The sequence below is a fragment of the Schistocerca americana genome, chromosome 8 (assembly GCF_021461395.2).
Source record: "Schistocerca americana isolate TAMUIC-IGC-003095 chromosome 8, iqSchAmer2.1, whole genome shotgun sequence".
Taxonomy (NCBI): domain Eukaryota; kingdom Metazoa; phylum Arthropoda; class Insecta; order Orthoptera; family Acrididae; genus Schistocerca; species Schistocerca americana.
The window spans coordinates 373565426-373700360 of NC_060126.1; the positions used below are offsets into that span (position 1 = coordinate 373565426).

General features: G+C 43.3%; 2 protein-coding genes across 2 annotated transcripts in view; both read left to right on the top strand.

The window, feature by feature from the left end:
* The window catches only part of LOC124545861 (trypsin 3A1-like), a 16906-nt gene extending 7745 nt beyond the window's left edge, over window positions 1-9161 (top strand). The window contains exon 2 of the mRNA XM_047124820.1: window positions 8763-9161. Coding sequence (XP_046980776.1) covers window positions 8763-9161 — 399 coding nt within the window. The remainder of the gene's footprint in view (window positions 1-8762) is intronic.
* Window positions 9162-56497: 47336 nt separating this feature from the next.
* Window positions 56498-120496, top strand: LOC124545862 (UDP-glycosyltransferase UGT5-like). Its single transcript, XM_047124821.1, has 6 exons — window positions 56498-56568; window positions 85695-85950; window positions 93468-94048; window positions 109864-110086; window positions 112642-112861; window positions 120184-120496. The coding sequence occupies exons 2-6, from the start codon at window positions 85701-85703 to the stop codon at window positions 120494-120496; spliced, it is 1587 nt and encodes a 528-aa protein (XP_046980777.1). The 5' UTR covers window positions 56498-56568; window positions 85695-85700.
* The last annotated feature ends 14439 nt before the right edge of the window (window positions 120497-134935 follow it).

Consider the following 134935-nt stretch of genomic DNA (forward strand, 5'->3'; position numbering starts at 1 on the left):
TGGTGTTGTTTTATCTGTTATAATGGTTCTGTTCCAGTATAATTTGTATTCATCATTCTCCAGTACATCTTGTGGTGCATACTTGTATGTGTGAACGTGTTGTTTTATTCGTTTATGTTGTATGGCAAGTTGTTGATGTGTTATTTTTGCTACATTGTCATGTCTTCTGATATATTCTGTTTTTGCTAGTGTTGTACATCCGGTTGTGATGTGATCTGCTGTTTCTATTTGTTGTTCGCAAAGTCTGAATTTATCTGTTGTGGTATTGGTATCTTTAATAAGATGCTTGCTTTTGTATCTGGTGTTTATTGTTTGATCCTGTATTGCAATCCTTCCGTCTCACTGTATATACCGCCTTTTCTTAGCCATGTGTTGGATGCCTCTTGATCGATGTGTGGCTGTGTTAGATGGCTGGCTCTGAGCACTATGGGACTCAACTGCTGAGGTCATTAGTCCCCTAGAACTTAGAACTAGTTAAACCTAACTAACCTAAGGACATCACAAACATCCATGCCCGACGCAGGATTCGAACCTGCGACCGTAGCGGTCTTGCGGTTCCAGACTGCAGCGCCTTTAACCGCACGGCCACTTCGGCCGGGTTGTGTTAGATGATATGGGTGCTTGCCATGTAGTGTTTTCTTTTTCCAATTTACTTTCTTTGCATCTGTTGATGTTATGTGATGTAAAGGGTTGTAGAAGTGGTTATGAAATTGCAGTGGTGTAGTCGATGTATTTATGTGAGTGATTGCTTTGTGTATTTTGCTCGTTTCTGCTCGTTCTATAAAGAATTTTCTTAAATTGTCTATCTGTCCATAATGTAGGTTTTTTATGTCGATAAATCCCCTTCCTCGTTCCTTTCTGCTTAATGTGAGTCTTTCTGTTGCTGAATGTATGTGATGTATTCTATATTTGTGGCATTGTGATTATTATTATTATTATTATTTTTATTATTATTACTATTACTGCTGTTATTACTATTAGTGTCTGTGGTCAGACACAAAGCTTTAACAGCCTGGAGCAATCATGTGATTTATGAGCAGTAAGTATAGTGCACATATTTTATCTTGTTTGGTTTTAAATGGGGTTACAGTGTGCAGGTGAAGCAAATGCCGCAATAGAGAGGAGTAATGCAAGGGAAGCATGTTTTGTAACAAGTGTCTACCGCCACTCTGGATAGTTAGCTTTCTTATCTGAGAAGTAGTTCTGGGTAGCATTTGCGTGGCACCACGAATTCCTTCGTAATTCATCTAACAACACCCCCCTCCCTCCCCCTTACACATGCGCAAACTAAATATCATTCATCTTTCCTCATTTTAAAAATAAAAGTGTTGCAATAAAAGTCTTTCATTCTATGGTTTACGTAGGTGCTGTTGTTGGTGATAGGCTGGGGGAGGGGGTGGGGGCAACAGACGGCAGAGGGGAGGGGTGAAGAGGGCGGCGGTAGTGGCTAATGACTGGGTGCACTCAGGGGTAATGGTCTAAGAAAGGTTGGGAACCGCCCTGTTAGACTGAGACCAGAGCTGGCCTAGTCGCGAGCAGCCCAAGCACTCCACCTCTTCTCGGTCAGTGTGCTACAGCTCACGGAGACGGTGCAGAATGGCGACCGCAGCACTGAGCGCTAAGTAAAACAGCCGACGTGGCTAGAGTTCAGATCATCGCTGCGGACCGACAAAATCGGCTCAACATTCACAGCCATTGGAAATGCTGTCCTGTGATCTGTAATTGAATTATTTGGGTGACGTTACACGTACCCTATACTCGTCATGTAATCACACCCATCTTCCTGCGCAGGAGAGCCTTTTTTCGCTTTTCTAAAAGTACTGAAAATAAAATGATCAGCCAGGACATTGTGAACACCTACCTAATAACTAGTGTGACCACCTTTGGCACGGATAACATCGGCGACGAGCTGTTGCGTGGGAGCGACGAGGCCTTGGTAGGCCGCTGGAGGAAGCTCTCACCATATCTGCACACACAAGTCAGATAATTCCCGAGAATTTCGTCGAGGGTCACATTTAGATCTGGCGAGTTGAGGGGTCATGAAATCAACTGGAACTTGCCACTGTGTTTCTCGAAGCATTCCATAAAACTCCTAGCCTTGTGACATGGCGCATTATCTTGTTGAAAAATGCCACTGACGTCGGGAAACATGATCGTCGTCAAGGGCTTTACGCTGTTGCTGTACGATACTCCTAGGCCGTCATGGTTCCTTTCACGAACTCCACTGGACAAAACGGATGCCCACGTGAATGTTCCCCAAAGCATCTACATCTACATTTATACTCCGCAAGCCACCCAACGCTGTCTGGCGGAGGGCACTTTACGTGCCACTGTCATTACCTCCCTTTTCTGTTACAGTCGCGTATGGTTCGCGGGAAGAACGACTGTCTGAAAGCCTCCGTGCGCGCTCGGATCTCTGTGATGTTACATTCGTGATCTCCTCGGGAGGTATAAGTAGGGGGAAGCAATATATTCGATACCTCATCCAGAAACGCACCCTCTCGAAACCTGGACAGCAAGCTACACCGCGATGCAGAGCGCCTCTCTTGCAGAGTCTGCCACTTGAGTTTGCTAAACATCTCCGTAACGCTATCACGGTTACCAAATAACCCTGTGACGAAACGCGCCGCTTTTCTTTGGATCTTCTCTATCTCCTCCGTCAACCCGATCTGGTACGTATCCCACACTGATGAGCAATACTCAAGTATAGGTCGAACGAGTGTTTTGTAAGCCACCTCCTTTGTTGATGGACTATATTTTCTAAGGACTCTCCTAATGAATCTCAATCTGGTACCCGCCTTACCAACAATTAATTTTATATGATCATTCCACTTTTTACCAACAATTAATTTTATATGATCATTCCACTTCGAATCGTTCCGCACGCATACTCCCAGATATTTTACAGAAGTAACTGCTACCAGTGTTTGTTCCGCTATCATATAATCATACAATAAAGGATCCTTCTTTCTATCTATTCGCAATACATTACATTTGTCTATGTTAAGGGTCAGTTGCCACTCCCTGCACCAAGTGCCTACCCGCTGCAGATCTTCCTGCATTTCGCTACAATTTTCTAATGCTGCAACTTCTCTGTATACTACAGCATCATCCGCGAAAAGCCGCATGGAACTTCCGACACTATCTACTAGGTCATTTATATATATTGTGAAAAGCAATGGTCCATAACACTCCCCTGTGGCACGCCAGAGGTTACTTTAACGTCTGTAGACGTCTCTCCATTGATATCAACATGCTGTGTTCTGTTTGCTAAAAACTCTTCAATCCAACCACACAGCTGGTCTGATATTCCGTAGGCTCTTACTTTGTTTATCAGGCGACAGTGCGGAGCTGTATCGAACGCCTTCCGGAAGTCAAGGAAAATAGCATCTACCTGGGAGCCTGTATCTAATATTTTCTGGGTCTCATGAACAAATAAAGCGAGTTGGGTCTCACACGATCGCTGTTTCCGGAATCCATGTTGATTCCTACATAGTAGATTCTGGTTTTCCAAAAACGACATGATACTCGAGCAAAAAACATGTTCTAAAATTCTACAACAGATCGATGTCAGAGATATAGGTCTATAGTTTTGCGCATCTGCTCGACAACCCTTCTTGAAGACTGTGACTACCTGTGCTCTTTTCCAATCATTTGGAACCTTCCGTTCCTCTAGAGACTTGCGGTACACGGCTGTTAGAAGGGGGGCAAGTTCTTTCGCGTACTCTGTGTAGAATCGAATTGGTATCCCGTCAGGTCCAGTGGACTTTCCTCTGTTGAGTGATTCCAGTTGCTTTTCTATTCCTTGGACACTTATTTCGATGTCAGCCATTTTTTCGTTTGTGTGAGGATTTAGAGAAGGATCTGCAGTGCGGTCTTCCTCTGTGAAACAGCTTTGGAAAAAGGTGTTTAGTATTTCAGCTTTACGCGTGTCATCCTCTGTTTCAATGCCATCATCATCCCGGAGTGTCTGGATATGCTGTTTCGAGCGACTTACTGATTTAATGTAAGACCAGAACCTCCTAGGATTTTCTGTCAAGTCGGTAGATAGAATTTTACTTTTTAATTCACTGAACGCTTCACGCATAGCCCTCCTTACGCTAACTTTGACATCGTTTAGCTTCTGTTTGTCTGAGAAGTTTTGGCTGCGTTTACACTTGGAGTGAAGCTCTCTTCGCTTTCGCAGTAGTTTCCTAACTTTGTTGTTGAACCACGGTGGATTTTACCCGTCTCTCACAGTTTTACTCGGCACGTACCTTTCTAAAACGCATTTTACGACTGCCTTGAACATTTTCCATAAACACTCAACATTGTCAGTGTCGGAACAGAAATTTTCGTTTTGACCTGTTATGTAGGCTGAAATCTGCCATTACTCTTGCTAAACAGATAAACCTTCCTCCCTTTTTTTATATTCCTATTAACTTCCATATTCAGGGATGCTGCAGCGGCCTTATGATCACTGATTCCCTGTTCTGCACTTACAGAGTCGAAAAGCTCGGGTCTGTTTGTTATCAATAGCTCCAAGATGTTATCTCCACGAGTCTGTTCTCTGTTTAATTGCTCGAGGTAATTTTCGGATAGTGCACTTAGTATAATGTCACTCGATGCTCTGTCCCTACCACCAGTCCTAAACATCTGAGTGTCCCAGTCTACATCTGGTAAATTGAAATCTCCACCTAAGACTATAAAATGCTGAGAAAATTTATGTGAAATGTATTCCAAATTTTCTCTCAGTTGTTCTGCCACTAATGCTGCTGAGTCGGGAGGTCGGTGAAAGGAGCCAATTATTAACCTAGCTCGGTTGTTGAGTGTAACCTCCACCCATAATAATTCACAGGAACTATCCACTTCTACTTCACTAGAGGATAAACTACTACTAACAGCGACAAACACGCCACCACTGGTTGCATGCAATCTATCCTTTCTAAACACCGTCTGTGCCTTTGTAAAAATGTCGGCAGAATTTATCTCTGGCTTCAGCCAGCTTTCTGTACCTACAACGATTTCAGCTTCGGTGCTTTCTATCAGCGCTTGAAGTTCCGGTACTTTACCAATGCAGCTTCGACAGTTTACAATTACAATACCGATTGCTGCTTGGTCGCCGCATGGCCTGACTTTGCCCCGCATCCTTTGAGGCTGTTGCCCTTTCTGTACTTCCCCGAGGCCATCTAACCTAAAAAACCGACCAGTCCACGCCACACAACCCCTGCTACCCGTGTAGCCACTTGCTGCGTGTAGTGGACTCCTGACATATCCAGCGGAACCAGAAACCCCACCACCCTATGGCGCAAGTCGAGTAATCTGCAGTCCACACGGTCGCAGAACCGTCTCAGCCTCTGACTCATACCCTCCACTCGGCTCTGTACCAAAGGTCCGCAGTCAGTCCTGTCGACGATGCTGCAGATGGTGAGCTCTGCTTTCATCCCGCTAGCGAGACTGGCAGTCTTCCCCAAATCAGATAGCCGCCGGAAGCCAGAGAGGATTTCCTCCGATCCTTAGCGACACATATCATTGGTGCCGACATGAGCGACCACCTGGAGATGGGTGCACCCTGTACCCTTCATGGCATCCGGAAGGACCCTTTCCACATCTGGAATGACTCCCCCCGGTATGCACACGGAGTGCACATTGGTTTTCTTCCCCTCTCTTGCGGCCATATCCCTAAGGGGCCCCATTACGCGCCTGACGTTGGAGCTCCCAACTACCAGTAAGCCCACCCTCTGCGACCACCCGGATCTTGCAGACTGAGGGGCAACCTCTGGAACAGGACAAGCAGCCATGTTCGGCCGAAGATCAGTATCAGCCTGAGACAGAGGATGAAACCGGTTCGTCAGACAAACTGGAGAGGCCTTCCGTTCAGCCCTCTGGAATGTCTTTCGGCCCCTGCCACACCTCGAGACGACCTCCCACTCTACCACAGGTGAGGGATCAGCCTCAATGTGGGCAGTATCCCGGGCAGCCACAGTCGTAGTCCGATCGGGGGATGCGTGGGACGAGCTGGCCGTCCCCGACAAACCCCCATCCGACCCCCACAGTGATACCCATTGGCAACAGCCTCAAGCTGTGTGTCCGAAGCCAACACTGCCTGAAGCTGGGAGCGAAGGGATGCCAACTCAGCCTGCATCCGAACACAGCAGTTGCAGTCCCTATCCATGCTAAGAACTGTTGTCCAAAGAACATCTGAACTAATCTACAGAGAGCACAAACAAATCGACACAAAATTTAAACGGTTATTAAAATACAAGATTGCCTAGTAAATGCAGTAATGCTGCTACTTGCGCACTGCTGACACACAGCTCGGCGGCGGCAGGAGACTACACGATTTTACGCTATTCAGGTACAAAAACGCGATGCTACAACTCTCAAATACTATAATACGCCCGAAATTTATGAATTAAACAATGCAAATACCAAAAACACGCAAAGAAATTAAGAATTAAACTATGTAACAAATAAGTGAGCTAGGCGTATACGACTTTCTGCTGGCAGCTGCTTATCCAACGGCGGCAGGGAGCCGCCACCAACTTGTCTCCGTACCGCGGTACAGGTGTCCAAGGGCTGTGGCTCTGAAAGATGAAGGATTCGGGATCTCCCATTGGCATGACGAAGAAGGAATCGGGATTCATCAGACCATGCAACGCTCTGCGGTTGCGCCAAAGCCGACTGCCGATGGCCAAGTACCCATTTCAGACGTAGTTGTCGATGTCGCGGTGTTAACATTGGCTGCGGAGGTCCATTGTTAGCAGTGTTCGATGGACTGTGTGTTCAGACACGCTTGAACTCTGGCCAGAGTTAAAGTCTAATGTTAGTTCCGCCACAGTTCGCCGCCTGCCCGGTTTTACCAGTCTGCCCAGCCTACGTGTTCGATATCTGTAATGAGATGTGGTCGGCCAACCCCACGGCGTCTGGAAGTCGTTTCACGATTGTTTCCCCACCTGTTGAGGACACTCACCACCGCACTCCTCGGAAATGCTCGTGCAGAGCCTCCGAGCCGTCATAATCTGCCCTCGGTCAAACTTGGATAGATTGTGCTCCTTCCCCAGTCTACACACAGACAGCACGCTCGCTGATACTAAATGCACCATGCGTGTGTCTGACCAGCTGTCATTCTTGGCAGCTGACGCTGCTGTCGCCCAGACGGCTTACATCACTTCTAGGTCCACGGTCATAATATTCTGGGTGAGCAGTGTAAGCTCGCGTGAGGTATTTACTCGTAATCAACTCATCCCATACGTGTTTGTATTATAATAGTTTCCATTTCAGTCAATATATTATAGAGATGTTCCAGTCCTTACGAGTAACTTTTCACTGTCTGCTTCTTATTGCTCGCGTAACAACTAATATATGAGATAAAATATGTTGCTACGAAAAGAGCCATGAAATACTTTTTAGGGATGCTGTGCTTTGACTTTATTTGGATCATTAATTTTCATCAATACAAAATATATTATGTTCTTATTATTCTGGATCTGGCTTTCTATAAAAGGAACATTGTTTCGTTACTGTAATTCGCTATAAAGTTCAACATATCTTTCTTACTTTACAGTTATTGAAAAGGTTACTGAAAATTATTTCGTCATCAATACTGATGTTACAGTACGCAATGTTTGTTCAACATCAAAATTTTGCAGTGGATTTTTGTTGACATTAAAACACCAATAAGTACCACGACTAACGCGAGAACATGAGACTATTATAAGAGAAAAAATGTTTTTACTATAATGGTTGGCAGACCAGAATTACGCACAGCAAGATTTCTTTTATGTCATGAAGGTAAATTACCCTTTTGCACTGTTAATAATATAATATCATCCGCAGCCCGCATCCACATGTAAAACACATCATAAAATCTGCTGCTCTGCCCTGCAGCCCCGAAAGCTGAAAGAAATCATTTTAGTTCACTATTACCTGTCCGCTTCTTTGCGGTACGGTTGGTTTCATTTATTGCAGTTTGAATGCACCGCGGTAGCGGCTTGTTCGTTCGTAGCGCAGCTCTGCGCCACGATAATATTTAAATAGCTGAAAATGTCTTAAAAGATGGGATAAAATACCAGGCAAGCTTATTAAAAATCATAATGCAAGTTTTCACTAAGTAACTCTATTCAAAACATTTAGTAAATGGTTCAAATGGCTCTGAGCACTATGGGACTCAACTGCTGAGGTCATTAGTCCCCTAGAACTTAGAACTAGTTAAACCCAACTAACCTAAGGACATCGCAAACATCCATGCCCGAGGCAGGATTCGAACCTGCGACCGTAGCGGTCTTGCGGTTCCAGACTGCAGCGCCTTTAACCGCACGGCCACTTCGGCCGGCAAACATTTAGTAAGATTAAATTCTTACACACCTTTACAAATCAATGCCTAATGGCGTTCTTCTCTCAATCTTGAAAAAATAATGCTACACAAGCATACAATATAGCGTCACAGGCTCTTCCTACTTACTAACTCCAAAAAGGCGACAGAGAAAGTAAAGCTCGGTCAGTACTATTTATAGCGGTGTGATATATTTTCATCTTTGATATTTAATAAGTCTCGTCTGTGGCGGTTTCAGTACTCGCCGATACAGATATTATCTTTAAAAAAATCGGTACATAATTCTATACAAGTATAAAACATGACACATAATGGTTTCTGTTTATTACAGAAAGTTCACACAACCATTGTCCACGCAATTACAATCATCCAGTTCAATTATTCTTTTTTTACCATATATAATACGTGTTTTTCCAGGAGACGTTACAAAATATTCGTATGTTCACAGCCCTCTGAGCCGTTCCCGCTCGGACCGAACATCCAGCCCGTCGCGCTGCCTGCAGACGGATACGAGGCTCCTGCAGGCCTTCCTGTCACTGCTACCGGCTGGGGACTGGATCAAAATTTCCAGAGGCCAGAGGAACTGCTAAAAGTGGACCTGTACGTTGACCAAACATCGGTTTGCAGTAAGATATTTGCCGATATCCTTCCAGTCACCGACAGCATGATGTGTGCCGGCAACATCCACAAGGGCGTCTGCTTTGGTGATTCCGGAAGTCCGCTGGTGTCCGGAAACATGCAGGTCGGCATCGTGTCCTGGGGCGACGAGGACTGCGAGTACCCTCTGGCGATGTACACCGACGTCGGGTATATGCGCCGCTGGATCAGAAACATTACTGGAGTGTGACAGGCGACACTGACTAACGCGCAAACCATTTTGTAATTGAGGGAAGGAGATTCATGACCTTGTTTTCTGTTGTATGTACTTTCAGATAAACAATACTCTTCGAATTTCGTTTATTGCTTGCTTCTGTTCGGTCACATAGATTTTAAATACAACAAAATCCATACATCCATACATATTATAAAAATGTATGTATGTGCGTGTGTGTGTGTGTGTGTGTGTGTGTGTGTGTGTGTGTGTGTGTGTGTCTGTTTCTATGTATGTACGCATGACACAGGCGCGGCTCCTGCAGATCACTGCAGCCAGAGTAGCGAGCTGGGCTGCAAGGTTCCATCCCAGGTGGACGTGCTTCTCTCTATCACGTCATCAGAGAACGGAGACATTGTACGAGGCGACTCATCACGTCTATTGTTGCTGCAGACAGGGAGCATGCAGAGACACAGGCCATCATCTCCCTCAGCATCACAGATTATTACTGTGCTCTCTGTGTGGCTCGTCAGCGGCGTGACAATAACGTCGAGGACGTGCTACAGATCTCCCACTTTCAGGAAGAGCACAGGGAGACGAGACATTCTTACCAAGCAAGATGGAGCAGTGGTTCCACACTATACTCGCATATGGAAGGCGTCCACCCATTCAGATTTAGATTTTCCGTGGTATCCCTAAATCACTTCAGGTAAATACCGGGTTGGTTCCTTTGAAATGGCAAGGCCGACTTCCTCCCAAATCTGATGGAACCGATGACATCAACCATCACGTCACGTTCTTGGAGGCAGTCTCACCGGAAGAATTGTGCATAATTCTGTATCGGGACATGAGAAACACATGCCCCTGGATCTAATGAACTTCCACTTCAATTTTCTGGCAGCTATTCTGACTGGATGGGGAAAGTTTTCCGACAAATGTGTTGCAAACTCATAAATCAGGACACTCGCGTTTATGCATCCTTTAGAGCATTGGAGAGCACAGGGTGTGAGAAGAGATCGAAGGTACAGCAGAAAATGGATTGACGTGAGACATTTCAGTATTTACAGGGTGTTTAACCCTCAGTCACCGAGAAAATGAATTGGGCACCTCGGTGTCTGGCCGCTGCGGAAAGCACCCCCCTCCCCCTTTTCCCCGGGAGCGGGAAAAAAATTGTGCCCTTTCTTTTCTCCGTCTCTTTTTTACAGGACGATCGGAAAAGTGTTTCATATTTGCTTGTGGCCGGATTATGAAGCGGTGGTAAAAATCCGTTCCAGTTAGCTTTCAGGGTAAGTGGCGGCGTCATTAGATGTTGTTTTTGTTTGTAGGTTAAACAGATTTTTGGGGTAGTGTGGGTGATAGGGGTTCAACGAATGAAGTGGAAGAGCCCTAGAGGAAATTTTTTTAAAAAAGAGTGTGCAGTAGAGCCAAGTTCGACACCCGCTCTGGCCAAACTTTCAACTATCCCCATTGACTTAAATCAATGGCCAGTGGCAGCTAATATCATTAATTCCTCTGTGTCTTGATTGATTCATAATGGCTGCAGGATCGAAATTGTGTCTGTTCCTTCGCACCTATCGGCAATAACAGACACCACAAACATATTAAGGTGAGAACGACCAATTGATCACTTCACTGGATATGCACAATAGGCTCGAACTCTTCCAGCAATCGGCGAAATGCCGCAAGTAATGAGGATAATGGGCAAAGGCACTAGATTAATAGTGTGCGCTTAAGATGAGAATATTTGGGTCTAGTGGGAGTCGAGCAACAGTAGACCGTGCACTTGCGATGATCACTGTGTCCGGATAGCGCAGTGGTCAGTGCATCTGCCTAGTAAACCTGGGTTCCATTCCCAGTCCGGCACAAATACTCTCCAACTATTCACATTAATTTAAATCAATGCCAGCTGGCAGCTAATATCATTAATTCCTTTGTGTCTTGAAATTGTTTCACCAGTTCAATTCTGAGGGCATCAGTTTTCATGTTGGTTTTTATTTATCCCATATTTTTTGGACACTGCCATTATTCTTATTTTCCGTTTGTTCACTTTTAATTTTTCATAGTTTAAGAGTCTATGCAATATTCTTTTTCGCAGTCTCTTGTATCATGACGTTATCAACAAATCTAATAGAATGTATTTTTCACCATTGGCTTTTATTTCCTTTGTCTTCCTCTCTACGATCTGAATAGCTTTCACAATGAATTCATTACAAAATTATGAGAATGGGGCTAATCCTTATGTACCTCCTTTCCTAAGGTTGGCCTCTTCCTTTACGTTACTGATATTTATTTTTGTGCTTTGGTCCTATATTTCTGTAGTTCTAAAGAGAAACTCTCGGTTCTCATTGCCAAAAGCTTTTTCTGCTCAGTCAAGGTAATGTAAGTTCTTCACATTCAGCCTTCTATCGAATAACATGCGCAAGGACAAAATTGATTCTCTCGTCCCTTTGCCTTCTCTAAATCCAATATCGTCCTCTCTTTATTTTATTATTTTGCTATATTAATGGGTAATTTGGAGGCATGTGATAAAACTGATGGTGTTCTAAAATTTATTTGCAGTCAACTACCCTTCCTATTTTTGGTATGGTAATGGTTTTCCATCGTGTGAAGTCTGCTGCCCTGATTATCATTTCGTAGCAGTCATTTATAACTCTGAATAACTACTCTTTGACGTTGTTACCTAAATTGTTTCAGCAATTGTATAGGAATGTCATCAAGACCAGTTGCTTTTCCTTCTTTTAGACTCCCGCGGGCGCAGGACTGATAGATGAAATACATAAGATCTAAAAAAGGGCATCCCGTTTCGGAAAGATTCATTTAGTAAGCGCGACAGCACCACTCAGTTAATTCCAATGGCAGATGCTGAAAAAGAACCGTTCTGCATCAAAGTGTGCTTCAAGAGTTCCGAGAGTGTCAGTAACTAGAAGAGTCAACCAACATATTGCTTTCTCCTATGTACATATCTCATAAAAGGATCGTGAAAATGAAGCTACTGATGTACGAGCTCACACGAAGGTTTACCTTCAATCGTACTTCCAGCCAATCATTTCCGACTGGAACAGAAAAGGAGTGAAGAGAGAGTGAGACGCAAAGTACCCTGCACCACGTAGAGCGAGTAGATGTACATGTACGTAGCTGTAGATGAGACGGAAATAACGTCAGAAGTAGTCTCACACATGTTATGTCGGAGACAGATCTGAAGATCTCGCTGGTCGCGGGAATGCTTGAGGAAGTAAATCGTCGGAAAGCGGAATTTGTTAGAGCCACTGGGGCTATGGGTATTACCGCAGTTTCATGAGGTGCCGTTGCTGTTGTGCGCTCCATTCAGATTTCCTCTAGTGTGGTACTATGCTAGAATACATCATCTTCTCAAAAATTTTGCAAAATGACGTCAGTAGCGAATCAGGTTGGTAGTTATTGACGCCTCTCACGTCACCTTTGTTGTAGTGGGATATTTAAATCTCTGTGGGCTAATCCCTTGAGTTAGTGAAGCACTACATTATTCAGAAACAAACAGTGGTCGTTCCATGGCAACAAGTCTTTGGAAGTCTGTTGGAAATCCCATAAAATCTAGATGAGCTTTTATTTTTGAGAGGATTACATCGAGTAATTCAGCTGCCCATACCGATTTCGTTTTATACAATCCGCAGTATTATATCTAGCCTTCAAACACCAAGGGCGAGATTTTCATATTTCTCGCTTCCTCCGCGTAAATTAAACATTATTCAGTTAAACGTGCCCGTGATGGTAGTCAAGGAAAAAAAAAAGACTTTCGTAAATGTTACGCTAAAACTAATTACGTTGACAGTGCTGTCCGAACTTGACCCTTACAAACACAATGATTTCGTAGTCAGTACTATTACGTAACTGTTTCTTTTATGCGTTTTAAATTCACAAAATTGCCACATAAAATTTAGACAAATGCCAATTTAACAATTTGTAAGTGGTCGACAAAGCCGGTAGCGTAATAATGCCGGTCTGTGATGGTCGTAAAAGGTCTAATGTGGGAAGTAATTCGTGCAATCGCGAAATTTTCGTATAGTGGTAAGGGGAAGTCCCATGAAAAACATACCAGAAATCCGGACCGGTTGGGGCTGAGTGTGGGAGTGGGAGCGCGTTTGATGGTCACATTTCTACGTTTTTCTTGAGTATCTCGAAAACTACGTCCTCTAATGAAAAGGTATCCTCGTACAAAATTTAACTACGTTAAATTTCCTGTACAAAGTTTTACTACATCAAATTTCCTACAAAAGTATCAGATTCATTTTCTTTCTGTAGGACTGTTGGACTTCCAGCGAGCCTATGACAGTATCCACAGAAGTAGCCTCTACAAAACGTTACGAGAATTTAGTATACCCAGTAAAATCATTAGGATGATACAACTGTGCATGGATAGCTCCCAGGCAGCGGTGAAGTTCAGAGGATCCATATTCCCCGCCTTTCCAATCAAAACAGGCTTACGACAAGGAGACTCTCTTTTATGTGTCCTCTTTAACCTTATTTTAGAGAAAGTGGTTCGGGAGAGTAATATACATTTATACAATGGTCCCCGATTCGAACACAGTGAAGAAATGCTCCTGGCTTATGCAGATGATATAGTGTTGCTGAGTGAAACTGAAGAAGGACTGAAAGACATGTACAGATCTCTCAGGCACAGTGCCAGCAAAACGGGGCTTTTGATTAACCAAGAGAAAACAGAATATATGGAAATAGGTCGAGTCATAAACCCAAATCCTTACTTTGAAATTGACCAACATTCTAAATTCAGAAAAGTTCTTCAGTTTAAATACCTTGGATCACGTTTCATCTGTAAAAATATCAGAACAATGGATATAAACGAAAGAATAGCCTCAGGGTCAAGATTTCTGTACTCACTAAGCAACCCACTCAAAAGTTGAAATGGTTCAAATGGCTCTGAGCACTACTCAGCTTCTGAGGTCATCAGTCCCCTAGAACTTAGAACTAATTAAACCTAACTAACCTAAAGACATCACACACACCCATGCCCGAGGCAGGATTCGAACCTGCGACCGTAGCGGTCGCGCGGTTCCAGACTGTAGCGCCTAGTACCGCTCGGCCACCTCGGCCGGCCACTCAAAAGTAAAGCTTTGTCAGTCACCACATAGATGAAGATATGCAACACTATCATCTGCCACATAGTACTGTACGGTTCAGAAAGCAGGACGCTTACAAAGAATGAAAGAAAAAACTGAATGTTTTCGAAAGAAAAGTAATGAGAAAAATCTGGGGACCTGTGTTAGAGAATGGCGTATGGAGAATTCGAAAGAACAATGAACTTTGTCACCCAATGAAGCAACCCACTATCATCCAGAAATTAAAAAGTAGGAGACTCCAATGTGCTGGACATGTGACTAGAATGGAAAACAACAGAATCGCCAAAAATGCATCTGAAGGAAATCTCCAGGCAACAAGACGATTGTGCAGACCTCGTACAAGATGGAAAGATGACACAGAGAAGGACATCGCAGCATTAGGAATTTCCGTAGGGTGGAGAGAGACTGCGAGGGATAGAAGGCGGTGGAAGCAGATAGTTGATGCAGCGCGTGGTCTACAGGGCCTGTGATCGCCGAGCAGAAGAAGAGAAGTAGCACTAATAGTTGGCCGGTAGCGAGTGAGAGAATATGAAAATCTCACGCGTGGCTTTTGAAGGCCTGATATAACAAGGCGGGTTGCGTAAAACGACCTCCATAGAGGCAGCTGAATCACCCTGAAATATTTTCTTAATAACAGAGAGAGAAGTGGGCGAGACATCGATATGATAGAATTTTATGTTACTTGCCTATTCAACATACACTTTTGATTTTTCTCTTCAGCTGTTTGTCGCTGTAGTTTGTACCACATTTAAGAAATGGTTACTAAATTTATCTGCTACCTGTAATTGATCGTTTCTAGCTCTTTCATTTAAGTTAATAGTGACGTTATACCGTTCTGTGACTTGTTGTCCTGTGTCTCGATTTACTACATTCCATATAGCATTAAGTATGTTGTTTGAATTACTGATTTCTGACATAACGTGCATGTAACAAGCAATGTGGAGGTTGTCCTACTCACGCATTATTCGGAAAATGACAAGCAAGGGAAGTTCGATGGCACAGAGTGTTAATGGAATAGTTCAACGAAATTATCACTGGTGACGTAATTCAGCACTCTGTTAGTTAAGCTCATTGCTGACCATCAATGCTTAGGGCATCCCACTCATTATACCTAAAATGACGTTGTTATATAACTTTACATACGTAATAAATCCCGTAATACACAAGGTCGACGGCGTACTGCACCAAAATGGTTAACAGTGGCGTCATTTTAAATTCGGAAATTAAATCATTCGTAATCTCGATTATAGACGATAGCTAAATTGTTTGTCTGTTAATGAGACATGCTGCTGCAGACATGGCTTCTCTTATCTCCCAAGTTAATTAACAAAGCTTATTTTGAAAGTGACGATTTGCTTATCTGAGTCCTAGTTGTCTAGCAGTTAATCGTTGGCCATTCCGTACCCGTACAGGAACGAAGCAGTATTTGTGTGAGGCGTTTCTGAAAGATTTTGGAAGAGTACCTTAGAGCGAGTCGCTCATAGATTCTTGAAATAGCCTATCGAACAGTTGCTATCTTCAGACTCTTCACTAACGATCTGTTATTTAAAGAAAATCACGAAAGAAAAGTGGATTAGAGTTTAACTCCCCGCTAATGGATAGACTGTTGGGAGCGGCAAAATTTCTAGATACTGAGAAGAAGGATAGATCGATCCACAGCTTAAACGTAAATATGGCCAGAAGCAGCAGGGTCGAGTGGGATCATTCCATACGCCATGTAACTCGTGCTGAGCTGAGAAGCCATACAGACAATTTACAACATTTCTGCATTCGCGCTAAACCAGTTTGGGTGCGTGATAGGATGAATGAATCGACAACGTCAAAATTAATTCTCTGTCTTATTCTCCAATTTGCGTTGACGAATTGTTGCGTACGTAATGAACATATACGAGAAGACACTGAAAATGCACTTTCTGCCAAATATCATGAAGCATCCAGGAAATAAGGAGCAAACGAAATGAAACTTCACTGGTTGTGAAAGTATTTGACCTTATTTCGGTGATAGAACTTCGAGTCAAATTTAAAAAGAACTTGGAAGTATGAGCCAGCACATCAGTATAACGTTGCACTCACTCTGACATGGATGCATGGACTTGTTGGTGGAAAAGAATGTCACAAAGCCGTTGTATCCTTTCCTGGCGAAAGGTGACCTGTAAATGTCGTAACTGGTCCCTGACGTGCTGGATACTGGGACTCGGACATCGTTGATGCCCGATCTGGAGACAGATCTTGCTGGCCACAGGAGTGACTCAGCATCACGCACATAGTTCATAGACATGTGCCGTGGATGGACAAGCACTGCCCTGTTGAAATGGTATCAAGGTACTGTCCCATGGACGGCCGCGGTGGCCGAACGGTTCTAGGCGCTTCAGTCCGGAACCGCACGACTGCTACTGTCGCATGTTCGAATCCTGCCTCGGGCATGGTTGTGTGTGATGTCCTTAGGTTAGTTAGGTTTAAGTGGTTCTGAGTTCTAGGGGACTGATGATTTCAGATGCTAAGTCCGATACTGCTCAGAGCCATTTGAACCATTTGCTGTCCCATGACAGGTAACACATGAAGATGCAAGACGTCGATGACGTACCGCTGTGCCGTCACAGTTCCCTCAGTCAGTACTACCTCTGACCTGGAGTCATACCCGAGGCCTGCCAACGCCATGACGTCAGGAGTAACACCACTGCGTCTTTCCAACATTAGAGCAATGACACAACTACGTACTCATTCGACAAGCCTCTGTATGGCGCATGGTGGGGTGTACCTTGTACCACTCCTAGCCATTACATGTCCGCAGCTCGTGGTCGTGCGGTAGCGTTCTCGCTTCCCACGCCCGGGTTCCCGGGTTCGATTCCCGGCGGGGTCAGGGATTTTCTCTGCCTGTTGTGTGACGTCCTTAGGTTAGTTAGGTTTAAGTAGTTCTAAGTTCTAGGGGACTGATGGCCATAGATGTTAAGTCCCATAGTGCTCAGAGCCAGAGCCATTACATTTCCTGTTCCACTACCAAATAGAGCGAGGGAAAAAAGACTATCTATATACGTAATGACTATTTCAGCCACCCTCTCTCCCCTATTTTGTGATAATACAAAACGTGCTGCCCTTCTTTGAACTTTTTTGATGTACTCCGTCATTCCTATTTGGTAAGGATCCTACACTGCGCAGCGTTATTCTAAAATAGCGAGGACAAGTGTAATATAGGCCGCCACCTTAGTAGATCATTACAGCCTACCAATAAAACGCAGTCTTTGGTTAGCGTTGGCAACGGCCTTGCCGCAGCGGCTACACCAGTTCCCGTCATATCACTGACGTTTGGCGCTGTCGGGCGTGGCCGGCACTTGGGTGGGTAACCAACCGGGCCGCCATACCCTGTCGCCATTTTTCGGGATGCACTCAGCCTCGTGATGCCAATTGAGGAGCTACTCGACCGAATAGTAGCGGCTCCGGTCACAGAGAACAATCATAACGACCGGGAGAGCGGACTGCTGACCACACGCCCTTCTATTTGCATCCTCAGCTGAGGATGACACGTCGGTCAGATGGTCCCGATGGGCCACTTGTGGCCTGAAGACGGAGTGCTTGTTTTGGTTAGCCTTCCCTAAAACATTTTCTACGTGTTCCTTCCAATTTAAGTTGTTCGTAATTGTAATTCCTAGGTATTTATGGCCTTTAGATTAGACTGACTTATCGTGTAACCGAAGTTTAACGGACTTCTTTTAGCATTCATGTAGATGACCTCACACTTATTTAGGGAGAATTGCCAATTTTCGCACAATATAGATATCTTGCTAAATCATTTTGCAAATTGTTTTTACGCTACATACTCATACTTTACTAGTCGATAAACGACAGCGTCATGCACACACAACCTAAGACGTCTGCTCAGATTATCTCCCAAATCGTTTATATAGATAAGGAACAACAAAGGGCCTCTAATACTACCTTGGAAAACGCAAGAAATCACTTCTGTTTTACTCGATGACTTTCCGTCAGTTACTACGAACTGTGACGTCTCCGACAGGAAATCACGAATCCAGTCACATAAGTGAGACGATATTTCATAAGCACGCAGTTTCACTACAACTCGCTCATGTGGTAAAGTGTCAAAAGCCTTCCGGAAACCCAGAAATACGGAATCAATTCGAAATCGCTTGTCAAAAGCACTCGACACCTGTGCGAGTAAAGACCTACTTGTGTTTCACAGGAACGATGTTTTCTAAATCCGTGTTGACCATGTGTCAATAGACCGTTTTCTTAGGGGTAATTCATAATTTTCGAACAGAATATATGTTCCAGAATCCTGCTCCATATCGGCGTTAATGATTTGGGCCTGTAATTTATTCGATTACACCTGCTAGCTTTCTTGAATATTGGTGTGACCTGTACAACTTTCCAGTCTTTGGGTACTGATCTTTTGTCGAGCGAACGGTTGTAAACGATTGTTAAGTATGGAGCTATTGCATCAGCACACTCCGAAAGGAACGTAATTGGTTTACAGTCTGGACCAAAAGACTTGCTTTTATTAAGTGATTTAAGTAACTTCAGTACTCCGAGGATATTTGCTTCTACGTTACTGAAGTTGGCAGCTGTTCTTGATTCGAATTCTGGAATATTTACTTCGTCTTCTTTTGTGAAGACGTTACGGAAGATTGTGTTTAGTAACTCTGCTTTGGCGGCACTGTCTTCGATAGTATCTCTGTTGCTATCGGGCAGAGAAGGAATCGATTGTGTCTTGCCGCTAGCATACTTCATATACGACCAGAATCTCTTGGAATTTTTTGCCAAGTTTCCAGGTAAAGTTTCGTTGTGGAAACTATAATAAGCATCATACATGGAAGTCCGCGCTAAATTTCGAGCTTCTGTAAATATCACCAGTCTTGGAGGTTTTGCGTCTATTTAAATTTGGCATATTTACAGCATTATTGATGTATTCGAACATTACGAATTTTTTTCTTCTACTCATCTACATTAACTTACATTTTATACACTTAACAAAAGCTGTTATTCAACCCAGCACCTAGGAATTTTGTCTAAGTCATCTTGTATACTCATCTTGTATACTCAACATCACCTTCCCGTACACCACAGCATCAGCCACAGGGTGCTTCTCGCCCTGTCCATCCGATCCCTTATGCATATAGAGTATAAAAATGGTCCTGTCACTGTTCCCCGGGGCAGTCCTGTACATATCCTCGTCTCTGAAACCATTCAACGTCGAGTATAACTTACTAAGTTCCATTTCTTAAGAAGGCTTCAAACCACCAACACATTTTCAGAACCTATTCCATATGTTGGGTCGTTTGTTAACAGTCTGCAGTGGGGTACCACGCCAAACGCTTAAATATAGGAATATAGAATGTGCCTGTCGCCTTTCATCCACGTTTCGTACCATGTCAAGTGAATAAATGGCAAGCTAAGTTTTGCACGAGCGGTGCGTCTTCGTCTCCTCAGGTTACCACCATTCTCGTAGAGTATGATCATCCAGGATAGTCCAGAACCGTGAATCAGCACTGGACACGATGCGACACCATTTACTAGCAGGCTATGCTTCCTACTCAAGGTACAATCCCAAACGCAGCCATTTGTATTGTGCTGTTAATGGCAGCCTGCGCATGGCACGGTAATTCCCTACTCTGACTTCTGATAGCCTCCGACCAGACGACGGGCGCAGATGTGGAGGGGTTGTGATGTGCTTGGTGCACAGTACAATGATCATCCACTGCGTGGTCAAAGGTTGTCGATCAGAACCTTGATGATGAATATGCCTGCCCTCATGTTCCCATGCAGTCTAAAATTGCCTCACTGTGACAAGTGAAAACCTCACAAATCTGGATATTGCACAAATAGACTAGCTGGCCAAGGCGCACAATGAGGCATTTTTAAAACTCAGTCAGGTGCTGATGAAGCTTTCCAACACGAGTAAGCAGCATTTCCGTGCCTTCACAGTGATCAGTATAGATCTGGTGCAGTTCACTATCTTTATGTGTCTTATCAGGTCTGCTAACAATAGTGAACTGGTTTTGCAGTTATAATCATTTACATAACTACCAAAGGTACGTATATGTATGAAGGCACATTGACCACAGTCTAAAATACACAGCCGGGACTCTCACTACTGTGAAAATTGTTGCCATCGGATAACTGTACCGGCACTAGCGGGAGGAAAGCAGCCGTAAAATTAAAGTTTGCTTGTCACTATTTTTCGACTTAATTAACGTATTAGTTATTAAATTTTTGCGCTCCAAGCATTAGTAAATTATCAAGAGACATGAATTACCATGAAATCCATCTAAAAACAGCGAATATCCCTGATTCATTGACATGAGCTACGACATAGTGATGAAGAAATACCTTCAAATATGTGTACAACTGCAGATTATTCTGCTGAAAACAAGAGAATATCAACACATATTTCATGCATGTGAGGTATGTATTTCTTTTGTTGTCTGTTCTTATTATGACAGGCGCTTCCCCTGACATGTAACAACTTTGTAGGGAGCCTAATGTTTCGCACAGTCTTAACTTCACTCGACTTTCTAATAGATAAATATATTTGTAAATGTAACTGCTGATGCTTCAAAAGCGAATGTGTTGAAGATTCTTGGCGTTTGTGGGTCAGATGCAGCAACAATTTTGGGATTGGTTTGTTCTTTATTGGGAAACAGTTTTATTCCTTTTATTCTTTTATTATGACACCAGTGTGGTTTTTCTTTCAGCTGCAGTTGTGATGGTTTATCTGCTACGTTATATAATGCAGGCATTGTATTCCATATAAGTTTCCTATGTTCCAGATTCACTGATTTGGCGGGAAGTGTTTTTGAGCAGATGTGTGACGGCTTTCTGCAAAAGTTCAGTCTTATGCTGTTTACTAGCAGCGTTTTGTACTTAATGAATAAGACGTTCCCAAGTAAATATATGTAGATTAGTAGAAGAAAATAATAAGTAAACTGTTATGTTATGTAGTGGTTCACACTTCTCAGGGTCGTTATGAAACCCAAAAAAAGATAGATATGGTTTCTTCTTGCTGTTGCTCCAATGTAGTGTGCTACAGTCACACGCGTTTGTAAAAATCATTCTACAGACCATTATAAACAATTACCATTCACTTTCGCTTCCACAAGACCTCAACAGTGTAACTTTCTGGCCGCTTGGTGTGCTGCAAACTCAGTGGGTAATAAAAAAGAGACTTGAGTGTCGCGACTATTATGTTAGACTTTGCATCTGCACATGTCTTCTGGGTGTGTCAGTTTTTTTGTCAGGCAGTGGATTTGTTATTCTTGGAGCATGTTGTTATCATCAGCCGTTTAACATCCAACAGGCGTTATAGTGTCTTCTTACAACCACGACTGCTGAAGAGATTTGATTCATTGTCGGAGAGCAGTCAAAGACACCAACGACTGATGATAAAGTCAATGATCCAAACTATCGGAGAGCAGTGAAAGACACCAACGACTGATGATAAAGTCAATGATCCAAACTACACATTACCTATAAAATTTTCCTGTCTTTCCACTAGATTTACTACTGAACGCATATTAAAATTAAATTATAAAAATATTGCTATCATTACCATTAGTAGCAGCCTTTTGGCATCCACTTTCAGACTTTCCCATACACAACGATCTTAAGCTAGATGCAACCACATTGTTCTCACGTGTTTATTAAGGCTTTCCACGCACTATTTGTTCTGTTACCATCTGGGTCCTTTCTTGTCGTTTATAATCGTGCAACAATTTCGTTGGTAAGTCCATCCCCTAACCACCCAGTCGCGCATTCTGTCAACTTTGATTTTATTTTCACTAAAGCAAGAAACACAGTTATTTCATCGTATTCCCAGAATTATTTACCTAATTTCCTTTGTATGCCATTAATTCTCGGCAAACTTCAATTCACATTGAGTAATATTCAGTTTTTGAGTGCTTTTTGCTTTCGTCCATCTCTTGGCTTCGCTTGTAAACTTCACTTTACAGACACTGCAGACATAGATAAGAATGATTTACCAAAATCTGTCCATGCCATTCAAAAGTAGTCAACTGAGTCTATTATTTATTGCCAATTTGTACTATTTTAATTTTAATGTGCTCATGGTGCTTGATTGTTATAAAATTACGAGGAGTACTGGCCAGTACTTACGTTGAAAGGCGAAATTCCAAAACTGTCAATAGACAAGTGTAAATTTGTTGACTTTTCAGCAGCGTATGACCCTGTCAGTCACCAGCTACTACCAGCCAAGGTCTACGAACTGACTAAATATTCTAGCCTAATCAGGCTCGTCGCCACTCTCTTGCAGAATTGAAGGTTCTTCGTCGACTTCCAAGAACAGTGTAGCCGATGAAGACTACAGAAACACGACCTTCCTTAGGGAAGTGTGCTGGCTCCTATTCTGTTCATAGTATACATGAATGACAAAGCATAGCACGGAACAGCAGAAGCTGCTTGTACGTCGATGACTTTGCTCTAGCCACCAAGAGCACAATTTTGATTCAGTTGAGAAGCACTCACGAATGCACTTCAACAACTTTGCAGATACTGCAGCACAAACCTACGAAGGCAAGAGTAAGTGCCGTTCATTTTAGAAACAGGAAAACTAAGCCGGCTGGTGTGGCCGAGCGACTCTAGGCACTTCAGTCGGGAACCGAGCTGCTGCTGTGGTCGCAGGTTCGAATCCTGCCTCGGGCATGGATGTGCGTGGTGTCCTTAGGTTAGTTAGGTTTAAGTAGTTCTAAGTCCTATGGGACTGATGACCTCAGATGTTAAGTCCCATAGTGCTCAGAGCTATTTGAACCATTTGATCCAGCAAAACTAGTCGCAAATTAAGGATAATATGGTCAGACTTCGAACTGGAACACTATATGACACAAAAATAAGTAGAAATGATTTTTAGGAGGGCTCTAACATTCCTGAAGCGCTGGATGAACTGCAAAAATTTGCATCAGGAACAAGCTGCTACGGAAACTCGGTGGATCACAGTGGCGTAGTCAACCTGAAACTTTACGAAACTCTATAATGGCACTATGCTATTCTGTGGTAGAATATGCATGTCCTGTTTGCTACAATTCAGCACATGCTAAAAAGTTGGACACAGCTCTCAAATCACACTTGCAGAATCATAATAGGTTGCTTGAAACCCTTTCCATTCAAATGGCCATACCAGACTGCTGGAACAGCACCACCCCCTGTTCAAAGGGAAATAGCTGCGAATGACGAAAGAAAGTGAAGCTGTTGTGACTGCATCCTCTATATGAGCAGGGGAACCACACGCACAATGACTGAGTCGAGCAGAAGTTTCCTTCGGACAAAAAAAAAATGGTTCAAATGGCTCTGAGCACTATGGGACTTAACTTCTGAGGTCATCAGTCCCCTGTAACTTAGAACTACTTAAGCCTAACTAACCTAAGGACATCCCACACATCCATGCCCGTGGCAGGATTCGAACCTGCGACCGTAGCGGTCGCTCGGCTCCAGACTGTAGCGCCTAGAACCCCACGGCCACTCCGGCCGGCCTTTCGGCCATCGATGGAACTTGTAACCACTGCTGAAAAACCTACGTTGCAAAATGTGGACGGCTAAGACCAACCTTTCCCATGGCTGGAAAAGATTTTCAGAAATTCCGTCCTGGCTGTGTTGAGAAATGGGTGACTTATAAATCTCTGAAGAGACTGAGATCTGGAGTTGACAGATCAAAGGTTATTTTGCCAAGATGGGGCTACGCTGATCAGAATGATATTCAGTGAGGCTGTGGAGAAGGCAACGCTGTTCATCACATGCTTCAAAGCCGGCTGTGTCCAGCTTTCTGCACAGAAGGTGAACTTCATTAAGGAACAGAAATGGAAGTGTCCAAGTCTTGGGCAGAAGTAATATACTCATAACGGTATATAATACGTATATATATGACACAAGAATAAATTAAATTGAAAGTTTCTATCATTCTAAACTCCTACTTCTTTTCTCAGGGAGGAAGGAGGGATAACTTTCGGAGGGCTGGGAGGTACCTATCTGTGGTGAGGAGTGTATGAGTCCGGAAATACATATACATCCATCTACACCTACTCTGCAAAACACTGTGAAGGGCATGTCAGAGTGTACTTTCCATTATACCTGTTATTAGGGCTTCTTACCGTTCCATTCACGTATGGATCGCGTGAAGAATGTTTGAACACCTATGTATGCACTATCTAATCTTGTCCTCACGAGCCGTAAGGGAAGAATATATAGGGGATTGTACATTGCCGTGCCAAACTTAAGGACGAAAGTAAGTTTCGCATGACGTGCCAATGCCAAACAACATAGCTCTATGAAACTTGGACCATACATAGAAGGAATGCTACAATATAGAATAGTACAGTATAGTATAGCACAGTATAGAAGGTATCGGAAACAAACACGCAAACAGGATTCTGAATAGGATGTGCCGCCACTATAGGTGCCATTGAATGCTTTGCAACTAACTGCCATGCTGGCCAGCCCAAGGATAGTAGGGAGTTCCTGTGTTAGGGCGTTCCACTCTTCCACCAGTGCGGATAGCAACTGATGCATGTGGATGTGCTGCAGTATGTCTCCACACTGTGTCCCATACTTGCTGAATGAGCCTGAAGTTGGTGGGAATGGACAGGCATGTCCATTCGACCAATGTCTTCTCATTTTTGGAGCCCGTCCAGCTGGGCTATTTGATGTGGTGATGCATTGTCATTCATAAAGATTAAGTCATTGCTTAATGCATTGCTGGAAAGATTCACATGGGAATAGAGTACAGTGTCACAATAATGTTGACAGGTAAGTGTACCATGTTCAAAGATTTGGGAGTCAGTATACCCATGCAGCATCATGCATCCCCACACCGTAGTACCTCGATCACCAAAACCACTTTGTTTGACAATGTTCTTGGTTGCATTGCATGTTCCCACCACCGTACGAGGATACGTCCAGAATCACTGCTTCTATTGAACCTGTTGTCATCCGAGAAGAATACGCGGCTCCTCTCCACATTTGTGCAATTCCTATGCTCTAGGCATGATCGTTAACGGTGCCATAAATGTGCAGGTGTCTAAAGACACAGCTTTCTTGTCATCGGGTAAAGAAACCACCCTCATTCTGTCGCCATGTCATTGTGCACTGCAAGGTTGCGAGCCCTGTAGTCCTGTTAAAAGAGCTTGCAGTTGCACCTGCTGTTTGGCGTCGATGCACTCTTGCCTGTTGCTGTAATTGACCATGGTCGTCCATCACCTCTCTTCCAGACAGTCGTGCCTGTGGTTCGGAATGCTCCCCATACACATGAAGCGGTTATATGAGCAAGACCAAACTCCTTGGCTACACTCATCACACTTCGTCCATCTTCCAGTTTTCTGATGATTCTTCCCCATGTAGAGGCATCCAAATGTTCTGTCCAGGTCGTGTTGTACCCAAGAACACCACCTGTAATTTCTCGCTGATTGAAACACACTATGTTTCCTTTTGTTCAACTGCCTCGGGAACAGCCCCATGCAGCACTACAGCCAGACTGACTTCACACCATGGGATGTCCAATGTTCTGTGCACATTTGGAAGACCCTTGGCAACATGCTCCTACAGTTCTCATTTCCACGGTACTTAATATACTAAGTTACTTCATAAATCTCGTTGTTAAGATCAAAAAGGAGAGTAGTATATTCCTAGATTCACCTCAAAGTAATGGGCTACATTATTAGTTGAACATTTCTACATAATGGTAGCGTCTTCAGGAATTTCGACATCGCTCTGTATCTAGCTTAACTGTTCCGTGATTCATGATTACTTAATAGCTCCTGAAACCGTGTCTCCTTGTGTGCATAAAGTAAGGCGTAAAACATTCAATTCGCTGAATATCTTCTGCACAATGTTCTTTTTTGTTTCTTGCTTTTCATAATGCAGTCCAAAAGACGGTAGTTCATGCAATTTAATTTGACAATAACAAAATAAAAGTAATACCAGTCAGATAGGAGTAATTCAAATGAGAATAGCTAATGAAACAAAAGGAAACAATTATTGGTTTTAGAGTTTTCGCCCATATGAAATTATTTTCATTCTCTTCGGTTGTGCCTACCATGGTTTGTCACCAATTTTGCTTGAAACAAGTGGTAAAATCTTCTATACTTCCAGCTGTATTTGCATTTTCTACAAATTTTATTAATAAATAACAATATTTTATTCTAATAGTACGAATATAGTGTGGCTCGATAACTAACGATCAATACAGATCCGTATGGTCTCCGTATTTATAAACCTGTGTGCCACTTATCCTACTAAGTATCATTTCATATTGTAATTTTAATCCACTGTCTTGGTATTGTGAGACCCCGAGTTATAACAATTTTGTGCAGGAAATACAAAAATTACTAGTTGTTGGTGTATTTTCATTAAACTAAATTAGATTAAGTATGTCGCTATTGCGGAAATGGTTTGCACAACACACACAATAATTTACTAAAATCAAGGTGCTTCTACGCCAGTTGTTAACTTACACTAAGACACTATTCGAGGTCCCTGCTGCGACTTACGTGTCACATCTCATCAGTTACTCCACACCTGCCGCCCCTCCCCACCTAACGCCCCACCCCTCGCAATTTATTAGACTCACCAGTATCATTTATCCTTCTCCTTTGCTCTCCTCTCTTAACATCTCTCAGCCCTGTGTCTTTGTTACTGTTAACTTCTAGTCTGAACTTTGTAGTTCATTAATAAATCCGTATTTTGTTACAGGATTCAGTTACGCAAAAAATACGTCATTGTTTATAACTGAAACTGCGTTTTGACTCGAGGATCTCATTGCCTTCTAGCTCCCATTTGGAGAGGGCATCTGAAAATCACACGACCAGAGAATTATAAACGATCGTAGTAGACCTGATGGTCTACTTGAGGGAGGACCATTGTTTATTCTGTCATCAAACAGACCATACCCCTACCGCAGACGGTCCGATTCGTTTCGTGTTGAAGCGGATAGTGAGCGCTCGGTGTTCCGTCTTTCCATTGTCCCATACTGACTACTAATATCATTAATTTCGTATATCTGACATTATTATTCTGTAACCTATCACCTGTCATACTTTCTCTAGGCTATCTCGCCGCACCTAAGATATTGCATCAATACAATTTACTATGAAGACAAGCAGGATTATTCCTGAGGTGACAGGAAGAGCTCAGTTGGTGTAGTGCAAAAGACTCCTATCATCCTTTGAAGAAGCCTCGCTGCGTATGTCTTACGACTGCTGTCTGTCGTGCCAGGCGAAATCGGTGTCCCAAGCACTTGTTGCAAAGCCCATAACGGCATGACTAGCCACCAAGACATCACGACACTGTTGCTACCTCGGCTTGCTTACGTAATCATCTCCAACTGCAGCGAACACTGACTCACGTTGCGTTGTCATGATTCTAATTTACAATCTGCGCGAATATGCTCCAAGTCTACGCAAGTCGGTATTACCAGCGACCTTTTACCTGAAAACGCACAGAATCATTGTCTCTACGTGCAAAAAGAGACACCTGCAGTTAGCAACAGCGGTATTAGCAGCCTGAGCGCCAATACTCGTTTACGCATGCATCGCGGAAGCAGTCACGCTGATCGGTTTGAAATGTTGTCTGTCTATAACGACAATATTTAGTTTATCATAAAACTTCGAAATTTTGTGACTCCTATCTCTTTTCAATAGAGAGTGTACTGTAGAAATTGCACATAAGTTGTTATACTTATTGTTTTATTTATCACTATATTCCTAGCACCGTCGCAATGGTCAATTTGCCCGCTTAAAGTGTCTTCACACACCTGTCCCACGAGAGAGTACTGCGTAAACTCAGTTGCAATGCATATGAAAGTGACGTAATGCTACAACTTATTCTGATGCTTCTCAACTGATTAGTGCACCACGATATATTCAAATTGCTTCATTGTTAGAGCAGTAAGTAATGGAATACGCAGAAAGTTTGCGAGTTTCAGAACAAGAGGCTAAGGTAGTGAACTTGAAAAACCGATGGCAATATCCCAAGACAGTGCTGAATCAAGTGGAGCACATGCGACGTGTACAAAGATTAACCGTTGTCATAATCAGCATATCATTCAGAAAGGCATTGAGAAGTAAGTAGGTGTCACGTTTCTCTGCCAATTTTGTGGACAATTCGGAAGCCGGAAAAGGCAGTACAGAATGGGAAATTTTGCATCATATCTCGAATGCACCTGGAAGACTACAAATACAAATCACAGGACGGCACGAGTAACTTGCGCAGAAAAAAGTAAATATTTATTGCACTGCTAGTATTCGTTCGTGTCCGTATAAGAAACAAAGCTAAAACCGTGAACAGTAACAAACGATCACAGCCAAATGTAAAATAAAAGGTATTTGTGTTTCTCTTTGAGATAGATGCACACATTATAATTTTGCATGCTCGTGTCTTTTTAACGCGTCTATGGATTCTAAATTGATAACTTTTGATCAGATTAAAGGGGGAGCACAGTTCTTTCGTGGTCCACGGGATTGTTTTAGAGACAATATTTTTACGGTTTGGTACCAGAAAATGAACGTCATTAGGACTCATGGTATACATGGTAGCTTTGGTTTCTGTATTATGGAAACGTTTCATTAAAAACTGTTCTCTGCTTTAGATTTCGAGGCAAACACCACAGCCAATAAACAACTCTTTCCCCTAGAACAGATGTGGGCCTACAGAATACATGGGCGTTATGCTAGATGCATGTGACACGAATGTTTGATTAGCAGTAGAAGGTGACACCAAATATCAGTTCAGCGGACTTCCATGCATGTAAAAGAATGAACATCGGTAGAAGAGTCACGCACCCTTTCCGACTACATTGTCATAAAATTTATGAGACCGTTAATTGCAAGAGAAAGATGTGTGAGAATAGACATTTTCCAGACACTTTTTACTCTTCATTCATGTGGAGAAAATAGGTTTGATTCAGAACATCTTCCAGAAAGTTTAGAATTTTGTAATAAAACGAAAAGTGGTGTGGATAAACTAGTCCAGGCAGCTAGAAGATATTCAGTTAAAGCACCTTAGCGAAGGTGTCTTACAATTTACTGGATTAAACTGAAAGAAATGTGTGAATTATTTACAGTTACTGAGGCGACCGTGATTTACCGTGAGTAGCTTCTGTAGAAACTCAGCGAAAAAATAAGACATAATCACGTGTAAAACAGCTACCAAAACCTATTTCCTGGAATCAGCGTTGGGTGAAATGATAAAGACGAAACCAGATACAAAATTACAAGAAGTCACAATTAAAGGGAAAACAAAAAGTGGAAGATACAGAAGCACTAAACACACTAACGAAATACATGGACTTGAAAACTAAGGAATAGTACTACATTTAAAAGGATCAGGTACATAGTCTTTCGCGGACAATTTAACAAATTAATTGAAATTCCGACACTCGTACTAACAATACACATCCGATACATTTTACGGAGACGGAAGAATACCAATCACTTGAACAAATCACAGAAGAACAGATGGCTATAAATGATAAGCAAAAATGTGGAGTTAACGGAATACGTGATCAGCTTGGTGATATAAATTCTGGGTAATATACGTCCAAGAAAAAGACTTCACGTGTCTCTTACTTTCTACTGGGAAAACTCCTTTTTGTAAATCAGGTGCTTTGCACTTGTCCTATGGATGCTGCCTGAATACTCTGGCCGGTTGGTGTACATCACTATAAGCATAAAAACCCTTAACATTGAACCACATACATCGTGCGTTCGGAATAGGAAAAAAATGGAATTCATAAATCGGACATTTCGGAGAAAACCATCAGTAGCTTATTGTAATTGATATGTATGACGTCTCCTGCGAGCTGAGTTCTGCAGGGATCGCAGGAGAGCTCCTGTAAAGTTTGGAAGGTAGGAGACGAGGTACTGGCAGGAGGCTGTGAGGACGGAGCGTGAGTCGTGCTTGGGTAGCTCAGTTGGTAGAACACTTGCCAGCGAAAGGCAAAGGTCCCGAGTTTGAGTCTCGGTCCGGCACACAGTTTTAATCTGCCAGGAAGTCTCAAAATATTTTATGTTGCCGAGAATGCTAGATGGCGACTGTAACTAAAAACAGTAATATTATAATCCAGTTTTAGTTTAAAACTGAAATGGTGTCTTATCGTGAAAGAGAACTGTGATAATCATGGATTTAACATTGTGGGCTGATATTTATATTTTGGCCTCAATCCATGTGGTATCGATAGCTATTATACCACAACGTAGGTGCGCTCTGCTAGGGTGGCACCACGACACCGACACCGACGACAGCGCCCTGTAGCACTGTGCAGCTCTACGAGCTCCGCTCTACATTCAGTTCATTTGATTCCGAGCAGACGACCTAGCAGCATTGTTTCTATTTCCTAGTGTGCGAGCCACTACAGATTTTGCCTGTGTTACACCTGTGAGCTTGAGACATCCGGCTTCGCACCTACGTGCTCCTCAGTGCAAAGTTACGTATTCATCTTGTTGCTAAAGTAAAGCTGCTTTAAATTAACACTACAGTACCGACTGTTCTACCTCACCTGCTCCTCCTAGCTTCCTACATTCGGCCAACCCTTCAGTTTTCAGGAGCAGACCCTCGCGCCGTCTTCCAGGCAGGATACAAAAATCTAATATTTTTAATAAAAGTAAAAGAGAACGTTGTATTACAATACTGCAGTTGCGAGTCAGTATATGATAACAGCCGGCCGCGGTGGTCTCGCGGTTCTAGGCGCGCAGTCCGGAACCGTGCGACTGCTACGGTCGCAGGTTCGAATCCTGCCTCGGGCATGGATGTGTGTGATGTCCTTAGGTTAGTTAGGTTTAAGTAGTTCTAAGTTCTAGGGGACTGATAACCACAGCAGTTGAGTCCCATAGTGCTCAGAGCCATTTGAACCATTTTTTATATGATAACATATTAAAGTAAAGAATTTTACTTTCCCCTCTGTAATCAGATTTAATCAAAAAGAAATGAAAATAGGTAAAAGAAATCATGCTAATTTGTGTCTTCATATTCTACAAGGCTTATTAGTGAAAAAAAATGTTGAAATGTGTGTGAGTTCCCAAGGGACCAAATTGCTGAGGTCATCGGTCCCTAGCCCTACACACTACTTAAACTAACCTATGCTAAGAACAACACACACACACCCATGCCCGAGGGAGGACTCGAACCTCTGGCGGGAAGAGCTGCGCAATCCGTGACATAGCGCCTCTGACCGAGAGGCCACTCTGCGCGGCTGCTTATTACTGAAATGATAATTAGCAGTGAAACATCCCCTTAGAAAAATTAATGAATTACTGTGCTGATAAACCTCTACGTTATTTTATTTTCAAACGGCTGAGCAGAACTGAACGTACTCATACATTACTCTCTTTACTTATTCTGATCAACACTAAACTGACACACAGTATTTTTAGCGCAACGCAATCTGACTTTCAATAATCCCTACAAAAGAATGGCCCTGATTAACAATAACCTATACCTTTTACGAATCACTTACCTCACAAAAATCTTCGTTACTCGAATACTGCAATACAGCGAGCGCCAATACTGCCAGCTAAATAAAAGATTCTAACTACTGAAGTCAGTAACTACCGATAGGCATAGTTAGAAAATGAAAGATTTTGATAGAGAAGAAACAATGTGTTTACCTTAACAGCGTTCAGAGGTCATTATATATATTAATTCATGACATCCATCTTTACAAATTTCCTTTTTCTGGCAGACACACGTCGAGATCGTCCACTTATAGTAACTTCTCAAAACTCTGGCATCTCTCTTTCCACATCCACCACTGGTGGCGGCTCACCTCCAACTGCCCAACGTTACGCGTTGTTCACATCCAACTGCCCAACACTACACAAGTGAATATTCCAACAATGAGTCCAACCAGCCACAGACTGCATACAGCGCAGTCAGCGATTTTCATACAGAGCGCTACGTGGCGTTACCAACATAAAAACCTAAACAGCCTACTTACAGCAATAACTTTAATCTCTTGTGAAGGAGCTTTCGAAAATGTTTATATTCTTGTAGCAAAATCAGGTTTACAGAAAGTTTAGTCAGGTGCACTTTTTTTCTATTTCCTCAATTTAGGTTTTTTTTGTTGTTTTATTTGAATTTGGCTACGTACAGAATAGTAAGATCACAGAGAAGCGGTGAAGTGGAATTGTAATAAGATGTTATTAAAACCAAACGCACTATTATCGCTAGCACAAGCAATATACGTATACTCACGACATAAACATGCACCGACGAGTAGAATTACCCACCAATATTTAGTAAATCGTGACCAGCAATTAACCCTCATGACCTATTTCTGCGACACATACCTTAGATATCACAATGGTAATGATGTCTTGCTATGTCAAACAGTCACTTCCGACTAAATCCACGAAGCCTAGTCCCCGTGGCGTGTTGGGTTTACGTTGTGCAAAATTAAAACAAAGTGATCACCCAACACCATATTTCTTTGGTGATAATTAGTCCGTCATAACGTTGAGTTCGGGAGCTCGTTCCTCGCTTTATGATGTCTTGTACGTTTGAAGAGTGCAAAAAGTTTAGATCTAGAGTGCTGAGGTCTCGACAAACACAAATGTGTGTACAATTTCAATACACATTTTCTAGAGAGACGTCAGCCAGTGGATCAAAGTTTTGCACCAAATAACTCACTTTTAGTTATTGTTTAATATTTCCGCCTCATTCCATTTTTATGTCACATTTCCTCCTGTTTCACATAGGTTATTCTACTACTTTATTTTCTATTAGCTGCAGTTCTGGCAACCAGTACTTCTTCAGTTTTCACATTGTTATGCTTTTTAAGTAAAAATTAAGTCCTTACCCAGGTATTGGGCTATAGTTTTCAGGCTGTGTATATACATAGCCCACGATGGCTGTTAGCCTGTGACACAAGGCAGCCGAAAAGTCTCGACGTTATTGCGTCAAATATTTGTCACCAACATTGTGTACAAATGGGGTACAGGGGGTGAAGTGCGGGAGCATGATGTGTCACTGGGCCAGTTGGTTCGTCGCCAGCAACAATAATGAAGACATACATATTTCCCCCGGAGGGTACTGTGTGACGTCAGGGTCCTACCGAGTGCGAGCACACAAAGATAAGTACGCTGCGGGCAGTTGCCGGGGCCGACTGCAGTAAACGCTGAGTCGCTGATACCGTAGCCGTGTACCGCACACCGAGAGTCAAGCTGCGCTTCTGGAAACAATCAGCTTCACACGCGAGACAGGTGAGCCGAGAGATGTGCGTCATCAAGCATGGCCCAAACTGCAAAGCAAAACATTTCGTTCACAATGCTTCACGAATGGTACAGAATTATACTGGAAACTGTTGCCGTCGTGCTATATAATCTGTCTCGTACTTCACGTTTGTGGTAGTGAATAGCTTTTTCTCCGCGAAACAAACTACCACAGAATTGTCGAGCTTTACTACGCGCAGCTCTGCATGATACTTTATCCTGTGTAAGGCTCTTCACCTTCGAACAACAGCTGCAAGCTACCTCAAATTGAACGTCTTTACTTTGGTTTTCCTCTAGTTCATCCGCCTCTCCCACCTACACTTCTCTTCATTACGAACCTGACGATCCCTTCATTCCTCAGGAAGTACTCTTCCAAACGATTACTTCTCTTAGTTATGTGACGAAATATTTCTTTTTCCCAGTTTCACTTCAGTACCTCTTCAATAATTACTCGATCTACCCACCCAAGCTTCAGCATTCTGCTGTAGTACATCTCAAAAATAGCAAAGGCTCATTCTCTGAACTGCTTATCGTTCACGTTTCAGTTCAGCACAAGGTTACATATGTGACAGATACCTTCACAGAAGACTGCTTAACACTTAAATTTATGTTAGATGTTAAAAAATCCTTCTTTTTCAGAAATGCCTTGCACGCTACAGCCAGTCCGCACTTTATATTCCCTCCATTCCTGTCACCATCACTTATTTTTCTGCCCAAATGGCAAAACTCATCTGCTACTTCTAGTGTCTCATTTGCTACTCTAATTTCTTCTGGAGACTGATTTAGTTGAAACATATTCCGTTAAGCCTGCTTTACTTTTGCTGTCGTTCATCTTACAACTTCTTTTCAAGAAGCTATCCATTCCATTCCATTCCATTCCATTCAATTTATCTTCCAGATTGTTTGCTGCCTCTGACAGGATAACAACGTTATTACTTTAGACGCGAAGACCTTTAGCGGATCTGTGACCATTTTTGCAACTGATAAACTACTCTTATCTTGTTCACCAATACTTCTTTTCTATTTTTCACTGCTTAAGATGTGTTCCGCTCTCAACATCATAAGCTATGTGATTCAAAATATAACACGAGAAAAGATGGAAACCAATACATACCTTAATAGTTATATAGTATCAATTCTATAGGAAGAGACACATTATCATGCTGTTCTGTCTAACTGCTTATGACTGTTGATTACCATAGTTTCTTCCAGTACACATGTTTTTTACACTGCTTTGTTCGCTCTAGTTGTGTTAAGCCTACTCTTACGTTACATTTTGTGTACTACGTGACTGTACAGAAAACTGTTTTCCACCTTTTCTCATGTTATACTTACAAGGGAACCTCCCCATCGCATAATTTCGCACTGTCTCGGTTTGCTCTTTCGCCCAATCTTCAATGTCCTTAGAAAATGTGATCTTATGTTCATTGAAAAGTTTCTCTATGTGTTTCTCGCCTTCGAGACTGAGAGTGTCTATCCTCCGAGTAAGCTCAATGACAGCTTGCTCGTTATCGTGCTTAATTGTATTCACGTCTTGCGCAATAGTGTTCTGTACATGAATAACTTCTTGCACTTGATGATTTAGTGTATCTTGACGACATAAGATGTCTTTGTATTTGTTTGTTAATTCCTGATACTGTTGTTCTTGTGTAACTATGAGTTGTGCCTGACTGGTAATCAAGTGACTCTGCTTTGTTTCCAAACTCTGAAATTTTTCAGTAATCTTATCATTTATTTCTTTTAGTTTATTAGATTGCTCCTGAGCCAAATTAAATTGCGCACTCTCCAATGCCTGGAATCTACGATTCATGTCGTTTGCAAACGTGGATTGTGCCGTTGCAAGATTAGATTGCGTGGTTTCCAATGCTTTAATCCCTTGTGTTATGACAGTCAAACTTGACATCAGCTGGGATAACAAATCGGTATTCTCAGCAATTGGCGATTGCACTGGGCTTAATGAGGATTGTACCGACACAATTTTCGGTACAATCATTTCGTTTTCGCACGCGTCTGTGTCAGAGATGAAATTCATGTTGTTTGTTGGTTGCTGCATATTTCTCTGGACTTCTTTCGACATATGAATGTCGGAACTAGCAACCGTTTGTGTCGACGGCATGAGCGCATTAATTATTGCCGGTTGCTCAGCCGTAATCGACATATCGCTAACTACGGCGGTATTAAATTCTGTGGCACTAGTTGACGATGCATTCACACTATTTAATTCATTTTGTGGCATTGTGATGCGTGCTTGCTTATTGGCTTTGAACATAGATCTAGTTATCACCATGTAAATGAGCAATTGACAGTTTCTCCTCTAAATAAGTCCCACAAAAGTGACTATTAAACTTTTACACACGAAAAAACGTTAATGTCCTAATGCTGTTAATGTACACTTTACAATGTGACACAAAAACAGTGCATAGATAACACATAAAATATTGTCTTACTATATCTACTGAAATACTGGAATTCTAGTAAAAGTAATATAGCAACTCTATTTATACTTAGAAAATTTCTACATGGGGGGTCACTACAATGCATAAATGCTCCAGAAAGCTAGTAACTCAAATGTTCTGGCCTTTTTGAAGTTTCTGCTCGACTGCTGGGACGGCGTACTCGTTCTCTTCACAAGATACTGCCGCACGTTCAGTTAGCATGAAACATACAAAGGACCATAATGTAGTTACTCTATAAGACTAGACATATATACACACAATGAAACATTAATTACTAAATTACTAACATATTTATATTGCAGGTTCACTATGAGTGTTGTATCAGGATCGTGTCCTGTCTAACGGTAGACATTTATAACGACTCCTTTTCTTACTAGGCTAATTACTGTTTAGCTCTACAGGGCCATTATACTGAAATGTTTCCCCACACCACCTAGTATTGTCTTTCTATTTGTGTGAGTAACTGTATGTTCACTGTTGTGGGTAAATACATACAGCGTACACAGGGCGGTGTGTGAAACTGATGGCGATTACACGCTTCCGCTGTTGTAGAAATCTGCTCCAGTAGCTGCAGATACCGTGTTGAGCTGAAAGTGGTAACCAAAATACGGAGAAATATTCTTCGGGGGTCTGTTGCATAGCAATCAGATTGCTTTCAGTTCTGAGAAATGTCCAGTTACTATTGTGGATTTGAATGATCCATGAAGTGACTTCTTTTCCGAAGAAAACATCGAATTATTTCACTAGAACTGAACGCTCCCGTCGGAACTGTTCTCAACTGGTGTTTATTAGTAAATCACAATAGCAGTACATCGCTGGGTGTATAATAAGACGTACCTTCTTGAAATGAACAATATTTTATTGTTCTATTAACTGATTTCCTTCCATATGCACTTATATTTTACAATGTGAATCAAAAACTCGCAATGGCGTCGATTTTTTACATCACAAGAATGGCTCTCCTCTACTAAAAATTACTCTTAACTAGAACAAACAAAAACTATATCCTAAGAATAATTATGTGAGCGCTGTCCGCCACAGAGTAATAAACAATATCTTTGTCTCTCTCTCGTACTGTCACAGCAAGTTACGCTGCATGATACATCATAACATGTTCTTTACACTGCTTTGTTCGCTCTAGTTGTGTTAAGCCTACTCTTACGTTACATTTTGTGTACTACGTGACTGTACAGAAAACTGTTTTCCACCTTTTCTCATGTTATACTTACAAGGGAACCTCCCCATCGCACCCCCCTCAGATTTAGTTATAAGTTGGCACATTGGATAGGCCTTGAAAAACTGAACACAGATCAATCGAGAAAACAAGAAGAAGTTGTGTGGAACTATGAAAAAGATAAGCAAAATATACAAACTGAGTAGTCCATGTGCAAGATATGCAACATCAAGGCAGTTCGTAGCTGAAGAGCGCCGTGGTCCCGTGGTTAGCGTGAGCAGCTGCCGACCGAGAGGTCCTAGGTTCAAGTCTTCCCTCGAGTGAAAAGTTTAATTTTTTATTTTCAGACAGTTATTATCTGTCCGTCCGTCCGTCGGATGCGAGGTAACTGCGCCGTAGTATGGGGACGCTACACCCAAACAAACATCGAAACACACGTCAGTCGACTACAGTGCATGGAAGAGGGAGTATTCCTGCTAACGAGATTCTCTGGCTGGCAGTTGACTGTTCGCTACTTTGGACAGACAGATGATAATTGTCTGAAAATAAAAAATTTAACGTTTCACTCGCGGGAAGATTTGAACCTAGGAGATCTCATTCTGCAGCTGCTTACGCTAACCACGGGACCACGGCGCTCCTAAGCTCACCCTCTCCTTGATGTTGCGTATCTTGCGCATGGACTACTCAGTTTGTATATTTTGCTTATTTTTTGATAGTTTCGCACAACTTCTTCCTGTTTTCTCGATTGATCTGTGTTCAGTTTTTCAAGGTCTATCCACTGTGCCAACTTATAACTAAATCTGAGGGGGGTGCGATGGGGAGGTTCCCTTGTTAGCACCATAGGTGTGTGACGCGGAGAGGTTCAAATGGCTCTGAGCACTATGGGACTCAACTTCTGAGGTCATCAGTCCCCTAGAACTTAGAACTACTTACACCTAACTAACCTAAGGACATCACACACATCCATGCCCGAGGCAGGATACGAACCTGCGACCGTAGCGGTCTCGCGGTTCCAGACTGTAGCGCCTAGAACCGCTCGGCCACACCGGCCGGCCGACGCGGAGAGGAAAACCCGTCATAAGCAGTAAAAAATAAAAAGAAATACTGAAGCCAAACTTCAATGTTTTTCACTCTTCTCTCACTCCTAATTTCTCCTTGATATCCTTTACTGTTTGCTCAGTGTACAGACTGAATAACATTGGGAATAGACCACAGCCTTATCTCACTCCTTTCTCAATCGCTCCCTTCCTTTCATGTTCTTTGAATCTTAGAATGTCAAAGGCTTTCTCTACACTACGAATTTCTTTCTTAAATCTATCTAGTAAGATAAGTCATAGTTCAGTATTGTTTTGCGTGTCTCTAGGCTTCTCCGAAAGCTAAACTGGTCTTTCCTGAAGTCGGTTTCCACTAACTTTTGTATGTGGCAGCTATAATTTATTTTATTTATTATTTGGGTCTACGAAAACAGCCAATTCTAATTCGCAGGACTATATTTCCACTGAAGACCTCATTTTCTCTTTCTGCCTCTTTTAAAACACAAATTGTATTTACATTAATGAAAACAATTCATATTTCAATGGGAGCTTTTCCACCCTGGCTCACTGTTCAGCACTGAGTATCTCAACTGCACTTAATATTTCCGTGCTCACCTCGCACCACGCTATATGTATGGTTTTCAGAATTTCTTCATTATTAAAAACCTCTTGTCCGCGAAAGATTCGCATCTTGACTACACAGTCCTAAGAACGTTTCTCGATGCTGCACACTCTACTTTTTCTCTAAAATGCCTAGCAGAAGACAATTCTCTTGATAGTGTCGATATGCAACCCAAACTCTATTAAACTCCATAGTTGTTTGCTGCATTTTATTTGCAAAAAAGTAAAAAAAAAAATTTTTTTAATCCTTGTAAATCAAGCAGATGTACGGTTATCATACATTTCAGTTTTTGTAACCTTTAAAATATCTCGTACAGCTACTGCCACGAAAGTCTGGATTGATTAATAGCGTTGAGATATGGCGTTCAAACTGGTCTATGGTGTATTTGTATTGCATACACAAATAGCTGCACTAATTGTGTCTACGTGTTAGTGGTTGTTCAACGCACAGGACAGCCTCTGCCCTTTCAATAACTAGGTCGATCGGAAGCCTAGAAGTACATCATTTAGAAGAGTTTGCCACGGCGTCTTTTGCGTAACGAAGACTGGGACGAGGAATGAGAGAATGTAAGGCCACAGCTATTTCATTGGGGCAAGAAGTCAAATTTACCGTGGATGGACGTCTGCAGAATGGCAAGCTACGCATTTTTGCAGGACCTCTGTAGGAAGAAGATGCCCCTCACTGAATCGTGCCACATGATAACTTACTCGCGTTTTCAAAATTTTTGTACGACACTGGCCGTTTTTTACGAAGTGGCTTCTTATTCTGGGTTTGTCGACGTGCAGGAACCAGAGATACGCTGAAATTTCATTGCGGTCACAAAAAGCTTGCATGAACAGAGCTGAACGAACAAAATTTCTGTGAAAGGGGAATAACGAAGGGGACTTATCGGTTTTGAAAGCGAGTTTTCATAAATTCAGCTGAAACAGTAGTGATCATACTGAGTACTGAATAATGTTAAATTGAAGACGATTATTTTCGAGATATAGTTTAGGATCAGTTATGATTAGAAGTAGCACAATATTCTAATGCATAGACGCAAACATAAAAAAATTGGAATATCTACTGAAGCAAGCAGCAGGGATTACAGCTAACAATAGATACATCAAACACTATTTAACGTACTGTGCTGTGATAGTGCAGACCAACACAGTGCCGCAGTAAGCACGAATCACGCCCCAACATGAATTAACATTGATACTCTTCTGTATTACTTCGGTGATTATTACTCAGGTAACAATCGCTGTTTGGGCTACATAACCTATGAAGTGTCAGCGGTATGTTAAGGAAGGGGAACAGGTTGTTTAATCCTCCTGGCGTTTGATACCCTCATAAATTTATAATGGTACGTGCATTTCACAGAAAAGCAATCCATTCAAGGCGCCCTTAATAAACACAATGCCTCTCAAATGAACAAATCAGTGTCCTGAAACAGTATACACACATATCATCGTAAAAAATCCTGATCCATTCTGTTCGGGTTTACATATGTAAAAGAGGGGCACACACATGAAGAAAAAACAGCATTATAGACAGTAGTGCCACAGACACCTTCTGACGGCACCAACTGGCCATACATGCCCGAGCGCCGTGAATAAGCAAAAAAGGAGCTGTGGCACCTTAAACAAAGTTTATCTGCATAGCCATGCAATTCCATAACATTGAATACAATTGCGTAATACCCGAAAGTACATAAGAAACCTTTCATATACAGTCTTGAAAACAATGTACCAAAACATCCATTTATAACATTTAACCAGCTGGGACACTAAGCTTCCCTCAAGGAGATTGTATGAGATTGTATAGTAGTTGAAATAAAAGGATAAACCTTAAAGTATAAGGGATACAAAAATTACTGAAAACATATTCTAACTATTCTACTTATTAAAGTATTCTACTTGTTAAAGTATAAGAGGTAAAATTGAAAACGTATTTTCACTATTTACAATACTTGTTTTTAAACAACATTTTTCATTTTGTTACATGGGAGTATACACGTACAAATTTTTCGAATTTCCTACTCGAGAGCAAGCTACGTATAGTTGATCGTGAGAGAAGCCGGAATTTTTGAGGTTGATTCTGCAGTATTTTAAAGTTTGTCCTTGCGGTTTGTTAATTGTAAAATTGTAATTTGTTTGAAATTGCACTCTCTTAAATTGGAATGGCAGTTCAGCAGAGATCAGTGACATTCTGGGGTTAAGTAGTGTGTATTCTTTGTACTTTCCAGTCATAAGTTCGGCTTCGATAATGTTATTTGGTAGCTGTTTGACGATCATCCTTGTTCCATTACATGGTTCTGGTGAGTTGAGATTTGTGAATAGTATGATCGGAGACCCAGTTTTAAGTTGAAGGCAGTGTACTCGCATCCCTACTACTTGCAAATAGTTTAGAAATTCTGTAGGGAAGTTCACACTTTCTTATATCTTTACCATTGTGTCGAAAGATTTGTATATTCTCTCTTCAGCAGGAATTTTCATTTGAATATTTAAGTTGATATCGTCGACAATATTATTTTTAGATGCAAATTTGCCCTTTCAAATAGCCATTCCGGACTGGTATAGTGATAAACGATGTTGGGATACATTTGGCAGATGAGTTCGTTTTCAGCAGTGGCTATGTTGCAGAAATCACTGTTGAGTTTAACGAGGCCAGTCGTCTGGTCAGAAGGATATGTGCCTTCGTCAGTTTGTAAAAGTTGTTGAGCAAAATGTGCTGTTGTTTCGTCTTTCGATAATTAAACTCTCATATTTTTTGTTAGTCGCAATGTTTGTATGTGTGGCCAGGGAAGTGATTTTTCAAATCATGCATTGATCTCGCCTCATGGTGTTGACTTGGGGATAACTGGAAGTGTTTGTCGAAAATCTCCTGAGAGTATCAGTGGAGCGCCTCCCATGATTTCATAGTTTCCTCGTAAGTCTTGTAATATTCTGTCCATGGCTTCGAGTCATTTTTATACACCATTGTGCATACGTCCCAGAAGATAATTTTAGCTTGCTTTAGAAGTTCACCCCGTCCAGATGCTCTTGAGATTTTACGTATTGGAAATTGTTCTTCGACTACATTCAATTGTAGCTCTAGGGCGGAATGGGCAGTTCGTCATCCATCCATAAGTGTGGCTGCAATGGCGGATGATACCAGTGCAATGCTATGCGTTGGTTAGCACGTATTTCCGCAGCAGATTTGTTATAAACGTTTTGCCGATGGTGACTGGTGCGTCCAAGTAAATGATACCTCCAGTATTGTTGTCGATACGGCCCATGATAAGGTTGTAGATTCCCTTTTAATAGTCATTTAGGAGTGGTTTGTTGTGAACAGTGTATTGAAGTAGTTCGTTGATGTTGTAGAGTTTTCCTCTTTAACTTTGAATTTTAGCCCACTGATAGCATCTCTCCTTGGTGCTTGCATCCCAAGTTGTACGAAGGTCTGGTTGTTTATTGCTAAAATTTATCTTCTAGGCAAACGAGTGTTTCATTGTAGACGTCGTCGTTGAATTTGATGGTCAGCTCAGGATGAGTTTGTCCGATTTGGTACAGTATATCATCACTTATACTTTCTTTGAAGGGGCCCCGCAGATGTTATAATAATTATGGCGAATAAGTCTCTCGTTTGTTCGTCTGAGGCTGTGAGTGAAGCTTTTTGTTGTGTTAATTCCCTGTGGTTGTCGTTTTCCAGTAGTACTAAGCGCTGGCATGCTTCTCTGTATGTCTGGCGTAGGTAACCGTCAACAGTCTTGAAATCTGTGAAACTCAGTAGTCTTCGTATTTCGTGTAGCAATATCCGTAGACAGAGACATTCGTCGTTGTACACTGTTCACTCGTTGTACACTTGACCTGGGTGACCTTCTGCTGAAATTCTTGTTTTCGTCGTTGTTGTGTTCCACGTATGATGGGTAAGGGCTTCGACATACAGTACTGTTTTGGCGAATGGATTCGCTTGGCACAGGAGATAGAAAGCTGTTTTTGTGTTCTGACGTGGTTCACTTGCAATTTTTCTGGCGTTATCTTTTGGGGAGTAAACTCTCTGTCCATTCTCCAAATGTACTGCAAGATGCTGCACAGTTGGTTCGCGTTCGCGTATGGGGAAAACGAAAACAGTCCCGCTGCTTCGTTACTGTGGATGTATCTTCCCATCTGGTATATGAGGATCTCGTCGTTCCTGTTTTGTTGTTCGCTGTCTTTGGGTATTTGAAATACTGCTGTGTCACTGCCTTTGTTCATATACTGACAGACATATTTGGTGGATTTTACTTAATTGCAGTATTCCACGTTTACGCGTGCTTTCAATATTTTAACGGCCCGCGTGGTCCGTGAATCATGTTTTTCAGTACTATGTCGTACAGTTTCGGATCTTCTTGTGGATTGGGATATTCAGCTTGGATGATTTAGTCGATATCTGTGGGATGAATTATGTCACATAGCCATATGAGATTGTGTGAGTGAGGTAGTCATAATTTTTGCCATTCGATTCTGTACATCCAGAACCTACCGGTTGCAAATATGTGGTATCTTGTGATGACTTCAATAAATCTGATTTGCTTTTGTCTGCAAACTCGGGCTACTGTTTCGTGTCGATGCCTGGAGCTTGGAGCTTGTCCGTATTTTAGTTGTTCTTTCATTTCTTGCCACGACGAGTTGCCTGTGAATGTGGTGAAGAGATCAGGTCGTCCATATTTTTTAAGTAGGTCATGGCATCTTGAGTATATTAGTGCATGTGTCTCCGACTTCCTATGTATGATGAAGGTATGTCTACCATTGTTACAATGCCATCAGTGTTTCCAACCTTTATGACTGCATCTCGAAGATGGATGTATTCTTCCGCGCGCAGTTTGTTCTGACTCAGTCGCATGTAAAGCATTCGTTCCGCTTCTGTTTTTGCATACTTATCAACGTTGAATTGTTGTAATAAACGGTGGGCGTTGAGAATGTGATTGTATGTTTCTTTGTCTCTGATCATTAAGTGACGCCTTGCAAGTGACTTTTTTGTTTGTTTCTGCGCTTGTTTCAGGTTGGATTTGTTTCACGTTAAAACGATATCCCTCATATCTGTGCATAAATATTAATGGATATTGGAGGGCATCATATGAACGGTGTGCCTCTGCAATGCCTTGTAGTCCTTCTCTTCTTCCTTGTACGATTATGTCGCAGCTTGTGTCTTCGTTGTTCAAAATTACGACGGCGACTTCGTCTGTCTGAGGTGCGTTATATCAAGGTCTGTGTCCTCCGCGTGGTAATTTGTGGGCTCGATTTATAGCTTTATAGTCATCAGAAATCATTCGGTGTAGGGATGTTTTGAATATCTGAATCAATTAACAGTACTAACATATGATCCTCTTTAAATCCCGGACTACTTCCCGTCTGAATCCACTGATATTTGTGCATCGTTGCTAAATTTCTACTTCTCTACTTCCGATGATATATACTTGCAGAAATTTGTGGTCTTCGTTGGGTAGTGATAATAATGGCCCCATGTTGTGATACATTTGTCCTTGGACGGAAAAGAACATAATAATAAATTTCATCTCTGCTAGAGTTGATCGAAGTGACACCGAAAGAAGTAATTTCGAAGCAGGTGTTGTGCGCTTTTATATTTCGAAAAAACTATTCTGATTCTGGAGAGTCCCCGACTATGTAATGTAAAAATTCCTGCGAAGGTGCTTCCAGTGGTGGTAACCGAATTTTTCCATTCATACAGCAGAATCCTGGTGTCTCCCTACTGATTTTATTCGCGTTGCAAATTGGCAGATGTTATCCATTTTCCCGATAACGACGTATTTGTTATATTCTTTCGTCGGGTCGTAGGGGAATGCTTCATATTTGTCAGGTTGAACTGTTTACTCGTCCTCGTCCGCGCTTCTCATAGGATGAAATTTTCATAGTTGGCTTGAGTTGGCAGTCTTTTGTAATAATACTGTGTCGCAATTCTTGATTCTTCAGTCCGTTCATTTCGATTTCTCTGCTTGTCATGGTGCTCATTGTCGTATGTTCGCGCTCTTCTTCTGCTTTGCGTTTTCGTTATTCTTTTAGTTTTCGCAGTTTTGCTTCAGAACTGGCAAGACCTCCTAGTCTTTTACTTTTGGGCATTGTCTAAAATGTGTATCAAATCAGCTTTTTATTAACAAATTAACTAAGTGCAATTTAGTCACTCTTCACTCTTCATTTTCGATTTATATTTAGTCACTGTATCACTTTGGCATATCACACTTCACTGTTTGTTTCTATTCACTTAGTGCAGTACTTTTTCTGGTTCCTCCTTCGTCACTGATAAGAAACTGACGTTCGAACCCACGACGGGTCTTGCTTTACATACCCGGTTAGGCGCACCAGTGGCGAATTCCAGAACATACCAAAATGGCCTCGAATCGTCATAATGGTTCAAAATATTTCACAGCATTAGAGAGTGTTCTGGAACGTCCCACTATGATCTGGGATGTTCCGGGATGTTCCCTAACATTCTGGAATCTTTACAAATGTACCAGACTCTTCCCGAGCATTCCATAACCTCCCGGATCATTGTGGAATTTTCGAATGTTCTCGAGCTATCCCGAATGGCTGGCTGGCTCAAATGGCTCTGAGCACTATGGGACTTAACTGCTGTGGTCATCAGCCCCTAGAACAGGACTACTTAAACCTAACTAACCTAAGGACATCACACACATCCATGCCCGAGGCAGGATTCGAACCTGCGACCGTAGCGGTCCCGCGGTTCCAGACTGTAGCGCCTTTAACCGCTCGGCCACTTCGGCCGGCCCGAATGTTCTGAAATCTTCTAGAAATTTATAGAGGGCGGAACTTCCCTGCCTTTATATCTTCAAAAGCAAGCCCTTCAGCTAAAAACGGGAAGCTTCGTCATGGATGGGGGACAGAGGGCTACCACACCATACAACCTCCTTGACAACTGGTTTCTGAGTTTTAGCGGCGCGCACATTGTACTCTTACTTTCATAATATGTAGGAATGAGTTTAAAGTCCTGTACGATACTGAGTAATAGTTTTGGATGGGGGACGGGAGAGGCTGTATGTTTGTATGCTATTTCGTATGTGCCCGCTCGCTGTTGATACATATAATACGTACCGATCAAAAACGACAGTATGCTGATGAGTAATAGCTCCGAATTTCTTATGAGTAATCTCCGAAAGCTTGTTAAATAAAAAAAATAAAAGTCAATAACATTGTACATCTTTATTCTTCATGTCTATATTTACAGCCCTCTGCCACTAGAGGGCTCTGAATTGGAACGTGTAGAATGGCAGTATGTAACGTAACTGTGTGAGTGCGTGGACAAAGAGCGTGTTTTAATCGAGTTACGAATTCGAAGAGTTCACCCACAAACGGAGCACTTTAGCATTGAAATGTCAGACCACAAGCGAGCGCTGAGAAATGTGCAACAATCAAACGCCTTGGATTCACTCTTCATCGATCTTCCTTTATACAGTCCCTAATTGGCACCATACGATTTTCACATGTTTCGAAAACTTAAAGAGCATCTTCGAGGACTTCGCTTTGATAACGATGAAGCGGTGCAAGCAGAGGTAGAGTTATGGCTCCGTCAACAAAGTCAAACATTCTACAGTGATGTAGCAGCAAACTGGCCTGTCGTTGGGATAAATGTGTTCGTCACCTAAGAGACTATATTTTGAAATAAATACGTATTTTCCCAGGAGTGCTAGTTCTGCAAGGCTCGCAGGAGAGCTTTTGTGAAGTCTGGAAGGTAGGAGACGAGGTATTGGCAGAAGTGAAGCTGTAAGGACGAGGCTTCAATCGTGCTTGGATAGCTCAGACGGTAGAGCACTTTCCTGTAAAAGACGAAGGTCCCGAGTTCGAGTGTCGGTCCCAAACACAGTTTTAATCCGCCAGCAAGTTTCATATCAGCGCACACTCTTTGAAGAGTATGTGATCTCAACAACTATATAAAAATAAATAAATAAATTAGTATGATACATGATCTGAAAACAAAAACCTAATATTGAAAAAGTATACTAATTTACATTTCAATAATTTTTTTTTAATTTTATGCAGAAGGCAGTCATTTATTTAAAACACTAGAGATTTGTATTCTCTTAGAAAAAAAAGAGTGAACATCTCATTCTGGAATGTTAATAACTTTTTTTTTATTTAAAAAGCTTTCAGGGTTTTCACATAAAACTTTGGGGGTTTTACGTTTCAGCACGCCTTCGTAGAAATTGTGATGGCACCTCATGGATATTTAACATAATCACGCTATTGCGGAGCAATCAGATACACTTATAAGCCAAAACATTATGACAAGTGCCCAATGCGACGTTGGATGCCGCCTTGTGGCGTAGCGCGTATGTGATGCGGTAACAAAAGTATGTAGACGGATCAGGCAAGGATAGGGGACCATCCTAGCGAAGATATGGGATGCAAATGGGAAATCCGTCGAGAAAAGCTAGTTTGACAAAGGGTAGATAATTATTGCGCAGAGCCTGTGGACGAATATCTCTACAACTGCGAAGCTGATCGAATGGTCGCGTGCTACTGTCGTGAGCATCTGCGGAAGTAGGTAGGACAGTGAAACTACCACTAGGCACTAAATGGATGGACGGCCACGACTCTTCACAGAACTTCGGGTCCGTTCTGTGAAGAAGAATAGATGGTGATCTGTGGCAACTGTGCCCAAAGAGCACAGTGCTGGTGCTCGCACAAGCGTTTCGGACCACACCGTTTTGAGCGTGGAGCTCTGGAGCAGACGGCCCCTACGTGATTACATGTTGACTCAACGACACCGTCAGTTACGGTAGCAGTGGGTGCGGGACCGTCGAGATTCGACAGTCGATCAACAGAAACGCATCGGCTCGGCGGGTGGATAACATTTTTGCTACACTAGGTGATGGTCGTCTCCACAGAAGACGTCATCGAAGTGAACGGCGGCTCCAAAAGTGCAGCATGCCAAGGGCACAGGATAATGGGAGCAGTATTATGATATGGGACTCTTTCTCCACAGCTTCAATGGGATCTGTGGTAGCAATCGAAGACAGTCTGACAGTTGCGATCCACCTGCATCTCTTCATGCTTGATGTTTTCCCCAACGGCGATGTCATCTTTCAGCAGTATAATTTTTCGTGTCTCGGAGCCAGAACCATGCTACAGTGGTCTGAGGAGCATCATAGTGAACTCACGTTTATGTCTCGGCGACCAAATCTGCCTGATGTAAATCCTTTGGAACCCATTTGGGTCGCTATCTGGCGCCATCACCGAGTACGTAAATCAGTGGCCCGTTTTTTACGCGAATTACATGTGCTGTGCTACGTCCCACCAAAAAACCCAATAACAATCTGTCGGATCCCTGATACGCAGAATCTGTGATGGATTTCGTTCCGAAGATGGACAAGTAAGCTATTAAGCAGGAGATCATAATGTTTTGGCTCATCAGTGTGCAAGCAAACGCAGACATATATATCGTATAACTAAAAGTTACACTCTTACATAGAGTGGAATAAGCAACATGTTCCTCTCCCTTAATATAAAGATTATGTAGCTCGTACGGCGGCTGTCACCTGAATAATAATGTCTTAAGTAGTTCAGTGAATCTCAGTGTTAGTTCATTCTTAACACAGCACTGTGGTGGCCAGCATCATCACAGCACTGTACGTTAAGACGTGTCTTTAGGGCATAATATTAGCTGTAACTCTGTTTTCAAATCGCGCTCAGAGCTTATGAGGAAACGAGTAGTGTACACGTCCCAGTATGTTTTGAAATATTTCAGAGACGACATGTATTTGAGATATCTGATATTTGCTGACTCTGGAAATAATGCACTTTAAACAATGTATATAAAACGCAGTCATTACTTGCATTTCGTTACTCATTTGTTTTACTGGTTTTAGTTCTTACCCTTGCAGTTGGAGATGGTTCTGTAGCCAAATTCAGGATAGTGAAACAAGAAAATAACAAGATGTAACTGTCAAAATAGCCGGCCATCGTGGCCGCGCGGTTTTAGGCGCTTCAGTCCGGAACCACGCGGCTGCTACGGTCGCAGGTTCGCATCCTGCCTCGGGCATGGATGTGTGTGGTGTCCTTAGGTTAGTTAGGTTTAAGTAGTTCTAAGTTCTAGGGAACTGATGAAGTTAAGTCTCATAGTGTTCAGAGCCATTTGAACCATTTTTTGTAATATATTTACTTTTGTCTACTAGCTACAGGTCTCGATTCACACTACCATCATCAGGCCATCCTTTGGCAAGCAGTCGTCTCACTCGCTGTGGGTGTGTCACATACTCACAACTTGGGGATGGGACTGTGTACCGAAATCTGTAGCCAATAGGCAAAGTTAGTACACTGACGGAAAAAGTCTGAACACCAAAAATAATTAATATAGAGTAATAACATTACATAATAAAATCATTGTAAGTCACAGGTTAACCTAAGCACAAGATGAACGGTTGCAAATGTGAAATTCTAGTTTAATGTTGAATACAAGCATGCAGATGTGCATGTATTGAGTTGTACTGCTGTTGGAAGTCAGTACAGTCTGTGGGGTGGAGCTCTAAGCCTGTTGCACGAGGTTGCTCAATACAGGGACGGTTAATGCTGTTTGTAGATGACGCTGGAGACCATAACTCCAGGTCCAGTGTGTCTAGCACTTAGTTGGTTGCAGGCCCTCAACTTGCCTCCTCCTAACCAACACACGGCCATCACTGGCACCGAGGCAGAACCAGCTTCCATCAGGAAACACAACAGACTTCCAACATGCCCTCCAATGAGCCCTCGCTTGACACTACTGAAATTGCAAATGGCGGTGGTTTGGGGTCAGCGGCATGCAAGCTACAGGGTGTCTGCCTCGGAGTTCTCCTTGAAGTAACCGATTTGTAACTGTATCGTGTACCACTGTGGTGCCAGCCATTGCTCATATTGCTGCTACAGGCGCTCTACGATTCGAAAGAGCCATACGCCGAATACGATGGTCTCCCCTCTCGTTAGTGCCATGTGGCCATCCAGAGTCTGGTTTCCTTGCAACCATAAACCTCGTGCTCACTGCTGCCACCAGTCATGTAGAGTGCCTACATTCCTGCCAAGTTTTTCTGCAGTATCACAGAAGGAATGTCCAGCTTCTCCTATCTATTACACGACCTCGTTCAAATTCTATGCAGATCGTATCTGTTCTTTCGGACAAGTCCGAAAGAAAGGTACCATCTTCATATAGTTAATCCTAACCGGCCATTGACCTTCTTCTTCTGTGCTGGATGCACACGCATCGCCCGAACACTTGCGGGACTCGGTAAGATTGTCTGCTGTGAGTAATGAGTGTAATGGGCAGGGGCACTAGGAATTAGTGTGTGGACATTAAGATGGGAATGTGGGTCTCACGGGGAGCGTGTAAGGGATAAATCCCTGCAGTCGCAGTATCCTCTGTGCCGGATAGAGCGTCTGCCACGTAAGCAGGAGATCCCAGGTTCGAGTCCCGGTCGGGGCACACATTTTCCACCGTCCCCGTCGATGTATATCAACACCTGTCGACAGTGTAGGGTCTTGATTTAATTATCATTTTGTTCAAACTCAGTGAGGTGTTGATAACATCGTCTTTGTCGTCTTAAAGGCGTTCTTGGCGAACATCAACTCACTACGCCCATCTTCAGCGATCACAACCGTTACAGCTAGTATTTAAAGTAAATCTGATTTGCATTCTGTTAGTGGCGTTACTAGCGGTTCTGTCAGGAGACTGGCGCGAAATTTGAGTAACATCTTATTTCAGATGTAGAAAGACGCCCACCAACTTTCGTTGTTGCGATTTTTTTCTGTCAGTGTATCTAGCGACTACACACAAAAGAAATACTTTTTTAGTCTCTGCACTCTGTAAAACACTACAGAGGGGTCGGTGGTTTAACTTAGAATACTGATGAAAAATGTGGTGATCATCAAACATAGGCTACCACTTCTCCAGTTATCGATAATATGCAGGATGAAACATTTCTTTTCTGCCGCCAAGATTCTCAACATATGCCCCGGGTTTAATTTCTCGTGATATTCATGCCTCATCAGTGGAGTTACAAACCTGGAATTTTAGAAAGCTTTGGAAAACGAACAGAACCTCTCGGCCTTGTAGAAGGTACCTCTAAATGGGAATGACTGTGCGGAGATCTATAAGAGTAATACTGTGCTAACGTCTTAAAGCGTAACTGTTTCATTGCTCCTGAACTGTTACCGAAAATTTTACCATTCAAGGCAAAAATTGTCTAAACCTTGAAAGTTTCCTTCCGCTTAGAAGTATGGTATTGAATTCTGATAGCTGCTAATGAATGAAAGACTACAATGGAAAGGGTTTGGCTTCATGATTCATGGCCGAATGTGCGATCATTCAAATAGTGAAACTCAGTACGTATAGATTTTGATGACACCGGAGCAGATGATGGTAAACGGAATATTGAAATGTTAAGGACTTTGTTCAGAAATTGCTTTACTGAGCAATACCACATCACACTTCCTGCTGTCGGTCGCCGAAGAAATGCATAAGTGACAGCCGGCCGGAGTGGCCACGCGGTTCTAGGCGCTACAGTCTGGAGCCGAGCGACCGCTACGGTCGCAGGTTCGAATCCTGCCTCGGGCATGGATGTGTGTGATGTCCTTAAGCTAGTTGGGTTTAATTAGTTCTAAGTTCTAGGCGACTGATGACCTCAGAAGTTAAGTCACATAGTGCTCAGAGCCATTTGAACAATAAGTGACACATATAGAAACGAGTGAGCACGATACTGTATCTGGCATAGATGAGGTTAAAGGAATATATTTGATGGTTAAGAATCTGTTTCTCCTCATTCAACAAGAGGCGTTCATTAAGTTCAAATGGTTCAAATGGCTCTGAGCACTATGGGACCTAACATCTGAGGTCATCAGTCCCCTAGTACTTAGGACTAATTAAACCTAACTAACCTAAAGACATCACACACATCCATGCCCGAGGCAGGATTCGAACCTGCGACGGTAGCAGCAGCGCGGTTGCAGACTGAAGCGCCTAGAACCACTCGGCCACCAGAGGCCGGCGAAGCATCCAGGAAATAAGGAGCAAACGAAATGAAACTTCACGGGTTGTGAAGGTATTGGCCTTATTTCGGTGATAGAACTTCGAGTCAAATTTACAAAGAACTTGGCAGTATGAGCCAGCACATCAGTATAACGTTGCACTCACTCTGACCTGGATGCATGGACTGTTTGGTGGAAAAGGATGTCACAAAGCCGTTGTATCCGCCCGTTCATTATGTAATGCAACACTTTTTTCTGAAGGCAGGTTGGTTTTATTCAACATTCCAATACACCCTATTATTCCCCACTCTTTGGGCTACAAAATCTTGTTTTCAATAGAAACGTCGCTCAATGTGATGCCCTTACGCCACTTGCTTGGAGACCCTCAAGCATGGTACCAGTCTACTTTGCTGTTCGGCAAAAGATTGTCACGAGCAGTTTAGTGGCGTCAAAGCAGTTCCGAACAGATAATCCTTCGTTGCTCTTTGCGGTCTTCTCTTGGATTTCTCTTTATGGTCTTCTGTTAGGCGGCGAGGAACGCAGCGTGCACACATCTTTGAATAACTCAACTGGGGGGACGAGTATGTCAGCATTACCAACAGAGAGACGTACAGTTATGCAGCGAGGTGTTTGATTGTGATCCGTCGATCGCCTCTAGTGAGAGTGTCCGCACGTTCCAACATTGCAGGAGTCACAAGTTTATGCGGGCGGCCGGCACATGGGAAATCGGACAGATTTCGCGACCTTGTTGCGATGATAACAGACCCTTCGCCCTACGACTCACAGTACTTCTGTTTACAGCCAGGTCTTCGTAAACACTCTGCAAGTGCCTATGAATATGTGTGATGCTCTGATTTTTCGCCTAAAGAAACTCAATGACGCCATTTGGAAGGTACGTTTAGCGCCGCCAATTATCGGAACTTCATGAAAGTGTAGGGTCAGTAGCGGGAATATTCCACGATATCCAACAAAAGATCGCAGCTTTTCACCAGAAATTGGCCGAGAAAAGAAAAGTGTTACATTACTTATTGAATCATTTTCATACTATGAATTACATTAATCGCTATTTACAAAAGTTTTGATGGTTCAAATGGTTCAAATGGCTCTGAGCACTATGGGACTTAACTTCTGAGGTCATCAGTCCCCTTGGACTTAGAAGTACTTAAACCTCACTAACCTAAGGACATCACACACATCCATGCCCGAGGCAGGATTCGAACCTGCGACCGCAGCGGTCGCGCGGTTCCAGACTGTAGCGCCTAGAACCGCTTGGCCACCCCGGCCGGCCAAAAGTTTTGAAGAGGAACAATTGTTCACGCTTTACACCACTACAAACAAACAACATGAAAAAATAATTCTAAATGTACAGGTACGTAAGCCATAAATAGATACTAAAAAATATTTATGCATCGCAAAGCAGTGTGCCTACATTGTCAGATAACAGGTCGCAAAGGATTGTCAGTCACAGTACACATTTATTCTTCTTTGATTACAGAAACACTGTTGTAAGGTGTACTCCTGCAGCACCGAGCCCGCCGATGGTGTTCTGTTACTGTGTCAAGTATCTGATACGCAAATAAATTACTTTATTATATGTCATACTTCACTCCATAAATGGAATTTTTTTATCCTATTCGAGAAATGTGTGTTGAAAATTTAGGACACGTGTATAATAGTTAATATTAAAACTGGTTAAAAAAATGGCTCTAAGCACTATGGGACTTAACATCTGAGGTCATCAGTCCCCTAGACTTAGAAACAAATCTAACTAATCTAAGGACATCACACACATCCATGCCCGAGGCAGGATTCGAACCTGCGGCCGTAGCAGCAGCACGGTTCCGGACTGAAGTGCCTACAACCGCTCGACCACAGCGGCTGGATTAAAACTGGTTAGCATGAAAGAAATTTCACTTTGGGTTGCCACAGAATATGATGTAGGCCTACACCTTGCATAACCTTCGAGAATTCCTGTCTTCCTTCCTTCACTAATTTAGCCTTAAATCCCAACATGTACTAAGTGTGTAGCTCCTTTCCCTAACTTGTCAGCTGTTTCATCATGAGGGTTGCCTAACGTCTGAAACCCCAAAAATATCGTTGCCACTGTGACTCACTTTTAGAAATGTGTTTGGACGTATCTAACTGTAAGCGGTATATTGTTCATCGAGATGAGTTTTCAGTACGCTGATGAAATCTTTTACACTGAAGAGTCAAACAAACTGGTACACCTACCTAATATCGTATGGGGCCCCGCGAGCATGAAGAAGTACCGCAACACGACGTGGCATGGGCTTGACTAATGTCTGAAGTAGTACTGGAATCCCGCTCGACTGTACGTAAATCCGTAAGAGTACGACTGAGTTGAGAACTTTTCTAAACATCACGTTGCAAGGCTTCGCAGATATGCTCAATCATGTTCATGTCTGGGGAATTTTGTGGCTAGCGGAAGTGTTTAAACTCAGAAGAGTGTCCCTGGAGCCACTCTGTAGCAATTCTGGAAGTCTGGGCTGTCGCATTGTCCTGATGGAATTGCCCAGGTCCAGCGGTCATGAAGAGATGCAGGTGATCAGACAGGATGCTTACGTTCGTGTAACCTGTCACAGTCGTTCCTAGACGTATCAGGGGTCCCATATCACTGCACACGCCCCAAACCATTACAGAGCCTCCACCAGCTTGAACAGTCCCTGCTGACATGCAGGGTCCATGGATTCAGGAGGTTGTCTCCATACCCATAATCGTCCATTTGCTCTATACAATTTGAAATGAGACTCGTCCGAACAGGCAACATGTTTCCTGTCATCAACAGTCCAATGTCGGTTGACGAACCCAGGCGAGGCGAAACTCTTTGTCTCTTGCAGTCATCAAGGGAACACGAGTGGGCCTTCGACTCCGAAATCTCATATCGATGATGTTTCATTGAACGGTTTGCACGCTGGTCTTGTTTATGGCCCATCACTGGATCTGTAGGAATTTGGGAATGGTTGCACTTCCATCACGTTGAACGATTCTCTTCAGTCGTCGTTGGTCTCGTTCTTGCAGGATCTTATTCCGGCCGTAGCGATGTCGGAGATTTGATGTTTTACTGGATTTCTGATATTCACGGTACACTCGTTAAATGGTCGTACAGGAAAATCCCCACTTCCTCGCAATCTCAGAGATGCTGTGTCCCATCTCTCGTGTGCAGACTATAATACCACGATCAAACTCACTTAAATCTTGATAACCTGCCATTGTAGTAGCAGTAACCGATCTAATAACTTCGCCAGACACTTGCTGTCTACATATATTTGTATTTGAATATGTATGACTGTACCAATTTCTATGGCACTTCGGTATATAAACATGTAATACATCAGATAGAAAATCTGCCATATTTTATTGTTTCCATGGTTGTAGTGGTTTCTACACAATAAACTGACGCCTAAGTAAGTAGTTCTGGTAAGAATTTTTGCTTATTATACATCCAGCGGTTTACTTGCCTGATCTGAATATGTTCGCAAGTATTCCATGAACGTGCAGATAGCTTTGTGTGACAATAGTATCAAATTTCACAGCTACCTACGTACGTTCTGTTACTTAAAATAGACACGCCGTCCAAAGAAACAATGCACACTACGAAAATGAACCACAACACGAAATTCCAATCACCAACTTTCTCCTCCGAATGAGAAAATATTTTGATGACGCCGACCTACATAGGGAGGAACGATCACCACGATAAAATAAGGGAAATCAGAGCTCGTGCGGAAAGATATAGATGCTCATTCTTTCCGCGCGCTATACGAGATTGGAATAATAGAGAATTGTGAAGGTGGTTCGATGAACCCTCTACCAGGCACTTAAAGGTGATTTGCAGAGTATCCATGTAGATGTATATGTAGGAACAGTTATTTCTTCTTTTGCAGTTTTCATCGACTATAGTACCCGGCGCCCGAGGTGGCAGTGCGATGTAGCGAACATTTCTTGAGTGATTGCTTATAGCGTAACTGTACTGCAAACCATTTGTTATACATATCCGGATAGAGGGGCTTGTAACAGAAGCGACTGCTTGCGTCTAAACACGGAGGTGTAGTCCAGTAATCGCTTTCTCTGGTATTCAGTGTTCTCCATCATTTGCAGCAAATATTGTATTGGTTTTTCTAGTCGTCAGAGTACTGCAATTTAAGTTGGTGATACACCAGACTTGTTTCACATTTATTGCCAAACAATCATCAGTTATGTTTCTATAAGAATATAATCCGTGAGAAATAATATGTAGGGACGTATTCTATAGGATATTTACCGAATCATTACCGATGGTACTTTGTCAACAAAAGCGAAGCGCGTCTCGTACACCACGCTCTTAAGCTAAAATGCTCTTAAGACAGGAAAAATCCGAATAATAATTATTATATAGTAGTAACAGTGGAGGACGTCTATCGAATCAGAGATACAAGCTCACTTATAATATTATAACACTCACATATGCCAGTGTAGTAATGTATGGTAGCAACTGTTGGTACCATCACTGCTCCTTTCACTGTTGCTTTACTGCTTGGTAACAAAAACGCGTATACCGATATCTGCAAGACGAGACGCACCATTACTTGACAATATAGTGAAACAAAGGAACTCGAGTAGTCGTCAGCTCGTACATAAACAGCTTCTTATCACTGACAAGGCCAATGACCTTTGTGAGCCACAGCATACTAGTTGTGCTGTTAAACGGTCCAATGTAGTGCTTATCTGCTTCACTGGGCTCCATCCATATATTGTCTTGTCCGCCCCTCAAAGCGTCCAGAATCGCTCCTAAGGCCGTGCTGTTCATCAAAGAGTGACTTCTGTTATTTCCGTTGTTAGTTATCCATAGGAAACTAAGGTAAGTGAGAGAAATCATAATTGAGTCAGTCATCGTAATGTATTTCTTTTCTTTCTTTTGAGTTACGACTAGATCGTAGTAGTAGTGACAGGAAGAAAGTTTTCGACTACAATCATGCTTAAATAAGTTGCTGTAACATACGATAGTGATTTTCACTCATGAGTCTTAAAAAGCTGATCAGAATTTCATGACCCAAATAGGTTTCTGCTCATCCGCCAGTCATTCTTCAAACAATGTTTATCTTCTGTTTTAGCACGTTCTTAAAAGTTTCTGGTTAGACTCCCAAGAAAAATGAACTTGACTGATTAACTGTATTTGGTGTTCTTGTCTGTTCAGGAATTGGTACAAGGGAGTAAATATATTTTCTCACATTATTCATAACACATTTAATAAGCGGTGTAGGTACTGAAAGTTTGTACACGTTTGGTACTTTTCTCCACACTAAGTAGAATGAAATGAACACATTTCAGTAGACTGTTGGTTTTACCACTCACGTAACCATATCTGCAGTCGAGGAAGTTCCATTAGACTCATTGGTAGCCTGTTCAGCTCAGGCTGCTGCAGTAATGTTTATCAAACGGAGATATGAGTTGGTGTTGTGCAGTGTCTATTCGTCTGTGTCGTGAGCCAAATCCCAAACCTTTTTACAGTATGTCGTGTGTCACTGTGATACTATTGATACTGATCCGTACATCGGTTGGCTGTTCTGTGCTCTGCATTTTCTTTGGTGCTACCAGTGACGTAGAGATACTGCCTTTCATCTTTTTTCCATTCTCTTTCAAAGCGTCAACAACAACACATAAACGGCCACAAGTAAAAACAACCAGCCACAGAGGAAAAGTGGACAGTTACATTTACCCAAAGAAAATACTGCCTATGTAGAGGACTCTAAGGAGTCTTACTGGGAACACCTTGAGACGGGGTCGCAAATTCAGTCTTTACTAAGGTTCATTTGAACAATTGTGACAGGAAAAATATTAGCTGCTAATGACTCACCGAGTGCATCAGGAAGTGAGTTTCCGGGGGATGCAGAGATCAAACATCTATGTGATGTATGTATTATACATAACAAAATGGAAATTGTCGACATTCAAGAAATATTCAAAACACACCTTAGCTTGCACCACGCACACCGAATGAAAAATGGCGCGTCACAGTGATCACAAATGTTCGTGCCATCGAAATCGAAGGCGAACTCGTTGGGAGTTACAAAAAGCGCAGGACGTTCAGCTAGGCACCCACTTTTAAACAATGCATGTAAAATCATACTGGTGTAACGGGGCGATGAGAACAAATGGAGAGTGATGGCAAGCAACGGAATTCGAAACAGTCTGTCGTGGACCTTATCGTGAACCTGGCTATTCTTTATGGTGTAGCTGCAGATAGTGCGATAATATATTTCATAGGCACGGAAAAGACAAACATGCGTAACCTGAATTTGTGCGGTGGTTCAAGGTGGTTTGAAATTCAGTATCACACACTTTTCAAGAAGGATAGTTTGCCCTAAAGAGGTAGGTTTTTTTATGCGGAGACCAGGAATCAAGCAAAAGCAAGTCAATTTCATCAGATATTGACTTACAGCAATACTCATACCATAGTTGTAGTTCTCTTAAGCTCGTTTTCCCACTGTTGCTTTCTGTGAAGTAAATATTCTCACTACTTGCAACATGACGCATACGGGAAAGAACCGCAGGGGAGAGAACACCTCCAACTTCTTGCAGCACAATAAGTAACTTTCTGGTCAGTTTACCATCCAAATTAACAGTCGGCATAATTGTTTACGAATGCGTTAAGGCTTTGACGTTAGCTGACCTCGATGCAACTCTCTTGTTCGTCCAATTTCCAGGGTTCCTTTCATATGCATTCCGTCCTCACTGAACGATGGGATAAAATTTTCATGCTGATTACACAGTTTTTTGAGCATCGTCAAGTTGACATTTTGTCTAAGATTTTGCTATCTTTCGCCTTCCAATTTTGTAGCACTGTTTGAAGCTATATAACCATCCACTGCTTCCCTTGAAATCACTGTAATCTATATCACGCTCAGTTTGGCGTGCATAACGTACTAGATTACTATTGTGCGCATCACGTAAATTTTAGTGAGAAACCTTGAAACGCGCAAACACCAGTTTTTGTAACGAGTGCACGTTGTCCTCCTTTGGATATTCATAGTTTTCCAATGCAATACACGGTCACATCGCTGCAGACTTAATTCAAATCTGTTCGTAATTGACTTTTTACTATGCTGCTAATGTAGATAATATAGATAATATTGTGGGGAAGGCGAGCCAAAGGTTGCGTTTCATTGGCAGGACACTTAGAAGATGAAACAAGTCCACTAAAGAGACAGCTTACACTACACTCGTTCGTCCTCTGTTAGAATATTGCTGCGCTCTGTGGGATCCTTACCAGGTGGGATCGACGGAGGACATCGAAAGGGTACAAAAAAGGGCAGCTCGTTTTTTTATCATCGCGTAATAGGGGAGAGAGTGTGGCAGATATGATACGCGAATTGGGATGGAAGTCATTAAACCAAAGACGTTTTTCGTCGCGGCGAGACCTATTTACGAAATTTCAGTCACCAACTTTCTCTTCCGAATGCGAAAATATTTTGTTGAGCCCAACCTAAATACGTAGGAATGATCATCAAAATAAAATAAGAGAAATCACAGCTCGAACAGAAAGGTTTAGGTGTTCGTTTTTCCCGCGCGCTGTTCGGGAGTGGAATGGTAGAGAGATAGTATGATTGTGGTTCGATGAACCCTCTGCCAAGCACTTAAATGTGAATTGCAGAGTAGTCATGTAGATGTAGATGTAGATGTAACGATTTTCGCATACCAGCTATGTTTAGTACCTGCTCTATGGATAACGATTGTCCTTTACTACTTTTCACTGGAAACTCGATTTGTGGTTCCCTGTCTGTCAAGGATGATGAACTACATGGGTCGATACCTGTTTTAATACCATGTTCATTTGCAAAGCACTTACCGTCATCATGTTACTACTCATGTATATTGTCCGCACGGTCGAGCGTATACAACACCACACATTTCACTGACTCATCTTGCAGAAACGCTGATATAGCATTTGCGACTTCTTTCTCACTCTGCGAAATTTCTTGGGTTCCTTTCTGACAAGATGTCAACTTCTGAAACTGTTATTGTAGATATAATACAATTTTTGTTTTGTTTATCGTTGCCATGGTTCTGCTTTGTAGCAACAACACTACCGCAGTAGCACTATTGTGAGTTACTCGTCGTCTAAGTAGTTCAACTACACAACCTCATGCTGTGCTCACCAGTCCCGCCGCCTGTTACAATTAGTAGCGAATATTGTGGTTGCGTGGTAGACAATATGCGTGGCGTCGAATGCCGTTAACATCATTGATCTTTTGCGACCTAGCCATCGTTGGGTTCCTTGTTAGTCAAGAATAAAATACAGTTGAAGTACCTATTCGTACTCTCGCTGTAAATTATAAGAGTATTTTCGACTATATTTCGTCTAATACGAAAGAGCGATTCTTATAATTAATAACAGCTGTTCCGAGTATTAGTTGCGGAATTCAGCGCTACAGGAAAACCGTTATTGCCCATTACAGTGTGCGCATCACATCGGGAAAGTGGTTTATACATACGATCCTTTTTACATGTTGGTTGCTTAAGGAAGGAGACTAATAATATTTTCACTTGTAATTAAATGATATGAAAAGTGTGGAAAATGATTTGAAAGAAGATTTGACTATAACGATAAAAGTACGAGGAACAGTATCAACTACCACCTTTTGCTGCTCTTTGTAATAATAATAATAATAGTAATAATAATTGAAAAGTAGCAGATATAAAATGTATTTACAGGTTAGAAAAGAATATTTTGTGACACAGTAAGTTCTGAGCGAGAAAAATTTAGGTAGATTGTACCATGTATGAGCTTTGGGAAATGTAGAAGGTCTGGTTGGAAACAAGAGAAAAGGGAGGGGTGTGCCGTGGAACACTTTTCCGATTTTCTCCTTTAGCCAGCCATGTAATAAACGTTTCATTTATTTTCTTATTCCATTTTTAAATGATGGCATTCAATTTTATTGCGTTGCAGTCTTTTTCTGAATTATAAAAATTACTATGGAAAATCAAGGGTTATCCAAATGTGAAAACATGTTCCTAGGTATTTTCCTAGGTACAGAGTGGTCATGAGGCTAGGAACCAATATTCGGCTTAAATTTAAAAGCGTTGCACTCGAAAAATCTCATCATTACGGTATTTAATAGTCTATGTGACACATTATTATTCTGATACACAACAATAATCACTACATGAAATCAAATTAAGCAGAAGTGTGATTAGAAACCACTTACAAGATAGACATCTTCTGAAATAGGAGATTTTGGAAACTGACATAAATTTACATTTTCAAGGCAAGAAGAATATTCAATACATTAAGGAAACTGACAGAATTTGCAATTACCACAAGCTCCATGGTAAAAGATCTTCTTCTGTTTCACAGCGCAAGATAGCGAGCTAGCGACGAAGTATGGCGTAACTGCCCACATCGTATTCTAATCATTCAACGATATTTAACACTTAACTCATGATAAAATTATATATCTGGAGATTTAATAATATAGTCCAAATAGATTTAATACTACCGGTGATTCAAAAAGAAAGAACAGATTTCAGTTGTTTATTATAGACAAATTATAAATCACAGAAGCACATTGCGCATGTTACTGTATAGAGAAAGGTTCGAGGTTTTGATACAACTGCGCTGGTGTAGCAACAGGCGACTACAGCACAAAAGAAACCATTTTGTGTGTTGTAATTTGTCCGAAGTCAATCCATTGTTCAACCCGTATTGCGCTGTCGATTCAGTAATAAACCGCTTCTGCACAGACAGATTTATGATTGGCAGACAAAATTCCTGGAAGTTGGTTGCATACGCAAGGGGAAAATCATTGGTTGGCCGAGCATGTCTTGTGAGAATGTCGAGCGCATCTGAGATGCGTTCATACGGAGCCACTGAGCGCCCACAAGACAGGCGGGCCAGGAAATTCAGCGTCCTAAAACGGCAGTGTGGCGTGTTCCGAAACGACGCCTGCATACGAAGCCTTACAATTGCAGTTACTGCAGCAATCGAGTCCAGGCGACCATAACAAGTTACGACGATCATAACCAGTTACGAAGTTACGAATTTGGGATTTGTTTCTCCAGGATATGGCAGAAGACACTTTTCTCGAACGACTCATCTTCTCGACGAATCGACGTCCCATCCATCGGGTAGAGTAAACCGGCGTAATGTAAGAACTTTGGGGTCACAAAGTTCTGACGTCGTCGTAAAACATGAAAGAGACTCACTGAAACTGAAAGTGTTTTTTGCCATTTTTTCCACAAAGTTTATGGATGTTTCTGTGTGACAGGAATGTCATACCTGGACATGCTGCAGGACTGGTTGTTTACTCAACTTCAAGATGGTTCCGATGATATCATTTTTGTGCATGATGGCGCCCCGCCTCGCTTTCACCTTGAGATGTTGAGTTATCTTAAAAACACCATCCCATAGCGTTGGACTGGAAGAGCTGAACAACACGGTCTTGTTCATTTTTTTTTTAGCCTGCCAGCTCACCAGACCTCATACAATGCCATTTGTTTTCGTGGGAGTACATAAAAGGCATTATTTGTACCACCTATGGCAGCTACTCTTAAAGGGCTGATAAACGAATTGTGGAAGCTGTCGATTCAATAAATAGGGACGTCTTAATTTGTGTGCCGAATGAAATGCACTACTGTTTCCATGTTTCCAAGCAACGTGTGGTGCTCATGTTGAGTATACGGTGTAGTGTCTGTGCGAACATAAATCCTCTATTCACTGACATGCGCGATGTGTTTCTATATTTCGTAGTTTGTCTGTAATAAACAACTGAACTCTGTTCTTTCTTTTTGGATCACCCTTTATTACACATCATTTAAATGTGTTGGACGCACAGTATTTTCACACGATACGCGAAACACGACCTCGTATTTAACAACAGCAAAAACTGTAGAAAGTGGCGTAAACTTTTAATATCGGTGTCTAATACGCATTCCTTCGTGTGGTTCCAAAATCAGTCACTGGATTCAAATATCGTGTGTGTTTCTTGATACAGAACGTACAACACTCTCCCCTATTCATTTGTAATGAGATCATGAGTGATTATAGAACAAGGCAGACATTATTACTGTTTTACTAGATACACCATTAACTGTCTTATGAAACTGTAGATGTTATTCATGTTACGTATGTATATGGGATAGTCAAATGAAATCGAGACTGATGGAAAAAAGTAAGTAAACTGATTATTATTTCAAAAGCATTTTCCCTATCTGTTAATACGTTTATCCCATTGTGAAACAAAACGGTCAATGCGTTCATGGAAAAATTTTTACGGTTGCTAACGAATTCATGATTGTACAGAGACGTGCACCTCTTCGTCCGAATCAAATCGAAGGCCACGAATGTCTTTCGTCAGAGCTCCAAAAATATGCATGGGCATAGATCTGAACTGCGTCGAGGATGTGTAAGAGCTTCCCAGCGAAACTTTTGCAGCTTACTCGAAGCAACCTTGTCAACATGTGGGCCCCAGCCACCTGCTCCATGCAGTCCCTACCTCTCTCCATGCGATTTCTATTTTCTTGCAGCTCCGAAAAAAGACATTCGTCGCCGTCGTATGCTACGGACGAAGAAATACACGTCTGGGTGCAATCGTGGTTACGTAGGCAACCGCAAAATTTTTCGAAAATGGATCAAATGTCTCTAAGCACTATGGGACTTAACACCTGAGGTCATCAGTCCCTTGGCTGTAGAACTACTTAAACCTAACTAATCTAAGGACATCACACACATCCATGCCCGAGGCAGGATTCGAACCTGCGACCATAGCAGCAGCGCGGTTCCCCACTGAAGCACCTAGAACCCCTCGTCCACAGCGGCCAGCGCAAACTTTTTCCATGAAGGCACTGACCACCTTCTTTCACTGTGGGATAAATATGTCAACGGTTACGGCGAATACTTTAGAAATAATGTAGAGTTTACTTACTTTTTTCCATCTGTCTCGTTTCCATTTGACTGTCCATTGCCCGTTCTGTGCACGCATTTGCAATTTTCTTCTGTGTTGATGGAGCAGCAGAAATATATCCGGTTTTATAGTGGGAACTCTTGTCCAGAAACGACTCAGTCCAATATTACAAACAAAAACGAGAAAATTTCTAATTTAGCATTGTTCTGCGGACGATGATGAAAATCCAAATAGACATACTTTTATACTAATACGAGATGCACATTGCGGCACAGTCGGAACATTGGTTCGAATTACCATTCTCCCACTTTTATCCAGGAATGACTTCGACAAACATTTGTCTTGTAGCTGCTCGAACAATTAGCGCCATCTTTTAGCAGGAGTACGTTTTCGGTCACGCCAGGTGCCTCACCTACAGAACTGTTCATACAACACCCAGCAAAAGACCTAAGAAATCAGTTTCTTGCATTGCATAAACAATGATTCACAGATAATTGTATCCCAAAGGCAGAGTTTTAGGACGTCTGGCTTTGTAGTTTCTGACTATCTTGACCAGAGTTTCTTATCTTATACCGATACATTAAGTGCCGATCTGCATAATTTCAAAGAGTTTATATCGTTCTCACCAAAGAAACCATTGATATGCCTACAGCGAACACTTTTTCCAAGTTTCCTTTGTTCCCTTCATTAGATAGTGTGTACAGTTTTGACTTCCATAAAAATATCATCCGTAACAGACTGAAAGTTATAATTTCCCAGTCACATACTATATTATTCTGCGTATCTCTCTGGGCAACCTGTACACTACTTTCTTGTTGTACTGCAGGTGCTTTTAAAGGACTTCGATACTTCTGAAAGTTTGTTGTGCGAAAGAAAATGTTTTCTTTAGACAACGACACTCGCTGCATGTTGTACTGGATGAAGAGACAGCGGTGATGTAGAAATAACTCCAGCAGTGCCCCAGAGAAGTGTGTTGGGACCATGTAACGACCTTTCGCTATACTTTCTCTCAACATCGTGAACTTTCTTTCATCGTCTATTTTACGAACGACTGGTTGCGTTGCAAAACTGCGTGATCTTGCTACATCCGTAAGAGATGGTCGTAGCATCAAACAACAAACTTTCAACGATTAATAAAAACTGAACTTTTAGAAGTACTTTTACCTAAACAAAATTTTTTGATAAAAATTAACCGTGTATAAATTCGTTTAACTTTTGTTGAAGTTATTGTTGTTATTCGGGAGCATTTCATGGAATTTTATGGGGGTCTTTCTCTCTAGAAATAACATATACCACTTCATTTCACTCTTACCTTCCTTATAATTTTGATAACTCAGATTTTCTCAGTAACACACAGTGCTAGTATTTACATCTCGGTCAGGAACCAGTAAAAACTCAACTTGAGATTTTCCTTTTGAAAATAGATAATACCGCCCACAAAAATTGGTCGCCAGTCCTGAAAAAAAAAAATGGCTCTGAGCACTATGGGACTCAACTGCTGAGGTCATTAGTCCCCTAGAACTTAGAACTAGTTAAACCTAACTAACCTAAGGACATCACAAACATCCATGCCCGAGGCAGGATTCGAACCTGCGACCGTAGCGGTCTTGCGGTTCCAGACTGCAGCGCCTTTAACCGCACGGCCACTTCGGCCGGCTGCCAGTCCTGAAGAAACAAATTCTAAAACCCATTATTGTAACTGAACTTGAAATGGCTAATGAGATTGTTTTTGAATTTATGCGAATGCGAATTTACCTTTTAGTACCGAAATAAAGTCTATCTTTTTAGCGTCTATCTTATTAGCAATGAAATTTACTAACTTCTCAAGTAAAAATGAATTTTCTTGTTATTATATGGTAGTATTTACTTTTGCTTTTAGAAACTGAGTGGAGCACATTAACCATGTACTATTGCAATTCTAGCCATCAAGTTTTAATTACCCTCTTTCTTATGAAACTTTACCACACAAAACTATATGTTAACAGATATTTCTTTACTTAATAGATAATATATTTACAGGCTTTGAGCAAAATGATCATACGTTACTTGTGAATGATTCTAAAACCATTTGATATAAACTGTCACATTTTTCTATCACCTTGCTCCCCTCTCCGCCTCCAGCAGACACACAAAAATAATCACCACAGTCTCTCTCTAAAATGTCTGTGTCTCTTGTAACAATAGTAGTTCCAAAATATTAAGTCAATTCCGCGCCTTTAAGCCGCAGCGCAGTTGAGAATATTGTGCAAATGTGCTTTCACAGTATCTTCATGTCTCGTATAACATAGAGAAGCCAGCCATATTTTCACCTCTTGAAACTATCTTTGAAGTACTCGAGGAGTAATTCTTGCATCATCGAATTTTTCTTAGAAATAACTTGCATCAAAGCCTATAATATACAAAAGACGGCTTGCTACTGCATAAGATTGTAACCGTTGCCTTCCATCAAAATTGCGCGCTCAAAGAGCGAATTCTTGTAGAATGCAAGATTGTGTGAACTTATTCACAATCTGCTGGAAAACTGCATTCGTCCCAGAAAAAAAGTCGTTCGAAGAAACGGAAATACAAGGTCAAAGACATTCCCTACAGTGACTGTATACGCTGTTTAAAGGCGTAACGATTTACTCTTCTGGAAGAAAGCTGATATTCACAATTTGAACTGCAGCAGATAATTATACAAATATATCAGTCGCAGCGACTTTATGAAATATCTCTCATAAAATACGCTGAAGAGCCAAAGAAACTGGTACACCTTCCGAATATCGTGTAGGGTCCCCGCGAGAGCGCAGAAGTTCCACAACAAAACGTGGCATGGACTCGAATAATGTCTGAAGCAGTGATGGAGGGAAGCGATAGCACGAATCCTGCAGGGATGTCCATAAATCCGTAAGAGTAGGATGGGGTAGAGATCTCTTCAGAACAGCACGTTGCAAGGCATCCCAGATATGCTCAATAATTTTCATGTCTGGGGAGTTTGGTGGCCAGCACAAGTGTTTAAACTCAGAAGAGAGTTCTTGGAGCCACTCTGTAGCAATTATGGACGTGTGTGGTGTCCCGTTGTCGCGCTGGAACTGCTCAAGTCCGTCGGAATGCACAATGGGCACGAGTGGATGCAGGTGATCAGACAGGATGCTTACGTACGTATCACCTGTCAGAGTCGTATCCAGATGGATCAGGGGTCCCATATCACTCCAACTGCACGCGCTCGACACCATTACAGACCCTCCACCAGCTTGAACAGTCCCCTGATGACATGGACGTTCCATGGATTTATGAGGTTGTCTCCATACCCTTACACGTCCATCCGATCGATAAAACTTGAAACGAGACTTGAACGACCAGGCAACGTGTTTCCAGACATCAACAGTCCACTGTTGGTGTTGAGGGGTTGTATCATGCAGTCGTCAAGGGTATACGAATGGCTCATCGGCTCCGAAAGCCCATACTGAAGATGTTCCGTTGTATGGTTCCTACGTTTGCACTCATCGATGGTCCAGCATTGAAATCTGCAGCAATTTGCAGAAGGATTCCATTTCTGTCCCGCTGAACGATTCTCTTCAGTCCTCGTTGGTCCCGTTGTTGCAGGGTCTTTTTCCGGCCGCAGCAATGCCGGAGATTTGATGTTTTACCGGGTTCCTAATATTCACGGTGCAATCATGAAATGGTCGTAGGGGAAAATTCCCATTTCATCCCTATGTCGGAGATGCTGTGTCCCATCGTTCGTGTGCCGACAATAACATCACGTTCAAACTCTCTTAAATCTAACAACTACGCCAAACATTTGTTGTCTTATATAGGCGTTGCCGATCGCAGCGTCGTATTCTGCCTATTTACATATCTCTGTACTTGAATACGCATGTCTATACCAGTGTCTTTGCCGCTTCAGTGTACGTATGTTATCGTTAGCAACTTATCAGTTTTAGTAGCAAAAATATACAAAAATAAAGAAATAAATGTAACGCTGTTCCCTTACAATCCGCTTGTTGTTCTTGTTGTGTATTAATGGCAGACCGACAACATTAATAGTAACCTCAGACTTTTTCAAGGTAATACTGTTTGTTTTTAATAAAATATTGTCTGTAACGATCCACCTCCACTGCTGAGTGGTCAGCGTGACCAGCTGTCATGTGGAGGAATGCTTTAGAAAGCATCGCTCGTGCGAAACTCAGCTCCCCTTCTTCTCACATGATATCCTGTCAACTATGGACGAAGGGTAACAGGCGGATTCCATATTCCTAGATTTCCTAGAATCACTGGACACGGTGGCCCATTTCAGACTGTTAACAAAACCATGATCATACTGCATGGGTTCCCAGATATGTGAATGACTCCAAGATTTTTTAAGTAACGGAATCCAGCACGTTTTCATCGAAGGCGACTGTTGATCAGACACAACGGTATCGACAGGAATGTGATAGGACGTCCGTTCTTTTCTATATACATAAATGACCTGGCGAACAAGGTGAGCATGAGTCTGCGGCTCTTTGATAATAATGCCGTGGTGTATGGGAAGGTGTAGTCACCGGGGGGCTGTAGGAAGATGCAAGACAGAAAAAAATTATGTTTGATATGATGAATGGCAGCTAGCTCTAAATGTAGAATAATGAAACTTAATACAGACGAGTAGGAGAAACAAACCCGTAATGTTCGAATACAGCATTAGTAGTGTGCTGCTTGATACGGTCATGTCAATTAAATATCTGGGTGTAACGTTTCAAAGCGATATGAAATAGAACGTGTATTAAGGATTGTAGTACGGAAGGCGAAAGGTCAACATCAGTTCATTGCGAGAATTTTAGGAAAGTGTGGTTTATCTGTAAAAGAGGCAGCATATATTACACGTGTGCAATACATTCTTTAATACTGCTCGAGTGTTTGAGATCCGCACAAAGTCGGAATAAAGGAAGACATCAAAACAGTTCAGAGACGGGTTCGAAAAACGCGCAAGTATTATGGAGCTCCTTCGGGAATTCAAATGGCAATCACTGGATCGAAGGCGATGTCTTTGCGAGAAAAGCTGTGGAGAAAATTTAGAGAACCGACACTTGAAGCTGACTGCAGTTCTGCCGCCAACGTACATTTCGAGTAAGCACCGAGAATATAAAATAAGCAAAATTAGGAATCGTACGGAGGCGTATGGATAGTAGTTTTTACCTCGCTCTATTTGAGAGTGGAAAACGAAAGGAAATGACTAGTAGTGATACAGGGTACTCCACTACGCACCGCACAGATGTAAATGTATTGCCAGTCAAAGTAAACTGAAGACCCGGTCAGGGTGACAGCACCACCATGGTTACGCCTGATAAACAGATGGAAGGAATCACACTATCTACTATTCTTATAGGTGGAGTATTGTCACACGATACGCGTCTATACGGCAATGTCCTATTAGCCCAAAACTTAAATACTGATAGCCACTTTCTTTTTGTGCCATATATGCTCTGAAATGTGAGCGTCCCCACAGAAACTACGCCCAAGACACTTTCCCGCGTGTCCACTTACCCGCACAGGGTCACCAAGGCGCCTCCTGTCTGTGACGGTTTCCACCAGCGGCGCGACTTATACAGGGTGTAACGTGTGTAATTGCAGTTACTTTTATGTGTGGTACCTTAATATGTACACACATCAGTGTGATGGTTGTATTTTTCTACGCGTCGAACAGCCTTCCCACGAACACGTATAAACTTTACGAGCTCACGTTTTCGGCTCGGTCGTACTGCACCGCGAAGTGGCCTACACCTGTCAGTATAGACTTACCGTTTTGCGTCTACACTGCGACATCTGATCTGCTGCCCGTGGGAAAATAAACATCAATGGCTTGATCTTTCCACATATACTTGGAGATACTAACCAACCCAAGAACATACGACTTGTAATGGCTACAATTTTTAATCTGCACATGGCATAAACACTGATGTATTGTTGTTCAGTACACCGTCCTCGGTCACCAACAGATATAACTGCACATATAGCCATTACACCTTACACTAGATCATCCCATACTGAAGTGGACATGCGACTGCGGCTGGTCATAAATTTGCAAAAATTTGTCTTCACACTCAACACACACACAATCCTTGTATGTACGATTTGTCCAGTCCACTGACACAGTCGTGCACTGAGAGAAAGACGCAGTGGCTAAACTTCATCAGATGGCTTCACCGTTGCATAACTAAAGAATATCCACTACATAGTACAACTTGAGCAGAAACTAATTATTTATAGAAGAAAGGAAAATATGGCAAAACCGTCCTTGAGGAAAGTAACTTTCGGTTCAGGAGAAATCTGTGGACACGCGAGGCAATACTGAGACTTATCCTGGGAGAAAATCATACCTAAGTTTTTATCATCTGCAGATTTTAGAGAATGCTTTTGACAAAGTTGACTGGATAATACTCTTTGAAATTTTGAAGGGAGCATGGATAAAATACAGGGAGCGAAATGTTATTTACAACTTTTCGCATGAGAAGCAGTAGTTGAGAAGGAAGTCAGACAGGGTTTCAGCCAATTTCGAATGTTATTCACCCTGTACAATGAGCAAGCATTGAAAGAAACCAAACAAAAATTAGGACAGGGAATCAATGTTCAGGGAGAAGAAATAAAAAGTGAGAGATTCGCTAATAACATTGAAATGCTGACAGAGATAGCAAACGACTTGGCAGAACAGTCGAACGGAGTGGACAGTGCCTTGAAAAAAGAATATAAGAACAACATCAGGAAAACCAAAACGTGGCTAATCAGACCTTGTTGAATTAAGTAAGGAGTTGCTGAGGTAATTAGATCAGGAAATGACACACTAAAGGTAGCAGAAGAGTTTTGCTATTTGGGCAGCAAAATAAATGACGATGGTCAAAGTAGAAAGGATTTAAAGTGCAGGCTAGCTGTAGAAAACAAAGTATTTCTGAAAAACAGGTTTTCATTAACATCTACTTTAAGTGTTACTAAATCTTTTGTGTATGTATTTATGTGGAGTGAAACCTTAAATGGAAGTGAAAAGTGGACGATTAACATTTCACACACGAAGAGAATATAGGCTACCGAAATGTTGTATCATAGAACAATGCTGAAGATATGACTGGTAGATAGAACAACAAATGAGGATGTACCGAATCGAAATGAGAAAAGAGAATTTAATGGCACAATTTGACTAAAAGATGGGCTCGACTAATAGGCCACATACTGCGGCATCAAGGAATTGTCTGTTTGGTAATATAGGGAAATGTCGGCTAATAACTGCAGAAGGAGACCAAGCCTTGAACACATTAAGCAGATCCAATGGGCGCAAGTTGTGACAGTGATGCAGGGATGAAGAGGCTTGCACAGGATAGACTAATATAGAGAGGTACGTCACACCAGCCATAGGAATGAACACGATAACAAAAACAACCGTGACCTAAGGACGATCAAACGACAGAAAAACTAATAAAGGACAGAGAGTCAGGAGGCATAGCTTCCGAGTTCACCTACAGACAAGCAGCCACATCTCGCGTCACCTGCAGTAGTAGTAGTATCTGTAGTAGATGAACCAGATATTCTCATGTGGATGTTATTGACTGATCTGTAATAGGACACCTGACTGGATTTCATAACTTATCATCACTGTATTATATGGGTGCCTCCTGATCAATATTGTGCATCGGTTTTTTGTACAACCTACCCCATGGTTTTTTTTGGATGGATGCTTGCTTCATATAGTTTACTAAGCAATCACTCCCGAATTATGTTAGATTTATTAAAGAAAATCTTTATGGTAACTGAAGCGTCACGGAGGTTCTCAAGCAACTTTAGTGGCAGACGCTGCAAAAGAGGTGTTCTCCACCACGGTGTGGTTTACTTCTAAAGTGCCAAAACATTGCTTCCTCCTGTGTATATCTCGATAAAAGTCCATGAACGTAAAATTAGAGAGGTTGGGTACCACACTGAGACAGTCGCACACTAAGTACCCTTCGACATACACATGAAGTGGCTTCCAGAGCATACATTTAGATTATTTTCTTGGTCCCCTAGAGCACGTATCCTCAGTCCCTTTGAGCACATACTGCGAGATGTGCATTCTTGCATCCAGTAGCAACCCACCGCCGTGGTTATTAGGCGATATTTGAATGGTCATAGATTGGGTTTGATAGTAAGTTTGTTGGTATCTTGATGAACACGTGCCACCTCTTGTCACTGCTGTCAAATCGAAAAGGTCTGCCACACACTGCTTCGTAAGAGTCTCAAAAGCCTCCTTTTTTAAATTAATTCACAAGTATATTTGCTAACAGTCAGGTCAGGCATAGCTGGATGTACCAAAGAAATAAGGCTCGTTCATTTCGTTAATAACTTCTTTGAAGTGTCGTACATTTCACTAGGAACGTCATTTATTGTAGTTACTCTCGCTAACGTTCTATCCATATGCAGATGCTGTTCAAATGGCTCTAAACGCTATGGGACTATCTGAGGTCGTCAGTCCCCTAGACTTAGAACTACTTAAACCTAACTAACCTAAGGACATCACACACATCCATGCCCGATGCAGGATTCGAACCTGCGACCGTAGCAGCAGCGCGGTTCCGGACTGAAGCGCCTAGAACCACTCGGCCGCTGTGGCAGATGTTGTATTTTGATTCGAGCCTCTTTAGCGCGGTTTTCCACCGCAGCTACATGACAAACAGGCGCGAACGGATATCTACTGTGACACAGTTGCTTATCGGGGCAATGACCTGCGTGGAAAAAGCAGCTGCCAGCTGTTCGCTACACGTCAGGGCTTATCTCTGCGGAGGCCTGCGATAGTTCACAAGCTTGAGAGCATTTCGTATCACGACGCAAACATTACGTAGCAGATCGTGCACCTGCTGCGGACGCACTTGCATTACAATCACCTACTTCCGATCTTCCCGGTTCTAGCAATCCATGACAGAGTCATTAAAAAGGCAGGCTTGTACTTTCTGCACCACTGTTGCATGAAGAAGAAGAAATACGATTACAGTTTATTTCACAGATTAGGGACATAACAACACACAACTGATTAAAAGTGCAGAACTGCAGTTGTAACCACGCTGTGAAGCCACCATATTCTGCAGAGCCTCTATATATGGCATTGAATGAAAGAGGGCCTGGACCTACAGATGGAGAATGCACTTCAACGCGGTTTGTAAGCACGCCCACAAAGCATCGACAGCGTTTGCTGGAAGACCAGACGGAACAAATTGCTGACATCAAAACCCAGAGATGTTCGATGGGCGACATCTTACACGAACGTTCAGCCCACTGAGGCAGTGGTAATGACGCAACTGGTTTGCTCTGGTAGGCTGCTGTGTAGAGAGAAACTACCCAAGAGAAAAACGTTAGGTAACTTTGCAATGCGTATCGGTTTTGTCTCACAGACTACCCCGCAGGTTTTCTTTCGACATGGCGCTTTCTGTAAACAGTGTACAACCTCATCGCTCCGGCCTTCGAATAAGGCTTGCCTATTTTACGCCGCTTGTGACTGGGCATTGTTCTGCTGAAAAATAGCATGTGGAGAGGCAGTGGCTCGGGTTCTGTAACCATCCTAGTGCATCATTTGTGGCCCAAATTGCCCTCAGTATGTGAGAAGAGACTGCATGTCACAGCCAACGAGATTCCAAACCGCACACTTGACGTCTGTTGGCTAAGGGACTCAACAAAGATGTCCTCCAGGTTGAATTCACTACTATATCATCCAACACGTACGCGACCACCACTGTGGGACAAGTTGGACTCTGAAAAGATACTATATTTCTTCACTCAGGTTGCCAGTGATAGCCTTAGTGTGCCCGTTGCAGTCTGAGGCGTTGGTAGTTTTTGGTCAACAGAAGCGGATGCAATTCCTTGCACTATACCAGTCGTGTCCTCAATACACGGCATGAACTGACGATGAAGACATGTCTACTGCTGATACAGTGCTCTATAGTCGAGCCGACACTGCGGACGAAGCTGTTCTGCTGGTTACAGTCATGCAGACAAGATGGCGGCATCCCGCACTGTGGTTACAATGTGTGAGCCAGTACATGCTACCTGCTGGGTACGACCTACTTCAGTCCACTATTTCCACTCTAGCATCGCAGTCGTAGCAACGTACCCCAAGCGAGCTGCAAAGTGATAGTTTGAGGATACGAAATCATACATTAAAAATTTGTGAACGTAACGAGCTGCAGCTGTACGATATTTATAGAAAAACATTTTTATTTGCCATCGGCTGCAAGTATCACGTTTTTTCTTGACCTGGTACATTTCAGCCATCACTAACTGGAAGATTCCACGCGTTCCACGATTTGCCGTTGTTACATTTGGTATACGTAAGTGTATTCTACGAGAAATAAGCACTTTTAAACCAACGGATCTTATAATATTTCTTCCAGTTGATGATGGCTGAAATAACCGAAACTGGTCAAAAATACATTTAATATTTTCATCCGCTGACAAGTAAAAATGCTTTTCTATGCAAGTCATTCTGTCCTGTCCGAAATCCCAGACGCCGATAATACCTTGATGTCGACGACACTTATCGGTATTCACTTGCGCGTTTCCACATCGTTTAAAGATTCTGCACCGAATGAGCGTGGCGTGGTACTAACCTGTACGGTCATACAAATGTAAAGGATGAGCCAGACAATAGGAGATTTTACTTTATTATATGAGCCTCCAACCAGTAACTTAATTTTTCCATTGCGGCCAAGCCACGGCCGGCAGCGTTAGCTGCCTGTAAATTCTTTCGTCCCACGATCTAGTAACAGGAAGTCAGCACCGAGAAAGGGCACCTTGTTCACGCGCCTCTCTCGTGTGCTGACGAGGTAACGCCGTCCCAGGCGTCGCTTAGCAGGCAACGCTCTGGAAAGTTCCATGCCGCCCGCACGGTTTGCTCGGTCCTGACCAATCAGGGTGGAGGAAGCCGCGTGGTGCGTCGAACATACCCGGCCGCCCGTCGCCGGGCCCGCTCTCTTGTATTCTTGCTCACCCGCAAGTCGGATGCGCGCCCTGTAGCATTGATCATCTCCCGCTTCTCCCGGTGCTGCGGCACTGTGGACTTAGTTTTGGCAGACGACCACTTTCGGTAGCTTCGCGAACAATGTTCGCCAAATTGTAAGCTCTGGCTCACCCTCACCTCCCTAGGCCTATGTAGCCCCTTTTCCTCATGCTTTAGCCAATAAATGGCCTTTCTCTAAAAATTACACTATTATTCCATAACGCCCACCGCCTGCCCATACCCGCCGTCCTGTACAATTGGTGTCAGAAGTTTGGATCCGTTCCCGTAGTGACTTTGTCGCTACACTAAATTTCTCCCGGCAAGACGCCGTACACTTCGCGCATGGAATGCGCCAACCGGCCGCCACGTTTGCTCCACGTGGGCCGTGGCTGTTCCACTAAACACGCACAGGGCGCGCGCTGCAGCGAGGCAGCCCACGCTAGTCAGCCACGTGAGCTGGACGCCGCCGCGCTGACCGCTGCGCGACGGGGCCGGGGCGCCGTCATCCGCCGTCGCCGCGCCGCCCACCGTCGCCCGCCGCTGTCAACGACGCGCCAGGGGCCTGCCGCCATCGCCACCGGCCGAGCCAGCGCCGTCCGCCGACCACCGCTCGCCGCCACTGCACCATGCCGTCGCCGCCACCAATGCGTCGCACCATCGCCATCACCATGTAAGTCGCCGCGATGCTTACAACTATAGCTTCGACGATCTTCCGCCGCTGGATTGAGAATCTTTGTGGCCGTCCTTTTTTTGTAACAATCATTACTTTTTTCTGGTCACTAGCGTCCCATAAAATTGTAAACATGCCAATAGGGACACGAGCGACGGAACGGGATACCCCCGTAGAGGCATCTGTCTCGCAAGACCCGCTCGAGGCCATAAATGCACAAATGCGCCGGTTATTCGCACATAATCAGGAGCTACTTGAGCAAAACCACGTCTTGAAACAGACGCTGGAAACTAGTGCGCGAACTTCCATACCTGTGGCTAGCTCCACCCCTGTAACAAATGCTCAAACAGAGGCAACTAACACTAATTCTGTCTCTAATACACACGCCACAATTTCTGCTAACATGGCGACTGTAAGCAATTTTCCTGCGGCTGATTTCATTCCCACCTTTTCTGGGAAGTCCCACGAAAATGTAGCTATGTTCTTACAAAATATTCGTGATGTGGGTCGCACGTGTGCCTGGCCGGACGATCTATTGGTCAATGTAGCCAGACTCAAGTTGACAGGGGAAGCCCGAATGTTCATAGAAACGGTGGACGAATTGCGTGACACGCACGAATTTGAAGTATTGGCCCGCGGATTGGCTACGCGTTATTCCGATACCAGAGGTACCGCATATTACAGAGATCAATTATCAACCCTTAGGCAGAAGCCTAATGAGGATTTTGATGACTTTGCAGATCGCATACGAGCAGTGTCTTGTCGTACCTACAAGCTAGGTGAAAATGCCGGTGAAAACAGAATTTTGCCCTCAGAAGCCGATGCGCGTGCAATTGATGCATTTGTTCGCGGTATTGACCCCTGCATCGGAGGAGAAGTCAAAGCTGCCTCCCCCACTTCTCTGTTTGAAGCTGTTCGTTTGGCAATGCTTCGCGAAGAGGTGTTGCGTTTTTGCGCTGCCGCCCCGCGCCCATCGGACCCAGTACCGGTTCCAGCAAAAGAAGTATTTTGTCAGCGTTGTGGGAAGCCCAACCATACGGCAATGCGCTGTCGCGCGCCGTATTGCACTATTTGCCAGACAGTAGGTCATGCTAATAATGTTTGCTCCACAAAGTCACCATTTTCAAATCAGATGCGCGGCCACCGCCGCAACGCGGGGTCGAACCAGGGAAACGCTTGGGGGGCAGGTTCCGCCACCCACCCGCGCCCCCGACAAAAATAATACACCCGGTTAGGACCGAAAAATGTAAAGAGGTGGAACACGTTAGTCTAGTTGGCGTACTCGGGAACAAATCAGTTAGAATTTTAGTTGATACTGGTGCTCAAGTTAGTGTATTGTTTGTGAAGAAAAATGATCGAAGGGTGTTACAGCCATCCCGGTACCATATCAGTGGCCTTGGAGAGGAAGTAATTGTCCCTGCAGGTTCGTGTGTAGTGAACCTGCAAATCGACGAGGGTAAATACAGTCAGATGATGGAGGTAGTAAGGCTAAAGAAGGGTGAATTTGACATCATACTAGGGAATGACTTCCTGCACCGTTATCAGGGGATAGTGGATTATCGAACGCGAACTGTGCAGTTCGGCGAAGCAATTCACCGATTTGGCAGTGCGCACCCCCGTCAGACGCGAGGGAGCTGCGAAAGGCGCCGTTCACAGTCTCCCATAAAACCGCAGATGTGGGCGATAAAAACCACTGACCCTGTGAGGATAAAAGGCGGAAGTGGAAAGATTCTCTGGATAGATGTCAAAAATCAAGAACAGCCTAATACAGACATTCTGGTTGACCCGCTCACCCAGAATGATGTTTTAGATCGTCAGTCAGTACATATAAAGAGAAGTATCTGCCGACCGGAAAGGAGACAGAAGGGTTTTGCGATACCAGTAAGTATAGATAATTTTGGTGTAGAAGATGTTGTGATACCGAAGGGTACTATTGTTGCCAGTGGTCAGGAAATCTTTGAGGAAATAAGAGGAGCTGAGAAGCAACGAAATAAAGATAAGAAAGGAAGGAAAGGAAAGAAATGTTCAGTTAGAGAAGTGCGATATGTCGCGTCGACGATAAGGAGTCAGTTAGCAGAGAAGTTAGGTCATTTAAACAGTGAGGAGAAAAGGATGTTGCAGCCGGTATTAGAGGAATTTTCGTGGTTGTTTGAAGAGAGGCAATTTCTACCGGCTACGGATTTGGTTCAGCATGAAATTCCGACCGGAGAAACCGGGCCTATTACGCCAGTAGTTCCACCCAAAAAAGCAAGAAAGAAGGTAATACAACCGCCTAGACAGCAACGTAGATATGCTCTAAGGTCAAACCCCTATGATTTGCGTTCCTGAAAGTAGGTCTGGAATGGTATGTAAACAGTTGGAAAAGTCCTGCATGTAGCAAGAGAATTAATTGACGGAAAACACCGTAGTTACTATACATTTAATTAAATTGTGCATGTTAGTTATAAGTAGACATAAGAATTGGCAACTGTTGGTAACTGGTAATAGAATTTATGACGTCACATGTTAATGGAAGTGACTGAAGTTATGTAATCATTTTGTCTTGTCATTTAACGTCTCCAGTAATGTTATCGTAGCAGTCGAGAATTAAAACCACAAACATTCTTTAATCATGGAATTAAGGGGAAAGTTGTCCTTGTCAAAAGAGCACGTAGAGAAAGAATCAGTTAATCTTGTATATTTCAAGGGGATTCACATTTCACTTGTTAATTTAGTGAATAGTGCACGAACACAGGTATTAAAGCTTTACCATAAAAACATGATACTAATACGCCTTCGTAACTGCCAGTAGATCAGTGACTACATGCAGCCGTCTACCTGTACTTTGAAATACGCCCTATTACATGTATGTTTTGCTAAATGATCACACAACGATAGTAACAAGAATAAATACGTCCAAGTTAAACAACAAATAGGCTACTCTAAAGTAAAAGGAGTCTTCCTGAAGTGCTATTTTATTGTTTTCATGATGCGATGTTGAACAGACAACGAGGTAAGTTTTTTGGTACCACGTATTTCTGTATATTAAATGCCACGGAAGGAGTGCGTAAATACCTCCACTGTGGTCTACAGCTGTTCACATGCGCCGAGTCCCGCCCCTCCCTGTCAGCTGGCGACGCGGCCCCCTTCCCTCCCCACCCACCGGCCTGCCGAGAGAGCGGCCATTGCAGTTCCCCCTTCCCCACCCACCGTCTCTGTCCATGGTGCGTGCAGCATCTGCACCTCTCCCCTCGCCCCTCCTCACCACCCAACCATCGCCCTGCAGGCCACGTGCCTCAGCCAAGCTACATCTTTGTACATTCGTACGTTGTAGTTTAAACAGCAAACCTAAAGTGATAGTTATAAAAATAAAATCACCAGCTTAATATTGCCCTACAGATTTTATTAGTCTTATCTAAAGACGGGAATCTATGTGTATTGTCTATTTGAATTTTCAGTATGGAACAAAAATCGTGAGAGAGAACTTTTCCTGGTACGCATTGTCTAAACCATCAGGATTGGTGAATGTTGGAATTTCAGATCGATCTCCGGCTATGTTGTATCACCACCACGGTTAATAAACGGATCTATATGGCGTCAAGAAAGCCGGCACTTGCCACTATATCCGTCCTGTAAACGACCGCTGAGTGGGGAACGCGTTAGCCAAGGAGTTGGGTTTGGAATGCCATTGCAAAATATAGTTTATATAGAAGTCTAACACTTGCCATTTACCTAAATTTTGAAGAACAGAGTGTTTAAGTAAAATAGTTGTAACCCGATAGTTTTGTGACCTCTAACGATTGAAGTTATTAGAGTCCCTTAGAAAAGAACATCCTCCATGCATAACTGTCGTGAACAACATAAGATAACTCTGGAAGGAAATTTTGTGACTGTACCGAGAGACAAACTCCATGCGTAGTAAGAGGACGGACCCAGCGTGAACGCCAGTTATGCAGCCGAGCCAGTGAAACCGGACGCAGCCGTACTGTCAGCTGTGCTGTCAGCAACTTACAATCTCACGAGCGCGACGCGTGTCGCACCTTAGCACCTCAAGCTGCACTGAATCTCAACACAGATATTCTTAACCATTATATAACGAACCCTTTGAATAACTTTATGCACATTTTCAATAGTAAGGAACTTACTTTGCTCTCTACACACTTTTTATATGACAAATGAACTCTAATTTTATTAAAAACCAAAGCACCGACAGTCATATCGACATCTCCGAGATGCAACCAGCTTCGTCGAGCCGCCAATATTGATTATATGGAAGCAGGTAAATGAGAGAATGAACAAAAAAGAACAACAAATACACACCGGAACGATTGACTGGGTGACTGATAATCACAAATATTTGCAAAAACAAATCAACACAGGAAACGGTTTATCACACGTTTAATAATTATTGGTCTGTCCATTGAAGGAGACATAAAATCATTTTTCATCAGAATCTTGCTAAAGGAAGTATTAACGTGACACTACACTATTCCACAGCATTACACACAACATTGCCATTGCTTAATGACAGTTTTCCTGTGGGTAGAAGTACCAAAGATCGGTTGGAATGAAAATACAAACGAGAGCTTAAAGGAATACTAGGGGATGCTTACATTCATTTTGCTACGAAATGTAACTGGAGGATAAGGAAGTTTTGTTTGAAGGAAATAATATTTTAAACTTTTGCTTTTGTTACGGTTTTGCCACCGCTTATATCACTATGACGAGTTGCCAATTACTTCTGTCAAATTACTTGTGTCTAATTGATTACGTCCAATTACTTATGTCTAATTACTTGTGTCCAATTACTTAAGTCCATGTATTATCTTATTGTTGTTCATTTTGACTGTTTTATTACTAACTATTTAGAGAATTTTGCTAAAGTTTTGCCAGCACCAGTAATTTAGTATTTGTATCAGCCTAGTGTTTCCATGTGTCGCTGTGTTACTATACTGATGAGGATAATAATTTTGTAGGATTTCAAGCATGCTAGAGTAAGTTCCCGAGTACTGCCAATTATTTGGTTGATAATAATGATGTCTTAGGTGATAAATTGTTTTAGAAGAGTAGTTTAGGATGTAACCATGCTTTATTTTGATTTGTGTTTGAATGTTTATCTGGAGGGACATACCACATGCACCACCCGCAAGGGCACGTACCTTACGTGACGCGGTTGGCACCCGCGCGGTCCCTTAGCTGTCTGTGTCGTTTCTTCACTTTTCCGTTTCGCGGCATAGTCCGTTCTACCCACTTTGATCTGTCAACTTTCAACAGACACAAAACTATTCGGCCCAGACTTTGGTCTCCCATCTCGAAGAAGAGTTCACGAGAACAGTGTTCCGTGCTCTCTGACGACAGCTGATCAGGCAACATCAGACGCTAACTGCGTCTAGCCCGCAGCTAAACGCCAGTAAGCGAAAATCTCTGTTCAAAACCTTGAGCCTTCTTTGTTTTCCCATTGTATTTTCCGAAGGAATACCGACTATTGAAGTAGTAGCATTTAACTGTATGACGTGTCCCAGGACACTGCGATATAACCAAGGATAGATGAAGTTTTAAGCAACCAGCTGGGCCCAATATGGCCAGCACTACGGAGTTATAGAGACGGCGAGGTTAGTCGCAAAATGTTGAGAGGAAAAAGACGGCGAATTTGGTCGCAAAGTGAAGTTAGTCGCAAGATGTTGAGAGGATAAAGACGGTGAATTTTGTCGCGCAGTAAAGTTTTGTTTTAAGTGAGAGAAGTCGTGTTTTAGGAAGAAGTAAGTAGCAGCTATCTTGGAGTCGCAGAATTGTCATTTACACAGTTAAGTAGGCGATAACGTCGTGTCAACGATGCGCCGTGCACTATACCTTCATAAAGGGAAAGTCCTTCAGAAATTACGCTCAAATTAGTCTTTTCTAATCCAATTCCTTATACTCTCTGTGTCCACTATGGACATCGTCGAGTTTTGTTTCTCTCCTTTCGTTAGCAACAGCGTTGACATCCTACGACACAATCTATGTCCCACCTGCACCAAACTGGTGTCACTTTTCTTCGTCACTCTCACTTAACGGCGTGCAGCAAATATATTGAGTGACGAGAAAATTCTTATCAAAATGTGAACGTTATTACACGTAGAGGGTCAGCCCTAAGAGGCACTTAACTTTCTTTGTTTAGTGATATGGAATATGCAGTAAATTTAATATGATATTTGTGTACCTCATTTTTATATTTCCATGTTTATGTAATAATTATGTTTGGGCTAAAATGGATTTCATAGGACCTATGTTACGGGGTTGTGAGGTATCTGTCACTTATAAACCAATTTACTATGTCATAAAGTAATTTTAAACAGTAGCCGCTGTAACAACGCATCTAACATGATGTCACGCGTAATCCCATTTCTATTTTGTTTGTCATCGGTGAATAAACCATATCGATTACGCATATCTATTTCCCTTTGGAGAGAGTGTAAAATACAGACAGCGCAGTGAACAGCGTCGGTAAGCTTCATCGTTCTCTCTCGCTCTTACACCTGACGCTTGCTTCCTGCACGTAGCCGCCTCGGCTTCGCTTCTCAGCTGCCGCGTGCAGCTCTGACGCGGCGCTGCCCTTGGAAGTTATCTGCCGTGCGACTCTGACGTAGCGCGAGATTCGGCCTTGCAGTCAGCTGCCACTCTGACGTAGCCTCCGCGCAGATCTTTAGCAAACGGTTCCTGTTGGAACACCACTAATAACCTTTCATGCCACTACGGCTTACTTAGTATTCACACCCATTTAATTATGCTTTTATACCTGAAAGCTCATTCATGATTCCCTTGTCAGCTAACGTTCAAGTTTTACCTAAAAAATCAAATAATCACATTCTAACGTCAATTGATGATTTGCTAAAACATGAAAAAGGACAAATTTCTTACGTTCGCCTGTTGGCACTTAAATGAATGGCAAACAGCCACAAACTAAACTCAACAATAAAGAGAAAACAAGAACCTATCAGGCATGTGCCCTCCCTTAGTTTTAAGAGTGAAACTGAGATATCAGTTAATGTGGAAAAACTAGCGTAGTGTAGTGAAGTGTTTCCTTAGTAATAACTCCCTTTTCAACTGTGTTTTGAAACGTGTGAATCTCCCCTCATACTCCCCCTGCGCTGAGTTCCAGTGCACGGACCTGGCCACGGCCACGCCCCCTTCCCGCCGACAGCCTGCGCGCTGCCCGCTGAGGACAACACACCACACCGCCTCGCCCCAGGCGCCCCCGCCGTGACTCATCAGTGGTGATGTGTTTAAATTTTCAACTTATTCTAACAAAAGCAAAAAAAAAAAAAAGACATTTTTACCTCAACTTAACAACAAGAACACTTGACATGTTTATCTAATTCACACTGCTAGGTTTTGTTCTAATTTTGTTTTGATGTTTTATGATGTTTTGATGTTTTATGATGTTTTGATGTTTTATGATGATTATTGTATACACACAATATTGTTGACATGTGTAAGTTCCTTTGCGACCCCTAGGAGGTCTTCAGAGTCTCTACATCCTCCCGTAGGTTAAGACCCCTGCTGTCTTCCGTGAGGGCCATTCTTAATCAAGTAATGTTTACTTTGTTTTGCAAGCTAAATTTGTTTACATTCAAATAATAATTACATTGAGCGAATTCACGTACGTTCTCCGCTCCCACGGAAGGGGGAGGAATGTAAAGGATGAGCCAGACAATAGGAGATTTTACTTTATTATATGAGCCTCCAACCAGTAACTTAATTTTTCCATTGCGGCCAAGCCACGGCCGGCAGCGTTAGCTGCCTGTAAATTCTTTCGTCCCACGATCTAGTAACAGGAAGTCAGCACCGAGAAAGGGCACCTTGTTCACGCGCCTCTCTCGTGTGCTGACGAGGTAACGCCGTCCCAGGCGTCGCTTAGCAGGCAACGCTCTGGAAAGTTCCATGCCGCCCGCACGGTTTGCTCGGTCCTGACCAATCAGGGTGGAGGAAGCCGCGTGGTGCGTCGAACATACCCGGCCGCCCGTCACCGGGCCCGCTCTCTTGTATTCTTGCTCACCCGCAAGTCGGATGCGCGCCCTGTAGCATTGATCATCTCCCGCTTCTCCCGGTGCTGCGGCACTGTGGACTTAGTTTTGGCAGACGACCACTTTCGGTAGCTTCGCGAACAATGTTCGCCAAATTGTAAGCTCTGGCTCACCCTCACCTCCCTAGGCCTATGTAGCCCCTTTTCCTCATGCTTTAGCCAATAAATGGCCTTTCTCTAAAAATTACACTATTATTCCATAACGCCCACCGCCTGCCCATACCCGCCGTCCTGTACACAAAAGAGGACGCTGTTGGGGCCATTCCCTTGCAGCCTCAGTGACTTAATTGTGAACCTGCTCATCCTTAGATTTTGGAGTGACTCCTCCTACGTATTGTAACTTCTACAAACAGTAGTGTATATCTCCGCATGCCACTGAACGGTAGATGGCCAGGGGTGGGCAAGATGATGTTTAACTGTACTAATATTACTGATTTTCTTTCCTATCCCATTATAGTGAGCAAGGGAAAACAAAACTTTAGGCCCGAACGTCCCTTAATCTCTCGTAATTTCATTATAAGGTTTGTAATACTGTGTGTCACAGCTAAAAATTTATAAAAGGACGATTGAGTTTTCCACTCTAGCTGTACTATGATTGCAGACATATATGTCACAGCGAGGAGGAACTCGCCAGGGTAGCCGAGCGCGCTAACGCGCTGCTTCCTGGACTCGGGTAGGCGCGCCGGCCCCGGCCAGCCTGGATGTGGTTTTAGGCAGTTTTCCACATCCCGATAGGTGAATACAGGGCTGGTACCCACGTTCCGCGTCAGTTACACACGTCGCAGACATTTGAAGCACATTCCCATTCTTTCACGATTTACACTCGACACAGACAGTTGGGGTACACTAATTCCGTCCACGGGGGTACGGGGTGGCGGCAGGAAGGGCATCCGGCCACCCCTTAAACCTAAGATGCCCAATCCGATTAACCATGGCCGACCCTGCGTAACCGCGGGAGAAGGCGCAAGCGATAGAATAATGTCACAGCAAGGAGGAAAATCAAACTGTTGTTTATTCTCTTGACTCCTACGAGCGATATACGTACGACGCACGATCTTCTCGAATACAGGTTCTCTAATTTTATCCATTAAGGTGTCAACAGAACTACATCGTCTTTCTTTCTTCCAAGATACATCTTTCGACATGCATTATTTTAACTGATAGTTCAACAAGAATTGGACAAAATACACTCTAAGGAAAGAAAGAAAAGGACAAAATAAAACGACGTACCACGAAGGAATTACTAGAATGGACCGAAATCGGTGGATGTGATGTACCTCTACAGACAGACAAATGATTACAGTTTCGGAATAATTGTATGATTTATTTAAGACAAAGAGATTCTCAAATGTAACACATCAATAAAGCGTTGGTTCACGTCTGGCTATTATGCAAGCAGTTATTCGTCTTGCCATTGATTGACAGTGCGAAATTCTGTCTAATTTCTGCGTTAGATCGTCAGAGTCCCGAGCTGAATTGAAGACACTGTCCATAATGCTCCAAACGTTCTCAATTGGGGAGAGATCCGGCGACATCGCTGGCCAAGATAGGGTTTGGCAAGCACGAAGGCAAGCAATAGAAACTCGTACTGTGTGCGGGCGGGCACTGACTTGCTGAAATTTAAGCCCAGGATGGCTTGCCGTGAGGGGAAACAAAACGGGGAGTAGAATAACGTCGACGTACCGTTGTGCTGTATGAGTGACTGGGATGTCAATAACCGAGAACTTTTAAATCTGTAGGATTCGCCTGTAAGAGAAGTTTAATAGATTTGTTTAGTACTCATTTGGGGGACCTCGTACTTTCAATTGTTTAAGGTGAATTACCACTATAAGCACCATACAGATAACATGCCTAAATAATTTTGCAGTTCATTTTGATCTTCTAATGACTCTACTAGACGCTAAACGACACCATCATGTGTAAACAATCTAAGAGGGCTACTCAGATAGAATCGGGATATCAGTTCGGGTTGACCTCATAACTTAGTGTCGATCACTCTGAACTGTGACATTCCTGCCAGGACATAATCAATCGATTCTCACGACTGAAATGATATTTTTATTAGAAGCCACTTGGTGAAATGTAGAAATACGGGATCGCTTTCAGATCCCTTGTCGATAGCACTAACTACTTCGTGTGAATACGGAGTCAATTGCCTTTCACAAGAACGATATTTTCTGCACCCGTGCAGGTTATGTGTCGATAGCTCGTTTATTACAAGCTGCTTCGTAATGTGGAACACAGTATCCTTCTGCAAATCGATGTCAGCGATATGGGCACTCAGCAGTTTACAAAGCGTGAGATAGTAGGTTTGCTGTTCCATAGTTCTGCTGTTTCAGGCTACGGAAACAAATATGTTAGTGGTATGATGCAAGAGTAACGTTATTCCCGTGTTTTCCCTCCGTAGACACAGATGGGGCTGTTGAGCGTGGTGCTCGTTGTGGCCGCGTCGCTGGCGTGCCTGCCACAGCAACGGGAGAGCGCCCGCGTGCTGTCCGTGTTCCCGGTGCCGATGCGCAGCCACTGGATCGTCTGTCGCAGCCTCCTGGAGGCGCTGCACGGCAGAGGCCACCAGCTCACCGTGCTGACGCCCTACCCCACTGGCAGGCCGCGACACAACTGGACGGAGCTCATCGTCCCAGACACCATGCACCTACTCGGTGGTGAGTACACACCCAGACCACAACGTTCTCCGACATACATGTGGTTCACCAAAACTACTACTTATTAAGAATTTTAAAGCTTTCTAAATTTCAATTTCAAAACAGCTGCAAGTAACTTTTTTGTGATAAACCAAGTGACATAATTCCAGAGATTTTACAGGTCTCACACAGATGAATTTAAAGTAGACTGAGGCGCCAATAAGAATTTGGATCGAGGAGGGAGGCGTGCCGTGGTAATCCGAGCAGTTGAGCGAACCGCTGTGCCAAGGTGGATTAATGGCTGATGCACCTATATCGTAAGCAGGAGACCCAGGTTCAATTCCCGGCCTTGGTACAGATTTTTGTTTTAGTGGCTAACGTACCTGCCTAGTAAACAGGATACCCAGGTTCAATGACCGGCCTTAGTACAAATTTTCATTCGCCGTATCGTACCTGCCTAGTAAACAGGAGACCCAGGTTTAATGACCGGCCTTGGCACAAATTTTCATTCACCGCTTTTTTCTAACAAGGTTGGGAATTGAACCTGGGTCTCCTGTTTACTAGGCAGGTACGTTAGCCACTAAGCCACCTTAGCCACCTTACATATATACCGTGTGATCAAAAAGTCAGTATAAATTTGAAAACTGAATAAACCACGGAATAATGTAGATAGAGAGGTAAAAACTGACACACATGCCTGGAGACATGGGGTCTTATTAAAAAAAAAAAAAAAAAAAAATAGGTTAACAAAATATCCGACAGATGGCGTTGGACAGCAGAACGTCAGTGACTGAGCAAGACAATCGTGTATAAAAGGAGCTGTAATGACAGAGAGAATCAGTGACAAATGCAGCTGTGACGAGAATGATTTCGAAGTTCGCCCAAGAGTGGCCAATGCAGAGCCGGAAGAGAGCCACAGAGTCCCCGCGAGAGACCCGCATGGAGGACTTGGTTCAAATGGCTCTGAGGACTATGGGACTTAGCTTCTGAGGTCATCAGTCCCCTAGCACTTACAACTACTTAAACCTAACTAATCTAAGGACATCACACACATCCATGCCCGAGGCAGGATTCGAACCTGCGACCGTAGCGGTCGCGCCGTTCCAGACTAGCGCCTAGAACCGCACGGCCACAACGGCCGGCCATGGAGGACTGCCACACATTCGTAGTCTTCTTAATAGCACGCAGTTTGTGGTACATACTGAGACTATGCCATTCCGTCTCCCAAAGCCGAAAAACCTAGCTGCGTAAAAACGAACGCAGGTCAGTTATTGGATTGCCGATCTCCATAAGTGGTTTCCGTGTAGCCTGTTTGACCAGCCTGTCTGCAAGTTCGTTGCTTGAGATGCCGACATGTCCTGAGGTCCACACAAACAAACTGAACCACCGGACCGTTCCAGGGCATAGATGAACTCCTGGATGGTCGCTACGAAAGGATGACGAGGGTAGCACTGGTCGATAGCTCGTAGACTGCTCAAGGAATCAGTACACAGAAGAAACGACTCCCCAGGATATGAACGGATGTGCTCAAGAGCACGAGATATAGCCATCAGCTCTGCAGTGAAAACACTGCAGCCATCGGGCAAGTAATGCTGTTCAATATGTCCTTCATGGACATACGCGAAGCCGAGCTGTTCAATGTGTCCTCAATGGACATACGTGAAGCCGACGCGACCATCAGCCATCGAGCCGATGTCGGTGTAAACCACTTCATGGCCTCGGTACATGTCGAGAATCGAGAGGAAGTGACAGCAGAGAGCCACGGGGTGAACTGAGTCCTTTGGGCCATGTGGAAGGTAGCCGCGGCCTAGTGTGGAGGTGTACGCGAATGGACCTCGAGTATGGGTGCTAAAGGCAAGGACTCCAGTTCAGATACAAGGGATCGGACGCGAACTGCAATTGTAAGGCCTGGCCTGGGCCGCCGATGCGGGAGCTGAACCACCGTTTGTGGGAAAAGGTAATTCGGATGCGCAGGAGCACTACGAACGTGCACGTCTGACGTGCAATAGAGGGACACCAGCCTCCTCCAGGACGCTGGTCAACGGACTCGTCCTAAAAACTACCGTTCCTAATCGAACGCCACAGTGGTGCACTGGATGGAGTAAACGCAAAGCTGAGGGCACCGCCGAACCATAAACTAGACTCCCATAGTCATGGCGGGATTGAACAAAGGTTCTGTCGAGCTGCAGCAGCGTAGAACGATCTGCGCCCCTGTTGGTGCTGCTCAGGCAGTGGAGGGCATTGAGGTACTGCCAGCACTTCCGCTTAAGCTGACGAAGTTGGGGAAGTAAATCGGGCGTCGTCGAAAACAAGTCCTAAAAATCAATATGTCTCCACTACAGTGAGCGGATCGTCAGTAAGGTAAAGTTATGGTTCCGGATGAACGGTACGACACCGACAGAAGTGCGTAACACACGATTTTCCGGCCGAAGACTGGAAGCCGTGGGTTCATGACTGCGCCCTGTAGGCGCCGCTCAGCAGTACGAAATGCAGAAGTCGTCTACATACAGAGTGGGTGAGACAGATGGACTTTCAGCTGCTGCTAGATTGTGAATGGCCACTAAAAATAGAGATACACTCAATACAGGGCCCTGCAGGACCCCATTCTCCTGGATATGGGAGGAACCAACTAGGGCACGGAAAGTTCGAAGCGACAGGAGATTCTGGATAAAAATCGGGAGTGGGCGTCGGAGACCCCACTCGTATAATGTGGCAAAGATATGATGTCACTAGGTGGTGTCATACGCTTCGCGTAAATCAAAAGAGACGGCAAGAGGGTGTTGGCGTCTGGAAAAGGCAGTTCGCATGACAGACTCAAGAGACACAAGATATCAGTGGTTGAGCGACTCAGGCGGAAACCACCCTGGCACGGAGCCAGTGGGCCACGCGACTCCAGGACCCAACCCAGCCCAAACGCCGACACACCATACGTTCCAGCAGCTTACAAAGAACGTTGGTGAGGCTGGTGGGCCGATAGCTATCCACATCAAGCGGGTTTTGCCATGTTTGAGCAGTGGTACGATGGTGCTCTCCAGCCAGTGTGATGGAAAGACGCCATCGCACCAGATCAAGTTGAATATCACGAGGAAATGTGGCTTGTAGTCAGACGAGAGATGTTTAATCATCTGACTGTGGATCCGATCTGGCCCAGGGGCTGTGTCGGGGCAATGTGCAAGGACTCTGAGGAGCTCCCACTCTGTAAATGGGGAGTTATAGGGTTCACTGTGGCGTGTAGTGAACGAGAGGACTTTCCGTTCCATCCGCCGTTTGTGAGTGCGAAAGGCTGGGGAGTAAGTCTCCGACGCAGAGGCGCGAGCATAGTGCTCAGCAAAGTGCTCCGCAAACGCGTTTGCGTCGATAGATAACACGTCATTTATGTTAATACTGGGAACATATGTTGGGGTCTGGTACCCAAAAAGTAGTTTTATCTTTGCCCAGACTTGGCAACGTGACGTATGGCACCCAGTGTTCGAGACGTATCTCTCCTAACACTACTGCTTCCGTCTTTTGATAAGCTGCCGAACGCGGGCACGGAGCCGTTTAAAGGCTGTGAGGTACTCCAATGAAAGGTACCGCTTATGCCGCTGTAGAACTCGCCGACGCTCCTTAATTGCTCGGCGACTTCCGGTGACCACCAAGGGATTGTATTTCGCTGAAGTGCACCCTAAACAATGAGGGATCGCTTTTTTCGCCGCAGAAACCACCACATTAATGTTACCATGGGGGAAATGCAACGGTAACTGCGGAGGTGAAAGCTTCCCAGCCTGCCTTGTTTGAAGCTCATCTGGGCAGGCGCCCATGTGCCTGACGCCGGGACAGTGACAAGAAGATGGGGAAGTGGTCACTACCACACAGGTCGTCATGTGCTCTACAGTGGATAGATGGGAGAAGGCCAGGGCTGCAAACCGAGAGATCAATGGCCGAATATGTGCCATGTACCACACTGAAATGTGTGGAGGCACCCGTATTTAAGAGGCAGAGGTCGAGTTGTGACAGTAAATTTTCAACATCTCTGCCTCGGCCAGTAAGCACGGTGCCACCCCACAAGGGGCTATGAGTGTTAAAATCTCCCAAAAGTAGGGGAGGTTTAGGGAGTGGATCAGTCAGTGCAGACAATACGTCCAGGGGTACTGCACCATCTGGAGAAAGATATATGTTGCAGACAGTTATTTCCTGCGTCATCCTTATTCTGACAGCCACAGCTTCAAGAGGAATTTGAAGGGGCACAGGTTCACTGCATACTAAGTTCAGGACATAGACACATACTCCACCTGACACTCTATTATAGTCACTACAGTTCTTGTAATATCCCCTATAGCTGTGGAGGGCAGGGGTCTGCATTTCTGGGAACCAGGTTTTTTGAAGGGCATTGCAGAAAGCAGGTGTAAAGCTTAAAAGTTGCCATAGCTCAAACAGGTGGTGGAAAAAACCGCCACAATTCCACTGGAGGATGACGTTATCGTGAGGCTGGGAAGGCATGAAGCGCGAAAGGAGGCAGGTTATGCCCCAGGGTCACCTGCTGGCACCGATTGAGTATTTGTAGCCATTTCTTTTGTTGATGAGGCATCAGTGAGATCCAGGTCCGCAGGGGACGCTAAGAAATCCACTGCATCCTCAGATGCTGAGCTTATACAGAGTAGCGATGTTGGGGCCACCAGAGGGTCCTGTTTGTTAGCAGACTTCTTCTTAGTTTGCTTGCTCTGTTACTTCTCTGTAGAGGTTTCCTGGGAATATTTCTCCAAAGCAGCTTCTGGCGTGGAGAAAGACTGTGAACTATTCGTCCAGCAGCTTTCGGCTCCTTGAGACACTGGCGAGTGTCCGCCGTGGCGTTAGTGGAGACGTTGGGAGAGAGGACCGCAAGGGCCCCCTTCCACATGAGAGGACCTGGAGGAGGCTGTTGCTTCTCTGGCAGGGGGAGGGGAACGATGTCCCCTGCGTTTTGGGGCCTTGCTCCCGAAGCAGGTGCTTTGGGAGCAACGAAGGAAGATTTGACCCCTACCACCAAGGGGGCGGATATATTCTAGTGACCCAGAGGACTCACTGTTAATGGCACAGAGCGAGGTATCACTGGCACTTGGGACGGCGATGGTGACGTAGCTGCAGCGTATGTCGTCAACTGAATGGGGTGTAATCTTTGAAATCTACATTTAGCCTCTGTTAAGTCAATCAGTACAGGGTCTTGTACTCCATGATTTTCCGCTCCTTTTGGAGTACTGGGCAGTCTGGCGAGCAGGGGGAGTGGTGCTCTCCACAGTTGATGCAAATGGGATGTGGCATACATGGAGTATCTGGGTGGAGTGGACGTCTGCAGTCTCGGCATGTGGTGCTAGAAGTGCAGCGGAAAGACATGTGCCCGAACTTCCAGCACTTAAAGCACCGCATAGGGGGAGGGACGTATGGTTTAACGTCACAGTGGTAAATCATCACCTTGACCTTTTCGGGCAGTGAATCACCCTCAGAGGCTAAGATGAAGGCACTGGTGGCAACCCTGTTGTCTTTGGCTCCCCTGTAAACACGCCAGATGAAATGAACACCCCGCCGTTATAAATTGGCGCGGAGTTCGTCGACAGATTGAAAGAGGAGGTCGGGATGGAAAATAATCCCCTGGACGATGTTGAGGCTTTTATGGGGAGTGACGGAAACAGGAAAATCACCCTGCTTGTCATAGGCGAATAACGCTCGGGATTGGGCTGGGCATGCTGTCGCATCTTGGACAGCGCTGTTACTTCTCTAAACCTATCCTCAAGGTGCACAAAGAAAAATTGAGGCTTTGTAGGTAGAAAGGAGTTCCTATCTGTTCGTCCTGTTGCCCTACATTCCTCCAATTATGTAGCGAGGTATGAAAACGATTTACGGTCGTACCTGTCGGCATTGTACTCGATCTTGCCCTTCTTAGAGACTGCTGGTGCTGTACGGTCAGCAAGAGATGGCTTAGTCCGCTTCATTGCTCGTCATCCGCCCTGATGCCACCCACTCCGATCAGGGACTCTCCCCACGTGCGCCACCCAGCTACAGCAAACGCATGGTGGCCGTTGCCGGGAGTCCTGATGGCCTAGGAGACAGGAATCCTTGGCATACGTGAGGAGTTTTAGAGTTCAGGCATCAGCAGTGCGATCCCAGTGTTGTTAGGGGGTTACCACCAAATGGGTACCTGACGGCCATACCACAACGGACTGGCTACCGTACTGGATATTGGACGCAGAAAAATTCAATATTATCATGGGGGCGAAAGAGGACAAGAGGCAACGGAAGAAGATGACATACCCGAGAAAGTGTCCTCGCCCAAATAGTTGAATCACAGGTGGAGGTGCAAAGCCATGACCAGAGATTCGAGAGATCGAATCTAAGGGCACTGTGGATAACTCGTGCACCACGGGAGGCGTTCTTCCACATATGGCCCGCACTTCTGTGGAATTTTGAAAGTGGCAAGTCAAACAATAGAAATGGATGTGAACTCAAGGGCCGAAAAGTGTGAGACTCCTTTTAGTCGCCTCTTACGACAGGCCTATTTTAACCCCTGGACCCGCAGGGGGTGAAGTCATGATTATATGAAATAAGTGAGTACTAACTTACAGTCAAATGGCCGAAATTTCATTCAAGAAATACGCAGGTATTTGTATGAGTGACTCACTGGTAACATATCATCGATATACTTAGTTTTTTTTAATTTTGTGGAATATACAAATTTCCTTTTTTGAACATATAAAACAAGCTGCCTTGCTATGCGCCACCTTAATATCAAGATCTGACCGAATATCTGTGCACCTTTTTTCAGTCCGTGCTTCGTTATAGATAACTGTGTATTTTGTGAAAAGTCTTAGGTTACTAATAATATTGTCTTCAAGGTCATTAACGTACAATATGAACAGCGAAGTTACCAACACGCTTCCCAGTGTCACACCAGATGTTACCGGTACGTCTGTCGATAACGTTTCATTCAGGATAACACGCTGCGTCCTGGCAAAGAACCATCTATCCAGTCACAAATTTCGTTTAGTTTTCCCTACCAAATATGATTACACCCAGTACAAACTGGCCATGAGAAAAGCTTTATTGAACTTGGGATTGGCTGTATACCCCATTCATATACTGAGTTGACAGAAACTGAATGTGGTACCTACTCAAGAACCTTCAACATCACAGCGCGTCGGCAATCGTTTGTTAACAAATTAAAAAACTAGAAACCCGCCTCGATTGCGTAAAAAGCACCTATTGTTAACCTAGGTTAACCATAGTTTATGGCGGGTCATGGCCCATCGAACATAGGCCGGTGTGAGGTGGAGGTTACACCATTAAGTAGTGGTTTAGACTTTGTACGCATGTACTGTTTGTGTTTTCCCTTTTATTCGTTTGTAAATGTATAGCTATTGTGTTCGTTTAATCATTGACAAAGGTCTTCTTAGGTACTTGTGGGTTTTATTTTTTTGAAGAAGGTGTAGTTATCTACACCGAAACCTAGGTTAACACTAGGTGCTTTTTTACGCAATCGAGGCGGGTTTCTAGTTTTTTAATATGGTACCTACTCACTTCTCTTCTAGGCACCAGTGACCTATTCAGCCTAGGCCAGAGGAGCGATTTCGTTTGGCTCCTGAGACTGTTCAACTACGGAATCTCGTCGTGCGAAGTTTTCCTACAACAGGCAAACGTACAGCAGCTCTTCGAATCCGACCGCGAGTTCGACGTCATCATCATCGAGACGTTCTTCAACGACTGCCTGACGGCGCTGGCGCACAAGTTCCGGGCTCCCGTCATCGCCATCTCGACGCTGGTGGGCACCGTGTGGATGAGCGACATGATGGGCAGCCCGTACCCGCTGTCCTACGTCGCCGAGCCCTTCCTGTCCTACACGGACCGCATGCCCTTCTGGCAGCGGCTTCACAACGCCGCCTTCGCGACGTACGCGCGGCTCGTCCGCCGGCTGTACTACGCGCCCCGGCAGGACGCCCTGGTGCGCAGACACGTGGCCGGCCCCGCGCTGCCGAGCGTACTGGACATCGAGAGGAACACCTCGCTGCTCTTCCTCAACAGCCATCCCAGTCTGCACTTCCCGCGCCCGCTGGCGCCCAACGTCATCGAGATCGGAGGCATGCACGTCTGTTCACCTCGCACCCTACCACAGGTAAGTGCCAGCACGTCGTAATGTCCCGTCTGATGCACTGTGGCAGGGCTACTGCACGTGAGCGGCACACGTTGCGCACTGTTCCCACTTTCCACCGTCGTCGAAGCGACTTTACTGCACGATGTGGTGGAAACGTCCACGTCGGGAGACTCTCTTTTGCCTAACAGTTTCAGTCTTCTCTTTCCGTTGAGACGTAAATGGCTTTTACTCATTGCTGGCTTTACTTCACGTAAACATTTAAAACTTTTATGCTTAAGATTCCGTACTGCAAGAGCCGCCCACTCTTACTACACCTCCAGAGATGTTTCACTGTAGCCGGAAAGTCGATAGATGGTAGTACAAGGGACATACTGCATCACTGGCCACGCTTTCCCACCCGAGTTTTGCAATAATTAAGCCAGTTCGTCGTTGAATTGACTTAGTGTGTCGCCGCCTAAAAATTCTTGCTATCTGTTATGTGGAGATGCTCTCGTGGTTTTGTGTTTGTTTGCAGAGCCGTAGCAGCTCCGTCGGTTTCTGAATGTGTAATATTACTGCCTATGGTTTACGTAAAGAACAGACACGAAGTTTTTTTGAGCAGATAATTTTTACACAGGACGCCATTGTGGTGCGTTTATTTAGGAAGCACCGTAAAGTGAACTCGTTCACATTGTTTATAAGCTAACTGTTAACAGTACGAGAGCGTGGTCTGCCGCATGACTAGATCGAAAGGCATCCTATCGACGACTGCAGACTATGGCACACAATCTGTAACTTGCGCGTACAGTCGGTATAGTTCGTACATCTTCGGTTATGCCAAAGTTATTGATTTATTTATTAATATCAAAGTTTCCTGGCATTATAAAGTTGCTGAAATACAGTATTTATAATCCATTGACGATTTCTAATGTCTGAGTGCCAGAAGCTAACTTTTGTTAGCAAATATTTATTAATAACAAATACTTGGTTCGCTCTGGAATGATTGTACTTTCCCTATGTATCTCCTTGCTGGGCTGGCGTAACGAGCGATTTATGCACCGATACCTCGTCCTACTGGCTTGAAAAGTGCCAGATCGCCAAGCGCCTCTGCTAGCCAGCATGGAAATCTACCGCTATCTCCTTACTCAGTACGTACTGCAGGGCTGAAACATTCGCTTCATGTGTATGAAACAGCAAAACTGGAAATAAAATTAAATGCGCTCTTATCTGCAAATAAGGGGTGCCTGACAGTACCTCGTTTGGTTAAAGATCACGTTGTCTGTCTGCCTGTCTGTCCCTCTACAGGGTGTTACAAAAAGGTACGGCCAAACTTTCAGGAAACATTCCTCACACACAAAGAAAGAAAATATGTTATGTTGACATGTGTCCGGAAACGCTTACTTTCCATGTTAGAGCTCATTCTATTACTTCTCTTCAAATCACATTGATTATGGAATGGAAACACACAGCAACAGAACGTATCAGCGTGACTTCAAACACTTTGTTACAGGAAATGTTCAAAATGTCCTCCGTTAGCGAGGATACATGCATCCACCCTACCTCGCATGGAATCCCTGATGCACCGATGCAGCCCTGGAGAATGGCGTATTGTGTCACAGCCGTCCACAATACGAGCACGAAGAGTCTCTACATTTGGTACCGGAGTTTAATAGACAAGAGCTTTCAAATGCCCCCATAAATGAAAGTCAAGAGGGTTGAGGTCAGGAGAGCGTGGAGGCCATGGAATTGGTCCGCCTCTACCAATCCATCGGTCACCGAATCTGTTGTTGACAAGCGTACGACCACTTCGACTGAAATGTGCAGGAGCTCCATCGTGCATGAACCACATGTTGTGTCGTACTTGTAAAGGCACATGTTCTAGCAGCACAGGTAGAGTATCCCGTATGAAATCATGATAATGTGCTCCATTGAGCGTAGGTGGAAGAACATGGGGTCCAATCAAGACATCACCAACAATGCCTGCCCAAACGTTCACAGAAAATCTGTGTTGATGACGTAATTGCACAATTTCGTGCGGATTCTCGTCAGCCCACACATGTTGATTGTGAAAATTTACAATTTGATCACGTTGGAATGAAGCCTCATCCGTAAAGAGAACATTTGCACTGAAATGAGGATTGACACATTGTTGGATGAACCATTCGCAGAAGTGTAGCCGTGGAGGCCAATCGGTTGCTGATAGGGCCTGCACACGCTGTACATGGTACGGAAACAACTGGTTCTCCCGTAGCACTCTCCATACAGTGACGTGGTCAACGTTACCTTGTACAGCAACTTCTCTGACGCTGACATTAGGGTTGTCGTCAACTGCACGAAGAATTGCCTCGTCCATTGCAGGTATCCTCGTCGTTCTAGGTCTTCCCCAGTCGCGAGTACAGTACATACTGACGAAACTAAAATGAACTATAACATGGAAATTAAGCATTTCCGGACACATGTTCACATAACATCTTTTCTTTATTTGTGTGTGAGGAATGTTTCCTGAAAGTTTGGCCGTACCTCTTTGTAACACCCTGTATATGTCTGTTCCACTATTAAGACCCTTTACCGAGCGAGGTGGCGCTGTGGTTAGCACACTGGACTCGCATTCGGGAGGACGACGGTTCAATTCAGTCTCCAGCAATCCTGATTTAGGTTTTCCGTGATTTCCCTAAATCGATTCAGGCAAATGCCGGGATGGTTCCTTTGAAAGGGCACGGCCGATTTCCTTCCCTCACCCGAGCTTGCGCTCCGTCTCTAATGACCTCGTTGTCGACGGGACGTTAAACACTAATCTCCTCCTCCTCCTCCTCCCTACTGTGTCAGCATGTAGCATAACTGTCTCGACTGCAGCTACAAAGAGGAACGTTACTATACGTCTGAAGGAAACAAAAGTCTTTGCCCACAAGGAGAAGTAGAAAAACCAGTCATAGCAGGTTATGCACTTCAGTTAAAAAGTCATGAAGTAAAGTTTTCTGAAATCAAAATGATATCTACAATGACGACAGAATAGAGAAATTCATGAAACGTAATGGTGTATGGACAGTAGCTCTACAGACTCTATAAATAAGTTTTATTTTTGACAGACTCAGGTTTTATCTTTGGCAGACGAGAGGTCGATAATGAAGTTTTATCTCGGACAAGGATTATCTCTGTCGATCACGTGTAAATTTCTATCATGACCCTGTTCGACAGTGCTTATGCCACACTGGGCCATCCGCAACGTCAGTCGGCAAGATTCAGCGGAACCAGCAGCACTTTTGAAAGTGCCTAACATGGTTCAGGACGATACGTAAGAAACGAAAATGTGACGTAGACCACGAACATACAACCCAAAAGATACTCAGCAATCTAAATCAAGTTTTTCAGTTAACCGTAACACAGGTTTCGGCTTGAGAATTGACGATGATCTAATTCAGCCGAAACATGTACTTACAGTAAAATTAAAAGCGTGTCCTAGACTGTTTTTTTACGAATTTATAAAGCGAGATAACTGTTGAGTAATTTAAAACTTTCACGGGGTATAGGGTGTTCTTCGAAATTTCAGACGGTCGGAAGCCAGTAACTTCCAGCCACGATATTTTCTCGCATAGTTTTCTGAGTACTTCGTATATTTTCGCAGAAACATTTCTGCTAAATCATAGGTAAACTTTCCATGTAAACGGACAGACTAAAATAAAAACGTAAGGTAAAAGTGATCTTTAGTCGTTCGTCACAAATCTCGGCGCTTCTGGGATAGGTCGAAGAACACTTAGGCCTGCAGAAGGCGGGTTCTCATAAAATTCCATATGAGTTTGGGAAATCATAATAGGGGAAACCATTCTCACTGTTGAGGAGTGCATCGTGGAGCACCAGCGGCTTAGTCACCACCTCCAACTCAGCAACCCAATATCAACGAAAATCGTATTTCTGATGGTCATATGATGATATACAATGAAACAAAAATGGCGGGTCATACTTTATTATCGGTGAATCAATGGAAATACGGTTGTCTGAGGCCCTTTTAAATAGTGGCGGAGGTTTTCAGTTAAATACTGTGCGGAATCCTGTAATATAAAAGCTTTGTGCCCTGTGAAGTCAGCGCCATTGCCATTCTGTAATTTTACCGTCTAAAGACGTTCGATCTAATAGCGACGAGACGAACTTTCACCACGGGGATGGGAAGTTCGGGCATGCATTTGGGAGGAAGACGGTTCAAACTCGCGTCCGGTCATCCTGATTTAGGTTCTCCGTGACTTCACTAAATCGTTTAAGGAAAATGCCGGGATACTTCCTTGGAAAGTGGATGGCCGATTTCCTTCGCCATCATTCCCCAATCCGATCTTGTGCTCCGACTCTAACGACTTCGTTGTCGAAGGGACGTTAAACACGGATCTCTCATTCCCCCGCCTCCTCCTCTTGAGTTCGGAGCAGCGCACAGAGTTTCTGCAGAAGAACGAACATCCAAGCAACGCATGCGCAGTAACATTTAGTTACGGAACGCTTGCTCCAGCGGAGCCTTAAGATAAGAAAGTTCAGTATATTTTCGTCGCTACAAACGTGAAAAGGGCCACAAGACTCTGCGTCGAAAACTTGTGACAGCGAGTTACTGGCAACCGGCAGTTCGCTCGAAATGTCATTGAATAGTATCACTGTTATCTCCTGCTACACGATTTCACCGTTCCGTACAGTCAAAATGTTCGCTCAGAGTCTGATGGGAACCAGGAACGTGAAGTTTCCCTGGCGGGGACCTTCGTGGCACCACGAACCACTGGTTAGTGGCTTGCCCTACAAAACTGTGTTGTCGACTGGCCTGCCACGTATGTCGTAGTTGTAATGAACGTTGACATAATGATGTGTGATAGGTACAGGGATCGAAATGAAACAGTGCAAGTTCTCCTTGTCTCACCATCTTAGATTGCATTTTTTTTTTTTTTTTTGGCAAATAATTACTAGTTTCGAGCTATTACGCAGATCTCGGGTTCCACTGAAAAAATTGCGTTTGCATGGTGACGTATGTAAACTGTGGAGAGGAAGAGAATATTTTGTGGTCATCATCCGATATCTACGAAAAGCGAACCACCACTGTACGAAGTCATCAACTGTCGTACTGCTTATAAGGTTTCTGTAAGGTTAATCGTCTAATATATAGGATAGCTTTGACGAATCGAAAACTTAAGCAGAAGACTGACTCTGTTTCGCCATTCGTGACATAACTGGTTCAGTTCCCAACATTAGTCGCACATTTATAGTTGCCAGTGCCCTCCGGATCATGCAAAAGCCATTACGAGCGCAGTATGCCGGTCACGCACAGTAGCCCAGACTGTAAATGGCTACCTTGCAAAGCGGAGAATAGCTACACCACATCTGAGCCAGACGTTGAGGCCCTGTTTTTCAGAAAAGCACTTCTTTTCTAAAGACGAGGGCTTCAGCGTAGGCTGCCGCAACGGGGAGACACAGCTTTCCAAGTGACTGCGACGCAGGACTCCCGCCGGCCATTTGCTCTTTTCTGGCCACGTCGCTCTCGTCAACCAGGTACGCTGCTGTCGAGGCATGCGTTATACAGCGCTCTGTGGAGGTAAGTCATTACTTTAGAGGAAGAGCTTTCTCCTAAACAGTCACCAGAGCTGTGTTTCGATTAATTAAATTTGCACAACGATTTAAGAACAATGGCGGTACTAACAGCGAAACCTCCAGATGTCAGACACTCAGATCGATACCAAACGCTGTATGCCGATAGATTGTCAACCAAAACACCGGTTTAGTTCGTGCTTTGTGCTGTCGTCCAATAGAACATGCTGAAACGGTAATTAAAAGTAACATCAGAACTAAGCATACGGGAAAAGCGTGTCTGTGAATGATTGTGTTGTAGGTTTCGTGTGGAACAGAACCTCTGGTACGATGACTTCGTGTGGGTGGTTAGTACAAGAAGTCATCGTACCAGAGGTTCTGTGTTCAAATCCCAAAGTCGACTTTCTTTACGCGTGAAACTGTTATATGGGAGAACATTTTCCGGACATGTAAAAGGACTTCTCGGAGTTTGTAGCAATGACCTTTTTCCAGTCTGCTTTCGCTTCGTTAAATGAGAATTAATCGAAATCCTCAGCTGCCGGCAGGTGTTGTTGATATACCTCAATGGGGACAGCTGAAAATGTGTGTCCCGACTGGGACTCGAACCCGGGATCTCCTGCTTACATGGCAGACGCTCTAGCTATCTGAGCCACCGAGGACACAGATGAATAGCGCGACTGCAGGGACTTATCCCTTGCACGCTTCCCGTGAGACCCACATTCCCAACTGTCCACAATCTACATTCGTAATGTTCCTAATAGATATTTTCTCATCCACTCATTACTCGCGCCAACTAAGGTGACGATTCCCGTAAGAGTTCGGGCAATCTGTGCGCATTCGTACAGATGAAGGTCAATGGCCGGGTAGCCTTTAACTATATAAGAAGATAGTAACTGTTCCCGAAAGAACAGATACCATTGATGACCGTGCAGCTTCTCTAGAATAAATGATAATTAATCGAAACCCTCAGCTGCCGACAGGTCTTGTTGATATACCTCAATCTATCTATTAGGAACATTACGAATGTAGATTGTGGGCAGTTGGGAATGTGGGTCTCACGGAAAGCGTGCAGTCGCGCTATTGATCTGTGTCCCTGGTGGTTCAGATGGATACAGCGTCTGCCATGTGTGCAGGAGATCCCGGGTTCGAGTCCCTGCAGCCACCCTGTTCATCTGTGTCCTCGGTGGCTCAGATGGATAGAGCGTCTGCCGTGTAAGCAGGAGACCCCGGGTTCGAGTCCCGGTCGACTCACACATTTTCAGCAGTCCCCACTGAGGTATATCAACAACACCTGTCGGTAGCTGAGTGTTTTGGTTAATTATCATTTATTATAGAGAAACTGCACGGTCATCAATGGTACCTGTTCTTTCGGGAACAATTACTATCTTCATATTTCGCTTCGTTAGTTGAAAGTAGCAAAAAGCGTGCAGTCGCGCTATTGATCTGTGTCCCTGGTGGTTCAGATGGATACAGCGTCTGCCATGTATGCAGGAGATCCCGGGTTCGAGTCCCTGCAGCCACCCTGTTCATCTGTGTCCTCGGTGGCTCAGATGGATAGAGCGTCTGCCGTGTAAGCAGGAGACCCCGGGTTCGAGTCCCGGTCGACTCACACATTTTCAGCAGTCCCCACTGAGGTATATCAACAACACCTGTCGGTAGCTGAGTGTTTTGGTTAATTATCATTTATTATAGAGAAACTGCACGGTCATCAATGGTACCTGTTCTTTCGGGAACAATTACTATCTTCATATTTCGCTTCGTTAGTTGAAAGTAGCAAATCTGTAGAGTACATCTGTATAGATAGGTGTGGTTTTCTGTCGGACATGTGCGACAGAACAGGCGCGACTCGTAATGAAGGAACTAGTACATTTGTAATTTCGTAGACTAAACATAAACAGACGTAACAGTAGAATAAAGGAACAACTGCTTCGCACGTGCGGAAGTATTAATAGACTCATATAACACTATCGCGCATAATACAGTAAAATCTTGTCATCAATCGTATTTGAACTCAGGACGATCTAAGGCTCTTCCAACTTCCCCACGGAAGCTATAGGTGTTAACTGCTCACAGTTATGGTTTTCTTGTGCTCCGTAGTTGTGGTGTTACTTTTAATTCCCGTTTACACCCGTTCTGCTGGACAACAACACATAGTATGAACTAAATCGGTGATTTGGTTGATACTCTATCGACGTACAACGTTTGGTACCTATCTGAGTGTCTGATATCTGGAGGTTTGGGCGTCAGCACAAACTTTCTGAAGAACGTGTAACGTACTGTCGACAAGTAGCAAGTTTTTCACAGAAGTGTTGTTTCAAGCCAAACGTAGTATATCGCCAAACAACTTATAGCTTTGCTAGACCCAATGAAAAACAGTTTCACGTCTGAATTTCAATTGATTCATCACAACGACGAACTACTTTCAGATAAAATTAAAATTTCTTACTTAAAATATCTAAGTTAAACACAAATTACGTGGATTCAAAAGGGTTAGGGGCTATAAGTATGCCAATGAGACCAGAGAACTAATGGGGCTACAAAAGGTAGTACAGAAATTTCGGTTTCGGATACTCAAAACAGTGTACAGCAGAATTCGTGACACCTACATAATAAGTGGATGTCTACACACACAAAGTGGAAGGATAGGAAGCCTGAATCTGGTAGTTCTACAGCGTTGCTTGCACCAAACAAACATTTTATATCTTCCTTATAATTTCAGTTTTTAGCACAGCTCAAATGTCACAACAATTAAGAGCTTGCCCCAGAGACATTCAAAACACTATTCGCAATAATATTTTGTAACAACCACCAATTGAAAAGCATTTCAGGAAAATTTTAAAATGCCGGAACATTTAATTCGAGCAATCCTTTCACTTCTCTAATCAGTAAGGAATTAAATGCTTAACATGATAATTCCAAAAGGAGCTGACAACAGATACATTATTTAAAAGTTTTGAAACAGAATTACAAGGAGCTGAAAATGAATGCTTTAGCCAAAGTAGATGGTTCAAATGGCTCTAAGCACTATGGGACTTATAATCTGAGGTCATCAGTCCCCTAGACTTAGAACTACTTGAACCTAACGAACCTATGGACATCACACACATCCATGCCCGAGGCAGGATTCGAAGCTGCGACCGTAGCACCAGCGCGGTTCCGGACTGAAGCGCCTAGAACCGCTCGGCCACAGCGATCGGCGCCAAAGTACAGCACAGCACAGACCAGGCATCACACACTAGCTCACTTCAACTCAGACTCTAGGAAATACCTTACAGATTTCAGACGAGGCAGAGTAAACATAAGGCAAGAGACCCACGAGTGCTTTAAAGTTAACGGACGAATGTTTTGTAACAGAATGTTTTGGAGACGAATGTTTTGTAACAGTTTCAACACATAGACATTCAGATACACATACAAATTTAAAGAATCAAAATTTACACTTAGACAGGTAATGATGCAACTGGAACTGAGCAAAATAAGAGCTCTTTTACAGCTGTCTTAAAAATGACGAGGGCGTGTTTCGTTTACCGGGGAAGGTGGTCCATATTAGAAACACAAACCAAAATAACGGTCACTAGTGAAAGCTATTTAAAGCCACAGGTGAGAACCCAAACCAAATTCCAGTGACGAGGGATTAGTTCAAATGGTTCAAATGGCTCTGAGCACTATGGGACTCAACTGCTGAGGTCATTAGTCCCCTAGAACTTAGATCTAGTTAAACCTGACTAACCTAAGGACATCACAAACATCCATGCCCGAGGCAGGATTCGAACCTGCGACCGTAGCGGTCTTGCGGTTCCAGACTGCAGCGCCTTTAACCGCACGGCCACTTCGGCCGGCGAGGGATTAGTAAAGGCACAGGGGTTTTTGGGAACCGCATACGACAATCACACGCAAGAAAGATTCGAGCGATTTATTTCAATGTGACACCTGGGAGAAATAAGAAATTATGGCAGCAGAAATGCGAACTGTGCTGACTAAGGAGACCCAACTTTCACGAAGATAGAGGGAAGCAGCGGTTCTTCAAACGGCGTAGGTACGCTCTTCACGATGAACGATCGCCAACCACAACACGGCGATCGAGCTCCGTGTTCATCGAGCGACCCCTGTTAACATGAGGAACAGCCAGCGAGACAACATACAGCAGACGGTCGCATGTGCAAGTGTGCGCCTTAAAGAGCTGCAAGGCTGCTCCCCTGTAGGAAACGAAGAAAGCCCTCACTAACTAACATGAACCAGAGAAGTTCAATGAGCAGCTTGAATCGATATAAGCATACACACGGATCACATAGAGTATACATCAGATCTGAAACTCAGTACGTGAGCAAAACTTTAATTCACAAAAGAAATGGCGATATCTAAAACACCCTGAAAGATAAACGAAGGCTTACGAGGAAAGCTTTTGGCCCAGAAGAAACGGGGGACAGATACAGACTGGAATCCCGTAAAACAAAATGTGACTCATCGACGAAAGAAGTAGCTTACAAAACGCTTGTTCGTCCGATTCTTGAGTATTGCTCATCAGTATGGGACCCTTACCAGGTTGGATTAATAGAAGAGATAGACATGATCCAGCGAAAAGCAGCGCGATTCGTCATGGGGACATTTAGTCAGCGCGAGAGCGTTACGGAGATGCTGAACAAGCTCCAGTGGCGGACACTTCAAGAAAGGCGTTACGCAATACGGAGAGGTTTATTATCGAAATTACGAGAGAGCACATTCCGGGAAGAGATGGGCAACATATTACTACCGCCCACATATATCTCGCGTAATGATCACAACGAAAAGATCCGAGAAATTAGAGCAAATACGGAGACTTACAAGCAGTCGTTCTTCCCACGCACAATTCGTGAATGGAACAGGGAAGGGGGGATCAGATAGTGGTACAATAAGTACCCTCCGCCACACACCGTAAGGTGGCTCGCGGAGTATAGATGTAGATGTAGATGTAGAAGTTATCAAACCTGGTAGCAGACATTACAAAACAAGTATTAAAATTTTATGGGCATAGTCAAAGACGCCCAAAAATGAGTCTTACACACAATGTTGTGACATATACAGGAAAATTAATGAATACATCATGTATGTAACAAGCTAAAGAAGACCTCAAGTGAGCACAGATATAAGTTTGGGAACTAGTAGACAATAACGCGTACAGTCAAAACGTCAACAGTTGAGTAGTAGAACTAAGTTCTTAAAAACGAAAAACAGCTCACACAGAGAGAATGAGAGCCGCATGGAAGATAAGGAAAATGAATATAACGGCACAGCATGGACCATAAGCAAATTATAACAATAATGACAATGATAATAATAATAGTAACAATAACAATAGTAATAACAACAATACATATTCTAAGTTATGAATCAAAGTCTGAACGCTCGTCTTTATAAAGCAAGATAACTGATTAACGTTAATCTCAAAAACCTTAACTGCTGATATAACAATCACGAAATAAATCCATGGAAAACGATATGGATGCAGAAAAATTACACACATCTGTATACGAATAACAGAATATGCAGCTTTTATAACATTGAAACTGGATTATAATCATCATCAGTTATACGACATCAATCGGAGGACAAAGGCCTCCTCTAGAATCTTCCATGTATTGCATCTTAAGTGATACGCACTGTCCAGTCCACTTTAATATGACCACCTGTAAAAAGCCTGAATAACCACCTTCTGCCGCTCGGACTCCTACAAGACATGCAGGAAGAGAGTGAAGTGGATGTTACGCCACGCCGACTTCAGCGCCTTGGTCGGCTGCGCTATGTTTCTCGGTTGAGGGTCCATGGCACGAACAACAGGCTCGAGATGGTCCCACAGATTCGCGATGGAGTTTACATTCGGGCGGTTTGGTGAGCAGGGGAGTGCGCTAAACTCATTCTGGTGCTCTTGAATCCACACGCGTACACTGCAAGCCGGGTGACATATTGCACTGTCCTACCGTAGATGCCACTGTGCCGGCGGAAAACAAAATGCGTGTGCGGGTGGACATGGTCCATAATGATAGATACATATTTGTTTAGATTCAATGTGTCTTACAGAATGACAAGATCGTCCCACGGAATGCCATGAAAACATTCCCCAAACCACAACGCTTCCATCTCCGGCCTGCACCCTTTCGACACTTGGTGTAGGGTGTTTCCTCTCGGACGTTTCACGCTGAAGGAGCATAAGACGTGGTAGTCTGAAAATTCCACATGTCGCCACTCAGTGGAAGTCCAGTTGCTATATTGGAAGTGCAAATTTAAGCCTTCGTCACTGATAAATAGCAGTCAGCATGAGTGCATGAAACAGGCGCCTGCTATGAAGGCCCATGCATACCAACATTCGTTAAACGGTCATTAAGGTGGCACTGTTACTCGCTCCTTGTTTCGTCTGGGCTATTAGTTGCCCAACAGTTGCACGTCTACTCGCCCGTATCAATCTCTGCAACCACTGCCATCTACGGCCTGTGGTTCTCCGCAATTGCGTCGGCGCCGGTGCTGGAAAGCGCCATTCTGTCGTGCAAGGGATGGTTTATCCATGTGCATGAAGCCATGATCCGTTTCAGAAATGCCTCCACAGTTTGTCCGGAATCCATCACCTCTTGGACGTAAGATAAATTTCTCTGTTTCCGATTTACAACAGTGACTGCACTGTTCCCCGCGTCTCCTCGACACCCTTTATACGCCTTCCACTGTCTTCTGCCGTTCGTGGGTTGTTACTGTACGATGACGTCAAACATATGCGGTTGTCACACTAATGTGACTGGACTCTGTACAATTATACTATCAGCGCATGATTTCTAACATCGTCTACCATCTCAGGCTTTTCATGTCTCTAGAAAATAAACAAAAAAGTCCCACAGTCTGTCTACTACCTATTCCACTGGCAACATGTTCGCTCCAGCTCCATTTGGATTTTCCTTGCAAACGTAATTACGTGATCCAGACAAGTCTGTTGAACGAGCCGTTTTTTTTTTTTTTCTTTTCATAACAAATCTCAAAACGCACCCTTTCATTACTTCCTCATTATTCCTTGGTTTGTGAATCGCTTTCTTATTGAAAATCCACATATCATTGCCATAAGCCGGGCTGGTAACATACACAATTTTTTTTTCTTTTCGGTAATTTACATTTGAATGTTCGTTTTGAAAAGTCAATTAAGATTAGCAAAAGTACTCTAAGCCATTTCTCCCCGCTGTTTACTTCTCTTGTCACCCATCCAATCGTTGTCTTCGCTGTTCTAAACATAAAACTCCTTACTTGGTTCCATGACGTCATTATTACTATGTGTCGCTATCTTTTTAATGTGCTAATCATTCGTTACACCAAAAGGGACTAATTATATATTACATTATTCGGAAATATGTGTCCGTAGGGTGACGTGTTTTGATTCTCGTTCATTCATTTCCCTCTTTTAGAAAGGCGTACAAACGGATATTTTCTGCAAAGTGCACTGTCATATTTTCTCTCTAGCATCAATCTCTGCTGTGATGAAATTTCGTAGAGGGGTGGTCGTTTTTCAAAACGGTAAATTACCATTTAATCTTCGTCCGTGTTAACTTGAATTGTCGGTAATGATAGTGATTGTTTGAACGCAACATACGTGTGTGTTTAGCTGACACCAATGAAGACTGCAGTCTAAAAACCATAAGCATTTGTTGGCAGATTTCAGTCCACTGCTGGATATAGGGCTCCTCCACATGTTTCCATTGTCTTCGATTTTGCGCCATCTAATACCACCGTGTTCCTGCCACCAACTGCACGTCATCAAGCCATCTCTTCTGGAGTCTTCCAGTGAATGTCTTGCGGTGCCATGGTTTCCAGTGGATATTTATAGCGGTCCACCTGCTGTGACCTTTCTGAGATATGTGTCCGACCCACTGTTACGTCAGTCCTGTAATTCTCTGTAGTACATGTATTACTTCTGTTCTTCCTCTAATGTCCTTTGACAGAATCCTATCCCTGAGGCTGATTCCTACTATCTGGCGCTCTGTAGCTTGTTGTGTGCGGTTTGGTTTACGAGCTCTTTCATTTATCGGAATCACAGTTTCCAGAGCGTTGGTTGTAACTGACAATACGGACATGGTACAAACATTAGCCTTCAAGTTATTTGGGAATACTTGTTTATCTGGATGAATCTTCCATAACGCTGTCGAGTCCCTGTTTCGCGACGAATTTCTGTATTGATTGTATCTCCACAGTTTAATCTTGCGTCCAAGGCAGATGTATTCATCAACAGCTTTTATACACTGGTTTCCTACTAAAAGTGGTTACTTTTCTGGGCACAGAATTTTTGTTTTACTGTTGTTCAATTCCAATCCAGTCTCTGCGGAGGTAAGATTTAGTTCTAGTATTGTATTCTGTAGTCCTTTCAAATATTCACTTACGAGCAGAATATCATCGGCAAAGAGCAGATGGTTCAGATATGAGCCACTGATTTAGATATGAGCCACTGATTTTTGTTCCTCTGTTAATCCAGTCTGTTGATCTGAATATGTCTTCCAATACAAGGATGAACAGTTTACGAGAAGTCTCGATAAGACGTTTCTTTACTCAGCAAATATTCTGAGCATATAATCTGCCGAAAACACAAGATTTTGTCCAAGATTTGGTTTTTGGTGACTTTCGGTACATGTTAGAAGTGTTGCTAGATAAACGAGATGGTCAGCTAAAGTTGTTTCTTGTAATATTCTAATCGTATGACATTATGCTTTGTTCCGAATTAGTTGCACACTTCTCCTATTTAAGGGAACCCCGCCGTGAGTGTATTTTCTATGGTTGACAGTACCATCGTTAGTACATTTCTCAAAAACTGCTTATTCAAATCAAAGCAAATTAGAAAGGACGTAAGCTGTCACATCTTCCTCAAAGTATATTACTTACACGATAGTAGAATCATTATTACGGCAGAAATTCACAGAAAAGTAAGTGACCTTAACATCGGCATTTAAAAAGAAATTACATTGAAATTTTTGTCATACGTGCCACTGGATTGCTGTAATTATAGTACAATTCAATGAAAGTGGTGTAATAAATATCTGTACCACGTTTCACTAAAGGAGACGTAGTAACTTCAGGAAAAAATGTACATAAAGCTAAAAATTTCTTACTTTTAGGAAAATACGTTTAACTTTTTGAGACGATATGTTCAACCTACATAAAACGTTGTAGCTCACTAGATCCATAGCTGTCATCGTTGCGGTTTACTGCATCCTCTAGCTTATGACTGCAGGCCCTCTTTGAATTCTGACATCTTTGTTCATGCGTAGGGAGCTGACCTTCAGCAGGTCAATTGACAGAAGTGCTTTCTTTACTTTCTCTCCATGTTCGATGCCGATATTACTGAAAAGTTTCAGCCTACTGGCCGACCCGTCATTTAGAAACAACTCTGCATCCATGACACCAGTTTTTAGGGTTTCGAAGCCCACAAATATTGTTTTAGAAAAGTATTTCACGCACGTTTAGTGAAGCTTTCACTGAAATTTTGAATTTACGCATAGATGCATTTAGCAAGTAACATTTAGCTAGCTACGTCCCAAGAGATAGGTTTTATAACACTTTGCTATTGACATTGATAAAAGGTGATTGTGTCCATGTACTGTAAATCGCCAGTTGTACCAATTGTCTGATACTTGCACTGTATCTCAGGCTCCTTTGGACAACGAGAATGTCAGAGTTTGTCATTTTTAGCAGTTCTGTGAAAGAAGATTGTCCAAACAGTTTTTCTCATTTCTTCTAAAATATTACTGTTTCTGCATATTATACTTCGCATATTTACGATCTATAGAGATAAAACATGAGTATGAACGCAATAAGATTACTTCTAGAAATCAAGCGTCTCCTTCAAACCATTACGATGAGTAAAACATAAACAGAACGCTTATTTGGTGTTCAACTGTTACCCACTCTTGTGTAGCACTACGGTGACAACTTTAAGAGCAGTTGTCAAACAATAAATAGAGTGAAGGCAGAGATAGTATGCTGCACCCGGGAGAAAAACAGCTTAAGTGACAGGAGGGAGAGTACCGTAGTTTAGAAAATGCTCTCTCTTTCCTATCAGTATAAGTCAAACATACAATAATCATACACATTCTCGTTCAGGGAGAACTGGAGCATAACTTAACACAATTTAAAAAAAATTCCGTATTACGACGGATTTTCACTTATTGGTTCCCTTAAGACAGTGCTATGTGGTATGCATGTAACTAATTACAAAATAATTAATCCTTAGCTGTTACTGAATGACCAAATGGTTACACTCTAGATATTATATAACAAAACAACTGAAGTAAATAACGTTTAATTTTCAGAATTTGCAAGAATTTCTTGATAGTGCAACGGACGGTGCGATATTGTTCAGCCTGGGGTCCAACATCAAAAGCTCTCAAATGCCTGACGAGAAGCGGGCGGCTTTTCTGACAGCCTTCTCCCAGCTCAAGCAGAGAGTTCTGTGGAAGTGGGAAACCGAGGACCTCCCGGGGAAGCCAGAGAACTTAAAAGTGTCCAAGTGGTTGCCGCAGTCAGATATACTGGGTAAGTGTGAAAAGCTGCTACCACGTTATTTATTTAACCTGTGAGTGCATAGCAAGATGTGACTCTCGTACTGATTCGCTAAAAATACTCCATTTTGTATGACATTTGAACCATGAATTGAAAACAACGAGACCTGACTACTGTTAATGAAATATGATGTAGTAAGCAAACTATCATACCGGAACAGAACATACAAAGTGTAATAAAATGATATGGTCAGACTTTCAGTAGACATTCCTCACATGTAGCGGAAGAAAACACATTAAGTGGACATGGATCCGGAAACTCTTTATTTCCATGTTAGAGAACAGTGGCACTACCTTTACCAGCAGGAAGAACTAAAAGATCATTATCTTCCCTTAATGACCGAATGGCCATCCTTTCACTGGAAGAAATGTTACTCTGCGGTGGCGGTGCACGACGAAGATGATGAGAAACTTCCTGTCTAATTTCCTGTGACACATCTTCAGGAAAGCGAACAACGGCCTGCTCAACAGCGCTAATAAAATCAATAGTAGGCAGGTTCCCTGGTGTAGGAAGAAAGTTCATACCTTTCTCCAAAACCGACAAAGTAGCATCATCCAGTTACTTGTCAGTTAAATTAATAACAGTCCGAAGACTAGTAATGTCATCGGATGTGGATGGTTGTTGGCGAAGTCGAAGAAATTTCGAAGATTGTATCTTAATAGTGTTCTTCTGCCTAGAATCCGAATAGGCCCACGAAGCTTCATCAACCCACTTCCAGGATGCGGGAAACAGACGAGAATAAAGTTCTAAATGCAAGAAATACAATTCTTTGGATATCAGATCAAACTGTTGACATGTGAAACGAATTCTCTCCCGTACTAACGTCACACTAGCATGTTTCTTGATCCTTTTTGCCATTATAGTATCAATAAAGTGAGAAAATTTAGCAACTTTTAGAACAATACCTTCATCACGGTATCTCAATAAAAGTACAAGTGAACTCAGCAACTTCCCTTTCTTCTTGCGAAATTTATCAAACTTCTCAACAAGAATGATCATCTCCACCCCGTAGAGGTTTCTGGTGTAATCCCGTAGATTTTCCCGGTGTGTTATATGATTATGTCCTTCACAGGTATGCTGACGGACATAATCGTCTTCAATATTTCAGCGATCCATCTGGCCGCCATCTTCAGTTGCCGGAACCGAATGAACATCAGAAACGGCGGCTCCTGGGATTGTGTACTCAAGGAATCCATCGAAATACGATTATCCGATGATATTATTAACAAGGATAGAGGTTTTCCTTCAAGCAAGATACGGAACCCAATTTTATCTGATTAAAACCACGACGGTCTGGTTTTCGACCCACCACATTTTAATCTGCGATTTATCACTTTCGCCAGTTTCCACCGCCGGCGGCGCTGCAATTGTTTGCTTCGCAGGGGGCAACACTTCCGCTCCTAGCGCAGGCGCAGTGGCCTGGACCCGGGCTATAAAGGAGCCGCCGTCTCTGATGTTCATTCAGTTCTGACGTGACTGTGTCTCAGCGATCGTACCTGAAGATGGCGGCTAGATCGATCGCCGAAATACCGTGTATTGAAGACGATTATATCCGGTAGCATAACCGTGAAGGTCATAATCATAGTTTTTGGACTAATGGAAAGCCTATCTTCGTTCCTGCGAAAACATAATTTGCAAAACTCGGATGTAGTACCTCGCATGCTTCTATGTGCGACAGCGCCGAATTGTTCAGGTGAGAGAAGCTTTTCTTGTTTATAATGGGTAAAAACTTTTCTTAAATCCATCATAAGCTAAGAAAAGCAAAACAGCAAGCTCTTTTGTGCATAGAGTGAGAAATAATGTGCAAAATTTCGTACGACAATATAACTGATGACTCTGCGAATAGAAAATCGTGCGAAAAGGTATTGTAAAACTTCCATAACTTATTTAGTTTCGTTGTCATCGGCAGCCTAAATGTTACCAGATAATTGAATGTATTGTTTATAAACAGTAAGTAAGCCAATAAAAATCATTTAGTTACGCTTACCGAGCGTACATTATTGTGTAAGTAGTTTTAATGCATACCGTACTCTGCCTTACTAGTAGTATATGATTGAGCTTTTATTAGCTCAGAAATATACCCAAAAACTATTTCTTGTGCAAGTCGATGGATTGTAAACAAAATGATCTAAGAAGTGACACACCGATGCCCTAGTTAACAATCATACTATTTACGGGGCAAAGGTGGTGTAATCAGGACAATACTGCCAAACCATAAAGTTTCAATTTCATTGACAAAAAAATTGTTAATTAATATGATTGTGAAGTAGGGTATCGAATTGTAGAGGACGATAGGGGTGGCAAAATTTGAGTAGCCTACACGTGACAAATGTGTAAATCCGCCACTGGTTATGGTACTAGGAAGACAGTTTACAACTGTTCGCTCTTATGTAATAACAAGTTTTCTTCCACAAAGGTCATTTTCGGCATAACTTGATGGATTATCAGTGTGTATTATGTTGGGCTAAATTTTTTATATGAGGCCACCAATGTTTTGAGGCCTAACACTCACCTGCTTTAAATTCCAGCTCACAAAAACATGAAGCTGTTCATCACGCACGGTGGACTGGGCAGCACGCTGGAGGCCGTGCACCACGGGGTGCCCCTGATTGGAGTCTCCGTGTTCGCCGATCAGGACAGCAACATGATCAGGGCGGAGCAGCACGGCTACGCCTTGAGGCTTCAGTTCAGCAACATCACGGCTGACACACTCCTTTGGGCGATCACGGAAGTACTTGATAATCCCAGGTAAGGAGGCGTCCGATGCTACTCATGTAAAACGGGAATATTCGTGAAATTCGCAAGGCAGTGTGTAGCCAGCCCCGTTAACAATACATACTGCTCCAAGATCACAGATTATCTCAGCCCATGGGTTCCCGTTGATTCTCTGGAGGTTCCTTCTGATCATCAGCGCACGCAGATTCTCGTCTGGCCAAATACGATTTTTGCGCGAATTCACCCTTGTCCGCCGCGAGCGGACGTGCATTCGTCGGCGAATTGTATGGAAGTCGGGAAATATGGCTGAAGGGTGCAGTGCTGAAAATGCCGTTATACAAAGTGTACATTTTGCGAGTGGTTGTCCAGCAGTGTTACCTGGATATTGACTTCACATGTCAATAACACGTGCGTCCAGTTGTGCACTATTTGGCGAGTGCTGACTAATACATCCTCTTATAAATGTTTTAACATGCTTTCCTTAAAGGGAAGTGGTGGGGCCGAGCGTTGACGACAGTCAACTGGTTGGATACCTCCTCGTAGCCGCCAGAAATGCAGAGTAATAGATCCAGTGTTCAGGAATTAAATTACTCAGTACCATTCAGTATGGCTGTACATACAGTAAAATGTGATAAGCAGAGAAAACCCACTTTGCTGTAAGTAGAAACAACAATTTGAGAAACAAATCAGGCGGAAAATATTTCATCTGTCTGGTACCTCTCAGTTTTCTCCAAATTGATGCGAATCTCGAATGCAGCAGAAAGTTTCATGACAGTGACGCAGTTCTGCTGTTACCATCTACATTTCCTCATGCACGCAGTTTTTCGATCACTTTGATACTTGCGCAGTGGCCGTAACGTTGTCAACAACGTTATTGCTCTGGTAAACAACGCTACAACCCAGTTATTAAGACGACAGAGGACTGTGGAAAGACGAAGCACATTCGCAAGGAGCGTATTAGAAGCAATCTGTAGAATGACGTAGTTGACTGATGCGGATACCAAACAAGATGCTTGGACGCTATTCTTCTCAAACTTTGACGCATCATTCGCCCAAATGATACAACTACACACTGGAGTTTCCTTTCGAAAAATCTAGTTAGTCGTCCCACGCAACATACTAACCATTCTCGGAATAGTTCCCACGCTGTTCAATAAGAAATGATAGCGTATGTGAAAAATCCAATGTCAGAATTACACAACAGTAACTTTGGAAATTCAGTACGTATAAATCTGGAATATTTATCTTCTTATGAACTGTATTGGCGTTCCACTAGCTGTAGCTTTTAGAGGACGCTGTTTCCAAATTGCTACTCAGCTATATCCAACACATGATCGACCGCAGAGACCAATGTGCAAGCTTGTGTTCGAAGAATATTTTCCACATGACTGGATATTGTCTTGCAGAGTTACCTGAAAATCTAGTTCTCTACAAGCTCAATAATTCACATCTTGTTCATTTTAGCGAGCTTGCTGCGTTTCCATGATTTCCAGAGAGAATTCCATTATGTGAGCTTACCGTATACTGGACGAGACTGAAAAGTGGAATTATGATTTCCAAGCGGACAAGTAGCCATGAAGTTCTTAACGGAGTGAAATGGTTGGATTGAAAAATAACTTCCAAATTACTCCAAAGGAGTTCAATAAACTGAGTGAACCCAAATTCCATCGACAAAATTTCATGAGAGTTTTTGTTCCGGGCACCTGTGGTCTCCAGTGGCTTGTTACGGAGTGATCATTTAATAATGATTTACTCGGTTTGTTATCCCTATTAGTTTTGTTCCTGCAAAAATATTTTCAGAATAATCGAAAAGCTTGTCACCCACTTGCCCTAAACAACACAAAAGATATTTCTGCATCCCTTAAACTACGGTCACACAGACATAGCTACACTGTACAGGCACGTGGATCGGAGTATTTAACGAGCGTGTGCCGCGTACCTATATCTGACGTGGCTGTGCCTGTTTTCCTCTCGGTGGTTACGTTTTTCTCGCTGCAACCACCAGCTACAAATAAAGTCCTGTAACTGCTTTATGCTATACTATACAACTTTATACAAAATATATATACCGGACGATCAAAAAGTCAGTATAAATTTGAAAACTGAATAAACTACGGTATAAAGTAGACAGAGAGGTACAAATTGACACACATGCTTGGAATAACGTGGGGTTTCATTAGAACCAAAAAAATACAAACGTTCAAAAATGTCCGACAGATGGCGCTTCATCTGATCAGAATAGCAATAATTAGCATAACAAAGTAAGACAAAGCAAATATTATGTTCTTTACAGGAAGTGCTCAATATGTCCACCATCATTCCTCAACAATAGCTGTAGTCGAGGAATAATGTTGTGAACAGCACTGTAAAGCATGTCCGGAGTTACGGTGAGGCACTGGTCTCGGATGTTGTCTTTCAGCACCCCTAGAGATGTCGGTCGATCACGATACACTTGCGACTTCAGGTAACCCCAAAGCCAATAATCGCACGGACTGAGGTACGGGGACCTGGGAAGCCAAGCATGACGAAAGTGGCGGCTGAGCACACGATCATCACCAAACGACGCGCGCAAGAGATCTTTCACGCGTCTAGCAATACCTTTTTTTTTTTTTTTTTTTTGGTTCTAACAAAATCCCATGTCATTCCAAGCATGTGTGTCAATTTTTACCTCTCTATCTACATTATTCCGTGGTTTATTAAGTTTTCAAATTTATACTGAGTTTTTGATCACCCTGTATATATATATTATACAGCTTTACACTGTACTCTACAACTATAGGTTGGAGAGGCAAATTGGAGAGGCAAACACGTAATGAGAGCACAAGTATCTAGCAATGCCCCGTGAATATTCTACCAGGAAACACGTAAAGATATGCTACATTGTTCAAAATATGTGTTAATAATGCAACAATGACAAAGTGTAAAAAATACTTCAGCATCACAGATCTATCTGTAATACCTTACGTTAAGGACTTACTGTCAGTTAATAAGCTGCATGTTCCATATATCATTTTAACTACTTTTTTTTATCGAAATGATGTGGTATGAGTCAGCTTACAGGATAAGTGCACATGATCAGTTTTAACGTTAATGAACGTACCATCTTTCAACTCTTCTCTTGTAACTACGCTTGAGATCTAAGCTTTTAACAGTCGCTCTACATTTAAATAAAAACTCATCCATGGAATAGAAGGAATTCTCCAGGAGAAATGATTTTAGGTTAGATTTAAAAATTTGCTTTGTGACCTGTCAGACATTTTATGTCACTGGACAAATAATGAAAAATTCGCTAATGGATTGCGTCACAACAATCTATCATAGTTTCAGAATAACAGTGATGTCCATACCTACAACACTAGAGGAAAAATTACGTTTGTTACTCATTATTAAAACTGCCTGTGCCTCAGAAAGAAATATATTCCCTAATGGATTGCGCGGAGAACAGAGGTTTTCTTAGTACTTTAAAATGAACAAGAGTCTCGACCACGAGAGACGTTTATTTTCGTGGTTGCCAGTTTCTGTCAGTTACTGACCATCTTCATGGCTCATACCATGTTGGTAGGCGGTGGCGGTCAACGGAGCAGGCGTTACGAACTGCACTAACGTCAACTGATCAAGTGCCCGCAGTCAGCATTTGACATTAGTGGAGTTCTTAATGCCTGCTCCGTTCGCCGCCACCGCCCACCAACATGCTATGAGGTCTAAAGATGGCCAGCAACTGACTGAAACCGGTAAACATGAAAACAAACTTTCTTGCAGTCTATAGTACTTATATTCTTTTATGGTTTGATAGTGGTTTCGCCACGTGTTGAAGACATTCGCCACAGCGCTCTTCGAACAGCCGACAAGTCGCTGAGTTTCCGAAATGGTCATGCCAATCGTCTGGGCTTATCACAATCTGCATTCTGTCAAACTCAGATAGATCGCGCATCTTCCCTATTCTACACATGGGCAGCACGGTGACTGATACTATATGCACAGTGTGTGTGTCTGACTAGCAGTCATTCCTCGCCAGGTGACGCTGCTATCGCCTGGACGGATTTATATCTATAAGCAGGTTGGTGATCATAATGCTATGGCTGATCAGTACATATTGAATAGAAAAGTATATAGAGCTGGAGGGGAGGGTGTCCAGCTATTTTCATCAGTTCTGACGTTTGTAAGAAATGTGTGGAGCTACAGTTTGTTCCAGCAACCATGCAAAATAATACAGGACTCACAATTTACAGCATAAAAACCTACGGTATACAGCACAGAAAATCAGCCAGTACCTACTCAGCATACCCCAACGTCTCGCCACATCTGCTGATTCCTAATGGTGTATTAGTTTCGGAACTTTCGTGGCTGCATCAAAAATTTACCAAGTTCATAGCCTGGAATGTTCTCCCAGCAGTAAACAGCCTGAGCTGTCACAAATCATACAGCCTACGACTGATAACGCCAGTGATCATACTCAATACTGCGACCACTCCTTCCTTTTTAATTCGGGACAGGCCATATTCTACCCCTCAGATGGTGTATAACCTCTCCCCTTTAAGTGTGACGACAATATTCTTTCGAGTTGATAAGGTCCGAGAAATTCTCTCCTAGTTTGTGTTACAGACAGTTCTCTGTGGTCCAAGCCCACTGGTAACGTGACTATACCCTCGTCCCGCTGCTCGCTACATGTTAGCCCTGATTCAACACCCTGCATCTTATCTGCCGCGGGTAGACATTACTGGCTGAGTTGAAGAAATGCATAAGCGTTAATATTGTACATGTCAGATGTAAATACACTACTGGACATTAAAATTGCTACACCACGAAGGTGACGTGTTACAGACGCGAAATTTAACCGACAGGAAGATGATGCTGTGATATGAAAATGATTAGCTTTTCAGAGCACTCACACAAGGTTGGCGCCGGTGGCGACACCTACAACGTGCTGACATGAGGAAAGTTTCCAACCGATTCCTCATACACAAACAGCAGCTGACCGGCGTTGCCTGGTGAAACGTTGCTGTGATGCCTCATGGAATGAGAAGAAATGCATACCATCACGTTTCCGACTTTGATAAAGGTCGGATTGTAGCCTATCGAGAGTGCGGTTTATCGTATCGCGACATTGCTGCTCGTGTTGGTCGAGATCCAATGACTATTAGCAGAATATGGAATCGGTGGGTTCAGCAGGGTAATACGGAACGCCGTGCTGGATCCCAACGGCCTCGTATCACTAGCAGTCGAGATGACAGGCATCTTATCCGCATGGCTGTAACGGATCGTGCAGCCACTTCTCGATCCCTGAGTTAACTGAGTGGGACCTTTGCAAGACAACAACCATCTGCACGAACAGTTCAACGACGTTTGCAGCAGCATGGACTGGTCTCAGAGACCATGGCTGCAGTTACCCTTGACGCTGCATCACAGACAGGAGCGCCTGCGATGGTGTACTCGACGACGAACCTGGGTGCACGAATGGCAAAATGTCATTTTTTCGGATGAATCCAGGTTCTGTTTACAGCATCATGATGGTCGCTTCCGTGTTTGGCGACATTGCGGTGAACGCACATTGGAAGCGTGTATTCGTCATCGCCATACTGGCGTATCACCCGGCGTGATGGTATGGGGTGCCATTGGTTACACGTCTCGGTCACCTGTTGTTCGCATTGACGGCACTTTGAACAGTCGACGTTACATTTCAGATGTGTTACGGCCCGTCGCTCAACCCCTCATTCGATCCCTGCGAAACCCTACATTTCAGGAGGATAATGCACAACCACATGTGAAAGGTGGCTACACTGAGTCACAGCGCCAGAGACTGCGCCAAAGAGTATTATTCAGCCGCCTCCACTGGCAGTGCTTGTTGAGAAGTCGTCGTGGAGAGCGCTTGTTGAGAAGTTGCAGTGGGCAGTAGGAATTCTGATGTAGCCGTGACTAGTTGTTCTGATGGGCTAGACAGCCGATGCTGTTCGATTGCGGATGTTGTAATGATCAGAGTGTATGTTTCGTCAATATATATGAAGGTAAAGAAAAATTTTTTATTTCAAATGTCCTAAGTAACAATGTCTCTTGGTCACAGGTTCAGTCAACAAAGCATCTGGCTTGTGTTCATGTATTAGAGTGTAATTCTGGTTTTTATGTGCAATTATAGTATTTTTGGTTTTTTTTAATTACTTCAGTGTAAATGGTGCTTAAAATACCTTGTCTTATTGAGGAAGAACCGTGCCAGATGTGTACGTTGAATCACACTTCCACACACAGAACAGTTACACTTGTGCTTTGTTGTTTCGTAGCTTTCGCAATCTGACTGCATAGAATAACAACAAGAAATGAAAGAAAACTTCCGTTAACACAATTAATTAATTAAGTCCCCAGCAACTATAAAAGCTACGAAACAACAAAGCACAAGTGTAACTGTTCTGTGTGTGGAAGTGTGATTCAACGTACACATCTGGCACGGTTCTTCCTCAATAAGACAAGGTATTTTAAGCACCATTTACACTGAAGTAATTAAAAAAACCAAAAATACTATAATTGCACATAAAAACCAGAATTACACTCTAATACATGAACACAAGCGAGATGCTTTGTTGACTGAACCTGTGACCAAGAGACATTGTTACTTAGAGCATTTGAAATAAAAAAATTTTCTTTACCTTCACATATATTGACGAAACATACACTCTGATCATTACAACATCCGCAATCGAACAGCATCGGCTGTCTAGCCCATCAGAACAACTGCATACAACATGCTCACAACTAGTCACGGCTACATCAGAATTCCTACTGCCCACTGCAACTTCTCAACAAGCGCTCTCCACGACGACTTCTCAACAAGCACTGCCAGTGGAGGCGGCTGAATAGTACTCTTTGGCGCAGTCTCTGGCGCTGTGACTCAGTGTAGCCACCTTTCACATGTTGCAGGTCCTGTACGGACCTTTCTGGATACAGATAATGTTCGACTGGTGCCCTGGCCAGCACATTCTCCAGATCTCTGACCAATTGAAAAGTCTGTTCAATGGTGGCCGAGCAACTGGCTTGTCACAATACGCCAGTCACTACTCTTGATGTACTGTGGTATCGTGTTGAAGCTGCATGGGCAGCTGTACCCGTACGCGCCATCCAAGGTCTGTTTGGCTCATTGCCCAGGCGTATCAAGGCCGTTGTTACGGCCAGAGGTGGTTGTTCTGGGTACTGATTTCTAAGGATCTATGCACCCAAATTGCGTGAAAATGTGATCACATGTCAGTTCTAGTATAATATATTTGTCCAATGAATACCCGTTTATCATCTGCATTTCTTCTTGGTGTAGCAATTTTAATGGGCAGTAGTATGCAAACGAAATAAACTACCTGCAAACGGCGACACGGCAGGTACCGACAGCAGGTGCAGCAGCTGTCGCGCGTGTTCCACGACCGGCCCCGCGCGCCGCTGGAGGAGGCGGTATTCTGGACGGAGTACGTGGTGCGCCACGGCGGCGCCCCCCACCTGCGCTCTCCGGCGCTCCACCTCTCCTGGCACCAGGTCTGGCTGCTCGACGTGGTCGCTGCGGTGGTGGCGGCCGCCGTAGCAGTGCTGGCGCTACTAACACTGGCAGTGAAGGCTGCCACCGACAAGTTATCCAGCAAGAGACTGACAGCGGCTGTCCACAGAGCTGCCATCGTGGGTTCAAAGAAGCACATGTGACGACTTCTGTGATGTATTTCCTTTTTACAATAAAAGTGCCACAAAACATTCTGTTTGTACCTAGCAGTCCTATGAGTTTTTTCTCCTTTATTGTTATTACCCCCCCCCTCCCCCTCGCCCCATGTGAGCAGAGTGGTGGGTAGGCAGTAGCAGTGCAGTCCATCCGCTCTTCTGACAGTAGACATTAGTCTCTAACATAGACGCAACACAAAAGCACGGCGACATAGCTATCACGAATTTAAAAGCATAGTAAAAGGTCATGATAATACAAGTAACTTACTGAATCATGAATTTACTTTCAAAACTTTTTCTTAAGAATTTACTTTATTTACTAGCGATTCATCAAGAACATTAACACATTTAATCACACTATGTGCGCGTGGAAGTAGTTGTCAGGGAGTAACTGATGAAATCAAAACGAAATTGCCTTTAACAAATGGGACTTTTATTCCTAAAAACATTTTTTTTAAGAAATAGATTTAAAATTATAAGCAGAAAGCACCCTCTAAATATCATGTTACAATTTATTCAGGGGCAGAAAGAAACAAAATTTTTGAGTGTATGAGTTTTCTCGCTGAGAAACTTGCCGCTCCCTTTTGACACGGCCATAGTCACGACCGGTCACAACAACCCCGCCCCCGGTAGCTAAGTGCTTTACCTACCCTCTGTAACAAAAAAACTGAGTGAATGGATCAACAAAGAACCTAAATAGGTGTCATCGGACGTCCGCCTCGACCAAATTAAACGAACAATATAGAACAAAATGAGATAAACCAGAAAAAAAAAATGTGGTCAGCGCTTTAGGCTGTCAATGCTAAGGCCCGGGTTCGATTCCCAGCTGGGTCAGAGATTTTCTCCGCTCAGGGACTGGGTGTCGTGTTGTCCTAATCATCATCATTTCATCCCCGTCGACGCGCAAGCCGCCGAAGTGGCGTCAAATCGAAAGACTTGCAACAGGCGAGCGGTCTACCCGATGGGAGGCCCTCGTCACACGACAATATTATTACCTTAAAGTAAAAGTTTTAACAATTCACACTAGCACACAAACTATGTACCCCGTAGGAGGGATGGAAATAGTACAAAACACTAAAATTGAAAGATTAACTTGCCACCGAAAGTGCTACTTGATTTTAACTTCTAAGGAAAGTCTTACGGTGGAAGGGTGACAACTTTATATATTAAAATGACCATTTAAATAAAAGCCCATGAAATGCAATCTTACATAAAATTACACAAGGTTGGCCAAACATGCTCTACAGTACACATATACCGCCTCTCAAGATGATAGGCATGATAAAAATATATTTCAGGAATTACGCCGTTACACTTCAAGCAATAAATTCGTTAACACACCGAATCCGACAAACACGGCAGAGGCAGCTATTAATGTACGGCAGATTGATAGGGAGATTACCGAACAACCCGAACCGCAGGTTGCTCTAACCCGCCCCTACTCCAGAAGGGAAAGTCGGACCACCCAATTCATAAATAACCACCTTCCCGCAGGTGGGCAAACGGAGAAGAATGGTGGGACGACCCCAAAACGAAGCGGCTGGTGACCTCACCAAGAAAACAAGAAGAATTTAACACGTAAATGAAGCAACATATCACCAATCACTTAACTTCTAATAAACTGCCATTTCTGGCGAAGACCTGGCGCCTCACCCCCAAAACTCTCTCCCGAACCGTCCGCTGCCAGCCGCTTCAACGGACGCAGGAAGGCGCGCCGATCTCCCGTCTCACGGCGTCGCAGCTCGCACCGGCCAGTCGAATGTCGTGGGTTGACTCCTGTTGCTGTCGTGTCGGCCGTGTAGCAACTACCCCTCGCTACACGGCGCGGCCCACTGGACTCACGTGGCGACCTCACATGCGCCGACGCTCAAGGCGGACAAGTCACCGTGTATCTCAGTGCGCGACCGACCAACCGATCGATCCAACCGCCAATGACCGTTGCCTGAGCAACTCGAGCAGACTGGCTGCCTAACGCGCAGACTCAGATGCAGGAACTAAGCCCCCGACCAGGCGACCACTCGTTGAGTTCTCTCACTGCGCCACAAATTCGGACGAGAGACAGACTAGCGAGCTGGGGACGAGAGACCCACCCAGACTGACCGACTCACTCCAGAATGATTACTGGCGTGTTTTTTTTTTTTTTTTTTTGAAGTCTGAGCAACTTCGTTGATTTTTACTTCTGTAGGGAATGGAAGGCGTAAAAATTTTCTCTTTATTTATTTATTCTTCTTTCAGCTTTAGTTTGGGCACACAGAAGGGTCCTTTAACTCGCTGCTTTTCGTGTGTGTTTGAAAACATGTGTGTAGAAGTGCTAAAGGACGATATGTCCTTAAATTATGGAGAATTACGTAGGGATATCATTTACGGAGGCTCAAATACTATCGCCTTCGGTACTTTATATTTGTGGTTGCGTAAGGGTTCTACCGCACCTACTGTGGTGAGTTGTGGTGTACTGTCACGTATCATGTCCAACTTCTGAAATAAGGTTCGTGCCTTCTCCTTGACCTTTTCTGAGAGGTAAGATTCGCTTAATGCTCGATGAATGTCATGATTTCGGATCCACCATTGGGCTCCTGTGATCCATCGTAGGCATCTGCTTTGTACAACCTGTAACTTCTTGTAGTTAGTGGCACACGTAGTACCCCAAGAGGTCGATCCATACAAAATAGATGGTTCGACTGTGGCATGGTACAACTGGAGTTTCGTGCGTTGGCTGAGGTATGAGCTCTTCAGAAAGGGGAGGAGAGCTCCCAGCATTTTGAGGCCAGACGTCTTCTTCTCCATAATGTGATGACTATACAACAGTTTGGCGTCTAGATTACTGGCGAGCTCATAGCGCCCCTTAAATGCACGTGAACAGGCAATCTTTCCCCCTTTCCCACCAGAGGGAGACACCAAAGCTGCGATTGCCACAGCGGCGCCACCGTCAGAAACGGAGGGCGACTGCTTCACACTACGCGCTGCGGCGCGCTCTTCAAGAGAGCAGTTTTTACCACTGCTCACTTACTGTCTTCATGAATGATTTAAAAACCCTGATAAAAATGCGGACAGACAGCACAGTTAAAAACACTTGAAAGACACTTGAAGAACGCTAAGCACTGGACAAACATCAAAACCCACTGAAAACGACAGAAGAGACCCTGAACATTAAAAACAGATCACCGTGTACTTTAAGTGAAACTGGAAAAGGACTTCCCTTGGAAGATAGATTGTTGATGAAAAGGAAGGTAGGTCTGGAGGTAGATAGAAGAGTAGTGATGATGGGGACTGGAAAGAGGTGGTTACGAGACATGGATGGCTGTTGGGAACAAGTAGTGAGGGTAAGGGGTCAGGGGTGGGGGTGGGGGGGGGTGATTCAAGGTGTACACTTGGGCAGAGTTCGTTGTCCAGGAGATAGAGAGAGAGAGAGAGAGAGAGAGAGAGAGAGAGAGAGAGATGGTTGAAATTTTCACTGGGAGACGACGTGGACGGTGCGCAGGTGGAAGGTTGGTGGGGTAAGTACATAGACAGTCCTATGAATCTATATCTACATAAGGAGGGTCAGGGGAAAAACCAGGTAAGGCAGTTTATTTTTCAAAATCGAGTTATTGTTAGAACTCGATTCAGACTGATTATAGGCATCTGTTGAGGGGATAAAACTGAAAAAAAAGGCCAAGTGAGTCCAGAGATAGTAGCAGTCAAAGTTTTGCTGTAAAAGGAAAGAACCAGGCAAGTCAATTTTTCAGGGGAAAGAAGCAGGCCAGCTAGTTGTGACTCATCCGGCCATGAGAGGGCAGAGCAAACAGAATTTCGATCCACGCTCCCTCCCTCAGTAATCAGGACGCAAGGAAAAATAAATCGAAGGTGCAGCCTGGGTAGACTTTGCAAAAAATATACCCCTGCCAAATATAGCAACCAATGACTTGTTGTTTAATAGGGAACTTTCGATGTATTCGTTCAGTATTTCCGTTGTTGTAACAGACGAATTCTTTTTTATGTTCAACCTGCATCTATTGCGAAATAGCGCACAATGAACTGATGACGTTCCTTTTCACTCCGTCACTCTCGCCTTAGATGGAGACACCGAAGAATTCTTCGCTCAGTATCCCAGGAGGAATGGTCAATATTTAGTGATATGACAGAGACGGTCATTCGAATCGGCAAAGTGTAGTAGACATGGGCTCTAAAATACATAAGAGTATGAGCACTTCTTCACCTTCAATAATGTGAAACAATTATCTTCTACTGCAAAATCTTTGCTTTCCGTGTTTTGGGGGAATATACTACGGACCAAAATAAGAAACTAATAAACTTGGCTGGTTAAGGACTATGAGCACTTATTCAGTAGAAGAGATGTGTTTCACATAGCGAAGACGAACCATTGCTCATAGCTCTTAAGGTAGGCACTTTAGAGCCCATGTTTACTGGAGAGTTTTCTTGTTTTGGTCCACGTCATTATCTCTTAAACAATGGAAAGCAGAGGGCTTGCAGTAGATGATCTTTGTTCCGTAATAGTAGATCTTAAGGTATACTTTCCATAGTCGATGTTTACACACTTCTTTGCTTCGATAATCGTACCTGTCATATTGCTGATTATTGATCATTCCTCATGCGACATTCTGTATATTTTGTAATTCTAGTGAAGGTCAAAATAAAAATTCACCGCATTCCACGTCATTCGTTGTATGACTCTCAATGAAATTAGTGGCGTGAAGGAGACAAAAATGACATTGCCCTTGCGTGGTGCGATAAAAATACCGGATTAGGGAATGCAAAGACACTGATGGTAATACCTGAAGATTCCAAGGAATTGATCGGATCATCCAGATGTACGTAAGCCATCTCTTCTGACTGTGGTCACTTTTAATCAAGCTATGGAATTCATTCTTCGAATCAAAGTATGCTGCAAAATTCCGTTTGAAAACTCAGCTTATTAAGATAATATCGGCTAAATCCAGCCACTGTCGAGTGCTGAAATACCAAACGACTTATCTGGGATGAACGGAAACTGGCATCGTCCTGACACCTTGACAACGTCAAACCTTTGATGGGTTGCCTGAATTGCCCATACCTGCTTATAATAGTATGTTTAACTTAAGAATTATGCACTTGTCTAATGAAAAATAGGTTTGCAGTTTTCTTCTGTTTGCTGTAATCAAATTCTAACAACTTCGTTCCTTATTCTGTTGCTCAATTTCCAGGCTAAAATACAAAGATGCGCAAAGACTGAGTAAGGATTTCTATCTGGGTAGTGTGAAGTTCTTTGGTCAGCTGCTCCCCCCCTCCCCCCTCCCCACCCCCTCCCAGCTAACTATACGTTTGCGCACTATCGCTGTATTATCACAACCAGGAATTCGTTTAGTCGTGATTTTTATGGAACTATTACGGTTCTTTCACTTTACTTACCTGTTTCTGTCCCCTTAAAGAGCGACGTTTTACTGTATTTGGCAAATTACTTTGTTCTGGGACTATTCCAGATGCCAACAACGCCATTTCCTCGTCCAGCGCGGTAAAGATATTCAGTTTATGAAATAAAAAGTATTGTACATTCTTATGCGTTGATGCAACCACAGTTCTAGGCGCTACGGTCGCAGGTTCGAATCCTGCCTCGGGCATGGGTGTGTGTGATGTCCTTAGGTTAGTTAGGTTTAAGAAGTTCTAAGCGTCTTGAACTGCGCTCGAGACACTTTCAATGAGGTGCTTGAGTATTTGCGGAAGAATGGCAGCTCATTCTTCCCCAAGATCCGAAACCAAGGACGGTAACGATGCTGGTCGCTGGGATATGGAGCGAAGTCGACGTTTTAACTAATTTCAAAGGTGTTTCATTGGATTCAGTAAATTTCCGGGATGTCGTTGTCCACAAACCACTGCCTCACAGATGATGCTTTATGAGAGGGAGCATTGCCATGTTGATACAAGCAAGCTTCGTTTCCGAACTGCTCCTATACTGTACGCAGCACTTATGCTGTAAATTGTGTTCATCTCCTTTCACACTTAGCGTTTTGTTAAGTGTCATAATTAGACCACACGCTATCCACAAAAAACACCCTCATACCGAAAACCACCTCCTCCGTATTTCACTGATAACATTCTCCAGGCATTCGCCAAATACAAACTCTTCAATCGGTTTGCTACAGAATCTAGCGTGATTCATCACTCCAGATCATTCGTTGTCAGCCATTCACTGTGCAGTTGCGCTGCTCTTAATCCCACCTGAAGAGTCGCTTAACTTTGGCTACGGCCATTGTATCCCATATACCATCACCCTAACCTCGTTTAATCCGTCGGTTCCCGTCAAATCATCGAAGTTTAGCAACGCTTGGGATGGCTTATTCTTGGTAGGTATCCGCCCGGCTATTGACAATTTTCCCCTTGCCCTTTCGGCGAAGGGGAGACGGAGTGGTAGCGAAAATTTTCTGACCAGCAGACTTTACACCGATTTACTGCATTAAATTCCGATCCTCTCCAAATTGTCTAACGAAAGGAGGGCATATGGCACTGTTGATGGCGATTCGTCCATCGGATAAAGACGTTATTCTCTGCGGCGGCTTTGGTGCTATTCGAGAGGTGTAGGTCATGTGCTGGCGCTGGGTTTCACCCTATCCCTTCTCTCTTTATTGCGCAACGCAAATATGACACCACATTACACACGCGCCCATTACAGTCGACTATACATATTGGATACACTTAACACACAAATCTCACACCTAATGAGTGAAAGTTGCAAGTGTGCATGAAGAATAGGAGATACCTTTCCGATTAGGCGGCTGAACCTGCCCCTCGGGGTCACCCAGCCAATCATGCCATACGACTTTACTTTTTGTCGTAACCCTCTCTTTTTAACCCTCTACTACGCACAGTCAATGTTAGGTGGACTGGGGTAAGTACTTTGGAACTCGTAATTGCGTTCACTGATTTCGTGAAACTTCTTATTACCAGTCGCTGTGATATTGTACGTTCCCTGCCCGTCTGTTTGTGATGTCAGACTGGCCTTAGTATAGCTGTGGGTGTTTCTTCTCGTTTCCACCTTACAATTATTTCACCACCAGTCGTCTTTGGCAGCTTTAGAAGGGTTGAAACATCCCTGATTGTTACTCAGGTGACAACAAGTTACAGTTCATTTTGGAACCCACTGAGTATTCCTGATCGACACGTTCTGCTCTTGCTGTTATTCTACTGACAACAACCCCCCCCCCCCCCTCCCGCCACCTTTTATACTGACACGATTAGTGGTCAATTTCGCACTACATAGGGGTGTTTGAATAATTTTGATCAGATAGTGTATGTCGCACAGTCTTCTTGGTAAATTTTACGTGATCGCCCCCTTGTTCACGTCTCCTACTTACACTATGTGACTTTGTCACGACATTCATCATTAGTCATGTAGTCATATAATACCGGGTTCTTTGTCTCCGTTGTGGGCATTATTTTACATTCATCCAAATGGAAATTTTGTCCAAGTCTTTCTGCATTTCCTTATTATCGTCCGTTGACAAACATCCACCCCTTGGAAAGAGTGCATCTAAGACGCTGACAGGGTGACGAGTTCTGCGGGAATAGAGAATACAGCGTGACATTGCCCGTTTGCTCTCTCTCTCTCTACCTTCCGCTCCCTCTCTCTCGGCCTCTCTCTCTTTCTCTCTCTCTCTCTCTCTCTCTCTCTCTCTCTCTCTCTCTCTCTCGTTTTCCTACTTTTGCATTTGCTTTGACCAACGTGTCCTGCCAATTGTACATCCCGAGACATGTTCCAGCATCCTGACTCATCATTGAGAAGAAATATGTTACAATGAACACAGAGTCCGCAGCTCGTGGTCGTGCGGTAGCGTTCTCGCTTCCCACGCCCGGGTTCCCGGGTTCGATTCCCGGCGGAGTCAGGGATTTTCTCTGCCTCGTGATGACTGGGTGTTGTGTGATGTCCTTAGGTTAGTTAGGTTTAAGTAGTTCTAAGTTCTAGGGGACTGATGACCGTAGATGTTAAGTCCCATAGTGCTCACAGCCATTTGAATGAACACAGAAACTATGTTGCTGCCTTGGGTTTCGCTGCCGCAAACGAATAAAGAAAACTGCGTCGGTATAATTTACTTTAGCAAATAATTTTCAAAATTCTTTGACATTTTACTTTTTATTTATATGCACATTTCCAATATAGTTTCCATTCATAAACAGGGGACACTGTAATGCAACATACACAGAAACATACCAATTTTCATGAGTTTCCTATCAGTTTATATAATCTTCCAAAATAACAATTATTATTAAGCTGATGGCATCTGATAGTTCCTAGTCTTTTGTATTTACTTTAATACATATGTTACTTCCCCTCTCAGTTTATTTTTTTAGATGAAAATGTAGGGAAAACCGAGGCTCGGTCGGGCACACAGTTTTAATCTGCCAGGAAGTTTCATATCAGCGCACACTCCGCTACGGAGTGAAAATCTCACTCTGGATTCGTTTCCATTTTTGTAGTACATTCAATTTTCCTTATTTGTTCCATAAATTAAAACCGCCTTCTTTAGATGCACTGCATTTTATTTCACCCAGACGCGTTTCACATTTTTCACTTCGAGGCTTCATCAGTGCGACATTTCTTCGCGTCCTTGGTTGGTATCTGCGTTTCCTCTCACCTAGTGAAATGCTGGAGGTCGCATTAGAGCTCTATTTAAGAAACATAAGAATATTTTTATGTTCCGAACTTTTTTCTTCCGAGTTCTCATGTTGTTTTCCCTTATTGTTGTGATGCACTATCAGTCTTGTGTCACTAGTTATAGATATTTGATAGAAAACTGAGGTTTCAGGACGTAACAAATAGTGAACTCACAGAAGTTCACTATGATTTCACTGTGATTTCGAGAAGTAACACAGAATGAACTCACAGTGGTTATGTCTGTACCTGCTGAGAAGGATGACCACATAAACAAACTCATTATTTAATTTCCTCTTTCACACTAAACTCAATTATTTGCAAATTCGACCTCTGTTGCCACTGATTATTTGGTTCTGTCGGTTGACGTGCAAATAAAGGTGTATTTAGCTTTTTCATCAAGCTTAACGCAGACGGGATCTCCCGACCCGTCATGCCATAAGATCATCTCATTTCATCTGATCCTAATTTAATTTCATGCTAGCCTCGTCAGCATAATATGAGGAGCAATAATGCACTGACGTTTCTGCGAACGTGACTGATATCGCTGTGTTCTACACTGAAATAATGCAGATTATTCTAATCGAGCTTATTATGAGTTGTAACGCTTTTCACAAAATAGATTATCAATTCTGTGATACTTTTATTTGCTTCTTTGCAATTAACTGTTGACGGGTGCCAGTGTATCAGTCTGACTGAACACGAACCACAGATGCAAATTTTGTTCCGAATCATTTCAAAGTGACTCGGCCTCATATTTAACTTCCAGCTATGCTTAACAGAGATACCTGAGTATTTGTAATTTATTCTTTCGTCAGAGGTTTACAAGGTTGTGCGCACAGTTAAGTGCAAATCTAAAGTGTGGCCCGAGGCCGTATTGAAAAGTAGTGTCTATTAAAGATTTTAAAATAATACAAACGTTAGCCGGCCGGAGTGGCCAAACGGTTCTAGGGGCTTCGATTTGGAACCGCGCGACCGCTACGGTCGCAGGTTCGATTCCTGCCTCGGGCATGGATATGTGTGATGTCCTTAGGTTAGTTAGGTTTAAGTAGTTCTAAGTTCTAGGGGATTGATGACCTCAGCCGTTAAGTCCCATAGTGCTCAGAGCCATTTGAACCCCTTTTGAACAAACGTTATTAGCATTCCACATCCCTATTCTTCATGTCTACATCTCTATTTCTCGACATAGTCACCTAGACGACGAACAAATTACTCCCAGCAAGAGATCAATCTGTAGTTACTTTCACAGTAGAATGTTTGACTTTTTTTACTGAACCACAACCTCAGCTCTGCTTGCACCGCTTCGTCGCTATCCAAGTGAAGTCTTTGAAGCTGTTCTTTAAGTTTTGGAAAGACATAAAACCGGAAGGAGCCAAGTCGGTATTGTATGGCGGATGATCGGCAACAGTGAACCCAATACGTCGAATTATTGCAAATGTCTCATAGTCCGTGTGCGGCCTGGCTTTGGTATGCTGAACAAAAGGGCGCTCTATGTGTGAACGAACCCTTCGAATTTGTACTTTCGATTACAGCACGCCGTTCCTCAAGCAGTGGCATAGTTATGTTACACAGCGCCATGTTACACGCTACACTTCGAAGCCTTGTAGATTGGTGGGTTTGGGGGATTAAAGGGACCAGACTGCGACGGTCATCGGTCCCGAAGCCTTGTAGAGGCAGAGGGCTGCAGATATGTGGACATGATTTATGAAGATGTAGAATGTTAACAATATTTGTTTTAATCAAATGAAACTACATTGTTACAGAGATCTTTTAAAGTCTCAGATATCTACGATGTGTATGTGCAGACTCAATAGACAAATGAAAATTTGTACCAAGGCCAGGATTCGAACTCGAGTCTCCTGTTGACTAGGCAGGTGTGCTAACGACTATCCCACCCTGACATAGTGGCTTTGTGCAACTATGCAAGCTACTCTAGCTCGCCTCCATCCTCTGTCCAAATTCCCCTCCACTGTTTAGTGTATCTTCCCAGTGAGCAGGAGGCACGGGTTCAAATCCTGATCCTGGTACATGTTTTCATTTGTCGCTTCATTATAAACGTTTATTTTATTAAAAGAGCATTAAGAGTTTTCCATAAAACATCCCGAGGCATTACTTTTCAGCTTGCTCTCGCATATTGTACTGCCAGGTGACCTGGGGTGTTAACTAGGGGGGAGAAATCCATACAAAAAAGATAGTAGAAGCTTTTATAATTGTGGGAGGAAGGCAGATGTAATGAATTACAATAACGATGAGTACGTAGTACAATACAGAATGTAAAGTGTATACTGGCAATGACATGAAAAGTAATTCTGAAGAGGACAAATTTGTTAACATCGAATATAGATTTAAGTGTTACGAAGCCTTTTCTGAAGACATTTGTCTGGAGTAGCCTTGTACGGAAATCAAACGTGGATTATTAGCAGCTCAGACAGGAAGAGAATAGAAGCTTTTGAAATGTCGTGCTACAGAAGACTTTTGAAGACTAGATGGTCGATCACTTAACTAATGAGCGGGTGTGTGTATGGTGTATTGAACCGGGGACTTAGAAACGACGGAGAGGATTCGTCCCGCCGTAGCCCACACTGGTCCACAGCCCCAGAACAGGCCACAGCATTCACCCACCCCGCCGCCACACCGAACCCAGGGTCATTGTGCGGTTTGGCCCCCAGTGGACTCTCCCACTCCCGGGAACGTCTGATGCCAGACGATTGTAACCTCCAATGTTTGCGTGGTAGAGAAATTATGGTGTACGCGTACGTGGAGACAGTGTTTGCGAAGCAATCGCCGACGTAGTGTAACTGAAACGGAATGAGGGGAACCAATCCGCATTCGCCGAGGCAGATGGGAAACCACCTTAAAAACCATGCACGGGCTGGCCGACACACCGGACCTCAACACAAATCAGCTGGGCGAATTCGTGCAGGGGACCGGCAAGACTACCCGCTCTTGAAGCAGCGCGTTAGACCGCGCGGCTACCCGGGCGGGCTAGTGAGAGGGTACTGCATAGAATTGAGAGACAAAAAATTTGTGGCACAACTTGACCAAAAGAAGAGATCGGTTGATAGGACACATTCTGAGACATCGAGGTATCACCAATTTAGTATTAGAGGAAAGTGTGGGAGATAAAACTCGTAGAGGGAGACCAAGAGATGGATACAGTAAGCAGATTCAGAAGATGTAGGTTGCAGTGGTTATTCAGAGATTAAGAGGCCCGCACAGGATAGAGTAGCATGGAGAGCTGCATGAAACCAGTCTTCTCTCTGAAGACCACAGAAATAACAACAACAACAGCAGCAACATGGTAAAAACATGGTAACAACATACAACTATACATATTACTAAATGAAAGACCGACATCTTGTTTTCCTGTCAGCGTGTTAAAGCTCACATCAGAAACTAATGTGCGGATTTTGGTACGGTTTCTACTAATAGACTGGTTTGCGACGAAAGTTTACGCCAGATATGTGTTTCAGCCGTAATTACTTAACGTTACCCGTATGAAGTGGATCAGGTGGCTAGTTGTCATATTCAGATTTTTTACGCATTTCATTGTCATTAAAATCGTGCAAATCTGTGATACGTAAAAATGCTGGTGACGGCAATTTATATTTGAAGGGAAGAAAGGGGACGAGATAGAGACAGTAACAAACTATGAACCCCTCCCCACAGAAACGAATCCCCTTATTCGCGCCGGGATACAACTGTCTATGGAAAGAAGAGTTCTCGATTATACAGATTATACAGACTCGATTCCGGTGTTATTCATTTTTTCCGTCTCACAGCCTGTGTAGGTGTCGTGCTATACTTTGCTGTTATCTCAGGTTCAAACCTGACACCCTTTGTCGCCGGTTGCACATTGCAGAGAAACAATGTAATTATGATTTATTCTGGTTTTTTTGCCCCACTAATCTCTGTTTCCGTAAAAATACCTCCACCACAGTGAAATAGCCTTTAAGACGAAGTGTACGAGGAAAAAATGATACTGATATTTTTATCCACCAAAGTTTTCTTTTTCTAAAACAACGATATTGTCCCCTTCAAAGTAGTTCCTTCGGGAGATATAAACCGGCAGTGTCGTAGTCCCCTGTCTTGGTAACAGCGCTGAAAGGCTTCAGCTGTTAGGAGGGCCTTTAACATGTCGGTCACATTACTTTGAATGTTATCCAGAGTCTCAAAATTACGTCCTGTTAAGACATTCTTCAATTTCTGGGAAAGAAAAAACTCGCAAGGACATAGATCAAGGGAGATCGTGGTACAACAGGAATACCTATTGAGATCAAAAATTCCCGTTGTCATGATGCGGAATCCACTTCTCTGCAAAGTCCAGTCTCACTCGTTTCGCCCATTTCCTGAGTCTTTCAAGAACATCTTCGTAAAACACTTGGTTAACAGTCTTGGGGGAACAAAATCTTTATGCACCATACCGTTACTGTCAAAAAATAAAATCAGCAGTAATTTGTTTTTTGATTTGCTCATTCGAGTTATTTTTTTTTTTCGGCCGAGGAGATATCTCAGTGTACCACTCCTCCTTTTTCCACTTTGTCTTAAACACGTACTCAAAAATCCAGGACTCACCACTTGTGATCATATGACTGAACGATTTGCGGTCATTCTCTCAAGAAGATCAACGCACACGATTCTTCGATTGTCCTTCTGCTAAGTTGTGAGGTTTTTTGGCACCATTTTGGCAGAAACCTTTCGCATATGCCAAACTGCGTTCAAAATTTGATGTACGGTGAAAGTACTACAGAATAACACGTCATCCATCATCCTAATTGTTGAACGATGGTCTGATCTCACAAGACCCGCACACGTTCTTCGTTTTCGTCGGTTTTTGAAGTTGGAGGTCTCTCATAGCGAGGTTCATCTTGACCGTATTCTCAGCCTTACAAATATGATTTGTGCCAGCGAAAAACTTATGCTCTTGATAAGGAACGTTCCACATAGGCCTGTTTCAGCTTTTCAAACATAGCACACAGGGGTTCCTCAAGTTTAACATAAAATTTGCTAGCGTAAAGTTGCTCTAAATTCCGCAGTTCAATTTTCGTAACATACAATAAAAATACAGCTTTGCTAATGGCTCTATGGGGCTGAAACTCTGACATACTGAAACTCTGGACATACTGATCTAGACAAGCAGAACAACAGTGAGTTGTCAGATCGGTCACAATGTTGTCAGTCTCATTACGTTTTTCTGAGTCGTTGCCACTGTGGAGTCTTGTACCAAGGGGAGTAAGGAGAGAATGTTGTTTGGTAGCTGGTATCCTCTTTCTACAACAGAAGAGCACTGTTGTATTAACAGTGTTCTTTATTCATAAGAACAAGAAAGCTACTTATCCTTAAGCTAGTACATGTATTGAGGTACAAGCTCTTCTGTAATAGCCCACATCAGCTTCACTGCTGGTGAAGTATAAGTCCTACTATAAATATTGCACTGTCATAGCCATTGACATGATGCCAACAAGAATAGTGACTGAGACTGATTTACCCCGTGACTGCGACTCCGACTTTGGCTGGGCTGACTGTCTGTGAATTACTGGGCTCTCCGGTCTACAGCGGCTACCTAAATACTGGCGGTCGAGAGGGTGTTGGCGGTGTATGGCTTGCGAGTCTGTCTTTGGCCTCTATCCTGATAGGTGCACTTGATTCAGCACCTATTATCAATCTTCTTGCAACCTCTTTGCCGACCAGTGTGCAGGTGACAGCTTACGCCAGCACACTTTCCTCACAGACTTCGTATACAATCACTGAAATGTACAGCATAAAACACAGAGTAATGCAAGAACTCTCAGAAGCTAGAGTCGTTT

What these genes read in the sequence shown, in the direction of transcription:
- LOC124545862 (XM_047124821.1), top strand. Translation starts at nt 85,701, where the DNA reads ATGGGGCTGTTGAGCGTGGTGCTCGTTGTGGCCGCGTCGCTGGCGTGC. An exon ending in CACCATGCACCTACTCGGTG is followed by an intron (nt 85,951 to 93,467) that starts GTGAGTACACAC and finishes CTTCTCTTCTAG; the next exon opens with GCACCAGTGACCTATTCAGC. An exon ending in CACCTCGCACCCTACCACAG is followed by an intron (nt 94,049 to 109,863) that starts GTAAGTGCCAGC and finishes TTTAATTTTCAG; the next exon opens with AATTTGCAAGAATTTCTTGA.